At 55.4% G+C, this 137,089-nt stretch overlaps 6 protein-coding genes across 12 annotated transcripts; all 6 read left to right on the top strand.

The window, feature by feature from the left end:
- Positions 1-40,875: 40,875 nt before the first annotated feature.
- Positions 40,876-75,064, top strand: EEIG1 (estrogen-induced osteoclastogenesis regulator 1). Its single transcript, XM_026514043.4, has 11 exons — positions 40,876-41,413; positions 62,713-62,833; positions 63,081-63,110; positions 65,085-65,201; positions 67,492-67,538; positions 67,663-67,805; positions 69,821-69,925; positions 70,010-70,202; positions 70,638-70,759; positions 70,866-70,935; positions 72,256-75,064. Exons 1-11 carry the CDS (start codon positions 41,268-41,270, stop codon positions 72,299-72,301), a joined length of 1,140 nt encoding a protein of 379 aa, XP_026369828.1. The 5' UTR covers positions 40,876-41,267; the 3' UTR covers positions 72,302-75,064.
- Positions 75,065-76,894: 1,830 nt separating this feature from the next.
- On the top strand, positions 76,895-79,769 carry DPM2 (dolichyl-phosphate mannosyltransferase subunit 2, regulatory). 2 transcript variants are annotated; one of them, XM_044389632.3, is made up of 5 exons: positions 76,895-76,982; positions 77,277-77,366; positions 78,144-78,246; positions 78,668-78,692; positions 79,082-79,769. In XM_044389632.3, exons 1-5 carry the CDS (start codon positions 76,980-76,982, stop codon positions 79,155-79,157), a joined length of 297 nt encoding a protein of 98 aa, XP_044245567.1. In that variant the 5' UTR covers positions 76,895-76,979; the 3' UTR covers positions 79,158-79,769. The 2 variants fall into 2 exon arrangements, with proteins under 2 accessions (XP_044245567.1, XP_026369831.1); XM_026514046.4 differs by lacking the exon at positions 78,668-78,692.
- Positions 79,770-82,588: 2,819 nt separating this feature from the next.
- PIP5KL1 (phosphatidylinositol-4-phosphate 5-kinase like 1) lies at positions 82,589-91,319 on the top strand. Its single transcript, XM_044389618.3, has 11 exons — positions 82,589-82,618; positions 83,433-83,636; positions 84,753-84,803; positions 85,015-85,169; positions 85,435-85,559; positions 86,062-86,096; positions 86,187-86,242; positions 87,018-87,130; positions 87,439-87,592; positions 90,036-90,798; positions 91,132-91,319. Exons 1-10 carry the CDS (start codon positions 82,589-82,591, stop codon positions 90,301-90,303), a joined length of 1,191 nt encoding a protein of 396 aa, XP_044245553.1. The 3' UTR covers positions 90,304-90,798; positions 91,132-91,319.
- Positions 91,320-94,319: 3,000 nt separating this feature from the next.
- On the top strand, positions 94,320-103,011 carry ST6GALNAC4 (ST6 N-acetylgalactosaminide alpha-2,6-sialyltransferase 4). Of its 3 annotated transcripts, none has more exons than XM_026514037.4 (6): positions 94,320-94,498; positions 94,931-95,017; positions 96,487-96,672; positions 98,948-99,360; positions 101,384-101,491; positions 102,309-103,011. In XM_026514037.4, exons 2-6 carry the CDS (start codon positions 95,006-95,008, stop codon positions 102,496-102,498), a joined length of 909 nt encoding a protein of 302 aa, XP_026369822.1. In that variant the 5' UTR covers positions 94,320-94,498; positions 94,931-95,005; the 3' UTR covers positions 102,499-103,011. The 3 variants fall into 3 exon arrangements, with proteins under 3 accessions (XP_026369822.1, XP_026369824.1, XP_057169756.1); XM_026514039.4 differs by having other exon boundaries at positions 94,343-94,498; positions 94,870-95,017; XM_057313773.1 differs by having other exon boundaries at positions 94,343-94,596.
- A 5,694-nt stretch (positions 103,012-108,705) lies between these two features.
- On the top strand, positions 108,706-120,990 carry ST6GALNAC6 (ST6 N-acetylgalactosaminide alpha-2,6-sialyltransferase 6). Of its 3 annotated transcripts, none has more exons than XM_026514033.4 (7): positions 108,706-108,820; positions 109,980-110,036; positions 111,696-111,786; positions 113,597-113,776; positions 115,926-116,332; positions 118,727-118,834; positions 119,507-120,990. In XM_026514033.4, the coding sequence occupies exons 2-7, from the start codon at positions 110,011-110,013 to the stop codon at positions 119,694-119,696; spliced, it is 1,002 nt and encodes a 333-aa protein (XP_026369818.1). In that variant the 5' UTR covers positions 108,706-108,820; positions 109,980-110,010; the 3' UTR covers positions 119,697-120,990. The 3 variants fall into 3 exon arrangements, with proteins under 3 accessions (XP_026369818.1, XP_048079217.1, XP_048079218.1); XM_048223260.2 differs by having other exon boundaries at positions 108,709-108,773; XM_048223261.2 differs by lacking the exon at positions 109,980-110,036 and having other exon boundaries at positions 108,709-108,773.
- Positions 120,991-126,529: 5,539 nt separating this feature from the next.
- AK1 (adenylate kinase 1) lies at positions 126,530-136,352 on the top strand. 2 transcript variants are annotated; one of them, XM_026514035.4, is made up of 7 exons: positions 126,530-126,624; positions 129,437-129,475; positions 131,055-131,090; positions 131,270-131,433; positions 132,133-132,249; positions 134,637-134,828; positions 135,085-136,352. In XM_026514035.4, the coding sequence occupies exons 2-7, from the start codon at positions 129,469-129,471 to the stop codon at positions 135,151-135,153; spliced, it is 585 nt and encodes a 194-aa protein (XP_026369820.1). In that variant the 5' UTR covers positions 126,530-126,624; positions 129,437-129,468; the 3' UTR covers positions 135,154-136,352. The 2 variants fall into 2 exon arrangements, with proteins under 2 accessions (XP_026369820.1, XP_026369821.1); XM_026514036.4 differs by lacking the exon at positions 126,530-126,624 and adding an exon at positions 129,118-129,229.
- Positions 136,353-137,089: the final 737 nt, after the last annotated feature.

The following is a 137,089-nucleotide window of genomic DNA, read 5'->3' as shown; positions in this document are numbered from 1 at the left end:
AGGAAAAAAAGTTTACTTCCTTAAAAATGTCAGGCTGGGGCACCTGGTTTGGTCAGTTAAATGTCTGGTTCTTGATTTCAGCTCAGGTCACGATCTCAGGGTCCTGGGATGAGCCCCGTGGCGGTGGGCTCTGCGCTCAGTGGGGAGTCTGCTTGTCTCTCTCTTCCTCTGCCCTTCCCCCTGCTCACGCGGGCATGTGCCCGTGCTCTCTCTCTTTCTCGCTCTTAAATAAATCTTAAGAAAAAAAAAATGTCAGGGACACCTGGGTGGCTCAGTCAGTTAAGCGTCTGCTTTCGGCTCAGGTCATGATCTCGGGGTCCTGGGATCGAGCCCCGCCGCAGGGAGCCTTTTTCTCCCTCTCCCTCTCTCTGCCGCCCCCCCCCCCCCCCAGTCTGTACTCTCTCTCTCTTTCAAATAAATAAGTCAGGGTCTTTCTACACTCCGAACCTTTATGTTTGCTCTTCCTCATTCAGAACAATCTTCTTCCTCATCACTTTCCTAACTTCTATTCATCCTTCACATCCGGCTTGGGCGTCACTTCCTCCAGGGAGTCTTCTTGGGTCACGCGGTGTGCTTCCTTTCTCCCGTGTTTATCACACGGTACTGCAATAGCATGCTTAAATGTCTGGGTCCTGCTTTAGGAGAGCTTCTCAACCTCAGCACGATTATTTTTTTGGACTGGCGCATTCCTTGTGGGGGGCTGGCCTATGTGTTGGAGGGTGTTTGCAGCATGCTGGGCTGTATGTGCGAGATGCCAGTAGCACATCTCAGCCAGTGATGACGACCGGAACAGTATCCAGTGCCCCCCCACCCTGTAAGAACTACTGTCCTATAGCAACAACGCCAGTCTTACTCGTACTTTTCAAGCACATGGCACAGCCCCTCGATGGGTATTTGATACCCTTTTTATTGCCGTGTACGATGTTTTGCATTTCTCTCATTTGACAGATAAAGAGACTGAAGCAAGACTCACCTGATGGCATGTAATTTGTAAGCAGCAGAGCTGGGAGATCACCCCAGATGTGCCTGGCTACACAGCCTCCTCTTTGTGAGTCAGCCTCCCGTGAGCGCGTGAGCGTGAATCAGCCTGCCAGAGCGGCGACCTGGACCCGGGACCTGGGACAGGTACATCAGGAGCTCCGCCCTGAGAGGCCCTGCCTCACCTGAGGGCTGTGACCTTGGGCAGGTCGCATCACCCCACCGGGCTGTGAGGCTTCCTGTCCTGCACAGCCCCTGCCTCTGGCGGGTAATGAGAGGATTCAGTGACAGAAATGAAGTGGACGAACCATGTCAGGGCAGCGCACGGGTGACAGGAGCTGCAGGGCCCCGCCCAGAGCCTGGCTTGCGGTGGGTAAAGGATATAAAGAAATGAGGAGGCAGGAAGGGGGCCACCTGAGGACCCCTCACTCCGTGTTCTCCAAGATTCTGCTAATCCTGAGCTCACAAATTCCTGCCTACAGACGCTCAGATAGGAGTCCCTTGGCTCAGATAACGCATCCCGTGCAGAGGGTTGGCTGGCTGGAGGCTGAACTCGGCTTCAGGCAAGCCTGACAGTCAGGAATGTGGGCCCATCGTGCCAGAGATTTCCTTTTTACAAAAACAGCCAGAAATCTGGGCTTTTATGTGAAATCTCCCAGTTTAAACATATTGACTACTAAATATTTGTAAACCCTGTGCAAGCCAAACAAAACCCACCTGTGGGCTAGAGTCAGCCCACAGAAATCGGCTTGTGAGCTCTGTACTTAACCCTTTGGGGGCCAGCTTGTACCCCTTGGGAGGAGCTGGAGGAAGGCAGGTGGAGGCAGAGGTCGGTAAGCAGGAGGCCTGGGTGCCAGATCCCTGTTTCTCTCGCACCTCCGTCTCCCCATATATGATGGGGTTGCCAGTCCTAGCTGGAATGGTCCCGGGGTGAACACCCCTCCTGGGCACCCCTCCTTTGCCCAGGCTGACTCACGGGGAGGATCTGGGTTGGGCTCTTTGCTGGAAGCTGAGTCAGTCTTGATTTGAGGTGATGATATTCACATGCCACCCACCTGTCAAGAACCAGCACAGGGGCACCTGGGTGGCTCAGTTAAGTGTCTGCCTTCGGCTCAGGTCATGATTCCAGGATCCTGGGATTGAGCCCCACATTGGGCTCCTAGCTTAGCAGGGAGCCTGCTTCTTCCTCTGCCTGCCCCTCCCCCTGCTTGTGCTCTCCCTCTCTGTCAAATAAATAACTAAAATCTAAAAAAAACAAACAACAACAACAACAACAACAAAAAAACCACACATGGGGACTGGCCATTGAAGGGGACCACCGCCGAGGCTGGCCTCCAAGAGGGTCCTGTCCAGATGGGAGGTTGGACCAAAAGACATCCATGATCTCTCCTGGCTGTTTTTAGTGCCTGTTCAGCACCCAGGGCTCCTCCGGGCTGGGCACTCTGGTTTTGTTCTGACGAACCATCCCTCTTCCACCTTGAGTTCGGGCAATACGAGGGAGGGATTCCCAATTCTGGCTTCAGTGGGAAGGCTGTGGCCCAGGTCTGGTCCATGAGAGGAGTGCGTCCCTCTGTCCACAGTGATTGGTTAAGGGTGAGCATGTGACCCAACTGGACCTATGAGAGCCTGCGCTGGGGAGGTCACCCCATGGAGACAGCCTACGTATTAATGAAACCAACGCCAGGAAGGCTAAGCAGCGGATGGAGAAAGAGTTCAGCTGGGGTTTCAGAACTTCGATCCAGCAGTTCCTGAAACTCTATCTATCCTCGGGATCCAGGTGCAGCACCTCCAATCTCCAGTTTTGCTTCCCTCACTTTAAGTAGGCGTTTGTCAGGCGCAGCTGAGTCCTCAGGGTCCCACCCTAAGGGTCCACGATTTACATCAGGTCAAAATACCTTCAGAGCATCTGCCTAGACTGTAGATGTTTCTCAAGTTGTAACCCGAGGACCTTTAGCTGGAGGATCATTAGCTGTTAATGCAGGTTTCCGAGCCCCCTTCCCGACCAACTGAAACAGATCCCGGAGTTGGCCGGGAGTGGGGCGGATGAGAAGTCTTAAAAAGCGCCGGGCTGTTTCTAAGTCTCGAGTTTGAGAACACGCCGACCTCTGCACTTGGTTTCCGCTCTCCCCCCTGCGGGGTTGAACCACGTGATCCCGCCAGTCTGGCCGCCGCTGATTGGATGAAGAACCTGGTCCAAACTGAGCCAATCAGCTTGCTTTCCCCCCAGTTTGGAATTGGGATTTAGGGACCCGCTCAGGCTTTGTGGCTGTTTGACCCTCCCTCCACCTCCCACCCCAAGAAATAGAAAAGGTTGCTCAGCAGAGGGAGAGGAAAGAGGGAACAAGTGAGAAGAGGCAGGGCCGAGAGTCCGACGTAAGTGACCAAGGCTCCATACTGTTCCTCATCCTGATCCCTGCCCGGCGAGTCCCCCTTGCCCATCGCCTGCGGGGCCCCTGTGTTTTTATAGCCCCTTCCACACTGCGGTGGGTAACTAACTCCGGGTGATGTCTGTTACTTGTAGTCAAGAGACCCTTACCTGAGAATTCGCTCTCTTCTCAAGGTCTTGGTTTCCTTATCTGTAAAATGACCAACATTTTGTGATTCAGGACACCCTCTCTCCATATGCAGCAGGTCCTCACCGAAGAGGCCCCGCTTAAACGACTCCTTCCTTCAGGAAAGTTCTTGATAAGGTGGGGTAGAGGTGGCAGAAGGATTTTGCTATAGCAGTGCCTTTCAAGCTCTGGTGTGCATTGAAATGATCTGGAGGAAAAAAAAAGATCTGGAATCTGTCTAAAATGCAGATTCCTGGACACCCCCCCCAATTATCTTTTTGTTTTACAGATTTTTTGAGGTATAACTGACATACCATGAACTCCATATATTTATCAATTTTAAAAGTTTAATTAATTAATTAATTTTACTTTTAATTTTTTTAGTAATCTCTGCACCCAATGTGGAACTCGAATTCAGGACCCCGAGATCAAGAGTCACAATTCTCTTCCCACTGAGCCAGCCAGGCGCCCCTACCAATTTGATAAGTAGGTATGTGTATCTATGAAACCATCACTGTCATTAAGACGATGAGAATTGCCATGAAAATCCCCATCACCACGAAGTTTCTTGGTGCCTTTTTATAATCATTCCTTTTTCCCTGCTCCCTCCCACCACTTCCCCAAGCAACCACTGGTCTGCTTCCTGTCACTACAGATAGTGTGCGTATTCCAGAATTTTACCTAAATGAAATCATGCAGCAGGTACTCTTCCTTTGTCTGGCTTTTTTCACTCAGCCTAATTATTTTGACATGCAGCCACGTTGCCGTGTTTATCCATAGCTCAGTCTTTTATTGCTGACTAGAATATACCATAATTTTTTTTAAAGATTTTATTTATTAATTTGACAGAGAGAGACAGCAAGCAAGAGAAGGAACATAAGCAGGGGGAGTGGGAGAGGAAGAAGCAGGCTCCTAGCAGAGGAGCCCGATGTGGGACTCGATCCCAGAACGCCGGGATCACGCCCTGAGCCAAAGGCAGACGCTTAACGACTAAGCCACCCAGGCGCCCTAGGATATACCATAATTGATCTATCTAATCACACACTAGTGGGCATTTTAGTTGTTTCCAGTATTCAACTATCACAAATAAAGCTGCCGTGAACCCTTGTGTACAAGTCTTTGTAGATACAAATGCTTTCCTTCCCTTGGATAAATACCTAGGAGTGGAATGGCTGGATCATATGGTTGGTGTATGCTTCATGTTTTAAGAAGCTGCCAAACTGTTATTCAAAGTGAATGCCTCATTTTACATTCCCACCAACAGTGTCTGACAGTTTCCAGACTGTCATTCTTGCCAACATTTGGTGGCGTTTTAATTTTAACCATTCTTTTTTTTTTTTTTAAGATTTTATTTATTTATTTGACAGTCAGAGACAGCCAGCGAGAGAGGGAACACAAGCAGGGGGAGTGGGAGAGGAAGAAGCAGGCTCCTACCGATGAAGCCTGATGTGGGGCTCGATCCCAGAACACTGGGATCACGCCCTGAGCCAAAGGCAGACACTTAACGACTGCGCCACCCAGGCGCCCCTAATTTTAACCATTCTAGTAGGTGTGAAGTGGTATCTCATTGTGGTCTTTATTTGCATTTCTCTAAGACCAATGGTGTGGTTACTTGCTGTCTGTAGATCTTCTTTGATGGGGTGTCTATTCCATTTAAATAGTCTTCTTATTAGTAAGTGTTTAGAATTCTTTATGTATCCAGATACAAACCCTTTGCTAGCTCTATTTTTGCAAGTATTTTCTCCCACTCTGTGCATGCATTTTCATTTTTGTAACAAATGCCATAGGTTATTTTGAAACACATGAAGTCTGAGAACTTCTCTGCAATGACAGACAGTGCAAATTCAAACAGTAAGGACATTCAAACAGTAACGAGAGGGGCTGGACTATCCAACTGGCAAAAAATAAAAAAGCTCTCAGGCATTACTGGTGGCGGACAATGGAGAACACTTTTCATGCTCTGTTACAAAGAGTGGAAATTGGTGCAAAATCCTAGGAGGACTATTTGCTGATCATTCATCAAAATCTTTAAATGCAGGTTTCTTTGACTTGGCAAGTTCAGTTCTAGAAATTTTTCCTGGAAAAAATAAACAATCAAAAGCAGTAAGTAGTCCCAGGATCTTCCGTCGGGGGATTGTGCTGACAGGTGGGGCTGCAGACATGCCTGGCTGGTCAACGCAGTATCTTCGTACTGTGCCCCCACGTGCTCAGAGTCCTTTTGCTGTCAAGCCTGGGTGGGAGGTCAGTGAGACTGGAATTTGACCCAAGCCCGGAAGGGTGGCCAGAGGAAAGTGCAGGGCAGGTCTCACTTGATTGCATCAGGAGCCTGGCGTGGCCTTGGAAGCTCCAGGATTCAGGTTCTAACCAACCACCACCAGCGCAAACTGGGAAACAGGGACATCTGATTGACACAGCTACTTGGGGCCTAAGAAGAGACAGCCCTTTGCTCTCCAAGCACCAATAGTTTCCCTGGGACTGGGGGAAGTGGGGCCTTGGCTGAGGCTGGATCAGGACATCTGGAGCTGGCTGTGAGAAGGAAGCTGCGGGCCTGGAGATCTGGGTTCTAGATTAGTCCCTGTCCTACTGTGCCGCTTAGGCGGGGCCAGCCTGTTCCCCTTCCTAGGCCCCAGTCTCCTCAAATGGACAGTGAGGAAGTGGATCAGATAGTCTCCTCTGCCCCTCCAGCAAGGAGTGAAAGCATGGGTGCTGGAACCAGCCAGACCTGAGTTCCACTTCTGTCTCCAACACTTTCTGTGACTTGGCATGTTGATTAGCCTCTTTGAACCTCAGTTTCTATCTCAACTTAAAGCCCTGCAACAGCTTTGCATTGTGCTTTGGAAAAAGGCCCTCAGGATCTGCCCCTTCCCACCTCTCAGCTCCAGTTCCCACCACTCTCCCCCTCGTTTGTCACACTGGAGCCCCCAAATTCCTCCTGACCCCAGGGCCTTTACACACACTGCTGCCTCTGCCTTGCATGTCTTTGGCCTCTCTCCCTAGCTAGGTCCTATTCCTTTATCACAGCTCAGATGCCACTTCCTCAAGGAAGCCTTCCCTGACCCCAGACACAGTCACTCCTGCTGCTTATCCCTTTCATAGCGCAACTCTGGTCATTAAACAATTATGTCTGCATGATTATGCATTTGTCTGATGTCTGTCTCCCAGAGGCATCGTGAGCTCCCTGAGAGCAGAAACGAGACAGTCTTGTCCCTTGCGCAGGCCTGGCATACGGTAGGCACCCCTGTAATTTTGTTGAACATGTAATGCTGACAGCAAACTTCATCCATTCTAAGACATGTTTCCCCCCACATTTAAACATCTCTGAAGTCAGAATATATTTTACAACTGCAGGGACAAGGTAGCAACCATGACATATTCGTCAATACCTATGCCTGTGCATTGAACCTTGCTACTTGGAAGGACATTCCGAGACGAGAATAGCATACTCTGAAGAAAATCGGTGTCGCCCATGCTCTTAATGACACAGGCCAATAATGTCTGGAACAACACAGACCTCAACGACTCTGAAGGAAAAGGTGATGCAGAAAAGTCAGACTCTAGCTTCACTAAATTATTTTCATCATATATATGCACAATATTGATATATGATTTCAAAAGAAGTCTAAGTTTAAAAGAGCACTATCAATAAATATAAAATGAAAATTTTTTGTAAAAGATTTTATTTATTCATTCAACAGAGAGAGAGACAGCCAGCAAGAGAGGGAATACAGGCAGGGGGAGTGGGAGAGGAAGAGGCAGGCTCCCCGCGGAGGAGCCTGATGTGGGGCTCGATCCCAGAATGCTGGGATCACGCCCTGAGCCGAAGGCAGATGCCCAACGACTGAGCCACCCAGGCGCCCCAAAATGAAATTTCTAAATGATAAATGCTGCGTCATATTTTACTTGTTAGTGTTTTTTTCTTTTATCACGGCATAGAAATCAATGCTGAACCTTTCTACCGAAGCCGTCTCAGATTTAATTCAATACTGCGCGCTCCTACCTTAATGGGATTGTGGGGCAATTCCTGCGAGAGACCAGAGGAGGGCGCAGTGCTCTGGGCGGCCACTGGGGGCGCTCTGCTCCCAGGCGCCTTCCCAGCCCGAAGTTTGAGGAATCTGGGCTCGGAGAAGCCGGGCGGTGTGTGTTGCTATCCATGTGTCCTATAGGTGGCGCTAGAGAACCACAGTCAGGCGCAGCCCAGAGAGTTCTAGGCTGGAGGGAGGCCTCAGAAGTGTCTGGTCCTGGCAAGGAATAGGCTCTCTTGCTACCCCGGGGAGAGGACATAGCCAGTTCTACCAGAGCATCTACCCCAGAGGAAGCTCTGGGTGTGGAGAGAACTTAGGAACTAACAGAAATTGGAGACCCTGCTTTGCCTGGGCAAGTGTGTGATTTTATTTCCCCTTCCCTTTCTGGCCTCAGTCTCCTCCACCCCACCCATGCAGTTAGGGTGTGAGAGCCTGCCAGACCTGAGCCCAGACAGTAAAGGTCGGTGGTGGCTGAAAGGCTGCCACTGGCTTACCTGCCAAAGCCCTGGGACAGCCCTCACCTTGTCTGACCTTGCCACCTCCCGCTGAGGTCATGATGTTTCCCTTCTCCTGGGATTGGGGGAAAAGATTCAGTGACTTTCCCAAGACTACAGAACTGCGAGTGGTTGGAGCCAGGAATGAAAGCTAGATCTCTCGCTGCTTCGACCATGTCGTCTGTGAAAGAAGGGCATGCAGAGCAAGGTGGGAGTGAGTTTCCCACCAAAGAAAAGAGCTCAGAGAAGTTCTTTGGCAAGATGATGGATCAATCATACATGCCTAATTTGTCTCCCTACTAAAACCACAATAAAGAGATTTTTAAAAAATTCTCAGAAGGGACACAGAAAGCACAAACTATAAAAGAACTTGATAAATTAGACTCTATCAAAATGTAAAACTTGCTCTTGAAATGTCATCATGAAGAGAATGAACAGGCAAGATACACACTGGGAGAAAACTATTTGCAATATGTATCTCTGACAAAGGACTTGTATCCAGAATAGACAAACAACGTTTACAACTCAAGAATAAGACAAACAGCTCAACTTAAAAATGGGCAAAATACTCGAACAGCTGCTTCACAAAAGAAGATACATGAATGGCCAGTAAGCATATAAGAAGATGCGTAACCTCATTAGTCATAAGGGAAGTACAAATTGAAACCACAATGGGACACCTCCACATGCCCACTTGATTGTCCACACTTAAAAAGACCCATAATTCCAAGTGTTGGTGAGGGTCTGGAACAACCGGGACTCTCGTGTCCTGCTGGTAGAAATGTAGAATGGAACACCACTGTATTTTACTTATTTTTAAAAAAAATTTTAAAGATTTTATTTATTTATGAGAGAGAGAGAGAGAGAAAGAGCACAAGCAGGGGAGGCGGGAGGGGCAGAGGGAGAAGCAGGCTCCCCACTGAGCGGGGAGCCCAACGAGAGGATCCCAGGACCCTGGGATCATGACCTGAGCCGAACGTAGACGCTTAACCAGCTGAGCCACCCAGGCGCCCTGGAACAGCACTTTAGAAAACAAATTTGCAGTTCTTATAAAATTAAACCTACGCTTCCTACACACCCAGAGAATCCACTCTTAGGTGTTTACCCAAAAAGAATGAAAACATATGTCTTCCCAAAGACTTGTTCAGGAATGTTCCTAGCAGCCTCATTCACAACAGGCAGAAACTAAATATATTCAGTGAGTTGGGTAAAAAATGTACAAATCTAGGGCACCTGGCTGTTTCAGTCGGAAGAGTGCGTGACTCTTGATCTTGGGGTTGTGAGTTCGAGCCGCATGTTGGGTGTAGAGATGACTTAAATAAATAAGTAAACTTAAAAAAAAAAAATGAAGTGTACAAATTTGAAGCGTGATTCGTGATTTCACCCGGAACTGCAGCATTACTTCCACGATGGACCATGGACCGCAGAGGAGAGGAAGTGGGGGGAGGGGTGGTGCAGGAGGGACTAAGTCTTTCATCCTAACAGGCGGTCTGTAGGCAAGCGGAGGGGAGACAGGGAGACAGGGTAGGTAGTAGAAAATGGGTTAAATTAATGTATCAAAAGATAGCCATATGTGCTTGTGACCTAGAAATAGGAGATGTGTAAGTGCTGGGAAAAAGGTCAGCTGAGAGAGTCCACAGTGGTTGCTTTTGGGGAGACAGGAAACCGCTGTGTCTTCTTATCCCCCTCAGCACACGCTGATTTGGCTTTCTGCGCACACGCTGTGTCTCATTGAGGCTCATGCCCATTTATGCCCATTTTAACATCTTTTTAAAATCAAGACGCATCTTCTCACAGTCAACGGGGCTCCTGGCAACTATAATCGGAGGTGGTTTTTCCTGATGGTGCCTAAGAAATGGTGCGCGTTACAAACGGGGGGTGTCTTGGGTTCACTGAAGCATGGCGTTATTTTCATTTTCATTCATTCGTTTATTTACTTATGTACGTATTTTTAGGTAATTTCTACACCCAACAGGGGGCTCAAACTCACGACCCCAGGATCAAGAGTCGCATGCTCTACCGACAAAGCCAGCCTGGCATTCTTTTCATAAAATAATTATTTAAAAGAAAAAAAATGAGCCCGTTGGAACAGCTACGGTTTATTGAGCTCCTACTGTGGGTCAAGCACTGTGCTTCCTGCCCATGTTTTTATTCTGTGTTCTAAACAACCCTGCCTTGTAACTCAGAGTTTTGAGAAGAGGAAATAGGAGCTCAGAGAGGTTAAGTGATTTCCTTAATGTCACCCAGTGAGTAAGGGACAGACACAAGTCAAAAACTAGGGGCTGTCTGACTCCTGAGTATGTCGCCTCTGTTTTGATTAGTTTGAAAGAGCTCCATCTATGGTCCCTCTGGTTGTGTGGCCCAGAGAGAAACAGGGGCCTGCTCAAAATCACACAGCAAAGCTAAGGCTCCATTGGGCCTAGACTTGGGCCTTTAATCCCCAATCCAGCATCCTCTCTTCAACCTGGTCTCTCCCTTCCTTCCTGTCACCCCAATGCTCAGGATGCCCTCGAGAGCTCAGACTGCAGGTCCCAAATGCAGGCAACCCATATGGGGCCCAGCAGAGGCCCGGGAGGTGGGCTGTGGGTGGGCAGGGCCAAGCCTGGTGCCTGGTGGGGCTCAGGCCTGGGTCTTGTGAACGCAGCTGTGAGCACCTGGATCAGCCACTGGGCAAGACTGGCCTCAGGACAGGAAAACCCACCAGGGAGAGCCTAGGGGCCCCCTTGTAGGGGGAAGGTGAGGAGAGACCAGGGGCTTGTTTGGAAGCTGTATTTGCCCAGTGAGCTCACTATTTTACGTAATGATGTCTTTGTTTGGGGCAGCTGGGGCAGAGGGCTGCCAGTTATTATGATAGGGAGGGGAGTAAAGCCTGCCAAGTGGTCCACGGGCTTTGCCTCTCCATGTACAGCGCGTCTCACCACGCCTCCTAACAGAGGCCCAGAGAGGTCAAGCCACGCAGCTGCAGTCACACAGCCAGGAGCCCAGCTGACTCCAGAGCCTGCGCTCTCACACCTCGTTTCTTCCCCAGTGTTTACATCTAATAGCACGAGTCTATCTGGGGCACCAGCCCCTTAAAGGGAAACCCACATCCTGTCTCTGGGTCTGCCTCAAAGAGATGAATTTTCGATAATGGGGCATCAGGAGCTAATCTCTCACGTACAACTCTGCCTCCTCTTTCCTTCCTCTCTCCCCAGCCCCCCCCCCTGCCCATGGCCAAGGCCTGCCTGTGGCTTTTGCAGCATTTCCACACCTCGTGTCTCAGAGCCTCACTTTCCTTTTCTGTCAAACGAGAGGAAGAATAAAGCTGACTTTATAGGGTTCTTTGGAGATCGGATGAGCGGATGTGTGTTCCGTGCTTGGCACTACGCCTAGTGGGAGTCTGGGAGGAGAGCCTGGGAGTCGGGGGCATGGATGTGACCCCGATTCTGCCACTGACCAGCTGTGCAGCTGGAGGCAAGTCCCTGCCACTCTGCACCTCAGTTTTCTCGTCTGCATGATGGGGGCGGTGGACACCCTTTTCATCTTCCTAAAGCAGGGGCCGGGGGAGACTGACCTTACTGCGGTTCACGGTCATCTTCACTGCTCAGCTACGTTGATCCTCTTCTTCCATCAGAAAAGCCCATCTAGAAAGCTCATACCAAGACTTCTCTGTTCCCCAGGATGCCAAGAATCTTCACGGGACCCAGCCAAGGGGCCCCTCTGATCCTCAGTTTCTTCATCTGCAAAATGGGCACCCTCACTGCAGTGCAGTGAGAACTCAGCGAGCGATGCACACCGATTGTCCAGGCAAGCTCATCTGGCAGAAGAGCTCCCTTCCACAAGTGTGCACGGGGAGGTGAGCAAGGATGCTCACTGCAGCAGAATTTGCAAGGGAGGAAAGGGGAAAGTGCCTCGTTCCCCTGCAGGCACCCACGGTGGCAGCCCCCAGGGGAGCCCAGTGCTCCTCCACACCTGGTATTCATGGTCTGGGAAGCCCCTCGTACACGTACCAGAGTTGGTCTGAGCGACCAGTGGCGGAGTGGCCTGCCGGTGTGAATGTCACACCTGAGATTGGGTTATGAAACGCTGCCACTTCCATCTTGGGCTCTCTCATTACTCACTCTGGGGAAGCAGCTGTCACATCGCGGGGACACACAGACAGCCTGTGGAGAGGCCCAGGGAACCAGAGTCTGCCACTACAGGCAGCGAGGCACTGAAGCCTGTGACGGTCACAGGAGTGAGCCTGGACGCTGATCGTCCTGCCCCTTCAGAAGACAGCAGCCTTAGCCGACAGCTTTCCGCAACCCCGGAGACCCGGAGCCAGAGCGACCCAGCTCAACCACTCCGGGAGCCTGACCCTCAGAATCTCTCACATGATCAACGTTTGCTGTTCGAAGCTGCTAACTTTCGGGGTGATTTGTTACACAGCAATAAATAACGAATCCAGGGCCCCATGAAATACATTTATACACGTGTTCCCCAATGCCGGACCAATGTTAAAAAGAACTAGGCAGATCCCTCTATCCAAACATGGAACGATGGCCAAGGTATGCTGCTAAGTGAAAGGAGGTCTTGCCGAACAATAGATATCAAATGATGCTTTTTGTATAAAAAGATGCTGTTATGGCACAGCAAAAAAAAAAAAAAAAAAAAAAAAGTCCGGAAGAATAGATCTAAATTATAAATTGTCGTTATTTCTCCTTGAAGAGCAGGGAGCGGGCACAGGGGACCTTCATTCATTTCTGCGATGTTTGAACTTTTTACCTTGTCTCACTTTGGTAAAACCAGTGGAAAAATACAACAATTTTTAAAAGATTTGCCTAAGATGGGGGGCGCCTGGGTAGCGCAGTCGTTAAGCGTCTGCCTTCGGCACAGGGCGTGATCCTGGCGTTCCGGGATCGAGTCCCACATCAGGCTCCTCGGCTGGGAGCCTGCTTCTTCCTCTCCCTCTCCCATGCTGTGTTCCCTCTCTCACTGGCTGTCTCTCTGTCACATAAATAAATAAAATCTTTAAAAAATAAATAAATAAATAAAATAAAAGATTTGCCTAAGATGGGCCTGATAGAAAAGCACAGTAAATTGGCTTAAGTAACCAATAGGCCTTGAAATCTCAGTGTTCAACAGATTAGGAGTGAATCTCTTCATCTTGTGAAGTTCGGTCAGCAGCTGAGAGGGAAGGGGGGGAAGGGCTGTCCTCCATGGAGCCATCAAGGGTTCTGGCTGATGGCGACTTTGCTCTTGTCCTGTCTTCATATGGGGCTTCCTGGGTTTATCTAGGCCCTGGGCACAGGAAGACCTCTAGCTGGCAGACGGGGGAAGCAAGAGTGTAGAGGATGAAGTGAAAGATTTTTTGGTGGGACAGGTCTGAAACGGTGCTCAGTCACATTTGCTCACATTCCATTTGGCCAAAATTCTGTCACCCTCTGGTCATGTCTCCTACGTGAGGACCTCAGGACCATCAACCTCTTGCCCACCCGCCACCTCCCCCTCCAGGTTGGCTGTCCATTTTCATTGTGTTCTCCTATCTGAGAGCCCTTCCCCCCACCAAGATTTTATTTTTAAGTCATCTCTACACCCAATGTGGGGCTTGAACTCACAACCCTGAGATCAAGAGTCACACCCTTTACTGACTGAGCCAGCCAGGCGCCCCCTACCAGAGAGCCTTAGCTGCAGGAATATTAAGGCAAGGCCCTCCTGCTCCTGCAGATGCTGCTGGCTGCCCAGAGGAAGGAAGTGCTGATGCAGCACATTCTGGAAGAGTTAACTCTGCTGATGGTGGCTCAGCCTGTCCAGTGTGGTCTGTCAGTCAGGAACACAGCCTTCGACCTGCTGCCCTCCCACCTCCCCCTCCCAAGGGCATGGCGCTGTCACCTAGGGTGGAGCTGTTCAAGAATGAACCCAGGGTCACAGAGCCCCAGGAATTGTTCGCAAACTGCTGTGTGCATCAGCATGAATCTGCAAGCCAGCAGTGCCAAGGTCAAGAAGTAGGATGACCGGTGCTCCCCAAGCTTCTCCCTTCACCAAGCACTGTGCTGACGCCCTGCCCTGTAGGAGTGTGTGGGACCCTCTAAGCTACTCTCTGAGAAGTCTCTAGATGGGGAAACTGAGGCTCTGAGAGGTGACATCATGTACCCAAGGTTACATAACTCCTAAGGAGTAAGTCTGGGAAGAGAGTGTAGGCAGGTCTGCCTGACTGCAAAGCCAGTGTTTCTTTTTTCTTTTTTAAGTAGGTTCTACGCCCAATGTGGGGTTCTAACTCATGATCTTAAGATCAGAAGTCCCCTGTTCTATTAACTGAGCCAGCCAGCCACCCCCAAAGCCAGCGTTTCTAATCCTTACTCCATGTGGGCAATCAGAGTCAGTGTCCAGCAGTTGGTGACATTTGATCTGAGGCCCGAATGATTAGGAGCCAGCAGCAATGGGAAGATGCAGGGACAGACATACCAGGCAGAGAACATGGCATGTGCAAATGCCCTGAGACAGGCACGGGCTTGGACAGGGAGGCTGGAGTGATCAGGGGTCTAGAAAACAAGGAAAAGGGAAAACATGGAAAGTGAGCTCAGAGAGTGGGTGAGGGACACCCTGAGGGCTCTTGCAAGCCACAGTAAGGATTTTGGATTCTATTCAAAGAACAGTGAGACACTCTTGGAGGCTGGAAGCAAGGGAGTGATATTTTCCAAACTGTGGGCCTGAGCGTTTTCAAGTTTTGAACTATCTCAATATTCCAGTAAAATTGCCAGCCTCCATACCGGAACCACGTGGAGCCTGGCCTGTGTTAGCATCCCTGCTTGTGTCCGAGCCAAGTGGGGCTATGTCAAGGACCCAGGCCAGTGAGAAAATAACAAAGAGGGGGCAACTGCGTTCGTTATTTATGGCTAGAATCTATATTTTGCTGTAATCTAGATTATTTGCCATAATCTAACATATTAACCCCCCAAACTCAGCACCATCAAGCAACAAACATTTACCATCCCACAGTTTCTGTGCGTCAGGAACCTTCAGCTTAGGGTCTCTCACAGCACTACAACTGAGGTATCAGCAGGGCCTGGGGACCTATCTCAACGCTCAAATGGGGAAGGATTTGCTTCCAAGCTCACTCACCTGATTGTTGGCAACATCCAGTTCCTCTACGGCTTTGGCCACGAGCCTTCTTCAGTCCCTCACCACGTGGGCCACAGGGCAGCTTACAATGTGGCAGGGGGCTACACCAGAGCCAGCAAGTAAGAAATCCAGAGGGCACAAGCAAGATGGAAGACAGGATCTTTTGTACCTAGTGTCAGAAGTGACATCCCATCACTTTTTTCTTAATAAGCTTAAAAAAAATTTTTGGCATAATGTTATGATTTACAGAAAAATTGCAAAGAGAGTACAAAGGGTTTCTATACTTCCCCATCCCACCCAGTTTTCCCGAACATTATCGTCCTCATTTTCCATGGAACATTTGTCAAGAGAAACCGACTCTGCTACGTAATTATGGGCTAGAGTCCAACATTTATTCGTATTTCACTCATCTCTATACTGATGTCTTCTCTCTGTACCAGGATCCGACTGAGGATACCACATGGCATTCCGTCATGTACCCTTGATTTTTTTCTGGTCTCTGACAGTTTCCCAGTCTTTGCTTCCTCTTCGTGACTTTGAGTTTCGAGGCGCACTGGCCAAGGCTCTTGGAGAATGTCCCTCCGTTTGGGTTTGTCTCTGTTTTTCTCACGATTGTGTTAGGGTTATGGATTTAGGGGTAGGATACTATAGAATTGGACAAAGTGTCCTCCTCATTCCATTATATTGGGGGCGCATGATACCCACGTGACATCACCTATGAGATTAATCTTCACTTTTTTTTTTTTTTTTTTACTTTCACCTCTTGATTAAGGTAGTGTGTGATATGTTTCTCCACTGTAAGGTGATAATGTTTTCCTTTCTCTCACTTTGTTCTTTAGAAACAAGTCAGGAAGCCCACCCATAATGAAAGGGGTACAGAATGAAAGTCCACGTCTGGGAGGAGTATCGTAAATTATTTGGATTTCTCCGGTAAGGGCGATCTGTCCCTTCTCGCCCATGTACATGCTTGTTTATGTCGACGTGAACTTGTGTGTCTTTATTAGACACTTTGAGTTATATTGCAAAACTGCATTGCACACTCTGTTGCTCAGATCATTCCGGCTTTGGCCATTGGGAAATCTTTCAGGGTGGCTCCTGTGTCCTGTTCACCTGCCCCTGCTCTTTTGGTTTTCGAGCATTTCCTTGCTTTTTGGCACGACAACGTGCTCCAGGCTCATATGTCCCCGGTCTTAACCTTGGAATCAGCCATCTCTTGAAGGAGCCCTGATGTCTTTTATTGGGGAATAGTATTTAGGAATCAAGACCTGGGTGCTTTTTTTTTTTTTAAGATTTTACTTGTTTATTTGACACAGAGAGAGAGAGCGAGAGAGAGAGAGAGCACAAGCAGGGGGAGCAGCAGGCAGAGGAGAGGGAGAAGCAGGCTTCCCACTGAGCAGGGAGCCCGATGCAGGACTCGATCCCAGGCCCCTGGGATCATGACCTGAGCCGAAGGCAGACGTTTAACCGACTGAGCCACTCAGGTGTCCCCATGGATGCTGGGTCTTAGGGGCCTGTTGCTGTTAGACTGTCACCTCTTCTAGGCCCTCTCAACCATCCTGTGACTTCCGCTGGGTCTCTTCATCAAAAGCTGATCCCTGGACCCAGGCCACTCTCTGGGGGGTGGGGATGACAGCGAGGCATGAACACCAGGAGGTGGGCATCCCTGGGGGCCACTTCGAGGCTGCTTCCTGTGGTGATGAATGGCAACACGGGCAACTGCAAAGGTCAGGAGCACCCCTCACGTGCACGGGCAGAGGACAGGCTGGGACACCACGCACGTTCACGCAAGGTGAACAGGAATGAGGAAGCCCTTTCCCTGTCCGTAGGAAGTGATCTCCAAGGTCGTCTGTTAAGTGGAAATAGCAGGGAGCAGAGCCACGGATGTGACGTGAGACTTTGGTCTTTTTAAGGAGAGAACACAGAACATATGCTCTCCGGAGACACAAAAGGAGCTCATAACACTGACTTCTAGGGAAGAAGGGTAGGAAGAGTATGTAGATTTCTCATCTATTTATCTGATTATATCTCTCTATCTAATATTTTTAAAAACTCTGGAACAATGTGAAAGGAGTTTGTGTTCCAAAAATTAAAGTAAAAATGAACAAAGGTGCTGTTATGCTGAGTGACGGACAAAAGCTGATGATTTCCCTGTGGTTTGGAAAGAGAAGAGGAGTTGGCGGGCCGAGGCCCCCTGGGGAACACACGGGCTGAACTCAGCACCGTGCAGGGGGCAACCTCATTTCCGCAAAACATCATCGCCTGTCAACGACAACATCACATGCCGTTTGTTGAGCAGTTTGAATGTTGTTGTTGTAGGTTGGTTTGTGCTTAATTTGTAGTTGTGTGGTGTAGTGGCCAAGCGTATGGGACTCGGGAGCCTGACCGCGTGTGTCTGAATCCCAGCTCTGCCGCTTCCCAGCTGGGTGACTGTGGGCGAACAACTCATCTCTCTGAGCCTCAGTTTCCTCTTCTGTAGAATGGGGACAATAATAGTCCCCAGAGGATTCGGTGAGTTCATGCATGTCAGGTGCACAAAGCGGGGGGTCCATAGATGGGAGCTGCTATGGTTATCAAGTTCAAGTTCATACATATTTAGGAAACAGAAGCATTGAAATAATCTATGTCCCCTCTGGCGCCCTGAGAGATTTTCCCCTTTCAGGTGGGTGTTTTTGTGATTGTAGCTGGAGGAACATTGGGCTCTCTCACCTGCCTACGGCCCATGCCCAGCCCAGCACTGTTCACACGCAGACTGGCGCTTTCCGCCTGCTTCCCAGTTCCTCTCCTCGCCCAATCCGACTGAGATGTGAGCTGGTCAGGGCAGGGAGGGTCTGTTCACTCTGGTATCCCTGCTGTCCAGTTTGGTGCCTGGCATGGACAAGCGTTTCTGTAACTATTTCGTGAACAAATGAATGCACAAAGGCCCGAATGAATGGAAACTCTGGCAGTGCTCATGTGACCGTGTTACTGAACTTCCCCTCAGGTGATCAGGGAAGGCTTCCAGGAGGAAGTGGGGGAGGGGGGTTTGCGGTGAGGGGATGTTCTAGGCAAAGGGGACAGCGTGTACAAAGGTTCAGAGACTAGGCAGCGTTCTAGTCCTTCGGGGAACTGAACCGAAAACAGGTTACTCCAGGTGGAAGTCAGAGGGTGAGGGCAGGAAGTGGCAAGGGAGGGGCGGGTGGGCAGGTGAGCAGGTCCCAGATCACTCACTGTCCTGAGGAGGTCGGTCTTTCCCCTGGGGGGAGGGGTGGAGGGGAGACAGGGCCTGGCAGGGAGCTTGGAGGTGCCACGGGAAGCAAAGGAACCCCTGGCTGAGCGGGTCCTCCTGGGCTGACTATGATTGTGTGGGCCTTGGGCCAGTTGCTCCCTCTTTTTGGGTCTCAGCTCTCTTGTCTGTGAAATGGGTCCTGGGTCCTTAGGCGGGTGGACACCAGGTGGGCCCACACTGTGCCCCTCGAGCGTGCTGGTGGAATGGGAGAGTCCCTCTGTCGGTCAGCAGGACAACCTGGCAGAAGGTATTTCATCCTTCAAATGTTCCTAACCTTCAACTCAGCAGTTCCTTTCCTCAGAACTTGTCCTGAGATAATAACTGAGGACTCGTGACAAAGTTGGCTTGGAAGATGTTCATCAGAACAAGACCCACAAAGGAGAACAATGGGAAGCAGCCTGAATGCCCAGCATCAGGCGAATGAGCGCGGCCCTAACGATAGTCGTGCTGAAAATTGCTAATGACTGCAAAGATTTTCACAGCATAGTCACATATATTTTACTGCAAAATTTATGCAGCTCGCGGCACCTGGGCGTCTCACTTGGTTAAGCAACTGCCTTCAGCTCAGGTCATGGTCTCAGGGTCCTGGGATCAAGGCCCACGATGGGCTCCCTGCTCAGTGGGGAGTCTGCTTCTCCTTCTCCCTCTGCCCCTCCCCATGCTCGTGCTCTCTCTCTCTCAAACAAATAAATAAAATCTTTAAGAAAAAATAATACATCTCGCTTCTAAAATATTCAAATCCTAAAGAAAAGTATAAAGTAAAAACCAAAAGGTCCCCCTTTATCTGCCCATTTCTACGCCTGAAAGTTAAACACTGCTAGCAGTTTCTTAAACTGTCTTTCAACTTTATATCAATGCACGTACGAACATATAGACATACACACATACACCTGTGTATTATCCAACATATACGTGAGATGATATTTTAGTAAGGACACACGTAGTTCTTAATAAAAGATTATCAAATTACACGTATAGTGCTAGATGGTTACTGTGATGGCCCCCAATGCATCTTGCCCCCCAGCATCTATGCCCTGGCATAGGCTCCTCTCACACTGACTTTGGACCTGGCCACGTGACTTGTCTTGGGCAAGCGGAGGTGAGCAAGCGTGATGCAAGCTGGGGCTTGGTAAGTACTTGCACTTGAAAGCTTAGCCTCTTGACATGCTCTTGGGATCCAGCTGCCATGCTGTACGGCCGCTCAAGCTCGACCGCAGAACATGTAGCGGCCCCATGGACAGGCCCTGGTGGATGAGAGGCCATCTTGGAAGCTCCAGCCCGGCCAAGCTCCCAGGTGAATGCCACCGTATGAGTGAGTCCTGCCGATGCTTTGTGTAACTGAAGAATGGCCAGTTTCTGGATGGGTATGTTACTCAGCAATAGATAATGGAAACATAGATTGTTTGGCAACTTAAAAAAATTTTAATATGTACATATACCATGAACATCCTCCTATGTCAGTCCATACAGATGAGTGCATCCTTTTAGTGACTATGTAATTTTCCGTGGGTGGTCCCTGAAGCATAATTTCCTTACCCATCTCCTACTGGTGGAGGTTCTTGGCCACGACGAACAGTGCTACCTGCTTGTGTGAAGATCACTGCCAACTGACATTAGAGTGTCTTTAGGATAAGTTCCCAGAAGTGGAATTGTTGGGTCAAAGGGTACACATTTTAAAAGTTTGCACAGATACTGCTAAAGTCACCCTCCAAAACGGTTGTACCAGTTTCTACTCCAACTGGCAGTGGGTAAGTGGGTCAGGTCTCCAACTCTTGTCCACACCTGGTGTGATCCAGCTGGAAAATCCAGATAAAGAGCAACACTACACAGAGTGAGTGTGTGAAAGTATTACAGAAATGGCGGGGAGGGGGTGGGGTGGGATGGTGGAGGTCCGGACCATGGGGCAGATCTGCTGTGGCTGCAGGGAGCAGAATCTGGGGCCCCAGCCCACACGCCCTCCCCCCCCCCCCACCTCCCGCCAGTTCCTTCCTCTTCTGCTGAGGCAGCTGTGCTCAGCACATCCTCTTTCAGTGCTGCCCTTGGAGACGCTTCCCCAGCAGACCTGCCTCATGGTAGGCCCAAGTTCCTCCAGCCTTGACCCCTACTTGTAGTGACCCTTTGGTTCAGATGGGCCCTGGCCCCAGCCTCCGCCTCCTGCAAAGACAGGAGCCTTCCAGGTTCACCTTTTGACTTTGGGTAAACCCTTGATCTTCTCTTGATGAGGCTGATAACCATACCAACCTTTGGGCTCTGTTGTTTATTCCTTCAGCAAATGGTCATTTATTTATTTATTCCTTCAGGAAACAGATATTTCCTTACTCATTCGTTCATTCATCCCTTAAAGCAACACTTACTTATTAATTAGTTCTTTCTTTCCTTCCTTCCACAAACATTTACCATTCTGGCCTCTTGGCTCCCATGGTCTGGGGGGAAATGGGTAACTACAGAGGTATGTATTTTTATGTACTTGTATATGGGGCCATGTCGTCTGAAATCAAGTGCAAGTACACGGGAATCTGATTTAGCTGGAAGGCGGGGCAACGAGACCGCCATCTTGAGATGGGAGGAAGGAGGAGCCAGGGGGCTAGAGAGCAGGATATCTGCATTCCTGGCGGGTGGAATGGCTTGTGCAAAGACCGTGAAGTACAAGGAGCATGTCCCATTCGTTTCTGGGACAGAGAGAAACTGAGTGCACGGTGGAGGGGAGACAAGTCTGAGATGAGGCCCCAGGGCTCAGCAGGACCATGCGTGCAAGGTCTTATGGGTCACAGTAGTGACCTTTAACCTAAGAGCACTGCGGAGTCATTGACAGGATGGTAAGAAGATTAAACGAGATTCATTATGTAAAGTTCTTAAGCTATGGTTAGTGCTCAGTGCATGTTGCTTTATTATTATTATTTTAAACTTTTTCTACCCTCTGGGTATCAGGCCAGAGAATTCCCTTTGATCCGAAGAGGCCCTGACTAGTCCGGGCCAGCTGTGTTCCTTGACTGGGAAGGACTCCAGAAATAGCCCCAGTGTTTTTAGGAAATGGAATCCAAATCTAGAAATCATTAGTAACTTGCCCCCAAGGCCACCTGGGGAGGCAATGCTGGGATTTGAACCAGTTCTCTGACTCCAAGCCCAGTGCTCTTTCACCCCATCCCTACTGCTAAAAGCAAGTTCTCATGATCTCCTTGCCCTGCCTGAAACCCTCAATGGCCCCTCACTGCCTCCACAATACCCACGGCCTGACCTTCAAGGCCTCCAGCCCCGGGTTACCTCTCTCTGTCACCACCAATAATCCACACCAAGGCAAGAAACGTTCGATGTTCCCCAGAGGACACAAAGAAGCCTGCTGCTGCCCACCAAGGAATTCAGGAAGTGGGGCCACTTCACTCCAATCCCTTCTCCAGGTATTCTGCTCCCGATGGAGCCCACCTGTCCTCCTGGATTAGTTTTCTAGGGCTGCCATAACAACTTACCACAAATTTAGGAGCTTAAAACAATACGAACCTTTTAATCTTACAGTTCTGGGGGTTAGAAATCTGAACTGGGTCTCACTGGGCTAAAATCAAGGTGTCCCCAGAACTGCATTCCTCTGGAGGCTCTAGGAAAGAAGCTATTTCCATATCTTTTCCAACTTCTAGAAACTTCCTGCATTCCTTGCTTCATGGCCCCTTCCTCCATCTTCAAAGCTAACCACATAACACGGTTCCCATGCTGCCGTCTGTTTTTTCTTCAGTCTCTTTCACATTGGGGGACCCTTGTGATTACATTGAGCCCACCTAGATAATCCCGGATAATCTCCCTATTTGAAGGTCAGCTGATTAGCAATCTTAATTCCACCTGCTGCCTTAATCCCCTTTGCCACGTAACCTAACACATTCACACTAATCCCTGGATGTGGGTGTGGACACCACTGTGGGGGGAGTCATTCTTCTGCCCACCACACTCCTCCTCCCTCCCTCGCCAGGCCCTGCCCTTCCTCACCAGGCAGCTGTCATTCAGGTAGGAACCCAGGAACCCGGAGGAAGTGTGTGCCGCCCACATTTCTGGAGAGGAAACTAAGGCTCCTCACAACACACCTTGTGGAATGTTTTTGAGTTTGTAACGGGCTTTCACATTCTTGGGGGTTAGTATCATTTGTTTTGCTCCACATCTGAGAAAACTGTGGTTAGAAAGGTCAAGTGGGGGGCGCCTGGGTGGCACAGCGGTTAAGCGTCTGCCTTCGGCTCAGGGCGTGATCCCGGTGTTATGGGATCGAGCCCCACATCAGGCTCTTCTGCTATGAGCCTGCTTCTTCCTCTCCCACTCCCCCTGCTTGTGTTCCCTCTCTCGCTGGCTGTCTCTATCTCTGTCAAATAAATAAATAAAATCTTAAAAAAAAAAAAAAAAGGTCAAGTGGCTATCCCAGGGTCACAAGTCAGGAGTGAATATTGCTGGGCTCACACCCAAGCCTGACCCCAGCTTTTCCCCTCCTTCCCAGACCCCCCACAAACAGCCGCCCCTCCCCAGACCATCTTAATGATTTTCCAAGGGCACGCCAAGGGAGTCCTGTGGCCAATCTGCCCTTATTTCTGGCTTCTGGCCAGAAGTCATGGGGTCATACTTGAAAGACTTCCTCAAACCCTGCAAGTCATCGCTCTGGAGGCTTCTGCCTGAATTAGAAGCAGGGACTGTTTCCTCTATGCTGCCAATGGGGCAGGCTGTAATGGGTGTAGGTTTCCAGGGGAGCTATTTATCAATGTGTTTCAAAAGCCTTAAAAGCGTGCATTCCTTTTACCCATCAATGCCACCAGATGGAAATAGACAAATATGCAGAAATGCACATACAAGGTTGTATACCGAGGCGTTACGTGGAACAGCAAAATATCAAAGCCAACCAAGATGTCCACCAGTAGGGTCTTGATGAAATAAGAGGGATCCAATGTGGTAGAACTACACAGTTACTAAGAATAATGTAGATCTCCATTTAGCCATATACAAAGACAGCCTCAAATAAGCACATGAAAGAAGTTCCATTCCATAGTCACCAGAGATGCACAGAATAAAGCCATCATTAGATGTCAGGTGTGTAGTACACACTAATAGGTGTGTAGTACACCTATTAGAATACCTGAAATTAAAGAGTGACCATATTAAATATTGCCAAAGACGTAGAGTCACTGGAAATCACATACAGTGCTTGTGGGGCGGTATAATGATTTTAGACAACAGTATGGTAGCTTCTTACAAAGTTGAACTTTTTTTTTTTTTAAGATTTTATTTATTTATGTGACAGAGAGACAGCCAGCGAGAGAGGGAACACAAGCAGAGGGAGTGAGAGAGGAAGAAGCAGGCTCCCAGAGGAGGAGCCCGATGTGGGGCTCGATCCCGGAACGCCAGGATCACGCCCTGAGCCGAACGCAGATGCTTTAACGACTGCGCCACCCAGGCGCCCCATGGTAGTTTCTTACAAAGTTGGACTTTTTAATATGGTTACCCAAGAGAAATAATAGCACAAGTCCATACAAAAACTGATATATAAATGTTTACAGCAGCTTTACGTCTAACAGCCCCAAACTGGAAACCACCCAAAGGTCCATCACCAGGTGGATGGATAAACAAACGGGTATATCCACACAATGGAACCTACTTACGACTAAAAGAGAGGAACTATCAATCCGCACAACATGGATGGATCTCAAAATAAAGAAGCCAGACAAAAAAGAAAACATAGTGTATGATTCCATTTATGTAACATTCTAGAAAATACAAACTAATCTGTAGGACAAAAAAGCGGGATCAGTCGTTGCTGGTGTGTGCGTGTGTGTGTGTGTGTGTGTGTGTGTTTGGGGGAGGGGGTGGCAGGAGGGATTCTAAAACGACATAAGGGAACTTTTGAGGGTGAAAGATAAGCTCGTCGTCGTGAATGTGCTGATGGGTTCGTGGGTGTACACACACGCTGAAACTCATACACTTTAAATATGTACAATTTATTGCATGTCAGTCATACTCCAATAAAGCTATATTATAGGAAAGATGGCCTCTTAAAAAAAAAGAAAAAAAGCAGGTTCCAACTGTATATACAGTCTGATTTCCTTTCCGGGGGAAAAAAAGGTCTTTGTGTGTGTGCTTTTTCTGGGTGACGAATCGGACGTGAAGTAGACTTTTTAAACTCTTCTGTGTTTGCTTACAACCACACGTCTGAATTTATATTTATAATAAATAAAACAATTTCCATTTCGCAAAAGGAAAACCAAACAAGGGCCCTAAGCAAGGCCTAGCTCCTCCCCCTGCCTGGTCCTCTCCAGCCTGAGCGGAGACACGAGTTGACCCAGACTCCGGGGCTTCCTGCGAGCTGGTCCCCACGCACGACGGCCCCCAGGGCAGTGACGAGAGCAGCTCTGCAGATGCTTCCCGGAAGGCCGACGGGTCAGCCTGAGCTAGACCAGAAGGGGCCCCAGGGTTTCCTCCGCAGAGGCAGGGCAAGTGTCGCAGGGAAATGCAAGCTGGGGTGGGTGAAGGAGGGGCGCCCACCCGCGCTTGGCTCTAAGAGGGTAAGGCCTTTAGTAGTATATGGTGAGAGAGGAAGCGGCGCTGCCCCGCTTGCTAGGGACCAGAACGGAGACCTGGGAAACCAGCAGGCCACTCCTGAGTTCTTAGGGCCAAGGGCCACCTGTTCGGTTCCCTGTTTCTTTGGACAGACAACTACACCTTCGCAGGTGGTTCACTTGCCAGCGAAGACTAGTTCTGAGTCAATTTGCCAGGATAGACTCTGATTGGCCCATCTTGCATCACGTGAGTGAGCCAGTCAGCCAATGGGGTGGGATCCCGTATAATAAGGGGCTTTCTGAGGGGTTCACAAGGGCTTCTCAGAGGACAGGCAGGCAGGGGCTGGGCTGCTCCTTCAAAGCTGTGCACGTTGTTCTGCGAGCCAGAAAATGTGGCGGCGTGGTTTAGTCCCCAGACAGCATGGTGCCTCCCTACAGTGCAGCTGTCCTGAGGGGCCCAAGCACAAGAAAACCAGCCTGATTCAGGCCCCCTCCCATGGAGTGGTTCCCCATCCTCTACCGTAGCAGGGTCCCTGGTGACAGCTGCTCAGACCCCTGCCCCAGGGCAGCAAAGTTCTGCCCCAACAAGATTGTGGCAAAGGCCTCTGAGGAATCTGAACTAGGTTATGTGGAGGAAGGTCAGGCTTCGTCCGGACTAGCAGGGTGGAGAGATACACACAGAGTGAGCAGAGGAGGCAGAATCTCGGTGACTCCCAGGGGCTTCTCATCACTGTCACCAGAGTGACAGTCCTATGGCTCAACACCGACACAACCACCGCTACAAAAGGCACGACAAAAGGCATGCTTGCAACATGCTACGCAGTTTCCGTGCAGGAGGTTTCTGAGTAGGAGACACTAGTGCCTGCCGCAGATAGAACCTTGGAGAACCTTGTCTAACTGCAAGTGTTCAAGGCGAACATTAACACTGATTTGCATTTTCTACAGACCAGGCATCCAATCCAAGCACCTCACTTACATCTGCTCGTGTAATGGGGTAGATGCTATTATCCCCATCTTACAGATGAGCAAACTAAGGCACAGAGAAGTTCAGGAACTTGCCCTAGTTCACAGAGACAGGGTTCAAACCCGGGCAGCCTGGCTCTGACGGCATGCCTGTAACCACTGCCCACTAGGCATGGATATGCACCTATTCCGGGCACTGGGATGCGGACCAAGACACATACCCTACTTTGTGGGCCCTACTGCCTGGGTGGGGAGAGACATAAATAGCAACGACCCACATAATGAGCGGTCACTGTTGTTTTAAGTGCCACAAAGCTTGAACTCTAAGAGTATCTAGAAAGGGGCCGTCCTTGCCTGGAGGGGTCAGCGAGGTCTTCCTGCCGAAGTGACCCTGATGCTGTGGGCTACAGAGTGACAAGGAGTGGGCCCGGCAAAGCAGTGAGGGCAGAGTGTGTGGCAGGAAGAGGTCCAGGTAAGAGGGAACAGAATGTACAGTGTGCCCCACATTAGGTAAGCGCTTTGCTGAAAGGTACCCCAGGCAAAGGTTACAGGGCATGGTAAAGACCCTGCCCTGGCCTCCAGGTGACTGGCCACTCTCTCTGTGACTCTGCAATCCCAGTGGACTATCTGCAGCTCTCGGAGGTGGCAGTAGGACAAACCCATGAATATTTTCAGGGGAAATGTTTGCTACCAAGTGGCCCGGAAGGACGCTGATCACTTCAGCACTCAGGTTGTGGGAGTCATGATGATTCAGGGAAAAAAGCCACTAGCTGGATTCTGGAGGGAATTCAGCCAGCCCAGCTGCCCATGCGTGGAGATGCTTATCAGAGGCCAGACTAGGCACCGCTCGCCTCGACAGTGGGGCTCTGGCGGTTTGTGCCGAGCGGCCCTGGCCTCTCTCCAACAGCTTATTTCGGACACTGCTGGCTTTCCTAAATGAGTGAAAAAGCAAACTCTGGGGTTTTTGAGAAGTGCTCCAGTTGCAGCCATCTGATGGATATTCTTGACAGGAATGGCCAGTTTCTGGACCCTGATGGCAGCAACGGGGCCATCACCACAAGAGGCTGGGCCACTCTCGAGGGTTAGGCTTGGCAAGGCAAGACAGCACTTGGAACTCATACAAGCCAGCTGGGCAAAGACGACAGCAAGGACGGTGAGGGGAGAGGAAACAACTCTCTCCGACTCTCTAGGCAAATCTGGCTTCGCCTTCTAGGAGGGAACGTTAAAAATGTTCTTGTCCTTTGGCCCAGAGTTTCTTCTTCTGGGAATTACTCGCTGAGACGCCTCCCACCAGCACACAGGGGCATTTCCAAGGGTGCTCACTGCAGAGTGGCTGGAAATAGTTAAAAACTGCGAACACCCCAGACGTGTCCTGATGGAACTGGATGAATCTAGTGCGGATGTCCTCAGCCCAGACAACCGTAGCCCCTGAAGAGAATGTTCCAGCAAGGCGCAGCCTCTACGAGTCACTGTTAGGTACAACAAAACAAAACAAAAAAGTGAGAAAACAATGTGTCTTGTATTATTTCATTTTTGCTTTTTTTTTTTTTAAAGATAGTATTCCTGCAAGCTTGGAAAAAAAAACTGATCTGAAGCATCTATACCACACTGTTGAACAGAAGTTATCTCTAGGGAGGAGCATTATGGAGGACTTCCATTTTTTTAACTTTCGCTTTCTATAGCATAAAATTATGCAATGCTTGAATTTTTACTTTTGCTTTCAGATCTTTCTTTCTAATGTAAGCATTTGCTGCTATAAACTTCCCTCTTAGTCCCATGTGTGCTGCATCCCAGAGATTCTGGCGTGTCGTGTTTTCGTTTTCGCTTGTCCTCAAGATATTTGCTAAGTTCCCTTGCGATTTATTCCCTGACTCACTGGTTGCTTAAGAGTGTGTTGTATAATTTCCACATACTTGTGAATTTTCCAGTTTTTCTTCTGCTGTTGATTTCTAGTCTCTTCCCACTGTAGGGCACACACTATGTTTTAAGTCAGAGGAGCAGGGGTAAAGAGAGAAGGAGAACGTCTCCAGCACGGTGGGTAGGAGCTCAAGCGTGGGATCCACACTGCCTGGATTTGGAGTCAGCTCCCTCACTGACTGACCACCCACGTGACCCTGGGTGTGCTATCATTGCTCTGTGCCTCGGCTTCCTCACCTGTGAAATGGGACATACATCATGGGGTCTTGTGAGGATTAGAGGAGTTCACATGAAGAAAACCTAAGGTCAGTGAGTGGGGCACACACAGTAAGCGCTCAGGGAGGCATCGCCTATAGTGATGGAGGAGGAGGTCAGGACAGCAGCAACTGCCCAGTCTCCACTGGGCCCAGGGTGGTAGCCACGAGCACATATGTTCGCATGTCCTGCCCTCCAGGACCAAATGGGCCCCTGACCCCTGACCCGTGGAAGGGTTGCTGTCAGCCTGTCCTCTTGTTCATTTGTTCCTTCCCTCCTGCGTTCAGCACTGCTCCCCTCCCGGATGTGCTAGGCCCTGGGGCCGGTGGGGGTGGGGACAGACATAAACTCTGTGAAATGGTGACGATGATTATCTAGGTCAGCTCGGGCGGCTGTAACAAAACAGCACAGACTGGGTGGTTTATAAACAACAGAAATTTATTTCTCACAGTTCTGGAGGCTGGAAGTCCAAGGTCAAGGCGCCAGCAGATTTGGTGTCTGGCAAGAGCCTGCTCCCCGGTTCCCAGGCAGCCATCTTTGGGCGGTGTCCTCACATGGCACGACGTGAGAGGGAACTCCTGGGGTCCCTTCATAAGGCACTGTTCCCATTCATGAAGGCTATGCCCTCATGACCTAATCACCTCTGAGAGGCCCCACACCCTAATACCATCATCGTGGGGGTTAGGATTTCAACACATGAATTTTGGGGGGACACATACTGTCTGTAGCAATGATAGAACCACCTGCTGTAGGCTGCTGGCATTTGAGGGGATCTTAGGAACACAGAGCTTAGCCCAGGGTGTGGGCCCCCAGGGTGAGGTCAATAAACAGAGGGTGTTGTTTAGAGAGAGAAGTGATAGTATCAAGACCCGTTTATCTATCTATCTAGATTTTTAAGATTTTATTTATTTATTTATTTATTTGAGAGAGAGAGAGAGAGAGAGTGGGGAGAGGAGTAGAGGGAAAGGAACAAGCAGACTCCGAGCTCAGCTCGGAACCCTAGGCAGGGCTCAATCCCATGATCCTGAGATCACGACCTGAGCCTAAATCAAGAGTGGGACACTTAACCGGCTAAGCCACATAGGTGCCCCTCTATCTATCTGGTTTTTTGTTTTTTTTTTAAGATTTTATTTATTTATTTGACAGAGAGAGAGACAGCCAGCGAGAGAGGGAACACAAGCAGGGGGAGTAGGAGAGGAAGAAGCAGGCTCCTAGCAGAGAAGCCTGATGCGGGGCTCGATCCCAGGACTCTGGGATCACACCTTGAGCCGAAGGCAGATGCTTAACGACTGAGCCACCCAGGCACCCCACTATCTATCTGTTTTTAAAGTGAGCTCTGTGCCCTCTGTGGGGCTCAAAGTCATGACCCCAAGATCAAGCGTTGTATGCTCTATGGACTGAGTCAACCAGGTGCCCCCATCAAGGCGCTTTTTAAGGCCAATCCCCTTGCAGGAAAATGGTCAACACCACCCTTCCTTGGGGCTCATCATTGGCGTTGATTGCTAGCTATCCCCCTCCCTCCAAAATCCTCACTGACGTCAGAACTCATGTCTGGTTGTGCACACTTGTGTCCCAGTGCTTACATCAGTGCCTGGCACAGTGTGGGCCCTCAGTTTTTGTTCTGGTCAAACAAGCACTATTCTAAGCACTTTACAAATATCTACTCATTCTCTGCTCATAACACTTCTGGGAAATGGGTAATATATTCCCCTTTTAGAGATCAGGAAGTTGAGGCACAGAGAGGTTTCATAACGTGTCCAAGGTCACACAGCCAAAAAGCGGCAGAGTCGGACTGTGAACCCTGGGCGATGGTTGCTAAAGGAAGGAAGGAGAGAGTGAGGTGCAGGCTCTGGTGTCTACAGTTCTGAAATGCAGAATCAGAGAGCAGGGCCTTTAGCAAATATTGATCTCCACCCTCATCCCCCATTGTTCCATAAGTGGGAAGTGGGGACTAAGGTCTGTGAAGGTGGGACCCCCAATTTTAAACAGGAGGTTAAAATTTGGGATAAAATTTGGGATTTCCAGCTTGCAGCCCTGTGATCCCAGGCAGTCAGGAGTTTGGGATGTGTCAGGGAACCTCAAGTGTTAAATTTCCTATGTCACTGGAGAGAGCTTCATAATGAGTTGAGTAGAAAGGACAGGTTACAAAACACGGTGTGATGTTGGTAGCTAACCCTCGAGGAGCACTTCCCAGGTGCCAGGTAATTTGCAAAGTCCTTTGTGTACATTACTCCCTTGTTGAATCCTCAAAAGAATTCCATGAGGTAAGTATGGTCACTAAACCCATTTTACAGCTGTTAAAACTGAGGCGAAGAGACTCCAAGCGACTGGCTCCAGCTCATTGAGCTAAGAGGAGGAGGAGTCTAGGACTCATACCCTGGTCTGCTCTCTGGTCCCTGCTGTAGCCCTTGTCCCCCGCTGCTCCTCCAATGCCTCACTGTTAAATGGCACTACTGATGACTTTCACATTTAAAAATCATAGCTGTTGGGATGCCTGGGTGGCTCAGTCATTAAGCGTCTGCCTTCGGCTCAGGTCATGATCCCAGGGTCCTGGGATCGAGCCCCACATCGGGCTCCCTGCTCCACTGGGAAGCCTGCTTCTCCCTCTCCCACTCCCCCTGCTTGTCTTCCCTCTCTCGCTGTCTCTCTCTCTCTCTGTCAAATAAATAAATGAAATCTTTTAAAAAAATTAAAAATAAAAATGAATAAAAATCATAGCTATTGGGACGCCTGGGTGGCTCAGTCGGTTAAGTGGCTGCCTTCAGCTCAGGTCATGACCGCAGGGTCCTGGGATCGAGTCCCGCATTGGGCTCCTTGCTCAGCAGGGAGTCTGCTTCTCCCTCTGCCTGCTGCTACCCCTACTTGTGCTCTCTCTCCCCTCCCCCCTTTTTAAAAGATTTATTCATTTGACAGAGAGAGAGAGAGAGAGTGCGGGGGAGCAGCAGGCAGAGGCAGAAGCAGGCTCCCTGCTGAGCAAGGAGCCCAATGAGGGACTCGATCCCAGGACCCCGCGGTCATGACCTGAGCTGAAGGCAGCTGCTTAACCAAGTGAGAGTGGCGCCCCTCTCTCTGACAAATGAATAAATAAAATCTTTACAAAAATAAAATAAAATCTTAGCTGTTGCTGACAATAACATCGGGGACTATAAGAATTCTGAAAATAAGCAGAGCTCAGCAAGGGCTGAGGGGCTGTATGTGTGCCTGGGAGGACTGGGAGGTGACCTGGAAACACCTCTTCTCGGTAAACATGGCCCTGATCACTGGGTGAAAGGTGTCGGACTCCTGACCAGTTATGTAAGCTGTGTTCACCTGCCGACTCCTGGCCCACTGGGTGGGGTCTAAGAAAGTCCAGAAGTCTAGCTTCAGGGGGTCGAGGGGTAGTTCTCATTTGAGCTCACCTCCCATACAGTCAGGCTGCCTGGACAAGGCCCCAGTCAACCATACCCTCCACCATGCTTAGGCCCAGCAGGGCTACAGAGCCACTTCCCAGAAATGGGACTTCTGCCTGCTCTTTGGGATGCCCCCTCAAGCCCCCTCCACAGCTGTAGTTTGCACAGAAGTAATTCAACTAGACTCTTTTTCCTAACTGACTCTATGCCACGCACTTTCCCCTCGTACTTTACGTAACTGTGCAAAGGGGTCATTATCTCCATTTTATGGGTGAGGACACTGAAGGTGAAAGAGGTTAATAACTTGCTCGAAGCGATAGGGCCAGGGAGTGGCAGGGCTGGCATTTGAACCCAGGTCCCTTCAGGCAGAAGGAAGGTTCTGGGAACTGTGTACTCAAGAAATACCTTGAGATCTAGGGGACAGGCAGAGAAAGAAGAGTGAAGGGAGTTAAATTCCTGACTCTCACAGGGAGACAAAGGCATGTCTCCACAGCACGGTGGGTAGGAGCTCAAGCGTCATCACATCACCCTCTCTCTAACACTTTCCATGGTTCCCCATTGCCTTCAGGATAAAGCACCACATCATCATCACCGTCTACCAGACCCTCCTGTAAGGATGGGGCCTGCCTACTTTTCTAGCCTTTCACAGATTCTGGGCTCTTATATCTTCTCGGCTTAGACTTTCCACCGACTCCCCACTCTCTTAGCTGACTTCTGCCCATTCATCAGGCTTGGCCTTACATGCCATTCCCACTTGGGAAGGCCTGCCCAGGTCACATACACTAGGTCAGGCCCTCTGTGTTCCCACCAGTCCCTGAACTCTCCTTGACCCGCAGGCGTACCCCAGCTCTCATCGCTTAGGCCACACACACCTCCCCAGCAACCCCAGTGCCAGAGCAGATGGTGTGATCGACACCTGTGAATGAAACATGGAGGAATGAAATGTTTGGCAGACCTTGGCAGGCTGGAGACCTTGGAGGCAGGGAGAGCAAGGTGGCGAGGCTGTTGGGCGGCCCCGCATGTTGTACTGAGACAGGACTCTAAGAGCAGGGCCAGTGCTCAGAGCTCGGAACACAAGCTAGAGTTTGGACTTTGTCTAGTTAGTCATTTGGAGTTCTGGGCTTAAGGCATGGAGCCAAAGCCATGGTTTAAGAAGGTGAGGCTGTCCTCAAAGCCATAGGGAAAGACGGGTGGGTCTGGGGAAAGTCACCTGCAGGTCTCTGGACACAATGGACACAATAAAAATGGGGTAGACACAGGGTCATGGATCAGCCTGGGAAATCTGGCCTGATTTCGCACCCTGTTGGGTCAGGCATTGGGCCTCGGCCTTCACGTACTCACTGACCCAATCTCCTCAACAACCCAGGAGGCAGTGACTGCTGTGGGCCCCACTGCACAGATGGGGAAACTGAGGTTCAGAGAGGTGGAGTGACCTGTCCAAGTCACACCGGACTCTCTATCCCTGCCTTAGCTGTAGCTCTGTATTGCAGCTCGCTCAGCGGTCAGGGGGATCTAGACCCTCTATGCACAGTCCAATAGGGTCGTCATTAGCCACCTGTAGCGGTTTGAATTTTAAATTTAGTTATTTTTATTTTTTTTTAATTTTTTAATATTTTATTTATTTATTTATTTTAGGGAGAGAGAGGATGAGCAAGGGGGGGAGCAGAGGGAGAGGGAGAAGCAGGCTTGCTGCTGAGCAGGGAGCCTGATGTGGGACTCGACCCCAGAACTCCGGGATCATGACCTGAGCCGAAGGCAGACACTTAAACAACTGAGCCACCCAGGGGCCCAATTTTATTTTTTATTTATTTATGTATTTTTTAAGATTTTTTTTTTTTGTTTATTTATTAGACAGAGATAGAGACAGCCAGCGAGAGAGGGAACACAAGCAGGGGGAGTGGGAGAGGAAGAAGCAGGCTCCCAGCGGAGGAGCCTGATGTGGGGCTCGATCCCATCACGCCGGGATCACGCCCTGAGCCGAAGGCAGACGCTCAACCGCTGTGCCACCCAGGCGCCCCAGGGGCCCAATTTTAAATTTAAATTAAATGGAGTTTAAAATTCAGATCCATGGGGCGCCTGGGTGGCACAGCGGTTAGGCGTCTGCCTTGGGCTCAGGGCATGATCCCGGCGTGATGGGATCGAGCCCCACATCAGGCTCTTCCGCTATGGGCCTGCTTCTTCCTCTCCCACTCCCCCTGCTTGTGTTCCCTCTCTCGCTGGCTGTCTCTGTCTCTGTCGAATAAATAAATAAAATCTTTAAAAAAAGAAAATAAAAAAAAAATAAAATTCAGATCCATAAATAAATAAATAAAATAAAATAAAATAAAATAAAATAAAATAAAATAAAATTCAGTTCCTCAGTCACACTAGCCACATTTTAAGTGCTCAGTTGCCACATGTGGCTAGTGGTTATCATATTGGCTAGTGCAGATATGGAACATTTCCACCACTGCAGAAAGTTCTATTAATAATGCCGGTCTAGACCGTGAAGGGGAACAGATCCTCAGAGACCATTTATTTTTATTTTTTTTAAGAGTTTATTTATTTATTTATTTATTTGACAGAGAGAGCGAGAGAGAAAGCACAAACAGGGGGAGCAGAGGCAGAGGAAGAAGCAGGCTCCACACTGAATAAGGAGCCCGATGTGGGACTCAATCCCAGGACCTTGGGATCACGTCCTGAGCTGAAGGCAGCCGCTTAACCAACTGAGCCACCCGGGCGCCCCAGTCAGAGACCATTTAATTCAATGCTCTTATTTAACAGATAGAGAGATCAGGGACTGGTTCAAAGTCACATAGTGGGTCAGTGATAGAGGTGAAACTCCAAACCTGGGCTCCCAACTCCCAGCCTGGGTTCTCTACACTGAAGGAGGTTGACTCGTGTCTCTTAGGGGGGGTTCATAAAGGGTTTCTGGGAGGCGAAAAAACAACAACACCATAAGCAAAGTTTAAAGACAATTGATTAAGTGGAAGTAATGCTTGCATGTCGAAGTATAACAGAGGTTACTATCCATAATATATAATAAGCTGCTACAAATAAATAATAAAACGAGGGCTACTCCAATTGAAAAAAGGACAAGGACAGGCCAGACAATTGACAGAAGAAATCAAAATTGCCAAGAAGATTCTAGTGAAAGATATGTATAGTTGTATAGTCCCCCCCCCTTTTTTTTTTTCTGTCAAACAGATTGGTAAAGATGGAGAAAATGTGGAATGGGTGCTATCTTACACTCTTGGTGGGAATATAATTGGGTCCAACCTTTTTGGAAGGCCCTTTGGCCACATTTTTCAACAGTAAATGTGTAAATTCTCTTTGAATCAGTAATCCCTGGGCCGGAACCCAAGGCTGCCTGACTTCGGGTCTCGAGTTCTGAACCATGACTACTTTCCATGAGTGATGGGCAGGCTTAGGTTGGAAAGGGCAGAATCACTGGTCAATGGGGAGACTTGTGGACTTGGCTGTGGGAGGTTTAAGCAGGATGGATCCCCGTGGGCGAGTTCTTTGGAGCCTTTATCTTCTTGTGTGACTGGCTCCGATATTAGCGAGGGGCCCAGCACCAATCAATCCGCGCTTGGTCAGCTGCCATGATGGCTCAGCTGCCATTCCAGTTCTGCAAATAATTGGAGCCCAGTCACCGGTGAATCAGCACCGACCGCCCTTGGCAAGCGAGGCTGGGAAGGCGGCTTGGCGTGGCACTCTGGGCTGGGTGTCAGGTGACAGAGAGCAGGCCAGCTGGGTCGCTGCCCTGAGAGTGATTTGGGCAAGTGGCATTCTCCATCCCACCTCAGTTTCCCCTTTCTTTCCCTGTCTCTTTTCCTTTCTTTTCTTTTCTTTCTCTTCTCTCCTCCCTCCCTCCCTCCTGGACTCCTTTCCAGTGAGTGCCAAGTATGCACCAGTTATCATGACAGCAAACAGAAGGCAGAACCCTTGTTTTCTCCGCACACAGATGGCTGGTAACTTGGGGGCACAGAGCAGGGAGTGAGTGTTGTGCCTGACATGGCGGAATGGGGTGGGAGAAGATGCTTGAGCTGAAACTTGACAATTGGTAGGTGTTTCCAGGCGGGCAGGGGACAAGGCCAGAATCTTGGGGCAGGGCTGGAGGCGCCTGAGGGCAGCGGGCAGTGGGAGCTTGAGCTATGGCTTTCAGAGCATCTTGAATGCCAGACTAAGGACCTTTGATTTTATCCAGAGGGTGATGGAGAAAGTGGCAAGGTTTTTGTTTGTAATATCCTTACAATGATATATTACTAAATTACAAAATAAAGTCATCATATTACAAAAACCAATACCCCAAATATCCATGAAAATAAAGTAAAAATTTCCCTCTAAACTCTCTCCTCCGATGGAAGCCTCTGGTAACAGTTTAGGGTGTATTCTTCAAGATTCTTTCCTACGGATACATAAATGTATTCATGCATCTGGACAAAAATAAGCTCACTCTTCACAGACTAGTCTGTGACTTGCTTTGCACAGCAGGCTGGACATTTCCCACCTCGGCACACACACGTCTCCCACAGCCTCTGTCTCTGCAGCCGCGGGGCATCTCATCGATGACACTTGCCTTCATTTGACATACACTGATGAACCCTGTTGTGGACCAGGCACTGTTCTGGGTGCCGAGGATGGAGCAGAGAATAAAACACAGTTTTGCCCTCAAGGCTTCCTTCTTCCTATTGCCAGACAACAGGCTGCTTCAGTATTTTTGTATAATATATGAGGATGCAGGGACCATCCTGCATATGTATCTTTGCACGCATGTGTGAGTACTGCCATCGGGTAACTTACTTTAAAAGGAATTGTGCTTGGGTGCCTGGGTGGCTCAGTCGGTTAAGCAGCCGACTCTTGATTTTGGCTCAGGTCATGATCTCAGGGTGCTGGGGTGGAGCCCTGCGTCTGGCTCCACGCTCAGCGGGGAGTCGGCTTGAGGATTGTCTCTCCCTCTTCCTCTGCCCCTCCCCTGCTCACCTACCCGTGTGTGTGCACGCGCTCTTTCTCTCAAATAAATACATCGTAAAAAAAAAGAATTGTGCACATTGAATTTTGGTAGTTACTGGCAACACTGAGGAGTTTTAGAGTAGGAGGTGATGTGGTTATATCTACAGTTATCCACCACCCGTCCATCCACGCACTTACACGCACTTATATCATGCATGCATCTGGGCATCCGTCCCTTTGGCAGTCATTTGTGGAGTGTCTATCACGTGGTGAGCCCCGAAATGGTCATTCAGACACCACAGATGAGGTGTCTGACCCTGTGAAGCTTGTGCTGGGATGGGGGGCAGAGAGAGGTAAGCAGTATCACAAGAGTTTGTCCAAGGCCAGACAAGGGCGAGGCTTCTCTCAGGCCTCCCATTTTCTGCAGCTGCGATTCTATTCTCAACGCTGCAGTCCCACTAAATTCCTCTGTTCCCTTGATTCCTTCCCCACACCTATTCCATTGCTTATGTCACTTACCCCCCGACTTCAAGAACCAGGTGGCATTTAGTCAAATGCAAAACCCTGGAGATATTCAAAAAGCTCCACTTGAGAAAGGACTGCTGTGGCTCAGGAAGGGAGCCCTCTGCCACGTGTCCCCTCTCCCTTCACCTCTGGCTCCACGCTAGTCTGAGCTACTGGTCTCCTGCCGGCACGGCTGTCTCAGCCTCCTCACCTGTCTGCCTGGCCTTGTTCTTACCCGCTGGTAACCAGTCCGTTCTCCACATAGCCAGAAAGGACTTTGAAAGAGGCATTTTGGATCTTGTCACTAACCTGCTTACATCCTCCGGGGGTGTCCCTTTGGGCTTAGAATAAAATCTAACCTCCTCCCAGGCTCACAGAGTCCATGTCAGCAGGCTCCTGCCTGACCCCATGCCTCTGTCTGCTCCTACCCACTCCCCTCCAGTCACACACAGCTCCCCAAACACGCCAGTCCCGGCCTCTGCCCCCAGTTTCCTGCGCTTGGGTCCTCTTTATTATTATTTTTTTTTATTTAAAGATTTTTTGAAAAATTTATTTATTTGTCAGAGAGAGAGAGAGAGAGCTCACGTGCACAAGAAGGGGGAGCAGCAAGCAGAAGGAGAGGGAGAAGCAGGCTCCCTGCTGAGCAAGGAGCCCGATGCAGGACTCGATCCCAGGACCCTGAGATCATGGCCTGAGACGAAGGCAGACACTTAACCGACTGAGCCCCCCAGGTGTCCCAAGGGTCCTCCTTATTATGTAGGTCTGGGCTGAGATAATTCCTCACGCAGGCCAGGAGCCCCAATCCAATCATCCTCTCTCACGTTTCCCTGAGTTTCCCTCTCTAGACCACTTGTCAGAATTATCTTGTTAGGTACTGCTTTCCTTATGTCTGCTCAGGGCCTCAGGTACGTAGGACAGGCTATGCTTGGGAGTTTGGGGGTGCTGGAGAAGTGTGAACGTGCTGGCCTGGAGCTCCGTTCTGACCACTTGCTCAGATCTCCACGTCCCTTCAGGCCTAAGCCATCTGCAGGTATGGCCCCTTGAAGTCCTCACAACATTCTGAAAAGGTTCGTATTCTCCCTTCCTCCCTCCCTCCCTTCCTTCCTCCCTTCCTTCCTTCCTTCCTTCCTTCCTTCCTTCCTTCCTTCCTTCCTTCCTTCTTGTTTTTGTTTTTTTTAATTTTTAAGTAAGGTCTACACCCAACGTGGGGCTTGAACTCATGGCCCTGAGATTAAGAGTTGAATGTTCTACCGACTGAGCCAGCCAGGCGGCCCAGGTTGGTATTCTTATTCCCCTTTCACAGGTGAAAAACTATGACTCAGAGATTTAAAAAAAAAAAAAATGTTAGGGTGTATCCTTCAAGATTCCTTTCTGTGCATGCAAAAGTACACCCAAAGCTTGTGTGACACAGGTGGTCAGTGTTAAGTCAGCTGGATTTTGAATCCTGCTCTGATGGCTTCAGTGCAAGTGGCCCTAGGCATTTCACACTGAACCCCCTCTCTATGTGGAGTCCCCAAGTTTCAGTGTCCCAAACTAAGGCCACACTACCAATGTGCAGCAGAGCCAGGATCCTAACACGGGTTTGTCTCACCCCAGTTGGAGCATCCTGAACTGCACCAGGCTCTCTCCCTTCCCCAGGCACCATCTGGGAAATGAGGAAAGGGAACTTCCCGGGCTCCCAGCCCTGAGGCTACAGAGAGATAAATACCCTACCCGAGCTAAGTCTGGCAGCCAGGCCCACCCTACTTCCTGTTAGAGCAGTTTGGGGTTACTCGTGGTCACAGCTAAGGCGCCAGCCAGGCCTTGAGACCTCCTTGGCTGGTCCTCTCCTCTGAAATCCCCTTCTGGGGTCAGGTGGGCACAGGCTCTTCCCCCGTGGAGCAGGCCCAGCCAGGGTCAGTGAAGAGAACACACCCCACAGAGTGGGTAGCATAGCCTAGCCCTCTAGTGCCTGTGCTCCAGGGTTAAGACCCCATTCTAATGATTTAAACTCTCCAGGCCTCAACTACCCTGGCTGTACATGGGGTACATAATAGCAGTGGGAGCTGCTCTTACCATTTTTCATCTGTCTGGCTTAATTGTGTTTTCTAAATCGTGGGACCTGCTGGGGAGAAGTACAGGTTGCCACCCCATTTTATGTCTAGGAGGCAGAAAGAAATCATAAATCTGAGCCCTCAGTTACATGTCTGGACCTAACTCAGCCCCAAGTGCAATCAATTTCTGTCTCTCAAATTCATCCTCTCGTTTTCTCTCAGCTTGGAGGTTCTGCCCTCATCATTTCTTGTCTGGATCAACACAAGTCCCCTTAGCCCTGTTTCCCATATTCTCTCCTCCACACCAGGGGATGCCGGAGCCAGCTTCTTACACCAAAAAACAAGTCTGGGTCACTCTCCTGTTCAAAATGTGTGAGTGGCTCCCCTCCTTACTCTGGTCTAAAGACTCTGTAAGATCCAGCCACTACAGGCCTTCCAGCTGTATCGCTTGCCCCCTGCCTCTCTCGAATCTCAATGCAGCCAGATGGAAGTACTCACAGCTTCTGTGGGCACAACGTTTTCTGTCCTCCACGCCTCTAGAGGCTCCCTGTGCATGCCCCTGCCTAACTCAGGGCATGCATCCTGCCTCTACGGAGCTCCTCCAGTCCCAGTTCCACTTCTCATCTACCAGATTTGTTGCTGCCTGTGTCCCAGGCTGCTCCTTCCACCATCTCATCTTGGGCTTAGAGAGGCTGGAGAGGGAGGGCCACCAGGACCTCACTGCTGGGTCCAAGCCTGGTTCCAAGCAGATTGCCGCTTAACATCTGGGGACTGAATGAACGAACTACAAGGTGTTCAGGGTCTGGGAGGTACGAGGCTCTGGAAGCGGTCTCTGTAGCCAGGGCAGTTAATGTAGTCAGAGAGCAGCAATAACTGGCTAAGAAGCTAACCGACAACAAAAGGCTTGGAAAGCAGCTTGGGGGAGAAGCTGGGTCTAGCACCGGTTGCGTGATGAACTGCTCCAAGTCACTTCCTCGGCGAAGCCTTTGCACACACTTTCTTCTCAGTGCTCAGAACTAGAGATTCCTAGGCGAAAGACCTGCTTGGTCTAGTTCTGGCCACCTCTCTGGGTGTTTCTGGAAAAATGGGACTCACTACCTCTGGGCCTGATTTAGCGGCTAACGAGCTCAAGTCTGGGGATACACTGGAGGGCCGTTATAGCCAGTGTTCATATTGTTTCTTCTCTTCATTGTTTCTTCTTTTCTTCTGCTCGAGCCCTCCTCCTCGCCGGACCAGCCGGAGCTTCCCGCCCCGCGACCTCCCACAGCCTTCTCGGGGCCCCTCTCCCTTTCCTTTCTCCCCGCCCCGACCGAGGAGGCGGGTCCAGCCGCGCGGCGCACCAATCCAAGCGTTCTGAGCCGCCTCTGCCTCCCGCGAGTCCCGCCCCACGCCGCCGTCCTCCAATCGCGCTCCGTGCCCGCCCCGCCAGGTCGCCCAATTGAGGGCAGGCTGGGCCGCCGGCGCCCCGCCCCTCCCGCGCTCAGCGGCTGCTCCGCGGGCGGCCGCGCTGGGCCTCAGCATTCTCCCAGCGGCGCCGCACAGCGTTGGTTTCGGGTGGCCGCGCCCGGAGCGCAGGGGGCGGCGCTGCTGCTCGCGGGGTGCTGGGCAGAGGCGGCGAGCGAGGCGGGTGCCACCGGCCGGCCGGAAAGGCGCCTCAGCTCCGCCGGGGCCCGCGGCGCGGGACCCAGGACCGAAGAGGAGGCGGCGCCCCGGCTGCCCGGGCCCGGTGCCCGACCGGAGGGGGCCGTGGCCGGCCGTTCCCGGCCCGGGGTATCCCCGCCGCTCTTCCTGGAGAGCCCCCCCAGAGCTCCCGGTCGCCCCCTGGGGGTGCCCTCAGTCACCCGGACTCACCTGCGCGGGCCGCAGGGCGCCCAGGTGCGGGGGCGTGTGCGCGGCGAGGGCACCTCCCCCGGCCGCCAGCGGGGCGGGGGCGGGGCCGCCCGCCGCCCTCGGCCTCACCGGTCCGCCAGCCGCGCCCGGTAGCGCGGCGAGAGCTCCCCGGAGACCGCGGTGCGGGATGCTGCCCGCCAGCGCGGCCGCTCGCGCGCCGCCCGCCACCCCTGCCCCTGCCTTTTGGGCCATGCCCCACTGTTTACATGCCGGTGAAGCCCCCGGCCGCTCCGAGCCGCTCCGAACCCCGGCTCCCAGACGGTGAAGCCAGCCGGCCCGCGAACTGGACTGGTCGCTCAGACCTGGGCCCTCCGGACTTAGATCCCCGCCTGCTCGGCCGCCTTCGCCACCATCTGGGCGGGATCCGGCTCTGATGTTTTGAGGAGGGGGTGTGGTGTAGGGAAAGGAATCCTGGGGATTTCTGGCTTCCCCCCCTTTTTCGGCCTTCGGGGCTTCAGACTCAGGGAACTCGCTCATGGCTTTCTTGATGAAGAAGAAGAAATTCAAATTCCAAACCACTTTCACCCTGGAGGAGCTGACTGCGGTTCCCTTCGTGAACGGAGTCCTCTTCTGCAAGGTCCGGCTGCTGGATGGCGGGGATTTTGTCAGCTTGTCGTCGAGGTAGGAGCTGGGGCAGTCGCGCCTGCAGGGAAGTGGGGGGGATGATGAGCCAGATCTAGCCACTTGGCACGTGGGAGCGCCCCTGTGGGCCCAGAGAGCCTTGGGGATTATGTGTGTCTGGGGCAGGTTTGCACAAGGCAGGGCTGAGTGATCTGGGAGGTCTGGGCCTGAGGAAACTGGCAGGGTGCCTGCACCCGTCTGCAGGTGACCAGCTGGATAGGTGGGAGTTCGTTCTTTCAGCCCCCTCTTGGGGCCCTGCACACAGGCCCATCCCTCAGACTTGCGCAGAGAACCCACCAGGGTTTGTGCCTGGAGGGGCTGAGACGGGGAGGAGTATTCCAGGCCACCTTGCACCCAGCGGGCGCTTGGGCTGTCATATGATTTAGAGCCTGGGCCAGCCACAGGTTCCCAGACACTGCCGGTCTGGCTGGAGGAAGGTGGCTGGATTTTGGCCTGCCCACCCCTCCCCGAGTGTCCGGTCCTCTTCTGGCTGGGGCTGGGCTGCTTTGCATTGCAAATGCCCTTGTCAAGGAGGCTGCCACCCTCTCTGAAAGACGCTAGGTCCAGTTTTGCGTATGTGTTCTTCCCTGTCCTGCAGGTCCAGCTGTCCAGCTCTTTGCCGAGGGTGACTGAGTTCCCGAGCTGCACCCACTGACTGGGCCCACCTGGGGTTACGGAGTTGGGGCTTGCCAGGGGAGAGTGTCTCGGAGTCTGACAGATGGGGGTTCGAGTCCTAGCTCTGTCACTTTCTGGGCCCAATACAGGTCTCTGTCAAAGTTGTGGAGAAGTTTCAGTAGATAGAATGCAGTACAGGGCCTGGCCCGGTGCCTGGGACATGCTGGTTCCTTTCCCTGGTCTGTCCCTTGGCTACTCAGGCCTCCTTGTGGGTCCACTTAGCTGGAGCTGCCTCACAGTTCTGAGCTGGAGAAACTGAGGCCCAGAAAGAGGAAGTAAGTGGCTTTCCAGGGACCTCACAGGAGGCAGTTCTCAACTGAACTTGGCCTATTTGGAGACCTATTGGATGAATCTGGTGGCCTGGGAGGACACGGCAAGGGGGTGGGGATACAGCCTAACCCAGATTTAGGAATCTCCAGTGCGGACAGGGGGGGTGCCTTTTCTCTGCACTTGGGCCCACTCTGGCCTGGAGGCTCCCCAGTCTGCCAGGAACTGCTTATCTGAGGAATTCGGAGAAGGGCTGCCCTTTGCTGTGGGGGCTGGTGGCAGTCCTCCGCTGCCTGGGAAGGCAGTGATCCCGTGGCCACCCACAGAGCAGCCCGAGGTTTTGGGGAAAGGGTTGTACTCGGAGCTGGGGTCTGGTGTTGGCCACTCACTGACTGGGTGACCTTGGGCAAGTTACCTAACCTCTCGGATTCCAAGAACCAGCAATTGCTGGTGCTGTGCTCCCCATTTTACTATCACTTCTTCCTTAATTCCTGGACTATGCCATGGAGTGGGGTGGGGGGAGGGGTGGGGAAACGGTAGGATTATTATCCCCATTTTACAGAGGTGAAAACTGAGGCTCAGGAAGGGAGTGATTTGCCTGAGCTATACAGCAGAGCCCAGATTCCTTCAGGGTGTGCTTTTAACCACTATCCTGTTCTACCTTTGAGCCTTCGTTTCCTTGTCTGTGAAATGGGAGAAGTCATACCTGGCCCTAGAGTTGTGAGGATAATGGATAACGGCTGGGCCACGTGTGGCTCAGGCAAATTGTTGCAGCAGTTGTGGTTACTATGGCAGAGGGGTCCAGGCCCCACGCCCCAGCCCTCCCACTTCTTGGAGGGACCAGCCAGAGTCAGCAGAGGGCCCACACATGAGCTAGGGGTGGAACAGGGTCTTAGATCCCACTGAGGGATCCGTATTTAGCCCCAGACTGAGGTCTCCTCTCAGGCACGGGGCCCACTGTCACCCTACCTGTAAGCCTTTCCATTGCCCTAAACCTGCCCCCTCATCTGGGAAAGTCTGGAAAGTTCCAGGTTTCAGCCCACAGCGTCTGGATTTTACCTTTGCCTCTCCTTCTTCCCTCCTGGCAAGGGGCCATGGATTCCCTGAACCCAGCTGAGCCCAAACAGCCTTTTCCAGCCTTCATCCTGGTTGAAACCTGACAGGGCTGTGGAGGGAGGAGCTGACATTGAGCCCCCAAGGCTGGGCATTAGTGGGCTCTGGGAACCTGTCAGCTGCCGGGCAGGTGTGGCTCGAGGGAGCAGACGGACATTGGGACCTGAGGCTGCTTTAGAGCTGCTTTGGCTTTTGCCCAGGAGATAGGGGTTCCTGGGCTCCTACCTCCTCCACGCCCATCCCGCCCATCCTGTTCTGCAGCCTGGGAGCCTCGCCTCACAGCCCACCCCTCCAGATGGCCGAGGCCCCGTTGTTTTGTTGGAGTCGGGGCAGGTCAGGGGTGATGACACCTGCTTAGATCTTGGGCCCAGATCCAGTAGTATACTCTTCCCAACCCCAGGGATCCCTGGAATGGCCCAGAGACTGCTGGTGGCCGCATGGGTGTTGTCTGAGTAAAGCAGGCCTGTGGCCCCACCCCTGCAGCACCCGCCTTCCTAGCTGGAGGATTTCCTTCTGTTGGGTGCCATGGCAACAGCCGGGTACACAGCTCCAGCCTGACCCAATTCGAGCAGGTAGAACAGGTGGTATGTCGCGCAGTTCCCCAGCCTCATCTTTCTGAGGCCTCCTTAAAAAACTGTAATCCTCACAGCTACCGTGTTCCAAGGGCCTGCGTTCTGTGCCAGTGTTTTGCAAGTGGTATGTCCATTAATCCTCTTGACCACGGGATTGGGGGGGCGCCGAAGTCAAAAGGGAAGCCATATGCCAGAAGTCACCCAGCTGGTAATGTAATTGGGAAGATAACCTTTTTATCATTAGGGTGCAAACTGCGTTGATGTGTGCTTCCTGGATGCTAGGGACCTGCTGAGCACGGATGTGTGATCAGTCAAGCCCTGGAACCACCCCATGATCTGATGAGGGCACCGGGCTCAGGAGAGCTGAAGTGATGGGCCCCTTTCACTCAGCCGGGGAGTGGCAGGGCCGTGATTTGAACTGGGCAGGCCCAGCTCCAAAGTCCTGCCTTGCCTTGATGGCAGAGGGCAGGAAGCAGCTACAGCCCCATGTGATGCCTCAGACCTTTGAAGAAGGTTCTTTTTATTTGGGGTGGTACAGGAAAGTCCAGATTTGGATACTTTCGAGGCATCAAGCTAGATCCTGTGATATCCGAGGACAAGGGGCCCTAGGGCCGTAGGTGGGGGTGAAGCTAAATCACTGCAGTGGATTTGGGGCCAGGCATGGGCTGGCCCCAGGGCACAGTGGGCATTTGCCACGGTCCCTGCTTGAAAGCCCACCAGGCAGATGCATCCAAGTGCCATCTGGGAGGCTTTCCCAGGGGTCCTAGGAGGGATGCAGAGGTCCCAGCCAAGTCTGGTGAGTTGGGAGGCGGTAGGCTGGGTGCAGGCTTCCAGCCTTGAGCCAATCGATCCTTCAGACAAGAGGAATCCCAAACATCCCAAGAGGTCTCTGCGCCCAGCTGGCACGGGTCCTGTGGCCTGGCCCATGCACGCGCTGGCGGTTCCAGGGGAGGGAGCAAGAGGGAGGCGTTGATTTACCTTATAGCAAGTCCTCTCAGACAGGCGGAGGGAGCCTCCTCGGCCAGCGCAGTAGGGAGGGACTGGTACAAATGAAGATGGGGGGTGGCCAGGCCTGACCCCCCCTGGCCTTGGGGGCCCAGCTGAGGGGCAGGGGGCAGTGTGGTCTGGTTTGCCCATTAGGACGAGGGCTCTTGGCTGCTGACTGGAGAAGAGGCAAGGGGGCCTGACCAGCACCCCGTAAGGGACAGTTGGAGTTGGCTGGGTGGGTTTTGCCGGCCCGCCTGCACTGTGACAGGCAGAGGGAGAAGAGCGGGCAGCCTGGAGGGAAGGTTGGCAGGCAGAGTGGGCAGGTGGGTTTCCTGGTCCTGAAGCGCCTGGCACCGTACCTAGTGCTTAGTGGCTGGCAGAAGATGGAAGTTCACAGGGCGCATGGTGGCCAAATGTAGCTGGGATTTTGCTGCCCCATACTGTTCTCTAATAGTTTTTGACAGAATAAAAATCTAGACTTCCGGTTTCTTTTAAATTGGGTATCTGGCAACAGTGCCGCGTGGCAGCATTTGGCCCCAGGGGCTTTGCGGCTGCCTTCTCCACGGGACACCTGTTCTAGGCTCCTGACCCCCCTGCACACCTTTGGATCTCCGCTGTAGTCTGCCTCCCTCGTTTTACCAGGTCCTGCCTGGTCCCTGGGGCCCCCGCGGAAGGCCTTCCGTGTGCAGGCTGAGGGGCCTGAGGAGGCAGGCAGCTGTGGAGAACAGTCCTGCTGGCAAGCCGTAGGGGCCACTCCAGGCAGCCAAGGGGGGCACCAGGCCAGCCGCTGGGTCCCTGTAGGGTCAGACTGTGCTGCCGGTGCCCATGGTGAAGCCCGAAGCTGCCCAGCCTGGGCCTGGCCTTGACGTCTGCTCCTTGGACCTGGCCTTTGCTGCCAGCTGGCCACACCTTTGGCAGGTGCCACCCTGGCAGCCCCTGCCCCCTGTCTGCCAGCCTGGCAGCAGCAGAGCCCTGACCTGAGACGATCTGGCTTTGTGGAGCCAAGGCTCTTCCCTGAGGCCTGTTCCTCGCGGTGAGCTCTGTCCTGGGAGCCACTCTGGCCACGGGTTCTCAGCAGCAATGACCTCGTGTGTCTGAGTGCCCTGAGTGCCCTTGAACTCTGCTTGCTCAGTACCTGAAAGTCCCAACTCACATTCGGGAAGTCCTGCTGAGGCTTGTGATGGCTGCTAGTGTGTGTGCTCGTGTGTCTCGGGAGCCTGGGGCCTCTGTGTGCAGTCTGGTGACTGCCATGTGGCGATCCTGTGGTCACTTGTCTGTTGCTGGGGATGGGCAGTAGAACACCCTGGCAGCAGGGGAAGTTTACCTTCATCCTGCCAGACAGCCACGGCGAGGTTTGAGCAGGGGAGAGACATCAGATTTGCTCCGGAAGAGACCCGGGTGGCGGCAGCGGGGTGTGTGTGTCTTCATTATCCACCTTGTCTGGCAAGTGCTTCTGGTCATGGGCACACCAGACCAGCCCCCACGACTTCACATGTGCTCTGTGACCTGAAGTGTGTTGTCCCCTGGGCCTCTGGCTCTCCAGGAGGTCACACCGTGCCAGTGGTGGCTCTGGCGAGCCCTGAACCTGCCCAGTCTGTGCCTGGTAGTGGTGTCTCTTTAGGGCTGTGCTTGCAAACCCTTGGTCTCTACTCTGAGCTTCTTTTGGCACCTTAGGCTTGGAATAGCTCTCACATGCAGGCTTGGAGCCGCTGGCCCCCAAGCCTGCATGTCAACTGAGAGCGACCAGCCAGCAGCCCCCTCTAGCCAACCTGGTTCAGCAGCTGGGAGGAGGCAGCTCTGATGGAGGACCTTCTGCCTTGTTGGTCAGGCTGGTGCCCTGCCCTGGACTTAGGACTGGGAAGGACATTCTGTCCTGCGTCTTGTTGCCTGTGTGACCTTGGGCAAGGAACTTAGTCCCTTCGATCCTACCAAGCGGGGCTGGTGGTGCCTGCCTCGCAGTGTTCTGGGGAGGACGCAGTGAGATAATGCCTGTCAAACATCCAGCTTGGCTTCTGGCACCTGCTGGAAGCACAGTACACGCTGCAGTCCATCCTCCCGTCCCTGGGCTGAGTCACAGTGCTGTGCTGGGTGGTGCACCTCCGCTCCCCCCAACCCCCCTACCTGTCCCATGGCAGCTGGCACTTCTTTGTGGTCCAGGACTGACTCTGGGGTGCTGTCTCTCTCTCTTGGGATTCTATGGGGTGATGTGGGGAGAGGACACTTTCCCCATGGAGCTCTCTGCCCTTCAGAGGGGTGGGAATGGACCAGGAGCACACTTACTGTCTAAGGGGACTGTTTTCGCCCTGGAGCACAGGGTCCCCAGTGGGTCTCTGTGCTCCCGCACTGCTTTGAACTTGCCCCACCTTGGTGTGCTTGGCTCTGAGCCAGTGTGATCTAGGGCACTCTCCCCAGGAGGGCCTGGGCTGGGTGGGGGATGAGGTCCTGCCTGCGGGAAAGGACCCTCTCACAGCCAGCTTTGGGACCCACTCTGACAGGCCGACAACAGCCCGCCACTTGAGGTGGAGGGCCCCAGTGTCAGATTCTGCTGGGGACAGGGGAGTGGGTGAGGAAGCCAGGGGCCCCTCCGTGGGTGGGAGGCCCCTGCCTCTCCCGGCGCTCCCCTTGCTCCCACCACACCTTACTCTTCTAGTTGTTTGCTTCTGCAGTTACTTCGACCTCAAGTTCCCTTCCCCCACTGCTTCACTTGGCTAAACTCCTGCTCAGCCCAAGAGCCACCTCCTCGGAAGCCTTCCTTGGACTCTTGCTTCCTATACCCACTGCGGGCCCTCATCTCAGGACATTACAGTCTCTGTCCCCACCTCTTAGCTCCTTCCCCAGACTGTGGGCAGGAGTGGGCTCCGTTGTGTCTTCGTCCTGGGGCTTCCTGCTGCCGGTTGGTGCTGGCATGGGGCTGCGACTTTTCTCCCTTGGCACTGAACCATTGTGGGCACTGGTGGTGCTGGATCGTTTGCCGGATCGTGTGCCGGCCACCGCCAGCTGCTTGGGTCCTGCCCCTCCCCGCCCTGGGGCCAGAGGTATCAGCCCGTGTCAGGAGCAGCCCTCGCCCGCACACCAGGCAGCTGGGCACCACCGTGGGCTCAGAGGCTGTGATTGAGAGGCAGCTGGGGGCACCGATGGGGTGTGTTGGGTGGACCCTCTATGGGAGGTGGGGCTGCTCCCGGTGGGATGGGGAGGAGGAGGGGGCTGGGGCCCACCCCAGGCTTTGCTGTTGGAACTTGGCAGCTGTGGGTTGGCTCTCTGACAGTGGCCAGAGGCCTTGTCCTCTCAGTCTTGGCTTCCTCCTCCATCAGGTAGTGTGGGGATGCTAATGTGAGGGTGGGAGGGCTACCTGTTCAGCACAGGGCCATGCACCTGGCAACTGAAAGTAGACCAAACTTGCTGAGCAGGGAAAAAGTGCATAGCCCAGTGCTGAGGAGGCCTCTGGGGAAGGCAGGCAGGCCATCCTCTCCTGCCACCGCTTCCTCTCCCGAGAGCAGACATGTGGGGGCAGAGCACACCTGTGGCTCACAGTCCCGCAGGGGACAATTTCCTGAACACCTTCCGTGTGTGGGGCCTGTGGTGGCAAAGCTCTGCTGTCACAGGGCCCCTCCCCAGGAAGTGGGGCTGGGTTTGGTCCCAGTGAGGAGTGGGCAGGTGGCGGGGAGAAGAGCAGCCTGGGGCAGAGGGAGGCCAAGGGCGAGAGTGCTGAGCAGGGAGGAGCCAGCAGCCCAGCCGGGCAGGGTGGGGGGCGCTGGAGTGGCAGGAGGCCATGGGGAGGGGTTTGGACCTTCCCAAGGGGGGAGCCCCAGAAGAGTCAAATTTGTGTTTTAGGACCACCAAGGGTAGCCATGGGGTTGTCCACTTGGGGCTCCAGTTTGCAGAGGGGGAGGTGGCTGTCAGCTGTCATCATGGAGTGGTTCCAGACAAGGCTCGAGCCTCCTCTGCGGTGAGAATGAACAAGCCGCCGCCGCTCACAACCAGGACAGGCGTCACAAACAACGTGGAGGGAAGGAAGCAGACAAGAGCTTGCTGTGTGGTGTTGTTGATAGAAAGTTCAAAAGCAATCTGAGTCAAAAAACCCACCCTAATATGAGTCAGGATGATGATATCTTTGTTGGGGGTGGCAGTCATGTCTGCAGGGGGCTTCTGGGAGCCTGTCCTGCTTCTCGAGGGCTGGTTTCATGCGGCTGTTCTGAGAGTCTGTGAGCTGAGCACTGACAATGTGTGCACACACGTGTGTCAGCAACGGCCGTGAGACATCCTACGCCTCTGGGAGTGCTGGGCACCTCTAGACAAAAACGAGGCTCTTTCTTGGCTGCCTAGCAGTCTGGAGGAGGTCCTGTCTTTCCAGGGTCTTGCTGGTGGGGCAATCTGAACCGTCCTGACCTGATAAACATCGCTCCTGTTTACGAGGCTGTAACTCATCTTGGCAGCTGCCAACGGTCTTCTCTGGCTGCAGGTTTTCCTTCTGCTGCTTGCGAAAACCCCAGCAGGGGCTGCTGGCCTGTGGGGGCTTGGCAGTTCAGAGGGAGGATGGGCTCCTGCGGCTGCCAGACCGCGGGATCTCTCTGAGCCTCGCTTTCCTCATCTGTGAAATGGGGTGGTAAGCTGGTGTCTGGGTTAAATGGATTAACACCGGTTATCTACCCAGCATAGCCCCTGGCACAGAGTAAGTGCTCAATGGAGGCTGGCAATGATTGGTATTTTTTTTTTTTTAAGATTTTATTTATTTATTTGACAGAGAGAGAGACAGCCAGCGAGAGAGGGAGCACAAGCAGGGGGAGTGGGAGAGGAAGAAGCAGGCTCATAGTGGAAGAGCCCGATGTGGGGCTCGATCCCATAACGCCGGGACCGCGCCCTGAGCCGAAGGCAGACGCTTAACCGCTGTGCCACCCAGGCGCCCCTGGCAATGATTGGTATTAATCCAGGGCAGTTATTGGAGGGGACCCAAGGCCAGGAGCAGAAGGGAAAGGTCCATGTTCCTCTGTCCCTCCTTTTAATTGTTTCTCTTCTCTTTTCCTGCGGTTCACCCAGTCAGCAAACATTTGTGATTAGGGCCAGGCTACCGCCCTGGCCTTGCACTGGGCACTGGGCCCAGCACTGACCAAGACAGCCGTGGTCCCTGACCTGGGGCCCATGAGCCGGGGGAGACCATTAGCTGCATCCGCTCTCAGAGGAGTTCTGAGCACCATGGGGGAGGGGAGGTGTTGGCTTCTCCTGGCTGCTCTGGCCCTGACCCCTCTCTTTCGGAATGACTGACTGAGTACTCTCCCTGAATGCCAAGAGAAGGGTCCAGCACCTCCTAAAGGTTTTGAGTTGGCTAAAGAGAAATCACGTGGACCTGAATGAGAATGGCCACATGCATTTTGGATGCAGACAAGACTGAGGCCCAGGCTTATTCTGGATGTTTCTTCAGGGTCCTCCTCAGGCCTGGCTCGGTGCAGTAAATGCTCAGTTAATGTGTGTGGCACGACTGAATGACGGAGGCAGTGACTGGCCCAGGGTCTGCATGAGTCTGTAGGAGAATCGGGTGTCGAGGAGGAGGTAGAGATTGGTGAGTCAGGGCCTCATGGTCCCACCTGACCCTGAGCCCTGTGTCCTGTGGTTGGAATCTTGGGGAGCTGCTGAAGATGGCTGGAAAAACACGCCTGAGTCTGTGAGGAGACGTAACTCTGAATGAGTGGTCTCTGAGTATCCCTCAGTCGCCTCAGAAGACCAGGGAGCCATGTGTTAGGGAATGGGAACACCTGGGGACAGATCCAGATTGGCAATAATCCTTGACCCCTTGGACTCTACAGAGAGCCCGAGGACATGGCCCAACCACAGCTGGAAGGCCCCTTTCCTGGAGGGGGAAGGAGCACTGTAAGAAGGCCTGTGGCAGCCCTTGCCGGGAGCAGGGCTGTGAAGGTCACGAATTTAGTCATCAGACACTTCCTGAGTACCTACTGTGTGCCAGGTGCCGTCCTCAGGACTCAGAAGCAGCAGTGAGTGAGACAAGGGCCCTGCCTCCAGGAGCTCCATGCTCTGAGACACGGGAGGCTTGTTCTGTTTTCACCATACCTAAGACCCAGGCCCAGAAGAGGAAGTGATTTGTCTGCCTGCAGTAGTTGGGGGAAGGGTGCTTTTTGGAAAGGCCTCATGGGGTTGGGTGGGGGCTCAGAGGGTAAGGACATCCTCCTGACTCGCTTAAGACCAGCCATTCAAGGAACAGGGCTCTGAGGATGGGATTCCCTCCCGCCTGTCTCTTTCCTTCCTTGGATGATTCAAACGTCACCCAGATGTGAGTCAGCCAGGAGCGGCCTGGACAATGCCTGCCTGGGCCACCTGCCAGTCTGCCTCCTGGGATATCTCAGCCAGGTTCGAGGCTGGGAGAAACATCCAGATATATGGTCTTGGGATGGGGAAGGGAGGCTCTGTTAGGGGCCTGGTGTGCCTGGCTTCCTGCTGGACCTTACTTCTGACTTACTTCTGATGGTTGCAGCCACATCCCCCATTCAACGTGAGTGTCCTCTGGGGGCGGGCTCCTGAGGTAGGGCTTGGGAGGACAGATCAGCACCTCCTGTGTGACCAGCGGACTTCGTGAGAGTCTGCTCCTCTGTGGAGTAGGTGGTAGTCATGCCTACAGAGAGTTGATGCCTGCCATATGGGCCAGGATGCCTAGGAAACAGGAGTCCCGCTGGGCCACACTGGGAGCTGGGGACACTTTTGTCCAGGTGCGTGGGATTGGACGAGCACTTGGTCAAAGCTAGAAGGTTACTTTGGATCCTTTCAATGGCCTGCTCTCCTCTCTGGCTGTAAGAGCGAGAGGGAGCGGCCCATTGTTGTCAGCGGAGAAGAGCATCCACAGGGCCCCCTGAGTGGTGGGGCTGCTGCCTCTGTGGCCTGACCGGGTACGGAAGGCCGAGCAGGGAGACTGTGTGCCTGTGTCTGTCAAATGGGGAAGCTGGCACCTGCCTACTGTGGGGCTTTTGATCCAGCTCAACTTCGGGCTGGTGAGTGGCAGGATTCAAACTCAGGTGCGTGACTCCAGAATCCTTTCTCCTGACCCTCATGCTTCCCCACCAAGCCCGAGTGATTGGCTGGCCCCCTACTCCTTTTTCAATCTGGAGTTGCTGCAGCCCCCAGCAGCTGTCCACTCTGTATTCCCACGGGTCACTTGCTGATGCCAGCCTCTACTCCTGGGCCAGGAGCAGGGCTCCTATTGGCCGGGGAGCAGAGAAGCGGTCTTGAGGTGGCTGGTGACAACCCCCCCACCATGCCGGTTTTAGCACAGAGTGGCTGGCTTCTAGGAACTGACTGCTGCCTCAGCCTGTTGCGGGAGGAGCGGCTGCCTGTGTCAGGGCTGCAGCAAGACGCTTCCCTTGCGCGCGGCCCTGAATTCCTGGCAGGAGCCAGATGCTGCTGGGCTGCCACGTTGGCCACGTCGCTGGGATGGAAGCTCTGCCGCCCCACGGCCTCTGGATGGACGCCTTGGCTGGTCCCTGGGGTGGGCCCCTCCCCAGGCGGCTGTACTCTTTTCTCTTCGGGGAAGCACGGGCAGATGTTGTCGATTTAAATTGTTTCCTTATTAGACTCTTGCCTCTCCCGGCCTGGGCTGGGTTTCATCAGCCCGGAACCTTGGCTGCATCACCGCGACCGACGGCTCACTCAGCCAGGACCCCAGCCAAGGACTGGAGATCGTGGAGTGGGCGTGGCTGAGGAGGCGCTGGCTGGGCTCTGGGACAGCCCCCCTGCTCCCCGCCCTGCCCCGGGTCTGCTGGACCAGCTGGGAGGGACTTAGGGGATGCAGCTTCTCTCTGCTCACCTGTCATTGTAGGGGCCGGATGGGAAGAATCCAGGGACCAGCCTTCTCAGGAACCCAGGAGCACAGCTGGGGCTGGGAGGTCCCTGGGGTCCCCCTCAGTGCTCCTGGGTAGGCCCCTCTTTTAGCTGGGGGCCCACCTCCTGCATCAGAGTCCCAGGTGAGCTTGTTTAACAAGTTCGGCCCATGGGGCGCCTGGGTGGCTCTGTCGGGTAAGCATCTGACTCTTGGTTTCGGGTCAGGTCGTGATCTCAGGGTCAGGAGATTGAGCCCCATGTCGGGTTTGGCCCCAGGCCTGCAGCAGTGATTCTTAATGTGGGGGACAGTTGGCAATATCTGAAGACATTTTGGGTGTTACAGCTGGCCTTATATACTGGTAGGCTGTTGCTAAATACCCGCAGTGCACAGAATGCCCCAGAACCCCCAGAATGTCCGTCTTCAAATGTCAGGACGCGAAGGTGGCGAGAGATGCCCTGCCCTGTAGCGTAGTTCTGGCAGGGCCTGGGAATCTGTAACAAGCCAGGGGTTTTTCAGTGTTCCCTCGAGTGTGAGCAGCCCGGTTCTCCTGGGCCTCGCTTGTGGCCATGACTGAGCTGCTCCCTGCTAATGAGACAGACATGCAGATGAGGCTGTGTGGCAGAGGGTGAGTTGCTGATGGGGGGGCGTGGGTGGAGCCCATACCGGGGGCTGCCCCACTGATATCCCGGCTTCCCTTCTCCTTTCTGTTCCTCTGGTGACTGTGGGCCATGCTGCGTCTTCGCTCTGACTCCAGGGAGAGGCACCAAATGGCCTCTTTGGTCCCTGTCTGCAAGGACCCTGTGGGTGTGGCAGCCCGTGGCCAGGAGGTGGCTCCCACTTGCACTGACCCCTTGTCACCTGAGTGATGGAGACCCTGGGGCTGCCAAGGCTCTGGGATCTTGTTGCACTTTCTGGGTGGTGATGCCGGCCTGGGCCGGGTGCTGGGGATGTGGCAGTGGGCTGACCTTGGGGAACCATGGAGCCTGGACTCTGGGGTGGCTCCTGTTGGGAATCCCGAATTTCTGACCAGCCTCTGAGAGGCTGAGAATGGTGGCTCACGTCACCCTGACCTGCCACCCTTCACAGCCTTCGAGGCTCTTCGGTTGCTGGGGCCCGGGAAGAAGCATTTCCCTCTGGGGAACTGACATGGGGAAGAAGTGAAGATGTGGCCTTGGTGTCAGGCCACCTCAGGTCAGCATCCAACCCTGTTCTGTGACTTGGGGCCTATCCTGTCTTCTCTAGATCTCAGTTTCTTCATTTTTATTTTATTTTATTTTATTTTTTTAAGATTTTATTTATTTATTTAACAGAGATAGAGACAGCCAGCGAGAGAGGGAACAGAGCAGGGGGAGTGGGAGAGGAAGAAGCAGGCTCATAGTGGAGGAGCCTGATGTGGGGCTCGGTCCCACAATGCCAGGATCACGCCCTGAGCCGAAGGCAGACGCTTAACCACTGTGCCACCCAGGCGCCACAGTTTCTTCATTTTTAAATTGGGAATGATAATGGCACTCACCTCATAGGATTGCAGTAGAGTGCAGTTGGTCATATATATGAAACATGTATCCTGTAGCACGAGCTCGAACAGGACCTGCTTTTACTATTGGTTAATTAAAGATGAGCCTGAGGGGCCAGGAAGGTGGTCTAGAGTGAGAGCCCCACTCTGCAGCTCTGTCCTGGGCTCTGGGGAAATAACGGTGACAGAGGAGATGCGGTCTTCATCTGTGTGGGTCCCCAGTGGTGGCCAGCTGCCTTCCTTGGTCTCTGACACATGGCGAAGCAGGGACTAGGAAGACGTGGCCACAACACTGTGTTGGCAGAATTCTCTGTGTTCGCCGTCCGGTTGAGCAGGAGGAAGAAACCAGACACGGCACTGCAGAGTTATCCTGACAGCCTCAGGTGTTGGGCAGAGATGAAGAAGTCAGGGCTCCCTGACCTCCCTGGGGTCACTCACTGGCCTGATCCTCCCCCCTGGCCTTCTCTCACCTCTTCCTGGGAGCCACCTCCTTCCCTCGGGGTCTTCTTGGGCTGTTTCCATTGCCTGGGACATGACATCTCATCTCATTGTCACCTGGCCAGGCTCACCTTGAGGTCCCAGCACTGGTGTCACTGTCCTAGACCAGGTCAGGCCCCTGTCTGCACTCTTGGGGACTGGTGGCAGCTGTCAGTCACTTGTGAAGTGTATGTCTCCTCCACTCGACTGGGGCCTCCTCCGGGAGGTCTGCCGCTGCTCTATCCCCACACCCTCCCGGGCCCCACGCCAAGCCAGCACCCACAGTAAGTCTCTGTGGGTGCGTAATAGAGGCCTGGTTGGGATTTGGGGCCAGGGGCGCTCCGAGGGACTTCTGCTGGCCTGAGGACAGCAGCCTCCTGCAGTGCTCTGCCCTATTTTAGGACAACCCAGAAATAACTGAATTCTGCCACTGGGCTGGCCACAGTGGGCTGCGGTGGGTGGAGGGCTCACCCCGCCTCTCTGGGATTCAGATGTCTAATTGTATATCTTAAAGCTAAAAACAAAACTCCCCTGAAAACGCAGTCTCTGTAATTACCTGTCCCCAGCAGCGTGGAGCTGGGGACTCGTGCCTGAAACCCCAGGCTGGGGTGCGCTGGGGTCCTCATCACATTTCCTGGGGGTGGCGCCTGGTCCTGTGGAAGGGCGAGTCTGGGCCCAGACCTTGAGTCAGGGAGATGAGGGGGTCACACCCCCTTTGGCTTTTGACTAGCCCTTCTAACCTCACACCCTTTACTCATTTTTCAATTTAAAATTCAATCACAGAAATGATTCGTGGACAGAAATGAAGAAGGTGTCCCTGGTGTCCCTCATCCCACCCTAGCCAGACCTGCTGTGAGCTCCCTCCTTCCTTTGACCATTGTCCCCTCATGAACAGGGAGACGTGAACAAGCCCCTCGCCTGGGAGTTTGGGGTCCACGGTTCTGGGTGGCCTCCCCTCTGGGCTTGGCTGTGTCATCTTTACAGTTCTGTTTTCCAGCCCGTCCTGAGGCACACCGGCAGAGCGAGCAGTGCGGACTCCGAGTGCTGTGTTTTTTTAACAAACGTCTTATTTATGATTTTTCTGCATAGTTGCTCATTGGTTTTAATTCTTTCCCACTCCCCCTCTTTCTGAGACAGGCGCTCACTGTGCCTCCTGTCCTTGCAGATGGACGTGGAGGCCGAGGGTGCCCAGGCAGGCCGGGTCCCTGTCCCCTGGGCTCACAGTCCACCGAGGTCACAGTGGTGTGAGGTGGCACTCGGCTTTCACAGTCCTAGTCACCCTTCAGGGATCTTGCACGGGGCCACTGCTGTTCCTGGGGATCATTCCCCACAGTGACTTTGTGGCCTCGGACCTCATGGCAACGCTGAGCCCTCCCAGAGGAGTTCATTTCTCCCCCAGTCATGCTTTTAAAAGAAGCCACATTGATAGTTCCAGTTCAAAAGGGGAAAAAAAGGACAGCGTCCCCCTCTCCTCATTTCTTCTGTGCTTCCCTACCTACTTGTGCGCACGTGGGTGCCCGTGAGTGCTGGCACCTCTCCATGATTTGGAGGCTTGGGGCCAGGATCCCCTCTCCTGCCTCCCTCCCAGCACCCCCCTCGCTTGCTCTGCTCCAGCCACCAGCCACGCTGTCCTCCTTGCACTGTGGTCAACCAGTCAGGCACGCTCCCACCTCCCGGCCTCTGGGGAGGCTGGCCCTCCTGCCTGGGCTGCTGCTCCCCCAGGGCCTAGGTCCCTGCCTCACCCGCTTTGCTCTTTCCTCAGATGTCACCTTCCCTGGTCACCTTCCCTCGCGCTCTCCCCACCGGGGCCCTGCCTGCCACCTCACCTGGTTCCTTTTTCCTCCGTACAACTTACCTCCTTGTGGTGTGTGCCTTGTTTTGTCGGTCTCCTACCCGCTGCCAGGCTAAGCCCCTCGCGGGCAGGAATTTCTGTTTGGTTCACTGTTTATATCCCCAGGGCCTTAGCAGTACCGGCACCTACTGAGTGCTTAATAAAAGGTTCACAAGTGAATCAAGTTCCTGAGGTTTCCACAAACTTGGCCTGGCCAGCTCCTACTTGGGCTCCTGGCCTCCTGCTTGGCATCCTTATTCCTGCACTTTTTATGAACACCCCACCCCTGCCCCCAAGCCTGTGTTCCTGTCCCTCCATTGTCCCTGTCCTGAGCCTGGGAATCCCTCTCTCCAGAGGCAGCTGTAGGGCCACCTCCTGGCTGTGAAGTCTCTGGTTCTGTGACATGGGCTCTAGTCCTAGATGCGCTCGGGGTCCAGACTGGCCTCTGCTCCTCACAGCTCTGCGGCCGTGGGTGAGGTACTCGGCCTTGCTGAGCCTCGCCTTCGTCACCTGTGAAGTACGCATGGTAACAGCCACCTTTCAGTGTTGAAGAGTGCCATGTGGCACACAGTAGGCCTTTGCGAAAGAGGTGCTGATGGGGTGTTTGTCTTACCCTTGCCATGACCTCCTGGGCTGGGCCGGGATGGGGCTGTGAGCCTCTTCCCGAGGGAGTGGTGGCATTTAATAGTGTGTGTTTAGAGCCCTGTGGAAACAACGGGGAGGCCCAGTGCTGATCCCGTGAGCCCTGCCCCAGCCCATCTTCCTGTGGAGGGAGAGGAAGGCGCCTGTTACCTGAGCCTGGGAGGGCACCGCGAGGCCCGGCCTGGCAGGCCCACAGGAACCCCGAGAGGGCCTCAGGCTTCCTGGCCTGTGTTCCCAGGGCAGACTCACAAAGGGGAAGGGAGAGAGCCTACGATCCGATATATCGGCTTTTGTTCCCAGACACTAATCCTAATTCCTCTGGGTGTTCCGACACGCCCAACACTGTGAGCTTCCTCCTCAGGTCTCCAGCAGCTGCTTCCAATTCCTGGGCTGAGCTGAGTGGAGGGGGTGGGTGGAGATCTGAGGGTTCTTGTGGGAGCCATGGCCACCCCACAGGTCCCCCATTTAGGCTTGGGCCTCTGGCTGCTCGGGAAATGTTTCTGCTCTTTTTGCCCTTCCACCCACCTACTCTGGGGTTGCTCTCTGCCTCCGCCTCAAGCCATTGTGGCAAGACAGAGTCACCATCAGAGTACGATTCAAAGACCTCACCATGGCCCTTGATGTCCCACGTGACACCTAACCCCCTGCCCCCTCCGCAACCACATCCCCTCTGCTTTCCTCCCCAGTCCCATTCAGCCACTTGCCTCCAGGCCACTTTTCCATTTGCCAAGCATGTTTCTACCTCAGGGCCTTTGCATTTGCTGTTCATGCATCTGGCCAGCTCTCCCCAGTCAATATGACTTTGCTCAGCACACTGGCCCTACCCACATGTCCCGGCCTTTGGGCTTTCCCCAGCCATCCGCCTGAAATAGCAGCTTTTACCTTGTTATCTTTTCTCAGCAGTCCTGATCCACCTTCCCCTTTGTTTTCTCCATGTTCCTCTCTTTATCCAACCTACCATGTTGTTGGTGTTCACCTCTTTAAAGCATACCGTTCGGTGGTTTTTAGTCTATGCACAGAGTTGTGCAGCCGCCGGCACCGTCCATTTTAGAACATTCTCATCACCGCAAAGAGACCCCATACCCATTAGCAGTCACTCCGCATTTCCTCCCAACTCCCCCCACCCCTGGCAGTCACCAACCAGTCTTTCTGTCTCTTAGGGATCTGCCCATTCTGGACGTTTCATGTACGGGGGACCATACAATATGCAGTTCTTTGTGACTGGGTTCTCTCACTTAGCGCTTTTCAAGGTTGAGCCACATTTTAGCGGCAGTCAGGGCTTCGTTTCTTTTGGCTGCCGAATCCTACCGCGTCCTATGGATAGACCACACTGTATGGAGACATTCACTGGTTGATGGACATTCAGGTTGCTTTCACTTTCTGGCTATTACGAAGACTGTGGACATACGTTTCATTTCTCTCGGACATACACCTAGGAGGAGCACGGCGGAGTCCTCAGGTAGCTCTGTGTTTAACCTTCCTGGGGAGTGCCCAGATGATTTCCTCAAGGGCCACACCCCCGTACGCTCCGACCGGCGACCAGCGGTGTGTGAGGGCTCCAGTTTCTCCTCCCAGCTCTTGTTATGATCGGTCTTGATTATAGCCTTCCTAGTGCGTGTGAAATGGTCACTCATTACGGTTTTGATTTGTGGCTAATGACACTGGGCATCTTCTCCTGTGCTTACTGGCCACTTGTGTATCTTCCTGGGAGAAATGTGTGTTCAGATCATTTGCCCGTTTTTAAATTGGACTGTCTTTTACTGGTCGGTTCTTTTTTTTTTTTTTTTTTTTTAAGATTTTATTTATTTAGTTATTTGACAGAGAGAGACAGCCAGCGAGAGAGGGAACACAAGCAGGGGGAGTGGGAGACGAAGAAGCAGGCTCCCATCAGAGAAGCCTGATGTGGGGCTCGATCCCAGAACGCGGGGATCATGCCCTGAGCCAAAGGCAGACGCTTAACGACTGAGCCACCCAGGCGCCCCTACTGGTCAATTCTAAGTGCCCCTTATAAATTGTTAGCGACAAGTCCCTTGTTAAACATAGGGTCTGCAGATATTTTCCTTCATTCTGTAGGCTGTCTTCTCCCTCTCTTGATGGTGTTCTGTGAGTCATGAAAAAGGTTAATTTTGATAAAGTTCGGTGTTTCTGTTTTTTCTTTTGTCACCTGTTCTTTTGGCATCGTATCTGAGAAACTGTTGCCTAATCCCAGAGCACAAAGAGTTATCCTGTATTATTTTCTAAGAATTTTGTAGTTTTAGCTCTTACACTTAGGTCTTTGATCCTGTTGAGGTAGTTACTGTATACTGTATGAGAAATGGGTCCTACTTCATTCTTTGGCATGTGAATATCTCATTGTCCTAGCAACTTTTGTTAAAAAGACCCCCCCTTTTCAAAAATCAATTGACCATAAATGTGAAGGTTTATTTATGAACTCTTAATTCCATTCCAATGATCTATGTGTCTGTCCTTATGCCAGAACCATACTTCCTTGATTATGGTAGCTTTGTAGAAGTTTTGTAGTCAAAGACATGTGACTCCTTTAATTATGTCCTCTTCTACTTTTTCTAGATGCTTTGACTATTCTGGACCCTTAAATTTGCAAGGTTTGGGATCAATGTGTCAAATTTCTGCAAGGAAGCCAGCTGAGACTGGGTTGAATGTTTAGATCATTTTGGGAGTGTTGCCCTACCAGCATTAGACCTTTGGAAACATGACTGTGGGATGTCTTTCCATTTACTTAGATCTTCTTGAATTTCTTTCAGTAATGTTTCCTAGTTTTCCAGAATGTATATTTTGTACTTCTTCGTTAAATGTAATCCCGTTTATTTTATTCTTTTTGGTGCTGTTGTGAATGGAATTATTTCCTTCATTTCATTGTGGATGTTCACGAGGACATAGAAATAATTGATTTTTGTATATTGCTCTTCTATCCTGAAACCTTACCAAACTCTTGTATTCTGATAGTTTTTAGTGGATTCTTTATGATTTTCTACATACAAGATCAGAGTATTGGCCAGGAGAGAGAATTCTAGTTCTCTTCCCTTCTACTACGTTTTCTTGTTTGCTTGACCTAATTTTTCTCCTCCCACCACAGCATAAGTTGGTCACTGCTGTGGTCCCGGTGCACGGAACAGTGACTGGCACATGTTTGAATGAATGGATGGAGCCAGCATGATTGGGTCAGGTGAGCCTCCCAGCCCAGGGCTGCGGCTTCTCCTGTGACACCTGCTTCTGGCAGGGTCCCTGTCCGTGTCTGCTGGGGGTCTTCTTCCTCCCCTCATCTCTAGCCCTCACATTTTCTGCTTGTCTCACAGACCTCCCAGGCTGGCCCTTCGCGGGGCTTGCCGATGCTCCCAGGTGCCCACAAATGAGTGCGTGCCGTTCCTGTTTTACCCATGAGGGTGGAGAGGTCAAGCCCTGGCTGAGTCATTCAGTGATGTGAGGGCTGTGAGCCCAGGTCTGCTTGACTCGAGTCTTGGTGCCCCTTGTCACGGCCCGGGCAGGATGTGGGAGAAGCGTCGTGTGGAGCCAGGAGGGGGCTCCTCAGAGAGGCCCGGCGCAGGGGAGGCGAGGCCAAGGAAACCAAAAGTGTATTTGTTCCTCACTCATGCTGTTTCCTCTGCCTGGAACTGTCTCCCCCACTGGCTACACCCTTCTCTTCATTCCCGTTTGAGCTTGAATGTCACCTCCCTGTGGCCAGTCACCTACTCTGACTCACCCTTTCCCTCCACCCTCTCCTGGTGACACTGAGTCATCACTGGGGTAACTGTCAGTGTTGATCTGTGAATAAAGTCCCTTGCAGAGCTCCGTGCCTGGCTCGAACTTGGCACTCGGAGACATGGGTGCGTGTCTCAGGTACATGGCAGGGCACTGCTGGCCTGGAAACCGTGATGGGTTCTGCCTGCCAGGCATTTCCAGGCTCTGTGGCCCGTGAACCAAGGTGGTGGCTGAATGCTTTGACTGTAGTTGGACAGTCCTGGGTTCAATCCTGCTTTGTCAGTCACTGGGGATGTGATCTGGGGTAGTCTCTTGGAGGCTCAGTGCCCTCCCCTGTGGAAGAGGGTGGCGTAGAGCCTATCGTCTGAGGTTGTGTGAGAACCAAACACGCCCACGTCCAGATGATGCCCCACTCGTGCTGACCCTCTACCCTCAGGCCCCAGTCTGGCAGTTAACCTGTGATCCTGGGGTCCCCGGGGTGTGGAGTGGTCACTTCCTCAGCTGTCCAACGCGGCCGTTCCTGTTAGATGGGATGATGGGGCAGGAGATAACGTCTCTCAAGCTGTCCCTTCCCTTCCGTGACCACCCCTTCCTGAGCACGGGCTCTGCCAGGCGGGCTGTGGGGGGACGGGGAGCTGTGCAGGGCTGTGGAGCTTGTCACTGCCACCCCAGATCCTGCTGAGCAGCTGGGAGAGGCTGGCTGCAAGCTCCCTGAGGCCCCACTCCTTCCCAGGGCACAAAGCATTTCCCTGTTAAGGCGGTGCTGAATTTTTCAGTGTGGTAATCCGCCCCCCCCCCCCCCCCCGCCCGGTGCAGAAGGAACTTGGACTGAAGACCAGCTCCCACTTAGTGTCAGGGAAGCTGAGGACCCCAAGTTGGTGTCTCAGGCTGGTGTGGTGAGAGTGAAGCATGCGGCACCGGGAGCCCGCGGCTCGGGTTCAAGTCCCTGTTCTGCCGTGCACGCGGTGGGCCTCGGGCCGGGGTCTTAGCCCCCAGCTCCTGGTGTCTGTGAATGTGGGATTGGCCTGATGGTAGTAGCTGTCCCAGACAGTTGGCTGGAGGGTTGGCGTGATCGTGGGTCTCTGGCCCTTGAACGGCATCACTGAAGTGCCTGGTGAGTGCTGCCTGGCATGGGGGAAGCGCGATACGAGCCTTAGATGCCATTATTGTTACTATTAACGTTGTTTTTGTTAGTGGTAAAGAAGGGGTCTCTGCAGCCAGACAGCGCTGAGCGGAAGGCTAGCTGTTTCCTATCTGGGTGACACTGGGCAGTTTACCTCGCTTTTCATCTGTAAAATGGGCTCTGGGGCCAGTTCGGGAAGACTGTTGTGAGAGTCGATTGAATGGCCAGGGGTCAGGAAGGTAATGGCAGAGGAAGGACCCCCCCCTCCCCTTTAGGCCACAGAACAAGGGGAGGGGGCAGCGTTGGAAGCAGGGGCAAGGAGTAGCCTCCCCCCCCGCCTGACCTCACCCCTACCTTGTGTTTTTTTCCTTTTTTATTACTTATTTTTTTGTTTTTACAACACTTACACAAGCATGTCCTTTTTATGAAAATACAGTCACTTTGTGATACAAAGTAAAAAGCGAGAGCCCCCTCCTCCTCCTCCTATCCCCTCCCGAAAGGCCGGTCCTGTCCCTGATACCTGTATTGACCCGCATGCTCGTGTTCACCTGTCTGCCCTGCAGGGAGGAGGTGCAGGAGAACTGCGTGCGGTGGCGGAAGAGGTTCACCTTCGTGTGTAAGATGAGCGCCAACCCGGCCACCGGCCTGCTGGACCCCTGCATCTTCCGCGTGTCGGTGCGCAAGGTGAGGCTGGGCTTCAGGGCTGGGGCTGGGGGCTGAGGGCCCAACAGAGGGAGTGTGAGGCCACTGATCCAGCGGCTTTAGCCCCGTCCCCGACCTGTCCCCGCCAGAGGGCAAGGAGTGAGTCACTCTGCTCCTTGGCTTGACTTACCCCCAGCAGTCAGATTCGGTGGGACGGGTGGGGAGGGGAGATGCATGAGGTCCCTAGGATTCCCTAGTCACGCTGCTGCTTCTGTTTGTCTCTCTGCAGGAGCTGAAAGGCGGGAAGGCTTATTCCAAGGTGAGTGGGGCTCTGAAGGGATAGTGGGATGGAATAGGCGTGAGAGAAGAACTTCCAGCCCCCTCTCTGCACCAAACAGGAGACACTCAGCTCTGCATGAGATGTGTTCTTTCTTGGAAATATCTTTACTGATAGTCTTTGCACTTAATACAAAGCTACCGTACGCTTGTTGTAACACAAATGGTACAGAAGTTCAGAGTGAGAAGGGCAATTTCCACCCCTTCCTCTGCAGTCTTCCTCCCCAGACCCCATCCTTGGATTCATTAGGGTCTTCCCAGACCTCTTAAGAAAAAGAAAATTACGAAAGGTACACACAGAGCAGCGAGTCAAACCCATGCACATGGGGTTTAGAGGAACGGAAAATGAGCTCCCCGTGTGTGGACTCGGGTGCACACAGACAGTAGGATTTTTACACACACAAAAGGGACTTGTTCTAAACAGATTCTGCAGCGTGGTTTTCACTTGCCAGCACGCCGTGGGCATGTTTTCACAGACTCCTTTTGCTTTCTAACTGTCACAGCCCCCGTGCGTGGCTGGGTGGTGGGCACCCAGCCGGTCTCCTGCTGTGGCCCATCTGTGTTGTTGCCGTCTGCACGGCACCCGTGGGGACCAACGGGAAAGGTGGCTCTGCAGGGGTTACGTCTGGCTTTGACTAAGCCCCCTCTTCCCTAGACCCCCTTCTTGGTGGGCACTCACAGCCCACCCTCCGTGGCCCCTGGGAGGCTGCCTGGCAGTAGGCGGTGGGCTCAGTCCGTCCGGAGGGGAAATGCCTTTGCCTCACCTCGCCCTGCGTGGAAGGCGTGTCCCTTCCCACTGACCGGAGCTCAGGAAGCTCCGTGTTCTGGGCCGTCCGCTCTGCCCCGGTCCGGGCGCTGGTGGCCCTCTCCAGAAACAGAGGGCTGGGGTGGCTAGAATTGGGCTGTGGAAGGTGCTGCCAGAGTGGAAATTTCTCCTCCCATGAAGTCACATGGGCACGGACGGCTGTGCCCTCCCACCTCCACCCGGCAGGCACTTACCAGGCGCATGGCACGTGTCTGACCTGCAGGCCCTTCCCTCCTGTCCTGTGATCAAATGCCCTTGACAGGCCCTGTTCCCATTCTCCAGGGAAGGAAGCTGGGGCCCAGAGGGGCGGCTAGACTGGACGCTAGTTGGGCCTGGTCTTGGGCTTGACTCTGCTGCCTGGGCTGTGTGGGGCCCTGGGCAAGTCACTTAGTTTTCTTAGTTTTCTTAGAACCTTAGTTTTCTTCCCTGCCAAATGAGGGCCCCTCTGACTTGATGGCAGGGCTGGGATTTGAACCCGTCAAGTCTCTGATTCTGGCTTGTGTGCCCCTAAACTCTGCAGTAGAGACTTGCATGTAGTAGGTGCTCAATAAATGCCACCTGTGGGTTTGGTTGTTCCCCAAGACCCTAATCCTAGCACCCCCCACCTTAACTGAGTTTCCTCCCCCAGGTCTGGAGACCTGGCTTCTTGCAAAGGCTTTCCCAGCTCCTACACCCTGTTCTCGAATGTGCTCCCACTTCCCTCCACATCCCTGGTGCCTCACTCTGCGTCCCAGGAGCAGCCAGGTGTTCCTGCCAGCCCCTCACTCCAACCTCCATGAGGGACTCCTGCCTGCCCCCACCCCCATACCAAGTTCCCACGGGCCTTCCCTCCCCCCTGCCCGCTGGCACGGCGGCTCCCACAGCACAGCCTTGTTTCCCAGGGAACAATGCCTCTGTGTCACAGACAACAATGTCCTTTCATCTCAGGCGCTGCCCCAGTGCACGCTGGGATGTGGCACAAAGGGCGCTTTGTACGCCTCAGAGTTGTGAGCTCCAGACCAGCCTCTGTCCTTGGGTGCCATTATGCAACACTCAGTCTGGGCTGTGGGGCGGGCCCAGGGGATCTGCCTGCCCCCACCCCAAGTTAACCCTTGTGCCGCCCGCTGTGCACGCACACCCCGTGCAGCCTCCCACACTCTCTTCTGTCCCCAGCTGGGCTTCGCCGACTTGAACCTGGCTGAATTCGCGGGCTCAGGCTCCACAGTGCGCTGCTGCCTGCTGGAGGGATATGACACGAAGAATACTCGTCAGGACAACTCCATCCTCAAGGTACCAGGGCCCTGCCGCCTCTTCTGCCCCCTCCCACCAAGGGACGGGGGCCAACTTGCTCCTCATCAGAGTCCCCTGGAGGGTTGTTAAAAAATACAGGTTCCCATCCCAGACACTGGGAAGATGTGGTCCCGGGGTCAGGAAACCACCCTCAGAAGCCTGGCTCTGCCACTGGCCTCAGTTTCCCCATCTTTTTTTTTTTTTTTAAGATTTTATTTATTTATGTGACAGAGAGACAGCCAGCGAGAGAGGGAACACAGCAGGGGGAGTGGGAGAGGAAGAAGCAGGTTCCCAGCGGAGGAGCCTGATGTGGGACTCGATCCCGGAACGCCAGGATCACGCCCTGAGCCGAAGGCAGACGCTTTAATGACTGCGCTACCCAGGCGCCCCTCAGTTTCCCCATCTTTAATCCGGGATCGGGGCAGATCCCAGCAGTCTCTTTAAGGGTTTGATGAAATGAGCAACCCTGAGCGCTCGCCACCTCTCATCTCGTGATGCCTGACAACAGCCCCAGGGGGCGTGGTGTCTGTTCTTGTCCCAGTTTTGCATAGGAGGGGTTGAGGCACAGAGGTTAGCTAGATCGTTTGCCTGGGGTCACAGGCAGAGCTGACACTTGACCCCCAGCTGTTCAGCTCCACGGTCCAGCTCCCAGGCGTTGGCCCATGTGACAGGAGGCTGCCGGAGCTCGCCGTGGAGGCTCAGTGAGTATGAGAACCTGCCGTCCCTTGACCCGGGCAGGCTGCTCCTAGAGCCCAGCCGCATGCAGACTTCCTGCAGCGGGGGCAGCTCCGTCCCTCCAGGCAGCTGGCTGTCAGGCCTCTCCAGACGGAGATATCTGGGCATCCGCTGCTGCCAGCACACCTCTCTTCCTTGTCCCCCACCCTTCCACCTGGCTGAGAAAACAGTCTTGTCCTAACCACACCTCTACGAGCTGACCCAGTGGGAGCGTGTCATGCCTGAAGCAGAGGCAGGCAGCAGGTGGTGGACGGGGGCTCTGCAGCCTCCTGGACCCTCCCCAGAGGGAACCAGAGGCACCCAAAAAGGTCCAGGCTAGTTTGGGTGGGGGCTAGGGCTTTTTGGTCTCGCCCCAGGGGCCCTGTGCACCCTTAGGCAAATCGGGGCATGATGGGGGTGCAGGTGGTCTCAGCTTCAAGGTCAGCTTCCCCACGTCCTGTCTTCAGGGCTGTGGGCCGTCCCTTGCTTGAGTCTCTGAGTGCTGCTTCCCTGTCTACAGCCTGGGGCCGTCACCTCCTTGTGGGCTGCTGTCACAGTCAAATGAAATAATTCATTTAAAAAAAAGCCTCAGGGGGTGCCTGGCTGCTCAGTCGTTGGAACCCGTGACTCTTGATCTCATGGTCATGAACTCAAGCTCCACGTTGGACGGAGAGTTCACTTCCAGAAAGGGGCGGAGGGCGCCTGGGGGGCTCAGTCGGTTAAGCGTCACACTCTTGGTTTCGGCTCAGGTCAGGATCTCAGGGTTGTGGGATCGAGTCCCATGTCAGGCTCCGCGGTGGGAGTGGAGTCTGCCTGAGTTTCTCTCTCCCTCTGCCCCTCCCTTGCTCCTGCACATTCTCTCTCTCTCTCGCTCTTTCTCTCTAAAAAAAAATCTTAAAAAAAAAAAAAAGTCTCAGCCCAATGATCTCCATTTCTGTCAGTGGTGGCAGTGGGGTATGGGCACGCATTTCCTGTCCCATCACCCATTTCCTGTCGCTCCATCTCAGCGCAGACTTGGGGACCCAGCCCTGCCTTGAATGGGCCATTGCCAAACTCCCTGCCCAAGTGGATGTTGAATTTCTGACGGCTTCTTGCTTTACTTTACTCAGTAAACTTTCACCATGCCCCCGCCCTCCGTTTAGACTCTGAGAACCCCATTTCCCACCCCTGCCCCCCCGTGTTATACCTGGTGAACCCCCTCCCTACCAGGTGGGCTTTGTGAGCCTCCCTCCTGCCTGCCTGCCGTGTGGAGCTCGTGTGCCCTCGCTCACTCTGAGGCTGGGAGCAGGGCAGTAGCTAACTTTTTCTGCTTGCGTTGTGTGCCGGGCGCTGACCCATGCAAAGCCTCCCATTCCCTGGTCCTCTCCACTACCCTAGGAGGCAGATGTCAGGATTGGTCCTGTCATCTACCCAAGGAAGCAGGGGCTCAGTGCATTTCGATGGCTTCATCAGGTCCAGCAAGGGGCAGAGACGGGATCAGAGTCCAGCCTGTCACGGGAAGCCAGAGCAGAGGGGCCACAGGGAGGCACCTGGGCCGCAGGTGGGTGTGGTATGGCTGATTCCTCCCTCTGTGCAGGTCACCATTGGAATGCTCCTGCTCTCCGGAGACCCCTGCTTTAAGACGTGAGTGTGGGCACAGGCTGGGACGGGCTACACCAGGACTCTTCCCCTCCTCCAGGCTCTTGGGCTCCCCTGTCTTTGACCCTGAATGTGGGGCACTGTAGTCACAGCCCTCTATCCTCCCAAGGCCACCGTCCACCGCCAAGTCCATCTCCATTCCGGGTCAGGACTCCTCCCTGCAGCTGACGCGCAAGGGCGGTGGGACCGGCAGCAGTGGCAGTGGCGGTGGCACCCGGCCCCCCAAGGCGAGGCCCACCATCCTCAGCTCAGGTACCATTCCCCGCTTGCCCTCCCTGCTCCTCTCCGTGGCCCAGGGCTCATCTCCATATCCCCAGGTCCCAAGGGGGATGCTTGCTGAGAAGACAGGTGGTGGGATGGTGTTGACACCCGTCCATGCTTCCACTAGGCCAATGTCTGAGCCCTTCCCACGTGCTGGGTGCCGTGCTAGGCTCCAGGATCACAGCAGTGCCCTCACCTTGAGGCTGAGTCTTGCAGGAGAGACAGGAAAGTCCACGTCCCCTACAGGTGTGACAGGAGCAGTGACAGGCACTGGAAGCATCTCTCTGGGAACAACCAGGGCAGCCCTCCCTGAAGAGGTGGCACTGGAGCTGCATCTGAGCTGTGGGGGGCAGTGCTGATGGCAGAGGAATGTGCCGGGAGCCCTCGCTCACCCACTTGCTGCGCTGCCAGGACTGGCCATTTTGCCTGTCCAGTCTCAGCATCCTCCCCGACTAAGGGGGCAGCAGCAGTAACCACAGCCTGGGCTGCTGTGGGGGTGAGCTGAGCGCACCTTGCCTGGCATACAGTATGTGCTCTATGTATTTCCCGGCGCTGGGTTTCTACTAAATTGTCATTATTACTAACGTCATACAAAATGCAAACGTCCGAACCTCCAGAGGAGACAGCAGGAGATTAGGTTGAGGAAGATTAGGCTCCAGCCTCCCCCGCTACCCCGGGTCCAGTGCTGTGCCCGGCGAGGTGGGGCCCCCGTGCTCCGTCCCTGGGGGTGAGCTTGGCGCCGGAGGCAGACTGCCCCCGAGCTGATGAGTGAGCAGGGCGGCACGTGCCACCCTAATTTGCACCATGAGAGCAATTAGATAGGGCGCGGGGCCTCGGGCGGCTCAGCGGATGTTTGCGGAGTGATTCTGCCCCCGGGACGGCTGGGAGCAGTGAGGGCCCTGACCTCAAGGGCCAGCTTTCTTCCACTCCCATTTTACCTGTAGCTCAGGCAGGTGAGGCCCGGAGCTGAAAGCTGGGGTTCACGTCTGCCTCAGCCTGGTGACTGCTCGCAAAAACAAGGGCTTCCCAACACCATTGCTCTCTCCAGTTTCTGGGGGTAGGGGGAACACCAGGCCACCCCAGCATAGATGGTACCTTTTGTGCCGAGTCGAAGAGGTACCTTTCCCAGGCAGGGTGGGGTTTGAGTCCCCACATGCCTCTGTGGCTGGTTTTCTACCCCTCTCCTGCAAGCCCCCATCTGCAGAGCACCTATCTTGAGAACCCTGTGCTTTGGGTGGGGACACAGGCAGGTTGGGGTCCAGCCTGTGGCCTGCTGTGTTCTTCTCTGAGGAGGGGGATGGATGAGATGAGTTCTTCCTTCCTATGACCAGAACTGGTGGGCAGGCTCTCGTGGAGCCCGAGTACATCCGCCTGGGTCCCTTGTGCCTCCTGCTGGCGAGTGCTGGAAAGTTTGTTTACTGTTTACGGGTGACTTGGGACAGGACTGTTGGCCACTCCCCATTCCCCTTATTTCTTCCACTCCAGCCGCACTGACCTAAGCTCATTCAAGCCTCGGGGCCTTTGCTTCTGCTGTTCCTCTGGTTGGAAGGCCCTTTTCCTGATGCCTTCTGTGGCTTGTTCCCTCCCATGCCTCCTGAAGGCCTCCCATTAAGGCCACATCCTCAGAGAAGTCTTCCCTGGTACCGGACTGGGTCAAACCCCCATCCACACTGCTCCCTGCTCTGTACCACTCACCTCAGTTGTGGTTAATTGTGGGTCATTTTTTGTTCAACATTCTCCTTTCCCGCTGGCCTGTGACACCCCATCTGCTATTTACAGCACCTGTGCAGAGGACGTCCTCACAGAAATTTGTGGAATGAGCAAGTTTGGGCTCCGGGGGTCGACTGTGGTGGGAGCAGGGCCTCAGTTTTTGTCTGTTAAATGGGAAACGCATAGCACACCCTCCTCTGCCCCCCACCTCCCACCCCCGCCGCCTCTGTGAGAGAACACGCATGGATGGCCAGGGCTGGCTCCACTGCTAAGCCTGCCCTCTCCCCGCTCTCCAGGGGTGCCAGAGGAGCCCGAACAGAACCTGTCCAGCCCCGAGGAGGTGTTCCACTCTGGCCACTCCCGCAACTCCAGCTATGCCAGCCAGCAGTCCAAGATCTCTGGTGAGTGCCCGCCTGGCCCCATGCCCTTGGCTTTCCGCATTCCTGGCCGGCCCCGCGTAACGAGCCTCCCCGAATGTCCACCAGGCTACAGCACGGAACACTCACGCTCCTCTAGCCTCTCAGACTTGACGCACCGCCGCAACACGTCCACCAGCAGCAGCGCCTCTGGTGGCCTCAGCATGACTGTGGAGGGCCCCGAAGGCAGCGAGCGCGAGCACCGGCCGCCTGAGAAGCCCCCGCGGCCGCCGCGGCCCCATCTGTCTGACCGTTCGCTCCGGTGAGCACCGCTGCCCAATGCTCCTGGAGAACAGACCCTTCCTGGGGCCCCCCTGAACCTCTGCTTCTTTACCGGTACCATGGGGACAGCAGGGTCCCCCCCTCAGAGGGCTGGATGGACATGAAGGGCACAGCCTGGGCCTGGCAGGCACACGCTGTTGTGTGTGGCTTAGTGACCTAGGTCCCCCCTTTTCACACCACACGGCCTCTCAGAGGCTAAGGCTAGGTAACCTCTCGGGACCTCCAGGCCGTCATCCATAAAACCAGGTCATGGCACCTGCCCTGGGGACTGAGGTGAGGGTTAAAGGAGCACGACTGGGACTAGGTTCTCACGCGCGCTCAGAGCCACCTGAGTGCCATAGGTGCTCACCACTGTCGTCCTTGCACCTGTCACTGGCCGGACTGCTGTGACTCTGCTCTGCCCCGCCCCTCCCAGGCGGAAGAAGGACTCCGTGGAGAGCCACCCAACCTGGGTGGATGACACTCGGATCGACGCGGACGACATCGTGGAGAAGATCATGCAAAGCCAGGACTTTACGGACGGCAGCAACACTGAGGGTGAGCTGCCCGAGCGGGGAGGCCTGGGGGACGGGGCTGCCTGCTCCGGGGCCGCCCCGGCTGCCCCTGCCCCACTCAGCCTCCATCCTCCCCTGTGTCCCCACAGACAGCAATCTCCGGCTGTTCGTGAGCCGGGATGGCTCCACCACGCTGAGTGGCATCCAGCTGGCCAACAGGTAGGGTCGCGGTTTGGGGATGGGTCACTAGGGTGGCCATGGGGCACAGTGCTGAGAGCACGGTCTCCATGGACACTGACCTCGCCTTGAATAACAGTTCTTCCCACCACAGTGTCACCTCGGACCACTCACTTCTCTCCCAAACCTCAGTTTCCCTGTCCGTCAAATGGCATGGACCACACCGTCTGCCCTAGAAACCTGGGACAGCAGCCTGGACTTGGTTCTGAGGGTTCCGAGGGTAGCTGGGAAAGCGCCTGGCGCAGGGCTTGCACACGGCGGGGCTTTATCCATCTTTATTTCGGACCCTGCTTTTCCCTTCCTTCTGGATCTGGGAACCCCTAAAAATGATGATGATTCGTATTGTTTATTGCATAAATATTTATTGAGCACCAGCCACACCAAGCACTGAGCTGGGTGCCAGGGATACAGCAGTGAGCAACACAGATTGGTGCCTGCGTGATGTTTACACACGAGGGTGTGGTAGGCCGGACCTGGTGCTTCAGCTCTCCAGTTTGTAGCATGTTTACTGGCTCACTGAAGGAGCCAGCAAATGAGTAGAGGAGCTCCCCCTGTGCAGGGCTGTGCTGAAGCCTTTGCCTCTGTTCCCCTGGGCCGGCCAGGAAAGTGCACATTTAACATCTAAGGTGGGGGGTGGGGGTGGATGGAGACCTTCCCTCTGGTGCTGCTATGGTGACACCTGCTGGCTAAGGCTCGAAATTGCAGCCGCCGTCTCCCTGTGGCTTCCTGGGCTGTCCCCAGGGGAGGTAGGCAAGAGGAAAACAGGGCACCTCCTCGGAAGTTTACACACCCCTCCCTAGCCCCCTATGACAGTGAGGAAATGGGTTCAGGGGATGGAACGAACCAGTTTAATCAGGAGCAAGGTCTTAGCAGAGCTGCATGCCAAGCCCTGAATGTCCATGACCCTGTTTGTGGGTCTGGCTTCAGCGGAGAGAAGAGCTCCCCAACCTTCTGTCTTCTTGGTAAGCTTCATGATCCCTCTGTGCCTCAGTTTCTTCATCTGTCAAATGGGGCAGGATGCAGTCTTTCGCTGCCAGGGTTGCCATGAGGGTGGGTGCAGCACACCTCTATGTGCAGCCACTGGTGCTCAGGAAGGGCTCAGGCATGGCTCGCACCAGCTCTGAGATCCCACAGGCTTCAGTACTTGACATCTGTGTTGCCCTGGGCAAGTGACTCTACTTCTCAACTCCTCAGTTTACCCCTCTGTGAAACAGGGCCAACTTGTGACGTTGTTCCCAGGCCTGCCCCAGAAGAGCACCTAGGAGGACAGGCTGACCTGTTTCTTTCCTCCTCTCCCCGCAGGGTCTCCTCTGGGGTCTATGAGCCTGTTGTGATTGAAAGCCATTGAGGAGCGGGTGTCCAGGCTGGAGAAGGGCCCTGCCTCTGCAGACATGCAAGCCCGCATCATTCCACGAGGGACCTTCCCCTTCAGATCGCCATCCGTGCCGCCTCTCATCTGTGCCTCCTCCATGCACTCCAGCCCCACTCCTGCCCCAAAGCATCATTCCATTGTCCTCCCATCCATCCCGGGACCCTCCTGGCCCGCCAGGCCCTGAGCACCACTGTGAATATTCTCCTCTGAACCACTAGGGGGCAGGACGTGCAGGTCTGTGAAGCAGGTGGACAAGACAAAGATGGCCAGGCCTGCCTGCTGGAGACCAGTCTGGCCCCTCGGCCAGGACATGAGGCAGCACCTACATGCAGGGATGCTTGTGGCCGAGGGGCCTCTTGCCCTGTGTCCCTGCTCGCTCCAGGAGCATAGGCTCAGCCATACCCTAGCAGGGCCTTGCTCCACTGCCCCCTCGCCCTTGGGAGGGCCAGTCCACCCCCAGAATCCTGCCATGATGCCCCTCTGACTGCTTAGTGCTTCAGCTGTTCCTTCCCTGTGTCCCAGGGGACCCGCTGGCGGCCTTCTCCTGGGAACCAAGACCTCAGACCCATCCACACTCCAGATCGAGACCCGCTTCCCCAACAAATGTTCTCCTGCTGCCCTGGCAGCCTGCACTTTGCACATGCTTGCCTCCAGCACAGTCCCACTGGCCCTTGTCTGCCTTTCCCTTGAGCCCTTCACAAGGGTTTCTGGGCGCTGCCTGCTGTGCGGTCAGCGCCTGCCTCTAGCAGCCCGGCTGGAACGTGGCACTGCCTCTCCCCCAGTTAGCTCCAGCTCAGGCCTGACACCCATGCTGAGAAAGGTCTGAGCATTGATGGTGGCTCTCCTCTGCTCAGGGCTGGATCCTGAGCAGCTGGTTTCCCGTAGGAAGCCAGGGAAGGTGCCTCCCAAACCCTTGGAGGTCGGCATTCGGGCTGGGCTTGGCAAGCAAAGGCCCCTCTCTGTCCCTGCAGAGTCAGCTAGCCCAGGCTGGGGCTGATGCTGGAGAGGCAGGTGGGCTGTGACTGGACTAGCCTGGAGCTGGCTTCCTGGCCAGAAAAGCCTCAGCCCTCCTCTGGAAGCATCCCTCTCTCTGGGCGAGGGAGAGGTGGGGAGCAGTCTGGCCCTGCCCCGGCCCCTCGCTAAAGCCTCTGCTGTCTGCCCACCTCCCCCACCCCCCCCCACCCCCACTCCCTGTCTTCCTTACTTGCTTGAAGGTGGGTTCTGGCTGCCCACCAGTCCCTGGACAGACTTCCCTGCCACTCTGAAATTTCACTCATTTTGTGTGAACCCAGCAGGCTGGTGTTTACTTAGTCCTGTACCTTTTTCTTTTTTTAAAATTTCTCCTTTTCTTTTCTTTCCTTTTTTTTTTTTTAATTTGAATTTCACAGTTTGGTATTTTCTCCTCCCCCAGGTGAGGGGAGGTGGTTCTGTTCTCTGCCCTACCTGCTGGCTGGGTCCCAGCAGGGCTGGGGATCTGGATGGGGGGCCAGGATACTGGCTCTCCCTGGTAGGGGTGCGGGTGCCGGTGGGGTGTCCTCCCCAGGCTGGGAGGGCTCCCTGCCCTTATGCTCCAGCTGGCAAGAGTTGGAGCCTTTGTCCTGGAACCTCCTGGCCTCGGGAGCAGAGCATTTCTAGGATTCTTTGTTGTGGTTTTAATCCCCTAACTCTTAGAAACCGACTGTGAGGAGCTGCCTGCTGAGACAGGACAGAGCATTTGCTCCGGCTGGAGAAGGCTCTGGTTAGCCCTGCAGGTCCCTTCTGCCCCGCAGACACCTGGCACTTTAAAAGGGAGCTGGCTGTGCTGTCTCCAGATGAAGCGACCCCCAGAAGATAGGAGAGCACTGTCCTCCGCTCCTGGAGCTGCCTGACCTCAGCCCGGGGGGTGGGGGTGGGGCGCATTCAGGGTGTATTTGGGATCTGGCTCAAAGCTCTGGCCTTCAGGCAGAAAAGAACTAGCTCCGGTGCTGTTGGGGAGTCCCCCAAACCAGGAAACCCAGCCCCACCCAAGGCGAGGTCTGGGCTTGACAGTCACCCCAGAAGGACACAGAGCCTGCCACAGCCTCCCCTGCCAGGCCCCGGGCCGCGGTAATTGGACTGAGAATTTGGCCACATCCAAATTAACACTAGCTGGAGCCAGAGGCCTAGAGCCCCAGCCTCATCCCCACGTGGGAGCCCTTTCTTCGACCTCTGGGTACCCTCGAGCTCAGTGAATTCCCGCCAGGCACACACAGCTCCTGGACTTAGAGTTCTATATAGAGAAAGATAGACTATATTAGAGATATTTTTGGAAAGGAATCAGTCTATGCAATGCGTTTGGAATCTTCCTTGAAAGCCAGTTTAACGTTTTTACTAGAAAATTTAAAGAAAATAAAAGTCTACACTATTTTTAGGTTACTTTTTTCTGGTCACCCCAAACTGACCACACGGTGTGATCTGCCGGGATGGAGGTCTGCTGTGTTCTCCTCTCTCTTGAGCTGGGAAATGGGTGGGGGTGGGTTTTGTTTTGGTTTTTGGGGGGTTGGTTTTTTTGGGGGTTTTTTTTTTTTTGGTCTTAAAAAAAAAAATTCCCCTCCTTTCTAACAGAATGTTGCTGCCACCACCATCCCTTATTCAGAGGGCTGTGTTTGTATCTGTGTCCCGGCTTCTGTTGTAGAAAATCACATTGTAAGGGGAAATCAACCTCGTGTCAGTGTCTTGGTTTGGGGGGAAAAAATTAAATGTTGCAGTTTTTGTTTGTTATGGCATGTTGGGTTTTGTTTGTCTTTCCGCGTGGTCAGCATCGGAAGAAAGCCAGATGTGTAGGTTGATATCGGCGAATGGGGAAGGATGTAGGTGGCCAGGGTCCTCCCTGTCCTGGCTGCTGTCACATCATTACCACCTTTATTACTCCAGTGCCCCGGGGAGGGAACTGAGGCCCAGGAGGGCAATTTCTTGCCACTCTCGCACCCAGTTAAGTAGGAGCTCTGGTCTCAGTGCAAGTTCTAACCACCGCACCTTCCCAGCAGTCAGCCTGAGACAGATCACTGTCTGGGCCTCAGTTTCCTCAGCTGTAAATGGGTCTGTGGTTGAAAGACGAGAGGCTGTACAGTCTGACACAAGAGGTGCTGAGTGAGTTCCCAACTTCTGTCAAGTCCCAGACCACCACTGTCTGCAGGCCTAAGCCCTTCATTTCCTGCCCCCCAACACTCTCAAGTTACAGGGGATCCAGCAACTTAGCCAAGCTCTTTGAGAAAGGCAAGTCAGCCTGGCCTTTAATTAGCTCAGAAGTAATAGGAGCCCTCAGTGGCTGTGGACCGGCCAGAAGGGACCAGACCACCAGGCGTCCTCCCTGCTGCAGCTTGGCATTGTCTGTGCCCCTTCTTAGGGCCGACACCCACTCATGGCCCCTTTAAACCCTGGAGGCTGATTTTGAGTCTTCCCCTCTTCTGCACGACACACCTGGGGAGGGGATGTTGCCCCCTGGCTGAGCCCAAAGTCCTGAGATGGAGAGAAAAGGCATTAGGCTGTAGGCCAAGAATTGTTCCTATCAGCTTTGAAGAGTGCAGTCCCCGCAGAGACGGGCTCAGGTGACCCAAAGAGACCTGCTGCCAGCAGGAGCAAACCATGCCTGGTTCAGAAGCATCTCTGCAAGTGTGTCCACCCCTCCACCACTCGCCATTCTGGGCACTAGGGATACAGCCAAGACCACAGACCCTATCCCCACGGAGCTCACAGGCCAGATCAGCAAGGAAATGCGCTAAAACAATGACAAGCGTTACCGTGGGGCACACTGGGGGCTGTGGAGCCCGGAGGAGGGAGCCCCTGCCCGGCTGTGGATTGTGGCATCCCAGTGAGACCTGATGGGTGAGGAGCAGCCAGCCCGGCAAGCTGTGGGAAGACAGTGTTCCAGACTGGGGAGGGACCTGCAGGAGGGGGCCGGTCGGCCGATCCGTCTGTGCTGCTGCCTGGGCTGCAGCGACACCCAGAGCCCAAAAGGCAGATGGTGAGGAAAGGGAGGGTCACCCTGACCTCATCCCTGCAGGGAAGAGAGGACACCTAGGAAGGGTCGCCTAGGAAGCCAGGCGATAGTAAGGGGGCGCTCCCCCCACAGCCAGTGGGAAATCCGCGCATCCCTGGGGACCTGGGCCACCCCCTCCTTCTCCCACTCCAGGTGGGGCAACACTCTGCACCCCTCTCGACAGACAAGTTGGGGCCTCGGTACTAGGAAGTAGGGCCCCCAGGTTCCGTTCTCCGCTTCACCACTGACTCGAATTGTGATCTGCAAGTCTTCGCCCCTCTCTGAGCGTCATTTTCCCCATAGGAAACCTGGGACCTCTGACCTCCCACGGCATCCCGCTCTGGCTTTGGGATCCTGGGATATTTTAGAGATGGACTTTTGCTTCTGGGGCGAGTTCGGCAAGACTGACGGCAAGTCTGGGTCCCCCATTGGATTCCATTCCCTAAGGAGAGTTGGGGAACAGAGTGACCCACAATACCCTTGGAAACTACATTTCCCGGCATGCAAAGAGGGAGGTGGCGCCCTCCTGTCTAGGGACACGTAGCCCGGGCCCGCCTGAAGACTACGACTCCCGGCGTGCCCTGCGGCCCAGGGCCTGAAGGGCCCGGATCCGGATCTAGAGGTGGCTTGCGGCTCGGGTGAGGGAGCGCGGGGGAGATGGTGAGCTCTGGGCCGAGTGCTGGGGGCGGGGTGGGGGGCGTCTGGGGGTGGGGTCTGCCCGAGAGCCGGGGCTTAGGCACTCGCAGCCCGGATTGCTGTCCCGCGGGCCCATTGTACGAATGAGAGCGCCGCGGCCCGGCACTCTCCGAGCCTAGAAAGTGATACCTGGTCAGGCCCGTGTGCGTCTGTTGAGTGAATGGGAAGCTAAGAGCGGAATCAGGCCGCGACGCCACCCGGCCAGTAGTGCACCTGAATGGGGAGTTCCTTCGTCAGTTGAGCCCTTCTTTCCTCCAGGCCACGGGGACAGACCAGGTGGTGGGACTCGGCCTCGTCGCCGTTAGCCTGGTCATCTTCACCTACTACACCGCCTGGGTGATTCTCTTGGTATGTGTGCTTCCCCCGCCCTCGGCTCACCTTCACCCCTGGGTCTTGAAGCTGACCCCTAGCAGCATTTAAGCAGCTGCTAGGTACCAGGCACCGTGCTCGGTGCTTTTCCTATCTCCTGAAATCTCCAGAACAGCACTATGAGGACGATGCCAGAGGTGTCCCAGTTTATAGATGAGGACGCTAAAGCTCAGGAAGAAGGGTCGGGCTCTTAAGGCTACACTGTAAAGCCCGTTACTGATTCGCTTTTGCCTTTGATTGGAGTTCTAGTCCTTCTAGGTTATCCTGCTGGCTCACGGGCATGATGAGTGCCCGTAGATTTTGTGAGGGCTTTTAGGATTTTTTTTTTTTTTCTCTTGGGAAAATTTGGGGGTTACTGCTTAAGAAGTGCAGCGTGTTTGGAGGGCACAAACTTGCAGAACTTTGGAGGAAACTGTTAGTAAAGAAGACCTTGGAGCCCACTTGAGGATTCCGCCTGTACCTTTGCCCCTGTAGGGCTCTGAGTGCCTTAGGGCAAGTCCCACGTCTTTTGTTCATCCCCGGGTCCCCAGCACCGCCTTAGGGCAGGCATCACGCAAGTGTGCAGTGAACAACTATTCAGTAAGGGAATGAAGGAAACAAACCTGAACACCCCAGATACCATCATCTTAGACAAAGCATGTGCTGTCCCAGTGCTTTGACTGGAGTTAGCCCCTGAGATGGAGGAAGGGTGGTGTTTGGCCTTGAGGGGCTGGGCAAGGCAAGGAGCACTCACCAGAGCTCTGTCCTCGATACCAGCCGTTCATCGACAGCCAGCATGTCATCCACAAGTACTTCTTGCCCCGAGCCTATGCTGTCGCCATCCCCCTGGCCGCTGGCCTCCTGCTGCTCCTGTTTGTGGGTAAGTCATCACTCCCTCCACGCTGAGCAGCGTGTCTGGGAATGCCTTCAACCCTCTCCCATCCGTGAACATGCTTCCACACTTTACCACTTGCTGTACACCTGCTTGAGGCCCCTGGCCCCCAACTTACCCCGTCCCCCGGGGTTTTCCTGTTCATCCTTCCAGGCTGCCAGTCTGTAGCCCTTCTGGTCTTCCCCATGCCTCAGGCTCGTTGGTCCTAAATGGGATGGCCCTGATGGAGTGTCTCCCTTTTTCCTGCTCCTTCTGCCACCACCATCAACACTCTGCTCACACCTCGGTCACTTTTCACCTCCTCGTCACCCACTGGCTCGTGATCCTGCCCCTCTCCTTCTCCCAGTGTTCATGTGCGGGCTTCCTTGGGGCGGGGACTGTATCTTCATCATTATTATTGTGTCCTCAGCTCCTGGCACAGGCTGTGGCACCGAGTTGGTACCCAGGACAGTGTTTTGGATGAGTCACCTGGATGGCTGGGGTGGTGGGGTGGGTGGTGGATGTGAGTAGGCGGGTGGGTGGGTGGGTGGGCAGGTGGTCGACTGGGTGGGTCGGTGGATAACTGAGTGGGTCTTGTGCCCTGTGGAATCTACAACACTAAGCGTGGCCATTTGCCTGTGCAGGCACTCTGCTGGTGTTTGTGGAACACACAGGGGCGCATGTGTGGCTTGCTGAATGACCAGGGAGCTGACGCTGGCCTGCAGGGTAGTTGGGCAGGTGCTTGGCCCCGTGCGTGGGTCGCTCCACCACGCTGTGCACTGCTTTGGCCTCCCAGCAGCCCTAGCCCAGCTCTTACTTGGCCTTTCTGGTCTGTGTATTCCAGGAGTGTTCATCACCTACGTGATGCTGAAGAACCAGAAGGTGACCAAAAAGGCTCAGTGAAGGCCCAGCGGGGCTGAGGCTGCCAGACCTTCCTCTGCCTTCCCTCCGAAGGTGGGGGTGCATAGGACCCATCCAGGCCCTGCAGCCCCCTCCAGCCTGGCCGCCCTGCAGACATCCCCGTGGGTTGGAGCTGTGCAGGACCTACCACACAGGCCTGCTCGTTCCTTGCTCAACCTTCCAGAAGCCAGGAGGGAGGATTACCCGGAAGCTTCCCCCCCACCCCTTTGTGACTCAGGACCTGAAAGATGCTGGTCGTCCCCACCTCACCTTCAGACTCCCTGTCACCTTTTCCCCTGGGTTCTCTCCTCTTGTTGCAGTTTCCCTCCTGTCACCTGCTGATGTCGGCCTTGGTAGGTTCTGAGGCATCATGCGACCTTTCCCCCCATGTCCTGCTCCTCCTCGGAGGCAGCTTTCCCAGGTCTGACATAGCCCCAGGCCCCACAAGGACTTCTGGACCTAGGAAGCCTAAGGGGAGGACTGACAGGCCCTGGGGTTACCACCAGGCCTCAGGGCACATTAGGGTGGCCACAGTGGGCCCCCAGACCAACTGCTTCTCATAGAGGCCCAGCCCCCCAGCGCTAGCGTTGGCCTGTTGGGGAGAGTGGAACAATAAACGCACTTGATGTGTTTGTCCCTGTGCCGTCCCTGACCGGGCGAGCCGGGCTGCTCGGGGGCTGGAGAGGGGCTGGCCTCAGCTCAGGAGACTCCGGTTCGGGCAGGGAGGGTGCCTCAGGTGCCTCCCAGATTGTCCCCGTGCTGGAGCCAGGATGAAGTGGGGACTGAAACAGACGTGGCTCCAGCCTGGTGCAGCTCACGGACGGGGAGTTGGCCAAGGCACAGCCACGCGCCACACGCCACGGCAGCCTCTCCTCTGCCTCCCCTGCGCCAGCCCAGCTAATGTGCACTAGTATTTTAGGGAGCCTCGGGCCAGTCCCCCAAAAGCCCAAGTCCATCGCCCATCTCTTGTACCCAGCAGCCCAACCTAGCACGGCTCTGAGCAGTGAGAGCTAGGGGAGCCAGAGCCGGGCTCTGGTCAGGCAGACCGATCTGGCCCCGGCCCCGGTCTGTGTCCCCAGCAATCCCACCACACCCTCCGCCCCTCGCAGCTGGGTCTCCCGTCTGCAGTACCTAGTTCAAGCCTCTGTCACACCTTGGGTGACGTTCACTGCAGTCAGCAGAGACGTCTCCCTCATCCGAGAACAGAGGCCAACTGCAGGCACACCTGCCCTGCCCTCACCTGTCCCATCCTGTCCCCCTCCTAAAGCAGGAATATCCTGTCTCTGACGGTCCCTCCTGTCATGGGACAGCCTCTCCCTCTCCTGGTGTTTCATGAGCATGCCTCAAGCCCCCACTTAAAAGACCCTCCATCAAGCCGGTAATTCCCTCCAGGTCTCTCCCCCTGTCCCATAAATGGCCAAATTCCCAAAAGGGTGTCCACACCCGCTGCCTGCCGTTCCTGACCTTCACTGTGCTCGGCATCACTCCCGGAGGGCTGTACCCACTCAGACCACCGGCGACCCCACGTTGTTCTGTGACATGCCCCGGAAGCACCTCGGATGCTCTCGGTGTCCATGAGGATTCTCATACCTTGGGTCTCCCACGCTTCACTTCCGCCATGAGACGGTGGACTCCTCGGGACTTGGTCACAAGCCTTCTCACCCCACACTTGTCCTTACCCAGGCTCACCTCCTGAGCCCCGACGTATTGCCCACGCACCAGGTAACTGCCATCAGATGTCAGAGTAGCACCTCAAATTCATCCCGTCATGATCTGAATTCTCAGACTCCCTCTCCCCAACTTCCCTTCCCCCGCTTCCATGACTGGCATCATCCTGTGCCCCTAACCCAAGCCAGAAGCCTGGCAGACATCACTGACCTTGGCTTCCTCCTCCTAGCCCCCGTCCCATGACCCCAAATCCTGTCAACTCTCCCCTCCCCCACCAGTCACCTTCCTCTGCCCAAAGATACCATCCTCTGCCCTAAGTCACCAAGATTCCTCACCGCCCCCCACTCTGGCCCCTCCAATGTGACTATACATGACAACCATGGCCTTTTAAGAACATCTGAGCATCTTTCTCATACACATAATGCTTGTCTGGGTTCCCACCCCTCTCCCTACCATGGCCTAAGAGAACCTGAATGCTTGTTCACTTCTCCTCACTCCAGCTACCCTGGCCTTTCATTTCCGGGGAGTCACTGAGGCCCTTTGCACGTCCTACTCACATGGTTCAGCATATACTTACAAAACACTGGTTTGTGCCGGGCACTGAGCCAAGAGAGGAGCCCAGCATGGTTCCTGCCCTCCTGGTGTTTCCAGCCTAGAGGGGAGAGACAATAAATAAATGAACAAGACAATTTCTGACAGTGTTAAGCGTGATGAAGAAAATAAAACAAGGTGATGTGATCAAGAATGAGGGGACACTGGGGTGCCTGGGTGGCTCAGTCAGTTAAGCATCTGCTTTCAGCTCAGGTCATGATACCCAGGGTCCTGGGACTGAGCCCCATGTCAGGTTCCCTGCTTGGTGGGGTGCCTGCTTCTCCCTCTGTCTCTGCCACTCACCCTGCTTGTGCTCTCTTTCTCTCTCTGTCAAATAAATAAAAATCTAAAAAAAAATGAGAATGAGGGGACACTTAGAATTGGGGGAGGTGACAAGAAGGAATAGGGCAAAGGAGAGCCTAGGGGAAAGGATTTCAAGCAGCGGGAATGGCACCTTCAAAAGCCCAGGTGTGAAAGAATTTTATGCCTAAGGACCAGCAGGGGAGCCCACGTGGCTGTCTGGTGGGTGTAGGCAGAGTGGTTTGACAGGGGCCTGGGGCCATAGCGAGGGGTATGGATTCTGTTCCAGTGCCGAGGGAAGCCACTGGAGGCTTTAAGCAGGAGAGTGACATCATCCGATTTATGCTTTTAAAAGATCACGCTGGCAGCTGTGTTCCTCCCTCCACTCACCGCTGAATCCCCAGGGCCTAGCGCTGCTCCTGCCCATAGTGAGTGATCAAAATAGGCCTTGAATGAATGCATGCCCCGGACTTCCTGTGTGACCTGGAGGTACTCACTTTTCTCTCTGGACCTTAGTTTCCTCTCCCGAGGGACAGTCGGTGGGAATTTCACGCCCGAGTGGGTGGGCGGGATTTGGATTTAGGTTTCCCGCCTCCCCAAACGGCCCCGAGACCCGAGCCCCCTTGAGGAGACGAACTTGGGCGGGGGGGTCTTCCCTCCTGGCGACCCTGAGCAACACGCAGCGGCCCCGCCCCGGCCTGGACCGGGGTCTGAAGGATGCTGCAGCCCCGGGGGCGGGACCCGCAGGCGATCGCCGGCGCCTCCCGCGCGGATTGGGTGCAGCCGTGAGCGGCGCCGCGCTATTGGTCGGTCCAGAAGCAGGGGAGGGGACCGGCTCCTGCAGCGCGGCGGCGGGGACGCGGCCGGAGCCCGGGAAGCTGCTGCGGGGGCGATGGCCGCACCGAGCCCGGGGCCCCGCGAGGTAGGTGCGGACCCAAGAGAGGACAGGAGAGGGAAGTGTTGGGGGACAGGGCCCAGTCCTCCGCTCCCTGTGCACCGCGGACACACCCCCATCCAAGCCCTGGAGGGGTCCGGCACTGGGCGGGGACCAGGACACGCCCCACACGGGGCCGCAGGTATGGAGGGGGAGGTCTGGCGGGTGTCCCCAGAGAACTCCCTCCGTTTTCTCATCGGGAAAAAGCTCCTCCTCCACAGGGCTGTTAGCAAGTCAAGCTCTCGGCCAGTGCTGGGCACATGGTGGGTGCCCACTACTAATGGGTCAGCTGCTGTGAGCTCAGCTTCGTGCTGACCCTCCGCTCGGCCTGGAGGAACTCCGCATAGACGAGTAGAATAGGGAGTGGAATAGGTGACCGAGTCCCTGGCGTCACAGCTCCTACTCTCAAGTGTTCCTGTGCCTGGAGCTCAAACTGCCACAAAGGAGTTATTATAGTTGTCATTTTACAGATGAGAAAACGAGACGCAGAAAGGTTAGGTGACTTACCTAAGATCATACAGCTGGTGAGAGACAGGTTTGGCTGCGGAAAGCATTCTCTACCTACTGATAATAATAACCATCATTCTATTCTGGGTGTTGACTGCATGCCGGACACTGTGTGGCCCATCACAACACCCAGCGAGGTGGGTACCAGCGTTATCGCTGTTTTACAACCAAGGAAACTGAGGCAGAGAGCAATAACAGGGGGGCTCACAAGTCCTGGAGCTGGGACCCCAACCCAGGTCTTTCCCCTCTGGGGTGCTTCCATGTGCTCACTGCTTCTTGTGCCTCCTGCCACCAGGTCCTGGCCCCCTCCCCAGAGGCTGGATGCAGAGCAGCCACCTCGACCTCGGGCCGCCGTGGCCTCCTCTGGCGTCTCCGAGACAAGCAGGCTCGCCTTGGCCTGTTTGAGATTGGCCCGGGACATGAGCTGCACCAGCTGACATGCATGATGCAGGCAGGGCTGTGGGCTGCCACCCAGGTCTCCATGGACCACCCACCCACAGTGAGTGGCCCATCAGTGCCATGTACCTCCTCGGTACCGAGGGCTAGACCGCGCGGATGCCAGGTCCTGCTAATACTGCAGGGGCGGGGATCAGAGAGGGCTATAAAAGGAGGAAATCAGGGGCTTGGTGCAGGGAGGGACACGCTGGGGTGGGGGCTGAGGCCAGGAAGCCGCAAAGCCCAGTGTGTACTGGGGACGTGAGGAACCCCTTGACCCAGGTGGTGGTGTGCCACTCTAAATGGGCCTCTGCTTCTTCGGGCCTCAGCGCCCCCATCTGTATAATGGGTGTGGGGGGGATTGTAGTCCTTGGTCCCTGATGCCCTCCTGGCTCTGCTAGGGTGTATGGCTGAGAAAGGACCCCACCCCCACTCCACCAGCCTGGCCCATCCTCCCCAGAGCTCAGGCTGGGGCCAGGCTGGCTCAGCAGAAAGGGTCGCCCAACTGCAAGCTCAGCAGCTGGACAGGCCAGGGCAAGCATGTGTGTTGTTTGTGTGTGTGCACACGTGTGCACAGTGTGACCACATCCCACAGGCCAAGTCCTGGCACAGGGACCTAGAGGTCCAAGAAGAGTGTAGGAGCCGGGGAAGGGGGGCAGTCTTCTAAATCTCATCACCTGCTGACAATCTTCCATGGCTCCCCAGTACTCAGCATGGCCTCCGGATCCTGCTGGCTCAAGCCCAAGGGCCAACTGTCCAGCTGCATTCACACTCCATGCCTCCCTTAATCAGTCCATCCACTTGAGCCCTCCTGCCCTTTCAGTGACCACCGATGCTGTTCCCCCTGCTATAAGCACCATGCTCCTCCTTTCCACCACCTTTCAGATTTCAGCTTAGAGGCCACCTCCCCCAGGAAGCCTTCTCTGATCCTGCCCTTCTTACACTGAGGCAGGGAGGTCCCTTGGCTTTAAGGCCATCCCCTTTCACTGGGATGGCATCTGGCTTCACTTGGCCAACATGTGCTTCTGGGTGAACGGCCGAGGCTCTGAGTTCTGGTCTCTGTTTGCTGGAGCAATCCCATTGACGGAAGAGGGTGAGGCCAGGTGCAGGGCTCTTGGGGATGCTGGAGCTGGCAGTGTGGGGCTAAGACTTGACTGAGCCCCTCCACCCCTTCCTGTAGGGACCACCCACTGAGGAGGATTTCTCCGAGGTCCTGACCCAGGTTCACGAGGTAGGAAGCCCAAGACTGCTGCATGGGAGGGGTGTGTACTGGTCTTCCTTCTCTGTCTTCCTCAGTTTCCCCATCAGTGCAGTGGGAGTGCTGGCTTGCCTCAGGGCTTTGCAGGAAGGGTGTGGTTACCCTGACCCTCCCATGCTAGGGCCTACTGCACACACCTGGGTCTCCCGTGGACACTCCTGGGGCTGCTCTTCCTCCCCTGCAGGGCTTCGAGCTGGGCACCCTGGCTGGCCCGGCCTTCGCCTGGCTGCGCCACTCCCTAGGCCTGGCCGAGGAGGACTATCAGGCGGCGCTCGGCCCAGGTGGCCCCTACCTGCAGTTCCTCAGCACCTCCAAGAGCAAAGCCAGCTTCTTCCTGTCGTGAGCTGGCAGCAGGGGTGGGGAAGGGGTGGGAGTGGTGTCCCTGGGTGGAGGGGGTGGGGGGGTGGAAAAGAAACAGAACGGCTAGGTCAGGGAGGGTCAGGGCCAGGTAGAGGTCAGATGGAGGAGAGTGAGGGCGGGAGGTGACCGGGGCGGGGGTGGGGAGGCCTCGAGAACAGGACAGACAGATCCACACTCGGGCAGAGGGCCCGATGCGGGCCGCTCCAGCCCCGCCTGACCGGTGACCTCTCCCTCCAACCCCCAGCCACGACCAACGCTTCTTCCTGAAGACCCAGCGGCGTCGGGAGGTGCGGGCGCTGCTCGCCCACCTGCCCCGCTATGTGCAGCATCTGCAGCGGTATCCGCACTCGCTCCTTGCGCGTTTGCTGGGTACGACCGGCCGGGGACCGGGGACTGCGGGGCGGGGGAAGGGGGCGGGGAGGAGTGAAGAAGACCGAGAGCGAGCAGGGGAGGGCGCTAGGGAGTGGGGCGGCTTCCAGGATGGGGGGCGTAGGAGACCTGAGCCCGAGCCTGGGCCGGCGGCTCCGGCTGCGGGCAGCGTTCCGTGGGGGGCGTGTCCTGGACGTCGGCGGAGCGGAAAGGCGGGCTCGGCGGGCGCGGGCCGAGCTTTGGGGCGGGGCCTCCCGGAGGGGGCGGGCATATGGGTGGGGTCACGCCTGAGGACCGCCCCTCTCCGGGGCTGCCTAGAGGCGGGTCCAGTCGGGACGTCCAGCCAAGCAGAGGCAGAGGTCTGGGGCCGCGGCCGGGAGGGGCGGGCTCGGGAGGCAGTGGACCTCGAGGAGGAGGCGTGGCCTGGAGCTGGGCCAAGGGCGGGAGGGACCAGGGGTTGTCGAGTTGGGGGCCCCTCACCTGGCGCCCTCTCCCCTTCCAGGAGTGCACAGTCTGCGGGTGGCTCGGGGAAAGAAGGTGGGTGAGGCCGAGGCGAGGGGGCCGGGCCAGAGGGGGCGGCTGGAGGGTGAGATCCTGTCCTCCCTCACTCCCTACCCCCGTCCCCAGGAATTCTTCATCATCATGCTAAGCGTCTTCTATCCCGCCGGCCGCATCTCTGAGAGGTGAGTCGCCTCCCAGGGCCCCGGCCCCACGCGGGATGTACCACCCGAAGCACCCATACTCACTAGATAGATGCGAAACTGGGGCTCGGGGAGGAGAAGGGAGGGACATCCCCAAGATCTCCCAATGGATCGGAGACAGGGATAGGCACGACCAGCGTCCCCTGAGCACTCAGGATGCACTGGGCGCTGGGTCGTCTTTGCATTCATTGCCTTCTTTATTCCCAGAACGACTCTGAGGGGTACGTGTGGTTATCACCCCCATTTTATAGATGAGAAGCTGAGGAGGGGAAGGGCCACACCGCTACTGTGTGAGGAGCAGGGATTCAAACCCAGCCTCTTATTGCACACGGCCCTCTCTGCCTCCTAACCGTGACTCTGCCTGCAAGCTCCCCATGAGTGCTCCCCCCCCCCCCCCCCGGGGCCGAGGACTTCCCTCAAGCCCTTCTGGTGCTGCTGTCTAGGCTTGGACGCCCGTGTCAGGGACACTTCCAGGGATGACAAAGTGCCGAGAGGCAGGCACAGGCAGGGATAAAGCCCGAACTGGACTTCCAAAGGCCCAAGTTCAAATCCCGACTCTGCCCTTTACTTACTGTGTGGTCTTGGGCAAGTCAAAGAAAGTCTCTGAGCCTCTTTCTTCAGCTCTGACACGGGGACAGTAATGGAGTGGCTTGTGGGGAGGATTCGAACATCCACCCAGTGGAAGCTCTTGTTTCTTGGTTCCCCGTGAGTGTCAGTCTGTATAAAGCTGAATTCTGTCGCCCCCTTTCACTCACAGGTACGACATAAAGGGCTGTGAGGTGAGCCGATGGGTGGAGCCAGCCCCTGAGGGTAGCCCCCTTGTCCTGGTGCTGAAGGACCTCAACTTTCAAGGCAAGACCATCGACCTGGGTGAGCCATGGAGGCAGTCCGTGCCTGCTCTTCCTCCATTCAGGGGTGAAATTATAAGGGTGTCCCTGGCCCTGCCCTCTGCCTGAGTCATTCAGAGCCCGGATTCTAGAGTCAGGCAGAACAGGGTTCAAATTCTGGCTCCACGACCTACTAGCTAGGTGACCAGGCCAAATTACAGATGAGTGTCCTCGTCTGTGAAATGGAACAGTTAATGACACCCGCCCTCTTGGGGCAGATATGTGTGGAGCCCTCAGCGCCTTGCCTGACACACGAGGAGCACTCAGGTGGGGGCACTGATGCTCTGGCAGGGCCCCAGCGGAGCTGGCTGCTCCACCAGATGGAACTGGACACCGCCTTCCTCCGGGAGCTCAACGTGCTCGATTACAGCCTCCTGATGGCCTTCCAGCTTCTCCATGAGGACGAGCGGGGCCCGGGCAACAGCCTCATCTTCCGCACAGTCAGGTGGGCCCCCCGCGGGGGCAAGGGCAAGAATGAGGTGATGAGAGCATGAGAAAGATGGATGATGAGGCGGGGGTCAGCACAGACCAAGGCTCGGAGACTGGAAAGTGTGCTGTTCGTGTGTCCATGCGTGCATGTGTGTATGTGTGTGTGTGTGTGTGTGTGGAGGGTGGAGGGCTGGAGAAGCTTGGGTGGCGGGATTGGTGGGCATGTGTGGACCGCAGCACAGGACTGAGCAGGGGAGACCCAGCTGGACAAGGGCTTCAGTGCTGATGTGACGAATCTGCCCATTTTCCTGAAGGGTATGTGGAGCCACTGAAGGTCTCAAAGCAGTTTTCAGACCTATTTAATTTTTACTTTAGAAAGAGTGCTTGCCCTTTATTAATAAAATAGAAGGTTTTATTTATTTATTTGAGAGAGAATGAGCACAAGCAGGGGGAGGGACAGAGGAGAGGGAGAAGCAGACTCCCCGCTGAGTGTGGAGCCTGACATGGGGCTCCATCCCAGGACCCTGAGATCATGACCTGAACCGAAGTCAACTGCTTAACCGACTGAGCCCCCCAGGCACAGGAGGCTTTTGACATTTGAACCAGTCGTTCCACTTCTAGGACCCTGAGGTCATCACCATTGGCACCCTCGCCATTTGGTTTTGTAGAAGTAACTGTCGCTCTTTGCATGCCGACCGAAGGTCATTAAGGTGGGCTCGTTCCTAGTTTAGAGATGTGAAAACTGAGGCTCAGAGGGGGGAAGTGAGGTAGTAGAATGACTTCTGAGGACTCATATTAATACTTGGTTAGTTACTGGGATTTCAGTCCTCCCAGGCTGAGCAGGATTACGTCGGGGTTGAGGAAAGCCCATTAAGGAAAGAGGTCCAATCATCTAGTAGGTGAAAAAGTACAAAGTGACATCCTCTCATCCAGCCCCCAGCCCACCTTCTGGAGGTGGGTGAGGCTGCGGCAGAATCCAGGTTATCGGCTCCCCACAAATTGGCTGGACACATCCTGCCCAGAGGGTGGAATTCCTGCCCTGGGACACAGACGCTCCCCGCCCCCAAGGTCTGCCCACCCAAGCTTGGTCAGCTTCTCCCTTGCCCCTTCTATCTCCAGCTGGTGCTTAGATTACAATTGTCATGCAGCCAGTAAACCCTACTTTGCATCTAATGGTTGTTGTCATATTGAAATATGCTGGCTAGTAAATGGCCACGGCCCCGGCCCCAGCCCCACCCCTACCAGTTCCCAGCCCCTCGTTCAGAACAAACCCTCTCCTCCCTCCTCCCCAACCCCCAGCACCTCCCCCAAAGGGTTTCGGTGTTTTGCCCAGGCACCCAGACCCCTGGGTTCTGATTGGTCGATGTCTAGGGAGGGCTTGTCTCTCATTTGGCTAATTTCTTTCAGCGACACTTCCCCAACTCCCCTCCACCTCCTGGAGGACAAAATTAGGGAATTGAACCTGCTTCTGGCTGGGACTGGGGCCCAGCCAAAGACATCTTCGGATTTGGAATACATTTAGAAGGCACCCCACCACCACCCACGCACGCACTATCTATAAACTGGGGTTGGACGTTGTTCACACAGTTTCAGCTCTGCCACCCTGAAAACCTCCAGGGTTGGATGACCCCAAACAGAAGTTTAGGAAACACCCCAAAACCAGACTTGGCCACAGTGATGTGGCAGATAAGGACGGAGCCAGAGTCTGTGTGACCCAAATGCTCTGGACCAGCACCACCCAATAGAAATGTAATGCGAGGGCGCCTGGGTGGCTCAGCTGATTAAGCAGCTGCCTTCGGCTGGGGCTGGGGTCACGATCTTGGGGTCCTGGAATCGAGCCCCCCCCCCCCCGCCCCAGGCAGTCTCCCTGCTCTGTGGGGAGTCTGCTTCTCCCTTTCCTCTGTGCACTCTCTCTCTCTCAAATAAAGAAATAAAATTTTAAAAAGAAAGGAATGTAATGCGAGTCACACATGTAGTTTTAAATTTTCTTTAGAAAATTTAGCCTCTTTAGAAAAGTAAACAGAAACAGGTAAAAATAATTTTAATAATATATTTGTTACTCAATGCACCCCAGATTTTTATCATTTCATCAACTAATCAATATAAACGTTTGTGAGGTGTTTTACACTCTTTTTCTCATACTGTCTTGGAAATTCAGTATGTATTTTACACTTACAGCGCATCTCAGTTGGGACTGGCCCCATTTAAATGCTCAATGGCCACGTGTGGCTAGTGGCTACGTAATGGACAGTGCAGCTCTAGACCGTCATCTACACTTTACTCGGCCTCCCAGTTTATCTGACGTCACAGGCCTGGCACACAGGAGTTGTGGGAATGAGCGGAGGAAGAGCAGGGTCAGCGCAGAAGCTGCCCGGGCGCCCCGTGGTTACGCTTGCGGGAATCCCTGGGCTGGGGCCCCCTGGAGGAGGCGGTAGCCTCACCCTCCTGTTGGCCGCCAGGTCTGTGCGAGGGGTACAGAGCCCCGAGGAGCCGGCATCCCAGAACCGCCGGCTGCTGCCCGACTCCCCCAACGCCTTACACATCCTCGATGGGCCGGAGCAACGCTATTTCCTGGGCCTCGTGGATCTCGCCACGGTCTACGGGCTCCGCAAGCGGCTGGAGCACCTATGGAAGACGCTGCGCTACCCGCGCCGGACCTTCTCCACCGTCAGCCCCGCTCGCTACGCCCGTCGCCTCTGCCAGTGGGTGGAGGCACACACCGCGTGACCCGCGCCCGCCGCGCTCCGCATCTGGACAATGGGCGCGCACGCCGGGCACCAGGGTTCTAGCCTGGCCCCGGCGGCGGCTTGGGCTCCCCTCGCCTGCCGTTCCTCCCTTTGGCCTCCAGAGGGCAGCATTCCCCAACTAATACCTTGACAACACAGCCTCATTGGGTGGTGATGCCGCGTTAGGCCTTGTGCCAGGGACTCTCCTACGTTAGCTCATTTAATCCTAAAAAAAAAAAAAAAAAAGCTATTATTCTCTTTTTACAGACATGAAATGGAGGCTCAGGGGGTGAAGGGACTGCGCAAGATCATTCAGCAATAAACGCTGGAACCAGGACTCGACTATGCCTTTTGGACTCAGGAGCCTGTATTCTTACCCACCATCTCCCTCGGCCCTGTGCACTGGGGATGGGGGGAGGCTGAAGGCTCCAGCCAAGCGCTTTGTTGTCCAGATGGGGAAACTGAGGCCCAGAGACTTTAAGGGGCTTACCCATGGGTAAGTGGAAAGGCCAGCCCAAGAACCCAGGCCTCTTTACCCCCTGCCCATTGGTCTCCTTTTGAGGTGGTCCCTCTTGCTCCTGCTCCTCAAGGGAGGCAGGTGGGAGAAGGTGGGGGGCAATGGGGGGGCCTGCATCTCTGGAAGACACTATTTGGAGGCCCACCATTAATCTTGAGTAAGCTCTTCCCTCCCCTGGAGTCACTTTTCTTATCTGCGGAATGGGGGTAGGGGCTGGTGGTCAGACCCGAGGGTATGGCTGCTCGGAAATTACCGGGAGCAAAGAAGCACAGTGCATGCATAGCCCCTGATCATTCCTTCTCCTTCCTCCAGGAAACTCCAGCCTGGCCTCTGACCCTGGTCCAATCCAACCATACGCAAGTGGGCCTTTCCTCTAGAGCTGCTCTGGGGCCTGGCTGTGTGTGACCAGGGCAAGGTGCTAAACCTCTCTGTGCCCCAGTGGCCTAATCTGTACAATTGGAAGATGAAAACGGACTTTGTTAACTCATTAAATATTTATTGAGCACCTGACAGGCCCTCTACTGGGTGATGGGGACCTGGGGGTGGAGCAAGATTCGCAGATTCTACCTTCACAGAGCTCACGGCCTGGGGAGAGATGGTGACAAAAGCAGCCTGGTATGACACAGCCTCATGAAGGGGCATGGGGCCATTGTGCTGAGGGAAGGGGCCTCCACCTAATAATTTGATGGAGGTGGGGCTCAACCATCTCAACTGAGACCAGAAGAGTCAGATGCAGCCCTGGGAGGGTCCCAGGCCAAGGGCACAGCAAAAGTCTGAGGTGAGAGAGAGCCTGACACTTAAGAGAAAGTAACATTTCACTGCGGTCAGAGTTCAGGGTGGGAGGGACAGTGTGGTGGTAGGGGACGTTGTGGGCCAAGAGCTGACCCCCAGCCCTGGAACCGGACCTTGGGAGAGCCATTCAGCTAATACCAAACATTGCCAGTCCATTAGCCTTCAGAGAAAATAAAGCAAAATGGCGGGTAGGGAGGGAGAGGTCAGGGAAAGTTAATGCCACAGCACTGGAGAGTGGGCTCCTGGAATATGTATACAATTGACCTCACCCCGAGCTGTCTGGGTGACCTTGGATGATTATTCAACCTCGTGAAATGGCACAAGTCACGGAGAATTTCTTGTTTTGGCCCAGCAGGAAGTTGACACATAGAGGCGGTAAGGTCATCACTCAGGAGGTGTGTGGTGGGGGGAAGTTCAGAGCGGGAGGGCTACGCAGCAGGAAACGGGGCTTGGCCCTACGTTTCCCCAGGGTCTGGATCTGGCAGGACGAGTCAGAGCCTGAGAGTCCTGCACTCACAGATAAGGAGGGCTCAGCCCCTCACCTACCTTGGGTCTCTGGCAATGGGCTGAGCCAGAGCTTAAGGCCGGAGAGGGACGTGACATCCAAGATCTCATGGGGCCCAGGATTCCTGGTTCTAACTTGGTCATTCCACAGACATCATCTAGCATCTAGTGTGTGCTGGGTGTTGCGAGTGCTGGAAATGCCAGAGAATGTGACTGGCCTGACTCAGCCCCCATGTGTAGCTGAGAGTCTAGTGGGTGGATGGACCCGTTAGTACACAGGATGATTTCAGAGTGTGACTGGTGACTTAGAGGGATGGGCATGCAGTGCCACATAGAGTGGTTGGCGAGGGCCTTTCTGAAGAGGTGACATTTGAGCTGAATGACAGGAGGGAGCTGGCTATGTGAGTAGAGCAGTCCAGGTAGAGGAGAGAGCAAGTGCAAAGGTCCTGAGGTAGGGATGAGCTCAATGTGATTGGGGGTCAGAAGGGTGACCAGGATAGGTAGAAGGTGATTAAGAGAAAGGTAGGAGTTCCGACTGTACAGGACCTTGTAGGTCAGGGTAAAGAGAGTGGACTTTTGCCGAAACCAAACTGAAGAGCTTATCTGAGCCTGCAGAACTTCCCACTGGCAGTTCTACTATGGATGTGTGATCCTCATCTACTCTGGGAGTCCAGGACATTCGGGCATGTCCTCGTCTCCATGTGGCCCTAACAAGGAGAGAGTTGCCTCTTTGGGGAAAGAATGGTCACTTCACCAGCCATTGTGGGTGATGAATGAGTCCTTAGGGAATTTTCTCACCATTCTCCCCTTGGGGTTGGGGCTATGAAGAGAGAGACCTGAAGGACGAGGACTTGGGGGTGGTGGCAGAAGGACTCTGGCTTAGGGGACCCACTGTGTGCCTGGCCTTGAATGAATAGGAGACCACAGAGAGAGACTGAACGTGGACCACTACCTTTGAGCTGGGCGCAGCTGCGGGGGAGGGACAAGGTAGGCCTGTGCTCAAAGGAAGCTCAGGGGCAGGGCTGCTTTAGCGTGCCCCCCCCCCATAGGACGGGGAGATGCATGGCGAACTTGACTTTGCACTGGAACAGGACACGTAGCCTTGGGAAGTTGCTTATCTGGGTGCAGATACCCAAACACCTTGGTGCTGTGCCCACACCAGAGGCTCTGAGAAAAAGGCAAGTAGAATTTGAAATGGGGTCTGAGCAGAAATCTAGCCTGGATCCCAGGGGAAGGTCCTGAAGGGGTAGGTGTGATGGAGGTGGTAAGTTGAGCTTTCTGGCCCATAAAGCATTTTATAAAAACACTTTCGATGAGAAGCATGCCCTCCACTTCTCCACAGGTGCACTCCTCCCTATTGCCCTGTATCTGCTCTTTCAACCCTTTGCAGCCCCAGAAGGCACTCCCCAGGGGATTCCACCTGAGCCTTCAAATGGGACACATTTCAGCATCTATAGGGGTGCAAGACTGAGGGGTGCAAGATTGAGTTGGCTGGGGTTTGGAGGACGCTTTGGGAAGGGGGAGGTGAGGAGGTGAAATATGTGGCTGTGAGATTGCCCAGGGTTCGAATCCTAACTGTATCACAGCTGCCCTGTACTATCTCACTGGCAGGTACTGCTGTCATCATCCCTACTTCATAGAGGAGAAAAACTGAGGCCCAGGTGGAGGTCACACTACTAGAGACGGTCCCTCTAGGGTCACCAGAGAAAATATAGAATGTCCAGTTACTGGAATGTCAGATTTTTAATATAATTATTCATTGTTTATCTGAAAATATAACTGAGCGTCCTGTATTTTACTGGCTAAATCTGGCAATCCTACAAGCTTGAACCCCTCCCCCCCAAATGGCTGCCTGACCCCAAGCCCCTGCTTCATTTTCCTACCCATCCCCCAATTTCACAAATGGAGAAACTCGAGTCCAGCCGGCTAGGCAGCCACGACGCTTAGGTTGCCACACTCCCTAGGTCTTTTCTCTGCGCGCCGCCCACCCGACCCGGGCAGGAGCTTGGGAGAAATGTGGGAGGGCGGGAAAAGGGGAGAAGCTCACCCTCCGACTCCGCCCCCGGCCCGCAGGCCCCGCCCCCATCCCGGAGGCCCCGGCCGCCAGCCACGCACTTCCCTCCCGTGTCGCGCAGGCGGTCCTCGTAGGTCCCTCCCCCGTCGCCCGGGACCCGCCTCCAGCGCGCCTGTCTCCTCCCCGTCCTCGCAGATCCCGCCCCCGCTGCCGGCGGCTCACGTTCGGTTTCCAGCCTCCAGAAGCCGCGGCCGCGGTGCCGCCTCCGCCCCGGGGCTCCGGCTTCCCGCCCGGCCCGCCCGTTTTGCGGGCCATGGAGCTCCGAGCAGCGGATCGAGAGCAGCCGGAGCGCCCCAGCCCGTCCGCCTGGTTAGCGCCTGGCCGGGGGAGGTGGAATCTGGGAGAGGGGTGGAAATCCCTCGTCCTATCCTGCCCCAGGCCTCTCTGTTCATCCCTCTTGTAGAGAGGTAGGAGGGATGGGGTGGCAGTCGGGGCTCCTGGCTCCTGGTTCTAACTGACCCGGACTCGATGGGTGACCTTGAGCCGAGGGCTCCCCCTCCCTGCCTCTCCTTCCCCATCTGCACGATGGGGATTGGGTTGGTGGGAGGTTTCCCCGAAGGTCACAGATACCAGCTCCTTTAGGATGCGGACAGCGCTGTCCGGTGTTTGGGGGACTTTAAGGAGTTTCATTCCTGGAAGTCATCTGCCTTTACCCTGGCCCATACCTTCCCCTGCCTCAGTTTCCCTGCGCCGGCTCCTCAGAGGCCCAGGACCCAGCTCTGAGCTTCTGGATCTTGGCAGGTGCCTGGCTCCCACCCCTTCCCAGCGTGAGCCCTGGAGACCGCAGCCCCGGGGCTGTTGAGCAGCCACGGCAGCATGAAGGCCCGGGTAAGTGGTGTAAGGAGGAAGGCTCTTGGGGAACTTCCGGCACAGCAGCCTCCTAACCTCTCCCACCCCAGGACTGACTCACTTCTGACCCACTGCTCCTGAGCTAAGAAGGGCAGACTGGCCTCAAAGCCCTGCTGATCTGGTCTGGCAGGCGGTGTGGTTCAGGCAGGTGGTGTTTCCTCCCTGGTTTCAGGGCCTTGCTGGGTCTCCCCTGTGACACGGAGGTAATAGTACTTATCTCCTGTCAGCTCCCCGGAGGTCACCCAGGTGAGGCACCCACCTGGGAGGGGGATATGGTGTGAAAGTTCGGTGTGGCTGCTCTCAACTTGATTCGGGGGGCCCTGGATGTTGGGGGGAGTCCACCACCACGGCCTGAATTCAGGTCTCTGGGTCCCTTGTGGGCAGAGGACTAGGTACCAGGCAGAGCCTGAGGCCTCAGGGGCTGAACCCCCTCCCCCGCACAGCTGGCCACAGAGAGATTTATTTTTAGAAGCTGATGTGGCTTGTGGGCAGAAAAGGGTGGGCCTCTGGTAGGATATGCCTGGGGGGATGGTGGGGGCTGCCTTCCCTGCTCCGGTTTTCAGAGCACCAACAGCTGCTAGGTGGCTTCTGAGGGGGGACCTGTGCCTTGGGCAGGCTGGGAGAATTTTAGAGCCCAGAGAGACACAGACGGTGACTGGGGTGGCCCAGCACACGATGGCAGCCCCGGGTCGGGCCCTCTTTCCGGTGCCCCCCGCCTTGAAGGCTTGGTCACTAAGTCTGCCAGCAGGGCCAGTGGGCCTGGAGGGCTTCCTGGTTCAGACGGCCTTGGGCACATGGTTTGTGGAGGTGGGAGCCTCTGAGCCATCGCTTTCAATGATTGAAACCATTCTTTGAGTGACACTTCCCTCACTTCCTGGGCCGCTGACCCAGATCATCAGCGAGGGGGCTGGTCACTGAGCAGCAGGGGGAGGGGGCAGGGGACGGGCATACTGGCAGCGCCGGTCCCACGTCTGAAGGAGGATGGTCGCCTTTCTGAGGGGCCGCTCTCCTGTCTCGTGCATCACCTTACAGTACACGGAGCATTTTTACCATAGTCCTTACAGTACGTTCACACCGCGGGCATTATGGGCCCCAATGTTCTAGAAACAGGCCCAGAGGGGTGGAGAGTCATACCCAAGGCTGCACAGTGCACCTAGGCTTCCGGTTAAGAGCGTGGCTTCTGCAGCCTGAATTTAAGGCCCCATCCTGCTGCTTTCTTGCCGTGTGGCCTTGAGCCTTCACCCCAGATTCTTTATCTAGAATATGGGGATAAGAATAGGGCTTGTCTCCAGGGCCTGAGCCTGGCAGCCCAGAGGAAGCCCCGGTTAACGGAGACCGTGGACTGTGCTCATGTTCTGGAAGCTACTGAGCTGGGGTCTGGACCCAGCACGGACTTCTAGGAGCCCCAGGGACCCCGGCCCACACCCCCTGACCGCCGTCTCCCCCAGGGCCGGCTCCTGCTCGTCATTCTGTGCTCCTTGGGCTTCTCTGCTGCCTACCTCGTGCTCTGCTGCTGGGCCTGCCTGCCCTTCTGCCTGGCCTCCTGCCTGGACCCCCAGCTCGCCACCATCTCCAGGCCCACCGTGCCAGGGCCCCTGCACTTCAGCGGGTACAGCAGCGTGCCAGACGGGAAGGTGAGCGGGCCGGGTCACACGCCGCAACAGGGCCGGCCGTGGCTGTCGGGGGGCCCCTGACTCTCTGGGCATAGGTGAGAACCAGGCTCATGCCAGGCCGCCCGGACCCCAGGCTTGGCTCCTGTGCTCACCAGCTGTGTGACACTGAGCAGTCACTTCACCTCTGTAAGCCCCACGTTCTAAGAGGAACTTTTTTTTTTTTAATTCAACAAATATTGCCTGGCTGCTCTCAGCTGGGTGCTGGCGGTAGAAAAGGTGAGTCAGCCAGGCTGGCCATCTGGAGCTCTCAGTCCCGGTGCGGGAGACAGACGCCATCCCATCATGGGGATCTGTGCATCGTTCTGTGTGTTTTTAGAATTAACTATGTATACACATAATCCGTTCATTGAGCAGGCGGGTGCCCGGCCTTGTGCTGATGGCTGCTGGGGCTAGAGACGACGGAGAGTCATGTCAACCCCAGAGCCCTCCCTCTCACGGGGAGACAGAGACGTTGGGGCTCAGGGGTGATGACCCACCTCCCCATGCGAGGTTTGGAGTACTTTACCCCCTCACCCTGATTTCAGGGTCCCCCACCCCACCCCATGGTAGTTTTCTCGAAGGCACCCCACACCGACACCAGCTCAGAAAGCTCCCAGTTCTGAGTCTGATGGCTGTCTGAGAGGAAATCAGAGGGAGGCATGTTCAGGGACCCTGGCTTGCAGGAGACATATTTGGGGTCTTAATTTCTCTGAGTCTCGGTTACCTCGTCATCAGTAGGAGACCGTCTGGTAGTTTCCACCTCTGTAGAGTTTCTGTGCAGGTTCAGTCGGGTGATCCCTGGACAGTGTTCACAACAGGTGCTGTCTAAATATTGGATCAAGATGCAAAACCACTGGGGTTTGGCCAGCTGGGTGCGGTGGTCGGTGGGCCGGGTCAATGCTGTCCCATCTTCAACGGTGGCGGCCGTGAATATTTCAGACACTCAAGAGCTCACGGGAATGTGGGCTCAGGGTTGCCAGATCGTCTGGGTTTCTTAAGAGAAGCCAGGAATCCAGGTTTTGAGTATCAGAATGGACTGGTTGTAATTAAATATTTTGAAGAGCTGGACTGATTGCGATGAAATATTTTAAAGACCTTTTAAAGATTTTTTAGATCTTGTGGGACAAGCAGAGTATCTCCTGGGGTTGGTGCTGACCTCAGATCTGAACAGACCCCTGTTGTCAGGACAGGCTCAAACTGCAGGCAGAATAAAAAAGTCTAGTTCTGTATTTTGAGGACTTGGAAAATGGACCTATGAGTCCCTAAGTCAACATTATGTTAGATATAAAATGTCCGAGAGTGGGATACAGGCCCCTGTAAACCCCTGTCCGCCCCCAGGAAGACATGGAGACATGGAGTGAGGAGCAAGTCCTTTTCTGGAAGTCCTGACCTCTGACCCCCAGGGAACATTTGCAGGCATGTTGGCACAGCACCTGCTTTTCAAGAGATAATGACATGGTGGTCATTACTCACTCACACGAGGGTCATTAGGCCCTCACTGTGCTGTGGTCTGAGCTGATCACTCGCCATGCTTTTTTTTTCCCCAAGATCTGAGCTGAGATCAAGAGTCAGATGCTTAACTGACTGAACCACCCAGGCGCCCCCCTCTCCAGGCATTTTTAATTGAGTCCTCACAACCTGGTGAAGTAGATAATATTTTCATCCCCATTTGACAGATGAGGAAATTGAGGCTCCGAGAGACAGAGGAAATAGTCGAGCCAGGATTCAGGCTCAGAACCTCAGGTTCTCAATGTGGCTGTGCTCCTAAAGACCCCCCCTTTTACTTATGAACCAGGCATAATGTGAGTGGGGCTCGGGCGGAGGAGGGAGTGGTTTAACAGTGATTGTGAAGAGCTCAGGTTCATGTTTACTTAACAAACACACGTATGACACCCAGTCTGTGCCAGGCATTGCTCTAAGTGCTTTATAAATATTTGCTCATGTAACTATAATGAGGAACCCATGATGGAGGGCCTGTTGGGGCCTCAACAATCAGGAGAAGGGACGTGGATATGGCTGATGAGGAAGCATGGGGCTCTGAACGTAGAGTCTCAGCCCTGCCCCTCGCTCTCCCTACGACCGTAGGGAAGTCACTCGCCTGCCCAGCCTCAAATTCCTCATCTGCAGAATGGGTGGATGCTGTCCTCGGAGCTGAGACAGGGATCACGCGAAGCCGGGGGCTGTCACTGGGCGGAGGAGCCGGGCCTCGGGAGCTGGGCGCTCACGCCTTCCTCTTCGCCTCTGCCTCTCCCCGCAGCCGCTGGTCCGAGAACCGTGCCGCAGCTGCGCCGTGGTGTCCAGCTCCGGCCAGATGCTGGGCTCGGGCCTGGGCGCCGAGATCGACAGCGCCGAGTGCGTACTGCGCATGAACCAGGCGCCCACCGTGGGCTTCGAGGCGGACGTGGGCCGGCGCAGCACCCTGCGCGTGGTCTCGCACACGAGCGTGCCCCTGCTGCTGCGCAACTACTCGCACTACTTCCAGCACGCTCGAGACACGCTCTATGTGGTGTGGGGCCAGGGCAGGCACATGGACCGGGCGCTGGGCGGCCGCACGTACCGCACGCTGCTGCAGCTGACCAGGATGTACCCAGGCCTGCAGGTGTATACCTTCACCGAGCGCATGATGGCCTACTGCGACCAGGTCTTCCAGGACGAGACGGGCAAGAACCGGTGAGCCAGGGCCGGCCTGTGGGGGGCGGGGCTCCCTGCCGGCCGGGGGCGCGCCTTCTCCAGCGGCTTTTTGTCCATCAAGGGTCTGCTCCGGCCTCTGATGAGGGACAGAAGCAGAAGGACTGTCTTTCATCGAATTAGCACAGAGATGAAAAATCCCCAGTGGTGGTGAGGGGCGTTTGGCTTTGCAAGCACAAGATAGGGGAGCATTGCCACGTAGGGGCAGCGTCAGGGAGCACCTCCCTCTGGAGGGGATACTCCCTGAGGTCTGAGATGGTCTCTAAAGTCCCTGCCAGATAACAAAAGTGACAGTTAACCGTAGTAACAGCCCTGCGCATGCACCAGGCGCCGAGTTAAGTACTCTGCATGGAAGATCTCATTGTATCCCATACTCAGAAGAGCACGCTGACTCCCGCCTACCTCCTCCGCACACTGGCTCTCCCCGCCTTTTACCCTCCCTCCGCCCCCGCGCCAGCCCAGGAAATACAGCCACCAACCTCCAGTTTCCCAGCCAGAAGCTTGGGCTTTGCACCCGACTTCTTTCATTGCATCACCTGCCCCGTATCGTGGGCTCTTGACTCTCCTTCTGTGCCCACAGGGCACCTAAGCCACCTAAGCCACCATTCCTTCCCCTCCACCCTCCGCCCTTTGCAGCACCCCCTTGCTGCTCCCCGCTCTGGCCGCCTGCAGTCTAAGCACCAGCCGCCCCAGGGAATTAATCCCGTTGGTGGCCTGCCCTCAACCTGACAGCAGCTTCATTTCACATGGAGAATAAAGTCAGTCTCAGTCGAGGCTTCCACCCCCTCCCCTGGCCTGCAAGCCTCGTATGATCTGACCCCTGCCTGCCTGTGATCTCGTCATCTCCCTTCACTCAGCCTGCCCCAGCCACCTGGGCTTCCTCAGAAGCAGGCCTTGCACATGCTGTTCCCTCTGTCTCGAATGTTCTTCCCCCACATCTCCCTATGATTGACTCCTTCTTGCTATTCAGGTCTGGATGGGATGTCACCTCCTCAGAGAAGCCCTCCTTGACTACCCCCTCTAAAGGCACACCTCCCTGCCTGACATTCTTTGTCCCCTTCCTTTTTCTCCTTGTCTTCTCAGCAGTTCTGCCCCCTCCCCTGAGAATGTTAGCAGTGGCTGTGGCCGGTTCCTTGCATGAGTGAGCCACCCCATAACCCCTCTGTCGAGGTGGAGGTGAGCCGCCCTTGGCCGGGAAAGTAACCAGTGCTGGTGCATTGAGAGGGTTGAGGCCTGGGCTGCCCACACAGCCCCTTGCTCCCAGGTGGGTGTGGGGGCATGGGGGAGGTGCTGAGCCAACAATGTTCCCTCCCCATAACTACCTATAATTCTCCCCATTTCACAGATGGGTCAGTGAGCCCCAGAGAGGTTTGGGAGCAGATTCAGGGTTAGAATTGAAGACTATCTGATTCCAGACAACTATCTTTTTTTTAAAGATTTTATTTATTCACTTGAGAGAGAGAGAGAGACAGGGAAAGAACTTGGGCAGAGGGAGAGGGAGCAGTAGACTCCCTGCTGAGCCTGGAGCCCGACATGGGTCTCGATCCCAGGACCTGGAGATCATGACCTGAGCCGAAGGCAGACGCTCAACCATCTGAGCCATGCAGGTGCCCCTCCAGACAACTGTCTTACCCACTTTCAACCACTGTGCTCTATGGCCTCCCGCCACCTCCCCAAGCTCGGTCCCTTAGATGAGCAGAGGTTGTGACCAGGGTCCCCACGCCATCGTCTGGGGGTTTGCTCAGGTCCTCGGTGGGTGGTGAGGGGCTGAACAGGCCTGGGTTTGCGTCCAGCTCCACCTCTTACCTGCTGCGGATCTCGGGCTGGCTCTGTCCCCTCCCCAGCCTCCCCCAGGGTCCCCTCTGCAGGGGTCAAGGTAGGGGCCCTTGGCTGGGAGGGTAACTAGCGCTGTGTCCTAAGAGAGCTGAGGCTGGGTCCGCCACACAGCCCCTTGCTCCAGCTTGAGTCGGGGAAGCGGCGGGCTGACTGTTGCCCCTCCTGCCAGGAGGCAGTCGGGCTCCTTTCTCAGCACTGGCTGGTTCACCATGATCCTTGCCCTGGAGCTGTGTGAGGAGATCGTGGTCTATGGAATGGTCAGCGACAGCTACTGCAGGTCAGGCCGGCGGGGTCCTGGGGGGAACGAAAGGCTGTGGGGCAGGGAGGACCGGGGGCCCCTGTCCTGGCTCACCCTGGGGGGACCTTGGAGCTGTGGGGCGCAGGGGGTGTGGGCTCCCTGGTGGGTGGCTGGGGCTCAGACACCCCTTGGGCCCGGTGCCTGGTGGGAAGGAGCCCAGGCTCATGACCGGTGTCACCCTGCCGTTGTGACTTTGGGGCAGTCAGGCCACCTCCCAGGGCCTCCATTTCCTCATGCGTGAAAGCAAACAATCACACCTTCCCCAGAAGGTGGTAGAAACATTTAGAGAGAGTGATCTACTGAAGTGCTTAGAAGGGCACGGTCGGGCGCCGGCTGATACGCGTGTCAGGGATAGATTGCAACGGACCAGTTGCCGTTGATACCGTAACACTCCGGTATTATTGTAAGTAACACGTGTGGGGCAGACAGAGCAGGTCCCCGATCTTTATCTTCTGTTCTCTTTGGAGCTTGCTTGACGAGCATGTGGGCGAGATGACGGGAGCCCGTGTGCCCTCTGCCATGGCCCCTGCACTTCGCAGTCTTGATCTTTCTGGACCTGTGGTCTCCGGTGCCCATCTCCATTTTATAGACGGGTTATTTATGCTCAGAGAGTACGTCTCTGGCCTCTGGGATCTGTGGGCTGGCCTGCTCCTGCCCGGTCTGTGCAGGCCTTCCCAGGGCCTGGGCAGGGGCTCCGTGGGAGTGCCTGGTGAGGGGCGGCCGCAGCAGGCGGCAGCAGGGGGCGAGAGGCGGGCGAGTTTGGTACCCCACGCCTGTCCCTCTTCCCCTCCCGCAGGGAGGAGAGCCACCCCTCAGTGCCTTACCACTACTTCGAGAAGGGCCGGCTGGACGAGTGTCAGATGTACCTGGCACACGAGCGGGCAGCCCGCAGTGCCCACCGCTTCATCACTGAGAAGGCCGTGTTCTCCCGCTGGGCCAAGAAGAGGCCCATTGTGTTCGCCCACCCATCGTGGAGGACCCAGTAGCCCTGTCACCTGGCCGGCCGCCACGCCTTCACCGGGCCTCTGTTCCACACTCCACCAAAAACATTTAATTTATGGATCCTGTCTCCTGCCACCTGCCTAGAGGACCTCAGGTCCCTTCTTGCCCTACCCTGGGGACACTTGCAGCCATTTTAGGGCTCCAGACTTGAGGGGGAGAAGAGGAGGACTGTGGCGACCTTTGCGCCGTCCTTCGCATCCCACTCCCCGAGTCATCCAAGTCTTCGTTTTGGGGTTCATCCCTTCTCTGGGTCTGTCCAGTGGCCTTTGCCCCGGGGCCGATGGCCCCCCACTCACCAGCATCGTGATCTTCGATCTTGCAACAGCCCTGGGCCCTCTTCACTCCCCCCCTCCACCTGCCTTTGGTGCCACACTGCCCAGGCTGGTTGCCCTAGTCAGGGCAGCCCGGAGCTTGGGGTTCGTTGGGCAAAGGGGCCTTTGAACTGTGACTGCCAGGGCCGCCTCTGGAGTGTACGGGTAAACGTGTATTTTCTGGAAGCCTGTCTGAAGTGTGGTCCTGTGTCTGGGGGTGGGGATCGGGGCTTCTCTCCCTGCCACAATTCCATAACCTGTTGACTTGAGGGCAGGCTGAGTCCTCGGGCCCCTCCCCAGGCCCACAGCTGACTCCTGGGCTTCTGGCCATTTAATCTGCCCACGTGTTTCTTCCCCAGAAGCGTACCTGCTTCCCCACCAGGCCAGGAGGTGTGCCCCCCTGGCTGCACTTGGCTCAGGGAACGCCCCAACTCAGAGGCTTCCAGGGGACCCCTTGTCCTGCACCCGTGGGAGGAGAGTCTAGGGCCTGGGCGGAAATGACTCAGGGTGGGAAGGAAATCGCTCCACCCCGTGTCCACTCCCTGGTCCGCGGGTTAAGTTCCAGGGACCTTGCCAGTGAGATCCCTGGTTAACTCAGCAGTCGGTCGCACTGCAAGAAAGGGAGGCAGAGGGCAGGCCCCAGGCTTTCCCTCTCTGAGCTTTAGTGTCCTCACCTATAAGATGGGAAAAGCAGACCCAGCAGTGAACAGTTAGCAAGCGCCAGTGAGCGAGGACCCTGCAACCACTCTGGGAGGAGGGGGCTAGCGTTAGGCCATTTTACAGATGAGGAGAAGCCGCTTGGCTGAGTCGGGACCCAATTGCCTGAGTCCTGGGCCCTGCACTAGGGAGCTGGGAAGAGCCTACCAGAGGCCTTCACCACTCCTCCCTTCCTTTTTCCTCTCCTCCCTCCCTCCCTCCTTCCTTCATCTGAGACCAGGAGACTAATGGAGAACCAGGACCCCAGGACCTTGGGCTCTCACCTGGGATGGAGCCCTGGGGTTCTAGCTCCCCGCTCCGGGTTCTGGGGCCTGCTTCATGGGCCTGTAACCTGGACAGTTGTTCAGATCCTATGCTTAGCATAATGCTCGGCTGTTGTCAACTTGAAATTCTTACTATGTTTTTAAATAAGGGGCTGCACATTTTCATTTCGCTCTGGACCCCCACAAATTATATGGCCAGTTGTGCCAGGGAGTCTGGATGACCCAGCACGCTCCCCCTCCTGCCCCCAACCTCCCCAGGAGAGGCTAGAGACCTGGCACCTGGCCCACAGCACTGCATTTTGTGCCCTGCCTCCCCCCGCCCAGTGCCAGGCAGGCCCAGAAGCCTCTGCAGGCGTGGGAGGAGGGAGGAGAGCCCCGAGCTGGGGAAGCAGGGAGAAGCAGGCTGGCAGCCAGAGCCCAGCTGCTGGCCTGCCAATGGCCAGTGTCTCCGAGCAGGTATTGGGCAGAGGTGAGGGTGGGATGTAACCTGGCAGGCAGAGGGTTGGGAGGGGAGCTTCCAGGTTCAGAGGGACGGCTCTGGAACGAGACCTGGCCTCACTCAGGCTCCTGCCCTGGAACTCTGTCAGATTAACGCCTTTCTCTGGGCCTCAGTTTCCTCGTCTGTAAAAGGTATTAAAGTAGTTCCTACTGGGGTACCTGGCGGGCTCAGTCAGTAGAGCGTGTGACTCTTGATCTCAGGGTCATGAGTTCAAGCCCCACGTAGGCATGGAGAGTCCTTACAAAAAGGAAAAAAAAGTAGTCCCTACCTCGTAGGATTGTATGAATTCAGAGAGATGGCCCCAGGGCTGGCACTTGATAGGTGGGACCCATCCTTTTCAAAGGGATGTCCCTGGCTAACCTGGCCCCCGCCCTTAGCCGTGACAGAGGACAGGGAGACCTCCCACCCCCACCAGCTGCCTCCCTGCTCACAGCCTCATCCTGGTCTCCAGGGACCAGAGACTGCTGATTCTGATGGGATTTGAATTCACCCCCCCTCCCCCAAGAGGTTGCCGCCCCCTCCTGCTCCTCCCCCCCCCCCCCCCCCCCGGGAAATGCTGGCTCAGGCCCTAGGCCCAGTGCACAGAGGAACCTCTGTCCTGGTCCTGCCCCCGGCTGGGATGCTTTTTGCTGGGTTGGCCTAAATAATGTGTCTTTCTGGGGTGGTGACCTGGCAGGAACAATCCACCGGCTACTTCCTCCAGGCCAAAGAGGATGACCCCTGGCTGCTCTGGTGACTGGTTCTGGGCCTGCTGAAGGCTCTCTGAGGCAGCCCCTTCTCCGCCACTGGAGTTCCAGCAGCTTCCAAGAGGTGAGCTGGGGGCAGGAGCTACTCCCACCTCTGCGGCGTGTGGTGGGTGTGGGGCCCTATGGTGTGCAGCCCCTCTTTGGGGCTCTGTTTTCCTGTCCACAGCCCTCCTCCTTTGTCCCCTCAGCAGGCCTGCTGGGGATTCATCTACTTCCTCCTGAGGTCAGAGGGGAAACCAGGTGAGGCTCACAGCCTGTAAGTGTCTTAAGGGGTTTCTTCTCTCAGAAGGAACTTGGGGCCAGGCCAAGAACTCACACTCAAACCTCATCGAGCTGTGTGAGGAAAGGATTATTGGTTCTTCTGAATACCAGTGGGTTCCTGTGTCCAGTGTCACCTGGGTCCACCTGACCACTCCAGCCTGTCCGTTAAGAACCAGCTACTTCCTCGTTCCAGGCCCACTGCCCAGGTCTTGGGAACACGGGCTTATGGAGAGCTCCTGTGTGCAGGCCACACCTGCTGGGGGCTCTCACTGGCCTCTCCTCCAAAGGCCCTTCCCTGGGCCTCCTTCTCTGTCTAGAGGGAGAGAGGCTGGTTTCCAGGCTTTGCTCCCACACTGACTCTGCCCAGGAGGCAGTGGGGAGACTTGGGCAGGTGTTGACCCCTCTGTGGGCCTTGGTTTCAGACTGTGTAAATGGGGACCTGGGGTGGTAGGTGAGGAGGTCCCTGCGGGCTCTTCCTAGGGCAAAGATTGCTAAGGGGTAAGAAGGGAGGGTGGTCACACTCAGGACCCCCACGCTGGGACAGGAAGGCCTGAAGCAGAGGCCACCTCTGCCAGACGAGGGACGGGCAGCCCTGTGGGGAGGACCAGCTCCGGGCAGGGTTGGAGGGCAGCACCAGCATCGGTGTGACCACCCATCCATGAAAGCCCTGCTGTGGGAGTGGGGCAGCCTGGGGCTTCGGGGCAGAGCAGTTCAGGGTTTTTCAGCAGACAGGCATGGGGGAATCCCAGCCTGGGCGCCTGCACACCCCGAGCCCCACTTTCTCCCTCTGGAATATAGTGCCCATCTCATTGGTTATTTTAAGGATTCATTGAGATTTGTCTGGAAAGTGCTTAGCACAGGAGAAAGCATCCTACACACCGGAGCTGTTCTTCTTATCCTTGTGATTATTGACATGGTTGGTCTTGTTCTTGGGGCCCAGGAAAGGGAAGCCGGCCTTAAAGCTGAGCCTCCTGGAGTCAGCCTGCGCCCGCAGACATGGCAGGCCTGAGGGGGGAGCTCCAGGTCCGGATTTGGTCCAGGAGCTGGGTTGTTGCACTCTCTGATTTCCGGAGTCCCTGTCATTGGCCTGGGGCAGGAAGCAGAGCTGGGGGTTGGGAACAGGATACCCCCACCCCTGGTATAGCCTCCAACCTGCAGGGTGACATCGGGCAAGGGGCTCCTCTTCCCTGAACCCTCAACCTCAGGCTTCCCACCTGACTGCCGTGTTTCCTTGCCCTGTGGTTTTCTGTCCTGGGGCTGGCAGGGCGAGGTCTGGTGGCTGAAGTCGGGTGGAGCTCAGGAAGCAGATGGAGGTGGACAGCAGGGGGGCAAGAAGACTCGATTCCACGATTCCACGTTTGGCTCTCTCCACGGAGCCCTACTGCCCAATGGGGGAGTCTCCACAGCCTAGAAGATGGACCTTGGGCCCGCCCTCCGCCCACTTCTGTATTAATGGCACACAAAATGGTATTAACTTAACAAACGAGTCCGATGTAAACAACCTGGAACTTGACAAAACAAAAAGTGAAGGTAGCATCCACCCCTCCTGCCCCACATCCACTCCCCAGGGAAAACTACTGCCAGTAGTCCAGTGTGGATTCTTCCAGACCTTTTGTGTACATTTACAAATATACAGGCAGAGATAGTTGTATTTTTTAAAAAGAAATTGTGTTATAGATGCAGCTCATTTTTTATGTTAAAAACTCAGGTTTTAAATATAAAAACATTGTGTAACCACTATCTTAAAATTTCTGGAAAATACAGTTAACCCCCCCCCAACACACACACACACACACACACACACACACACACACACACACACACAAGCAGCCCATAATCTCATCATTCCAGAAATAACCACTCTTTTTTTTGTTTTGTTTTGTTTTAGAGGTTTTATTTACTTATTAGAGAGAGAGAGAGCACAAGCAGGGAGAGTGAGAAGCAGGGACTCAGTCATGACCTGAGCCAAAGACAGACGCTTAACTCACTGAGCCACCCAGGCATCCCTGGAAATAACCACTCTTAACACTTTAATCACTGATAGGCAAAAGGTATCTCCATATTTTCATTTGATTTATCTCCTCCTCTTTTCTTTTTGAATACTGTGATACACACACGGGAGATCATACTCGTAAGTTATAAAACATAATAATATAACAAACCTCTTGAACCCGTGTCGCACTGAAAGACCGGAGTGGTACTAGAACTGCATACCTCTGTGTTTCCTCCCCTCCCCTCCCCTGCATCCCTGCCTCCCCCACAGAGAGAACACAGCTGTGTTCTTGACTTTGCTGTTTTAAAACTTCAATCATACTGGTCAGCAGAAGCTAAACCTGTCCCTGGCTGTGAGGGCTGGCTCTGCTGCCAGCTATATGCTTAAACAATATAGTCTGTAGTTTTGTCTTCCAGAACTTGTCTTTTTCACTGCTTATGTCTCTAAAATCCATCCATGTCATTGTAGCCCATTCATTTTTCCCTGCTGTATACTATTTCACCAGGGCATCCCGCCAAGGAAACAAAGCCATTCTCCTGTTGATCTATGGGCTGTTTCCGGGTTTGTGTTATGTCGAGCCCTGCTGCTCCCAACTTCGTTGTGGACATGTGCAAGGATGTCTCCAGGGTACACACCCAGGGCGGAAAGCAAATTTTTACAATTTCCTTTTCCAGAATGATTAACTTCTCTCACTTGCTTTCTTCCTTTAAATGGCCTGTAAATATCCTGGACATTTCTTCCTGCCGGTGCATATTAATCTGTACCCTTCGTTTAAGCTGGGCTGTGCCTTTGCTTATTTAACAAGACCCCTCTCATGGCTACTATCACATAAAACGATGTCATGAATACCCCGATAACTCTAAGAAGTAACATAACGTTTTTAACCCTAATGACACCCGATGAGGTTGTTCTTGCTATTTTCCAGAGGCAGAGGAAGGGTAAGTAATGTGCCAGCCCCAACAGCTAGTAGGGGGCACGGCTGGACTTGAATCCAAGGGAGGACCCCTGAGTTAACCCACGATAACTAGTGGATACAGGGCTCTGGAGGCCCCGGGTAGGGGAGCCCAGCGAGAAGCTCAACTGATTCTGAGCGCAGGGTGCCCTGGGACTCAGTTTCCCCATCCGGGTCGTGGCGGCAATAAAGCGAGATAGAAGCGGGTCCGACGCATACTGAATGGCTCCAGAAGGCTGTTGTGATTTTGCTTTTTATTGCCACTACCGGCTGCCCAGAGGCGCAAGCGAGGCGCTAGTGAGGTCCCGGCCCGGGGTCGCCCGCCCCTCACCCTTCCCCGCCGGCACCGCCCCGGGGCGGAGCCACCCGCGGCCCCTCCAGGCTCCGCCTGCCTCCCTGGCCTGGGCCCGAGCTGCGGCGGCGGCGGCGGCGGCGCTAGGACCCGGCGGGCGGGGGCTGCGGCGGGGCCTGGGCGGCCGGAGCAGCGCGGACCTAGGCTCTCGGCTCCCGGCGCCATGTGAGGGGGCTCGGGGGCCGCGGGGGGCCGGGCGCTCCCCGGGGGAGGTGAGCGGGCGCCGTGCGGGGGCGTGCAGCGGGAGGGGGGCGCTGCGTGCGCCCCGGGGCGAGGGCCGGGAGCCCCCGGGCAGGGGGGAGATGCGGGGCCCCAGGGCTCCCCTAGACCCACTCTCGGCAGCCGCGCCTGGAGATCCCGGTCCTCGCGCCCAAGGGCTATGGTAGGGTTCGCGGGGCCCCTGCCGCTGACTACCCCATTAGAGCTCGCGGACCTGCCGCCGTCCTGCCTCCCTCCTCTTCCCAGTTGGGGCTAGGGCTCTGGACTGCCCGAGTGCGGGAATTGGGGACGGGGCGTCAGCGCAAGAGGGGACGTAGAGGATGAGTCACCCCCCACCAGTGGACCCACGGGCTCAGCGACCCCCCATGTAGACATTAGGAGTCCCCCTCCCCCTTCTCCCCTGAGCCCTCCTCCCACGCGGCTCGTGGGGGCGTCTCGACCCTGCAGGGGGACTCCCCTGGCTGAGAGGGGCAAAGCCCCCAAACAGGGCAGGGTGTGGCCCCCAAGCAGGGCAGGGTGTGGCCCCCACCCTTAGCCCACGGACTCAGCCCTCCTGCACTGCCAGCCTCGGGGCTGAGGCCACGTTCCCGGCCCAGCGCCCTGGGCTGCCGGCTCCCCAGCCTGAGCAAGTCGCTCCCCAGCAGGCCTGCTCCCCGGTGCTAGGCCAGGTACTGAGCACACACTTGGTGGCCTCTGGCCCATTCCAGCCCGGGAAGATCCTGGAGGGAGATCCTGGCAGGCTCAACCCAGGACAGCTCCCTGCAAACAAGCCTGTAAACAAGGCTCCCCAGCAGACTCTGGGCCCCTCTACCTCTCTGAACCTCAGTCTCCTTATCTGTGAAATGGGGAATAAGAGCCCTTCCCTTGCACCGTTGCCAGGAGGATGGGGTGAGTGGGTGACGCGTAGTGTGGCTCCCTGCACACCTTCCTCGATATTAGAGGGAATTGGCTTGGCTAGGTGTCATAGAAAGGGCAGTGTTTTCCCTCGAAAGCTCAAGATGAGGCAGGCCTCCAACAGTGAATAACCACGAGACTAACAGCTACTGACAGGCACTGACCGAGCACGTTCAAGCCCTGTGCTGCCCTTGCCACATCTGCTTGAATTCTTTCAACAACCCCGTAAGTTACCTGCTCTTATTATTCCCATTTCAGAGATGAGGAAACTGAGGCTCAGAGAGGTCACATGGCTTTCCCGAGGCCCCTCAGCCAGTAAGTGGTGGAACCGGGATTCGCACTGGCACCCGAGATGCTGTATGACCATGGCCTTCTCAGAGCAGGATTGTGACGGGGGTGACCAGGGGGTCGGTGGTCCCGGCTGAGGGCACTGCTCAGGCAAAGGTGGGAAAGCAGGGGTGGGCCTGGGAACTGGAGTGTCCTGGTGTGTCTGGAGCATGGGGCCTAAGAAGGAAACGGGAAACGGGAAACGGTAGTGAGAGGGGAGGCTCCGCTCAGAGGCAGCTGGACCGTGAGGGCCTGGACTGCCAGAGCGTCAGTACTAATGGGCGCGACGCTGGGATTCTGGACTCCTGTCTTGCTCCCTAAAGAGCTGTGAGTCCAAAAACAAACTGCTTTTCTCTTCTAATGAGCCTCAGTTTCCTGATCTGTATCGCGGGCCCTGGACCCAGTGAAGAGTCCCAAGAGCTCCCTGACTGGCCCTCCCGCCCGGGAGAAATCCGAGACCGGGCTTGGGGGGGGGGGGGGGCTCCGGCGGAGAAGGGGCGGGGTTGGGCAGCGGGCGGAGTCGGGGCCCAACCAATCAGGAGCGGCATTGGGGGGAGCCTCCTTTGGCCTGAGGTTCTGTGGCTATTCCTGGTGGCAGTGGAGGAGTAAACAGTGGCCAGGTCAGGGGGCGGGCATAGTGGCGGGAGCTGGGAGGCCCCTGGAGGGGAGGACGGGGCTAGGGAGCCCTGGGCCTCCGTTTCTCCCTCTGCACACTCTTCCCTCTGGCCTTGAATCTGCTGGAGGTGGCTGGCTGCAAGTACTTACTCCGTTTTGACAGGTGGGGAAATTGAGGTCTGGAGGGGAGCTAGGGCCTGTGAGGATGTCCCCTCTCAGCCACTGCCTCTGAGGACAGACGGGCAGGAAGGAAGGTTGCATCGTTACTGGAGGCCCCCCACCCCCCAATCCCGAGGGTGGGGCTGTGATTATAGCCCATTGGTGAGTCTGTGCCCTTAACAGCCCCAGATCTTACTGTTAATTAAAGAAGTCATTCAGCGAACCTCTTGCACCCATTTCCGTGGCTTCAGAGGCACCTCGGAGAATGTGAGTGAGGATCTGTGCCGGCCCCACCCTCAGAGAGCTCTCCACCTTGCTGGGAGGTGACACACAGGAAGTTGCTGGCCTACTCCAGGCGTGGAGAATGAGAGGGCATGAGCAGGGTGCAAGAGGGCAGGGTGTTCTAGATAGAGGGGAGAGTTTGTGCAAGATCTGGAAGGGTGCCTCTGCAGAGGAGTTTGGGGACCTAGAAGGCATATTGCTTTATTCCAAGGCCACAGGAACCTAAGTCAGAGTTTGGGTTAGGAGTGTGCATGGGGTTCTTGCTGGGTGGGGGACAAGCCCCCAGCAGGGGAGCCAGCTTTAGGCCTGCCAGCTGTCTAGGAGAGCTAAGGTGTGGGGAGGTCCCTGCTCAGGGAGCAGAGTAGGAGAGAGCAAGGGGCATGGAGAGAGGCTCTGCCACCACCTGCCTCTGTGACCTCAAGCAAGTTCCTGCCCTTTCTGGGCCTCAGTATCTCCCTCTGCAAAATGGATATGGCCCTGAGCCTTGAGGTTATGGGCGGGTAGGAGGGCTGGTGGGGTGGGGAGGGTGTAGCCTTTGACCAGCTGTATTAGGGGAGAGCGCCCAAGCCATAACCCTTCTGTGACTTGCAGGTGTGACCCCACATCCCTGCCCCCTGGGCCACCAGCAGGACGGCGGCCCCTGCCCCTCAGCAGACGCCGGAGAGAGATGAGTAGCAACAAAGTGAGTCCCCCTTCATTTCTTGTCCCCATCTCAGCCTTTTACTTCCTCAGCAACATGGGCTCCTTTGGACCTGCCTCAGACCCAGGCCCCCACCAGTGTCTCTTCCCAACCAAGAAGTGGCTGATGCCTGAGAGGCCCTGGCTTGAGCTCTGCTGTGGCCGCTGATCTCTGGCTTTGGGCAAGCTCCCGTCTCTCTCTGGGCTAAGTCCACCTCTGTCCTCTGGTCCATCTGTGTAAAGGATTGGCCGAGAAGGTGACTGTGAAGGGCTGGGGGAGGGGTCTGGGGGGAGGGGCAGTGGTCAGAGTCAAAGACACAGAATGGTGTGAGCATCACTCTGAGGGTGTCAGAGCGATCCATTCAGTCATGTTTTCCTGAGCACCTACTATGTGCCTGGCCCCCGCGCACCCCTTTCCTGGGATCCGCTGCGGTGCAGCCTTGGCAGAGCCTGAGGGTTGGGGGTGGTGTGATGTGGACATATCAATCTGGGTCCGACTGGGAGAGAGAAAGCACACAGTCACTTAAACAGGGAGAGTTTAGTGTAAAGAGTTCTCAGCTTCAGCCAGGCATCAGAGTAACGAGGGGTTGGAATTCTAAGGAACACAGGAATGGCCAGTAGAAGGAGCAGGCCCCAGCTGCCGGGCTGCGGTCCCGGGCACAGCTCTGGTCCCCGGGATGGCAGAGGACTCACTGTGGCGCTGGGCTGGTGGCGTTGTCCTGAAGTTGTCATAAAATCACCCTCTGGGCTACGGGGAAGGCTGCCGCTCCCAAGAGGCACTCAGAGCCCATACAAAACTGCTCCGGGGAGGGAGCTTATGGCCTCTGGTGCTTGAGTCTGCTGCCTGAGCGAACTCTGCAGACACTGTGATCACAGCAGGAGCCAGAGGCACTCAATCCCAGCCTGCCCCCCCAGCCAGCCTGAGGAGGGTGCGGGGAGGGAGCTGCTGAGTGCCTCGGGCTGCTGGCCGCTGGCAGCTGCTGGCCACCAGGCGGGAGCTGGAGCACGTGCCGTGGGAGCTATGTGCTGCGGAGGGGCAAGGGCACAGACCAGGCGCCAAGCCCACCAGAAGCCACTCCTTTTCTCCTGCACCGCCTCTCCAGTGCCCTTTACTGACAAAGCTCACTCTGCAATTAACCGGCAAAGAAACAGATGTAAGGGCCCAGGTCTGTTTTCACAGAGCAGGCAAAGAGGGTGAACTAGGAACTGAGAAGTGATACACGAATAAGCAGCATGGGGGTGGGGTGCTTAGCAGAAGGAGCCAGGACTTCCAGATCTGGCCTAGCCATGCAGGCCCTGGGCACATATATCCCACTTTCCTGATACTGATACTTCGGGTATCACTTTCCTGTCCTGTCAGTGACGTGGTGGGCCCTTGCACCCCAATTCCTGATCAGATCCATCCCCTCCAGGCTTAATGAATGATAAAGATTACAGAGAGTTCCCGTTTGGGGAAGACCTTGGGCCCTGTCCCTTGAATGCCCTACCCGGAGGGATCCCTCTGACACATCCAATCCAATCCAGCGAACCCTCCCTGAGAACCTTCTCTGCTTCTGTGCTCTGGGAGCTGGGATACGGTGGCCATCAAGGCTGCCTCGGTCCCAGTCCGCAGAGCTCATGGTCTAACTGGGGGCGATGGCAGTTTGAATGCAGTGTGACCGGTGCTGGGATGGGGGTGCTCTGGGGGCCGGAGGGGGTGGTGCCTGAACTGGTCTGGAATGATGAGCAGGAGTGAGCCCCGCACGGCAGGTGGCAAGGAAGAGGCGGGGGGCCTGGGGCGTGGCTGGGCGCTCACCAGCCTCTCCCGTCTCCAGGAGCAGCGCTCGGCAGTGTTCGTGGTTCTCTTCGCCCTCATCACCATCCTCATCCTGTACAGCTCCAACAGTGCCAATGATGTCTTCCATTACGGCTCCCTGCGGGGCCGCACCCGCAAGCCCGTCAACCTTAAGAAGTGGAGCGTCACTGACGCGTACGTCCCGATTCTCGGCAACAAGGTAGCTTGACCGTTTTGGGGAGCTCTCTGAGACCGGGCTGATGGCTGAACTTCCCACCATCCCTGCTCCCACCTCCTCCACCTCTTCTCTCTGCTACTTCCGTGCTTCCTAAAGGAAAGGCGGGGGGGGGGGGGGGACCCCAGGAGTCGAGGCCCTGGCGTCCAGTGCCTTCAGCCCCGTTTGCTGTGTGACCTTGGACAGCTGCCTTGCCTCTCTCTCTCTCCATTTTCTTCAGGGTCCCATTTTTAGCGCTGATATCCTACCGCCTCCTGAGTCAGAATCCCTAAGGAGAGGTGTGGTCTGGTTTTCACTGATCTCTGTCTCTGCTGGGGAGTCCACACAGGGTTTGGGAGCCGAGCGCTCAAGTACCTGACAATACAAAACCAGTCACAATAATGACTGGCCTTTCTCAGTTGCCTGCTGTGTGCTGGACACTGTGACTAGCAGTAATCATCACACCGACCCTGTGAGGTCAGCATTGTTAGCCCCGTTGAAGAGATGGGGCAACCAAGACTCAGAGAGGTAAAGTCCCTTGTCCAAAGCCACACAGCAAGGGAGGGGAGGAGCCAGGGTATTGCTCCACCCCCCACCACCCCCACCTCCGGAGTTGCAGCTGTGTAGAGAAGCCAAACCTTACTCCCCGGGGCTTCTGTTTGTCTTGGGTAGCCGTGAGACTCAGCTTATGGTTTGGGGGTTCACCCTATAATCCTCTAAGCCCTAAATGTTTTCCAGGAGGCCAGGGAGATAATCATTGGCCTGGAATACGGACTCCACCTTCCAGGGGGAAGCTGTCTCCCGGTCCCTGCCTGCCTCCCTCTCCTCCCTCACAAATCCTCCTGAGTCTCTCAGGATCTGAATACACCCTTACTGGGACAGGGCCCACTTGCGGGCCTGGGAAACAGAACCTGGGAAAAAGTGAAAGAGCTTGAGTGTGGGGGACGTGAAAGGAAGGGAATGAGGCAGCTCTGGGCTTGTAGCTGCTTCCAGCCTAACGGAGGAAGCCAGCAGAGCTCAAGAAAGCTGGAAAAGTCATCAGCTGAGGTCCATGGGACCTGTCATTGGATCTTGGAGTAAGGGCTCAGGGAAGACTGCCTGGAGGAGGTAGCACTTGAGCTCAGGCTTAAAGGTCAACAGGAATTCCAGGGGCAGAAAATAGGCCCCAGAGAACGTGTGGTTCCAACTCATTCACCAGTGGGGAAACAGAGGCCCAGAGGGGCTTCCACACCCTTTCCTGACGGACAAGGTGGTGTCTTGTGTGTGGGTGGTGTGGAAATGTCGTGGGCGTCCTGGGGAGGATGCCCTCTTAGGGGAACTGGACTAAGGCTGGGCTCTGTGGCCATATAGACCTGGGTTCCTACCCAAACACTGCACTCCTCAGCTGTGTGACTTTGGGGACATCCCTGCATGACTGTCCTGTCCTCCTGTTCCTTCACTCTGCCCCAGCCGAGTGGCTTTCTTTGGCTTTTCAACACACCGTGGTCGTTCCCGCTTCAGAACCTCTGGTCTTGCTGTTCCTCCTGCCCTGAGTACTTTCCTGTGTGGTTTTTTTTCATCCTCCAGGTCTCAGCTCCAAGAGCCCCCGACCCTTCCCCGATGATCTTTCTAGAGTAGCCCCCACTCCTGTCCCTCTTGATCCCTTGCCCCTATTGTATTATCTTTGTAGCATGTTTTACTCACCACCTGGCATTAGTTTGTCTTTTACTTGTTCACCGTCTGTGTCTCTGACTGTGAGCCTCTTAAAGGCAGGAGTGGGGTCCCTTTCATTCATTGCTCTGTCCCTGGTATTTGACCATTGGCCAGCTTGCTTTAATATTTGTTGACTATCGAGTGAACAGCCTTCAGTTTCCCTGTGTTTAAAATGGGCAAAATCGGGGCACCTCGGTGGTTCGCTCAGTTTGGTGTTTGACTCTTGATTCATCACAGGTCATGATCTCAAGCCCAACACCGGCCTCCGTGCTTGGCGTGGAGTCTGCTTAAGATTCTTTCTCTCCCTCTGCCCACCCCCCTCCCCCCGTCATGCGCTCTCTAAATAAATAAAGTAAAATGAGCAAATTAATTCCTGCCTCCTAGAGGCCTGGATATACAGAGCATAGGGCCTGGCACTGCGTGGACGTGACAGCCAGTGTTGACTTTCCTTGCTCCCTCCCAGACGCTGCCCTCCCGGTGCCACCAGTGTGTGATTGTCACCAGCTCCAGCCACCTGCTGGGAACCAAGCTGGGCCCCGAGATCGAGAGAGCCGAGTGCACGATCCGCATGAACGACGCGCCCACCACGGGCTACTCCGCCGACGTAGGCAACAAGACCACCTTCCGTGTGGTAGCCCATTCCAGCGTATTCCGTGTGCTGCGGAGGCCCCAGGAGTTCGTCAACCGGACGCCCGAAACCGTGTTCATCTTTTGGGGGCCCCCGAACAAGATGCAGAAGCCCCAGGGCAGCCTTGTGCGTGTCATCCAGCGGGCAGGCCTGGTGTTCCCCAACATGGAGGCCTACGCCGTCTCTCCCAGGCGCATGCGCCAGTTTGACGACCTCTTCCGGGGTGAGACGGGCAAGGACAGGTACCAGCCTCCTGCCTGCCCCCTCTGGCCAGCCCTGTGATTCGCCTCAGCTTTCTCTGCCCAGAGGGCCAGTTGTTCCCAGCATGCACTGCTCTGAGGGGGTGGTCACTTCCTGCCATCCTCTGGTCAGTTTTCCACGGGAATTTACTTCATGTCCAGCCCCAAGCAGGAGTCACTTCCAACATGCTCTGCACTGTCTCGTCTCCCCAGGAGGGCTTCCTCCCAGCATGCGTTGCTCTGAGGGAACAGGTTCCCTAGCATGCTCTGCCCTAAGGCGGCACACGCCTAGCATCTTCCTAGGAGAGCTCCCCAGAGCTCATGTCAGGTATTCACTGTACCCAGCACGTCTTGCTTTAGGCACATAGTTGCTCCCAGAATGCTCTATCCTAAGGATACATCTTTCCCAGCATAGCCTTTTCTGGCTGATCTCCCCAAAAAAGCTAGGCCAGTGCTATCCAATAGAAATATAATGCAAGCCGTATATGTAATTTAAATTTTTATAGTAGCCAAATTAAAAAAGTAAAAAGAAATAGGTGAAATTCATAATATATTTTATTTAACCCAATACGTCCAACATAGAGACCCTATACTTTATTTGATTTATCTCTAAATATTTAAGATTTGAGAGAGCTATTGTAAATTGTATTTAAAATTTTAGGGGGTTCCCAATTATTCATTGCTAGTATGCAGAAATACAATTGATTTTTGTGTGTTGACCTTATATCCTATAATGCTGCTAAGCTTACTGGTTCTGAGAGATTTTTCTAGGGTCACTGGAATTTTCTATACACGTAATCATGCTGTAAGGACATGTGATTCAGAACAGTTTTATTTCTTCCTTTCCAATCTGTATGCATCTTATTTCTTTTTCTTGCCTTATTGCACTGGCCAGGACTTTTGATACAAGGTCAAATTGCATGGGGAGCGTTGAGAATAGACATCCTTGCTTTGGTCCCACCCTTGGTAGGAAAGCATTTGGTCTTTCATCATTGAATACGATGTTAGCTGTTGAGTTCTTAGCTGTCCTTTGTCAGGTTGAAGAAGTTCTCTTCTCTGATTTGCTAAGAGTTTTCATCATTATTAGATATTGAATTTTATCAAGTGTTTTTCTGCATCAGTTTATATGATCATGTGGTTTTTCTTAAGGTTATTACTATGGTAGATGATACCACCATATATATTTTTGAATATTGATTGATTTTTGAACAGTGAATCAGACTTGAATTTCTGCAATAAACCTCACTTGGTTGTGGTGTATTATTTTTATATATTGCTGGATATGACATACTAATATTTTGTTGAGATTTTTGTGTCTGTGTTCATGAGAGATACGGATCTGTAGTTTTGTTTTCGTACTGTCTTTGCCTGGTTTTGGTACTATGGGTAATGCTAGCCTCAGAAAATGTGTAGAATTATTTTTTCTTTAAATGTTTGGTAGAATTTGCCAGTGAAACTATCTGGGCCTGGAGAGTTCTTTTTCAAAGGTTTTGAACAATGAATTCAATTTCTTAATAGTTACACATACTCAGATTAATCTGTTTCATCTTGGCTGAGTTTTGGTAGTTTCTAATTTTCAGGGAATTGGCCAATTTCATCGAAGTTGGGAAATTAGTGTATGTAATTGTGGTTTGCTTATTGCCCTTCTCACATCTACAGGGTCTGTGACGATATCCTCTATTTTATTCTCAATATTGGTAACTGGTGTCTTTTCTTTTCCTTGTCAGTCTTCTGAGAGGTTTTTCTTTTTAAGCTTCCCGAAGAACCACTTTCAATCAAATATATCCAAACTATTTTCAGTTCGTTATACAGTCAGAAACTACCAGTGGCATTTTCTGTGTTCGTTCTTTCACACTAAAACACCCCATGCATATTTTACACTGATAGCATGTTTCAGCCACATGTCCTGTGCCCACATGTGCCCACATGTGGCTCCTGGCTGCTCTAGTGGGCAGCTCAGCTCTAGGCCCTTGGCTCCTTTCCATACCTTGCTCTGAACCTGTGGTCACAGCATGACCTTCTCTGATGAGTCTCCCATTAGGCGTTTGCTCCTAGCGTGGGCACAGCGGCTTCTAGCAAGCTCCGTCAAGCAAGACCATGAGTCTAGTAAGTTCATGGTCACTTGCAACCTGCCCTATGATGACTAATCTCCCCGGGAGTTGATTCCCAGCATGAGCTGTTCCTTCAAAGGAGCTCTCTCCACACCCCTCATCTCTGCCCAGACAAGCCCTCTGCCAGCATGTACGTGCTTCCACGGTGGGGCTGGACTAGGGGGTCGCTGAAGTGGGGGAAGTCCCCGATGGGGGGAGGCGGGAGGAGTTCTGGGAAACTCCAAGTGGGTTGACCATTCCTACCCATCCACATGGCCCCTCATCATACCCCCTTCTCTGCCCCCAGGGAAAAGTCCCATTCGTGGTTGAGCACCGGCTGGTTCACCATGGTGATTGCGGTGGAATTGTGTGACCACGTGCACGTCTACGGCATGGTGCCCCCTGACTACTGCAGGTGAGCCCCCCTGGAATAACGCCCAGTCACTGGCTGCAGGATGGAACCCCAGAAACTTTGGCTGAGGGGTGCCTTTGAGGGCCTCCATTTTATGGTATTCAAACTGCTCTGTGGAGATCTAGGCTTCGTGGGGCTAGCTACCTCCGGGGCCTTCCCCCAGCGTTCAGAGTTCATATATTAATAACTATTGTTAATATTACTATATGAAAAGCCCGCTAGGTGCCAGCTCTTCTTCACCGAGTGCTGACCGTGTTCCCAGCCTGGCTATATTTGTTAGGTCATTTACTCCTCACAGGGACCCTAAGGGACAGTTGCCGTATTCTTTCTGTTCCATAGATGAGAGACTGAGGAAAACATTTTGTGAGTGGCCTAAGGTCCCACAAACAGTAAGCACTGGGGCTGGGCTCCAGAGCTCTTACTTCTTACCACTACCCTACACTACCACCCTCTTAAGGAAAAGGAAAGCTTCGGTCATATTTTAAAAAAACCAACAAAGTTGGGTGGTCATAAATCTAGTCCACCCTACATCCATTTCACAGATGGGGAAATCGAGGCCCCGGGAGGGGCAGGGATTTCCCCCACGGAAACCCGCTAGCAGGTCAGGAGCTGGAAAGCGCAAGGGCCTGGCTGGTGCGTCCCCTGCCCTGACAGCTCCCATCCGCTCTGCCCCAGCCAGCGGCCCCGCCTCCAGCGCATGCCCTACCACTACTATGAGCCCAAGGGGCCAGACGAGTGTGTCACCTACATCCAGAATGAGCACAGCCGCAAGGGCAACCACCACCGCTTCATCACCGAGAAGAGGGTCTTCTCCTCCTGGGCCCAGCTGTATGGAATCACCTTCTCCCACCCCTCCTGGACCTAGGCCACCCTGCCTGTGGACCTCTCACGGGGGATGCGGGAGAGGCTGCTCGCCTCCCAGCCACTCAACCAAGGGCCATCTCCTGGCCAATCAAGGCTGGCCGGAGTGTCTTCGGGCCAATCAGGGCCTTGTATCCTCCGGCCAGTGAGGGCCTGGGGGTGTCTCTTGACCAATCAGGGATTTGAGCTATGTGGTTAATCAGGGGTGTTGGAGGTATTTCTTGTCCAGTCAGGGTCTAAGCATAGTCAATCAGGGTATTTCTGAAGTTATCTGAGGCAAAGGACATGTGCTTTCCCATGAGGCCTTGGTTCAGAGCCCCAGGATGGACCCCCCATCATTCCCTCTTGGCTGGGACAATGGGGTCCTGTTCTGCAGAGCTGGGAACTCTGTGCTGCTCCCTCACTTCCCAGAGCCAGAAAGAGAGGTTGCATGTGAGTGGGAGCTGTGTCTGGAGGCCAGGCCAGGGGATTTGCGGGATTGTGGGGGGGATCCTAGAGGTGGGAGCCAGCATCCGAGTCTTGACTGCCCTGAGTGGCTTTGGACAAAACCCTTGTCCCCTCTCTGGTCACCCTCCTGCCTGTGTCAGGTTCTAACGTGGAGTCTGAGGCCCCCTCCCACTTTCCCCACTGACCTCCTTGGGTCTGTCTTCCCTAAGACTGGACCCCTCCAGCCACCACCCCTTGCTGGGGGGCTCAGCTCCCTGGGGGTTTGGAGTCCCCTTCCTCACCTCCTCCTGGAAACTTAGGGTATTTTTGTGTAAACTCCCACAGGGTTTGGTGGAGAATCTAATAGGAAAGGGACAAATCTTCTGCTGTTTTCTTCGTAGTCCCTCCACTCAGCTGCCATTAGTTTGGCTCTTAAAGAGCCAGGCTCCCTTTTCTGCCATCCAGCAGTGAGGCTTTCCACCTGTTGGAGTAGCCTTTGGGGCTGAGAAAGGGGGAATCCCAGCCAAAATGGGGTTTCACGCAGCCCCTTTGTCTGCAGCTGCTGGAGTCATCCAAGGGTCTGGGAAGGCTCTTGGGGGCAGAAGCTGCATCGCCTGGGTTCTGCCCCTTCACTCTACATCAGGCACTTTATTGCTGGACCTCAGTGGGGGGGACTTGCCCTTGCTCTTCCAGAGCCCAGAAGGGAAGACTAGAGGGCTTCCTGGAGGAGGCCGTGGAGCTGGAGGGGTCAGGTTCAGGAGGAAGAGGCCAGCAGCAAGCCTTTGCACATTGGGGTGGGGGCTGGGAGCCGGCGACTCCCCCCAGACTTGGTTTTGTATGATTTGTACAGGAATAAATGCACCTAAGCTCTGGTTCCGTGTCCTCTGTCTCTTGGATCAAGCCTGGCTCTCTCTGGCCCTGCTGTGGGCTTCCTCAAGACAGTGCCCACACCCTCCAGCCTGGGAGCTCACACACAGGACGGCCAGCTGTTTCAGCCGGCCAGTGAGTCACACATTTTGCAGCTTGGGTGGAGTCCTGGCCACCCCAGAGGTGTGTGGGGTTCCCGGAACCAAGCCCACCTGGCTTTTCCAGTCCCTCCTCCCCCTTCCCATGTGACCTCAGGCAAGTCACTTCACCTCTCAGAGCTCTGGTTCCCTCCTGGGTGAAATAGGTCCAGACACTGCTCTCCAGGTTCTAGGGAGTTCTAGGAAGGGGAGGGGCCCTGTGGCAGTTCTGTCCCAAGCAGGCCCTGGAGGGTGCTAAGGACTGCGGGACCATGACACGGGGCACTTTGTAGAGGTGACATTCTTCTGAGGCCTGAAGGAGGAGGAGGAGGCCTGTAGAAGTTTGGGGGAAGTGCTTCAGGCAGGGAGAGGGGGGAGGGCGGGCAATGATTGGTGTCACAGAAAGCAGCTCCAGAGCACTGGAGGGAGGAAGCCAGAGGAGCACAACGAAGTGGAGACCAAGGGGGGTGAGGGGTGGGGGGGGCGGCTCAGAGTTTGGCTCTAGAGCCTGGGGGCGCTGAGGGCAGGGAGTGGAAATTTCCTGCAGGGCCCAGCGGGAAGGAGGCGGCAGGGCTGTAGCCCTGGGAGGAGCCTGGCGAGTCCTGGACTCCACGGGCTGCTGTCACCCTCTAGGCAAAAGGGTTTGTTTACTCCAGGTTGGCAGGAGGAAGGGGTCCTGACCCTGGCAGATTACAACCTGTTTAGGCAGATAAGATACCCTTGGGAGCAGAGGCCTGACAAAGGGCGCTGTGTGAGACGAGGGAGGGCTGCAGGGACCAGGGGGAAGAGCTCTCTCCAGCACAGGGCCACCTGGGAGGGTGGGCCACAGAGCTGGGAGGTGAGAGGGACACCCTGCCTTTGTCCCTTGCTCACCTACACACGCAACAGGCAGCCACGTGCCATGTGCCGTGTTAGTCCCATGCAAAGGCTTCTGGGAATCTGGGTCCAGGCAGAGATTCTCTCCCAGAATACTGTGGCCCTTTCGTCTGCTCATCGGTGGGCATGAAGGGAGGTGCGTGGGAGGGCATTAAGAGGGGAGTTGGTGGGGCACCTGGGGGGCTCAATCCATTAACTGTCTGCCTTCGGCTCAGGTTATGATCTCAGGGTCCTGGGATTGAACCCCTCATGGGGCTCCCTGCTCAGTGGGGAGCCTGCTTCTTCCTCTCTGCCTGCTGCTCCCCCTGCTTGTGCTCTCTCTCTCTCTGTTAAATAAATGAATAAAATCTTAAAAAAAAAGAAAAAGAGGGGGGTTGGTTGCTGGGGTGGACCCTGGGACAGTTCAATTTAGCATCAGAAGGTAGGACTTGAGAAGATGAGGGCAGGACGCATGGGGCCCTCAACCCCACAGACTCACTGCGTCAGATGGGACCCAGCAGAGACTGGTCCACTCACTGCCCAAACCGACTTCCTAAAACCACCTCACTATGGTCCTCTTCACTCTGAAACCTTCACTGGCTCCCCAGTGTGCCCAGGACCAAACCTACCTCTTCCTTTGGGGTTCAGAGCCCCCTATATCCCTGTGTATCCCTTTCCCAGTTACCCCTCTGAGGCCCCTCCTTGGGGCTGGGGGCATGTCCTACCAGCTGCAGACCTGACCTGTGCTTCCCGAAAGCAGCCACTCCAGCTGTTTCCTGCAATGCTCAGCTCAGCGCCCACCCGGGGCAGCTGGGCTGCGTGGTTCCAGCTGTGAGCCTCCGTGTGAGGCCGCCGCAGAGTCAGCCTCCCCCAAGCTGGCTTGTCTTCAAGCCTTGAGATTCTTTCTTTAACCAAAATATTTTTTAAATATTAAAAAAACTGGTTTCATTTTATATGTTTACAGGTTTGTTTTTTTTTATTTTTTATTTTTTATTTTTATTATTATTATTTTTAAAGATTTTATTTATTTATTCAACAGAGATAGAGACAGCCAGCAAGAGAGGGAACACAAGCAGGGGGAGTGGGAGAGGAAGAAGCAGGCTCATAGCAGAGGAGCCTGACGTGGGGCTCGATCCCGGAACGCCGGGATCATGCCCTGAGCCGAAGGCAGACGCTTAACCGCTGCGCCACCCAGGCGCCCCTGGTTTGTTTTTTTTTTAAAGATTTATTTATTTGAGAGAGCACAAGCAGGGAGAGGGAGAAGCAGGCTCCCCGCTGAGCTGGAAGCCCCCCACAGGGCCCGATCCCAGGACCCCGAGCCAAAGGCAGACGCTTAACCAACTGAGCCATCCAGGCGCCCCAGGTATTTTTTTTTTTTCCTTTCACGTTATAAAATAACATAAGCCACACAAATGATACAAGTTAGAGGGTATCACCTGGTCCTGTTCCCTGTTAACAGTTTGATATAATCTTCCAGATTTTTCCTCTATGCAATGTTTTTCCTTTCCCCTTCTCCCTTCTCTCCTTTCCTTCTTCCTCCCCCTCTTCCTCCCTGCCTCCCTTTTTCTTTTTTTAGGTTATAGCTGGGGAAAAAAAATCCTGACACTTTAATATCCCAGCATCGGTGGAAAATCCACAGGTCATACACAAACAAAATTAAAAAGGTACCCAAATACAGAAATGTGAAAGTTCAAAGAACTTTCCAACTTGCTCAAGTAGAATTATAAGAAAGCGAAATCGTGTTTTTCACAGAGACTTCAATATGGCTGAGACAAGGATGCAGACTAGAACAGGTACTTAAAAGTGGTTTTTTTCCAGTTTTTAAGATTTTAAAATGTCTTTTTATTGTGGCAAAAACCACATAAAATTTACTACTTGCCCATTTTTAAGGGTACAGTTTGGGAGTGTTAAGTACGCTTACCTTGTTGTAAAACATCTCCAGAACTTTCTCATCTCATGTGTCTGAAAGTCGAAATCTATTAAACAGCAACTCTGAGTTTCCCCTTCCCCACCCAGCCCCTGGTTGCCCTTCTGCTTTCTGTTTCTATGAATTTGAGCACTCTAGATACTTCCTATCGCTAGTATCATACACTCTTTGTCTTTTTGTGACTGGCTTATTTCACTGAACATCGTGTCCTCAAGGTACATCTGTGTTAAAATTGTTTTATGTATAAAGTCATAGGTGTTTGTTTTATTTTTAGAAAGCCAGCCAGCCAGCCTTTAAGTAAGAAGTGAAAGTCCCACCTCCTTGAGGGGTCATGTACACCCGTCCCCCTGCCCCCTCTGATCTGCTTCATTTCACCGACTTAAAGATACCATCGATGTGATTAGAAGACACCACGAGTTCAGAGACGTTAAAAAAAAGCAACAAAAACCCCGTAGGAATAGATTTTACACACACACGCCCCTGCATGTTTAGAATTATTTTCACTGGGCTCTTTGCCTGTTTCCCTTGCTTGGGCAGCCAGCCACACAGACCTCTGGCTTCCTTTGTCGTGTGGACGCGAACTGCAGAGCCCACCCCACACAGCCCGGCTACGCCACCATCCCCCCCATCCGGCCAGCCCCACTGGCGCTGGAGAACCATCCCATACCCACTTCGTGCCCCGATGTGGGGTTCCTGAAGGTAGAGGGCACATTTAACATTTCAGTTGGCACCATCAGTTTGCTTTTCCCAAAGGTGGCGCCAGTGCCCTCAGCCACCTACAGCTTTTGAGAGGCCTTTCCAGACACTTCAGCTTCAAACTTCTAAGGCAGAACCTCTAACCCAGCACCCACCCCTCCCACAGATGGGGAAACGAAGGTCCCAAGAAACGGGGGCCCTTGTCTCAGGTCACAGGTGGCAGAGCTAGGACTAGACCCAGGCCTTATCGTCCTGGCTGTTTTTGCTTACCCCCCACCTGCGGTAGTCTCACTTTCCTGGTACTCGCGCTGTCTTGCTCAAACACCTTCCATGGCTCCCTAGTGCCTACAAGACAAACTCGAAGTGCAACTCACCGCTCTCTGGGGCCGCCACCTTCAAGGTCGTGATGTGGTCTAGCTGTCAGCTGCATGAGTTCTGACACTATGGTCCTGGTCTCTGCCCCGTGGCATTATTGAGCACGTCCTGCTATATGCCTGTCTCCACGAAGGAACTCCTCCCTTCTACCTATTTTAATGGAAGATGAAACAAAAGCATTTATGTGGGGTCTGAGAACTATAATTTGGGGAGCACAAATTCAGGGAGCAACCCCGATTGTGTCCCCTTGTGGAGTAAAAGCCAGGGGTCTTCATTAGCAAATTGTGGAAGTATTAGGAAGACCACACACATTGTTTCCAAACATTATGATCGGAAGAATGACATTTTACAGTGCGTCAGGTTTCTAGTTCGTTATGACAGTTACCAGGAAAATATCTGATTTTTATCAAGAATGAGGGTGCAGGGGTGCCTGGGTGGCTCAGTCGGTTAAGCATCTGCCTTCGGCTCAGGTCATGATCCCAGGGTCCTGGGATCAAGCCCCATGGTGGGCTCCCTGCTTGGTGGGGGCCTGCTTCTCCCTCTCCCTTTCCCCCTGCTTACGCTTGCTCTCTGTCAAATAAATAAAATCTTTAGGGGGAAAAAAAGAATGGGGGTGCAGCAGCTCTGTGTTCCGTCATATGCCTTTGTCCAGTTCAATAGTTCAGAATCCCTGTGTCAAAAAGTGGATGAAGTTTTTGTTCCAAAACAATTCTTTACGTTCAGAGGTACTACACGGGTCCTTGCTGGGGACGTCTTTTTTACAGGTGTGACCCTCACTTTCCTCCGGGTTTAAGGACTCACAGACCCGGTATGAGCCCAGCACTCTGCCCAGTGCCTGGTCCAGTGAGCGCTCATTCATGGGAACTGTTCTTTTTTTCCGGATTGTCGCCCCCCCCCCCCCACCTAGGTACCCACATCCCATTCAGCATTCTGACCAGCCCGCAGCCTTACTCACCTCCTGGGGGCCGCCTGGCAGTTCAATGGAGACAGAGCTGATTTTGTATAATCTTCTAGGCAACCACTAGCAGGGAAATAGGTCCCTGGAGGGTCTTCGGGGTCCTGAGAGAGTTTCAGTCCCAGAGGAGTTCTTGGGCCCCTTCTAACAGGAGAGGGGGCGTTGAGGGGGGGTGTGTCTCGGCCCAGGGGCCTCTGGGCAGGATCTGAGGAGGGGTGGAGGGACTGGTCTGTCAAAGCCCCCAGAATCCATGCATCGGTTGCCTCCCGAGCTGGGCCTGGCCTCTCTCTGCCAACAATTTGCCATGGGATTTTGTGCAAAGAGCCTCTTCTCTCTGGGTCTGTTTCCCCACCTGTCATACGGGGAAACCCGGCCCCGTTCCCCTGCGGTGAAGTGGATACACGGAAGATCAGGCAGGGACGGAGAAAACCCTGCGGGCGCAGCCACCTGGGAGTGCACGATGGGGGGGCGGCGGCCTTGCTCTGGCTTCCCATCGGGGCTCACCCGGGTCCAGGCCCCCCTCCCTCCCGGTCGGCTCTCCCTCCCTCCTTCCTTCCCTCCCTGCCCTCGCGGAGCGCTGGCTCCCGGCATGCTGCGCGCTGCTGACAGCCTTATAAATAGTCGCCTTTGCGAGCGGCCAGCGAGGACGGGCAGGGCACCACTGGCCCCGGCGCCCGCCGCACCCCTCCCCCAGGTCAGTGCGTGCCCGCGTGCATGTCCGGGCGCGGGGGGCGCCTCTGCGGGGGGGGGGGGGGACGGGAGCCGCGCGCGCGCGCCTGCGGCAGCGGGTCTGTGTGTGTCCGGGCATCCTCGGGGTTTGTGCGGCTGTGTGTTTGTATGGGTGGCTGTGATCCGCGTGTATTCGCCTGCCTGTTCTTCAAAGGCTCTGCTCTGGCTATTTGTGCCGCCCTGCGCGTGCCCCTGTCGGGGGATGTGTGGGCAGTCCCTCCTAGCCTCCTAGACAGTCGCCCTTTGTCCGGGCTGGCACTCCTGGCACTGGGGCTCCAGGTCCCTGCCCTTGGCACGTCCCAGCTGGGGCCCAGGGAAGGGGGCTGTGGCCTGACGCCCTGCCTGGGAGGACCTGGCGGGGCCGCCCATGGGATGGCAGGAGCTATCCTCCCATGTCATTTTGAGTGCTGGGGGGACAGGAAGCCCCCTGGATGTTTGGCCCCCTGCCCCAGCCTCCTGAAAGGGTGGGGGCTTTAAGGGAGCCCGGGGCCGACACATGGGACCTTTTCCGAGCACCGCTCAGGTATCCACTTAGGACTCTCCAACAGCAGCAGGACAGGGCCTGGGGCAGGGGGTGCGCCGGCCCAGAGAGGGGACACCAGCTGCCCAAGGTCACACACCTGAGTGATGAGCCCTTAAGTGGCTGTCCCTCTGGGCCTCAGTTCCCCAGGCCCCCGGTCATGAGAGGAGTTGCTGCAGCCTGGATCCGGGGGCCTTATAAGGCCTGGGTGTGAGCCAGTAACCCAACTCCGTCTTGGACCCCTGGCCTCTGTGAGGCCTCCTCACCGCCCAAGTTATTTTGGACCAAGGAAGTGGCAGGTGCCAGCAGGACAGAGGGGCTTGGGTTACTGGGAGGAGGCAGGGCAAGGTGGGTGCGAGGCCACCCCACAGGGTGTCACCTCAGGCTCTCCCTAGCCTGCGGACCCTCCTCCTCCCTCGCCAGCTGCTGCGGGGCGTTGGCAGCTTCTACCCTTCCTTGTGCACACTCGGCAGGAAAGAGGCCATAACTCATGCCCCACGAGTGGCGGGACAGTCAGCAAAACTGCTTAAAGACCTACTGGGTGCCAGGCGTAAAGCAGCAGAAAATGCAGCCCGAGTTTGACCCCAGCCGAGCTCTGGAGCAAGTCTGTCCTCCTCTTCAAGCCTCAAATCCCTTCCAAGACAGCTGCGAGCACGGCATGAGGCCCCCAGCCCTATGCTCAGCCCAGGGCCAGGCCCAGTCTGGTGGGGGCACACAGGCCGGCCGTACAACAGAGGGGTCCAGTACTGTATGGTGTGTGCGATGCTGGGGGCGTTCGAAGGAGGCACCTGCCAGTGTGGGAGTGGAGGGCAGAATCCAGGAAGACTTCCTGAAGGAGGTGACAGCTGAACTGAGTCCTAGTCAGTAGCACCTGGGGAAAGGTATCCAGGCATCAGGTGCAACAGTAGCCAGGGCCTGGAGGTGGGACACGGTCATGGTGGGTGAGGAAGCTCCAAGCAGTTCAAACGGTGGCTGTTAAGGCTGCAGAGGGGGCCAGGGGCCAGGTTGTTGGATCCTGTCATCCATGCTAGGGGCCCAGGCTTTATCTTGGGAGCTGAGGGGGCCACACGTGGAAGGGTTTTAAGCAGGTGAGCAATGTGGTTTGATGCTTATCAGAGAGAATCCTGCAACCTGACTGGTGGGGTATGGAGGTAGGGAGACCCATGGGAGGCTGGGGCAGTGGCCAGGCGCCCTGCTTGCAACCAGGAAGTGGAGGTGAGCACACAGGCTAGAGAGAGAGTTGGGATGTGCGTGTGCAGGGTGGAAGTGGAGTGTGGGAGAAAGGTGTTCAAGCAGACTGGGGCCTCTGGCTGGGCAACAGGGCGCGGAACTGGGGAAGTGGGACGGTCTGTGGGGACTCCAGGCCTGTCCAGGGACTGTAGACTTACGGGGCTGGGGAGGGAGCCCGGGGCTGGCTGAGCAGAGACAGGGGTCCTGGGAACCTGAAGCCAGCGGTGTGAGGGTGAAGTGAGGGGCCTGGGTTTGGGGGGACGCCATGCAGGGGGAATGCCGGCTGAGGGTCGGGCGTCAAAGGTCAAGGCAAGAGTGGCTGTGTTGGTCCCTGGTGGCCTTGGGGAGGGCGGGTGGGTGTGGAGGGGACAACTCTAGGTGGAAGGAGAAGTTGAAGCAGAGTGGGGTCCCCGGAGGGGGTGGAGTTGGCTCACATGCTGAGGGGAAGGCAGGTGGTAGAGCGAGATCCTCGAGGGGGTGAGGGAACAGGGGTCATGTGGGGGGGGGGTGAGAGCCTGGGGACAGTCCCCCCCATGAAAACTGTACAGAGCTGTGTCCCTTGAGCAGCTCCTGCAGCTCCCTCCCCCTCGGGCCTCTGTGTCCCTTTGAGCACCCTCGTCCAAACCCCATCCCGGATGAGGACACACACCCCGCCCAAGTCCCTCTTCCCGCCTCCAGCCTCCCGGAGCTTTCCTCCCGGCTCTGGGGAGCGTCTCCAAGGTGTCGGGCAGCTGTCTGGTCTGGGACTTTCAAGGGGAGCAGCCCAGCCGTTGCTGACGCCACTGTTTATGTCCCTCAGGACCGTGTTCATCGGCAAGAGGTTGGGAAGGGGTTGAGGCCCTTTAGTAACAGTGGAAGCATAAGGAGGAGAGGTGACTTTCCCAAGGTCACCCAACCTTCGGGGCCTGCCCTGCCCTGTACCCTTGGGAGCGTCAGGGCCTGGCACACACCGTGTGGCTGGGCAGGAGCAGGGGCAGGGTGGAGAGAAGGCCCCCTCACCTGCCCCACCTGTGCCCTTGTCTTGCAGCGCGCTGACTCGGCTCCCCGGACCTCAGCAGGATGGAAGGTACCAAGGCTCTTCTTTGCTGCTTGCTGCCTGGGCCTCAGTGTGCCCATCTGTTAAGGGGGGGTGCTTTCAGGAGACGTTCTGGGAAGGGTTGGAGGAGGTTCTGGGGCTGCCGGAGGGGCCCGTCTGGGAGCCTCCAGCATCCTCCTCAGGCATTTCACGGGATCTGCCAGCTCCAAGATTAATTTTAGAAGCGAAGAGGCCTCCTTGAGGCTCCTGAGGGCCCCATAGCTCACCTCCTACGCTGGTATTTATAGAGCTGAATCCCTGCCTCTTTCTAGAAAGGGTGGGTGCTGGCAAGGGGAGGCTAGCCCTGGGGAGAGGCCCCAAATGTGCAAATGGCAAGCCTAACAAGGACAAGGCAAGCTCCAGCCCCTCTGTGGGACTCAGTTTCTCCATCGTCCGGAGGGGGTGGGGCTTGAGGCTCCTTTGGGCCCTCCTGGCCTGCCGTGGGCCGTGGGCCGGGACCTGGTGGGAGGCAGGCGGCCAGCAGAGAGCCTGGCTGGCCCGCCTCCTGGCAGTATCACCGCCCCATCCTTGGCCTTGTGCCTCAGCCTGGGTGGCTCTTAAAGGAGCCTGCCGCTGCCGCCTGAGCCGGGGCCCCCCCTTCTACCCCTTGGGCCCCACACATCAGCTGCCGCTGGGCTGGGACCACCCCTACCTCCAGGTCGTACCTGGCGCTTGGCTGGCAGTTGGTGGGAGACCACGGGAGCAGCTGTTCTTCTGACAGCTCCTCTAGGCCTCCAGCCTCAGGGCCAGAGGGCCCCCAGCAGCTGCAAGTCTTCCTCAGTGGGGACAGACAGAGAGCCAGAGGGGGATAGGGACTCCTTCCCTAAGGTGACACAGGGAGGGCCTACTTCCCTGGGAAGAGCAGAAGGCCAGGCAGCCTGAGAACAGGGCCCAGGTTCTGGTTCTGGGTCTGGGATCCTCGGAGCAGGGCCCTTGCCTCCCTAGGCCTCAGTTTCTCCTGCATGATGAGGCCGTGGTCTTGCTGAGTTCTAAGGGCTGGCGAGGCAGAGGCTGGAGCGTGCGTTTGCCTCCCTCTCTGGGCGAGGGCGCTCCGTGCCCACCGCAGCCCTTTTCCCTGGCAACCGTCTCCGGGGCAACATATGTTGTGGTTGCCAGCCCCATACTTGTACCGCCCGGGGAAGGCGGGCAATGGGCAGGCCCAGGGTCTGGGAGGGGAAGGGCAGGGGACGCGGGAGAACGGGACCATGGGGGCCTGCTGCTCGGGAACCCGCCGCACTGCGGAAGACTCGAAGGCCAGAGGTGACCCGCTGCCGCCCAGCCACCCCAGGGAGGGGCTGTGAGGGTTGGCATCTGAGCCCCCTCGAGTTGTCCTCAGCCTGGGCCGCGTCTGTAGCCTCCAGGCCTTTGCCTTATGCTGGTTCGGCTGCCTGGACGCCCTCTCCTCCCTGACCGCTGAGCTTTGCTCGGCCCGTCCCTGGTCACTCTGGGCAGGAGCGTGAGCTGTGTCCGTCCCTCTGCCTGCGGCCTCGCACGGGCCTAGACCGCGGACGTGCTTTGAGCTCTTGGTCAAGCGAGTCACCAAACTCTGCTTCCCTTTTCTCTCCCACAGAGAAGCTGAAGAAAACCAAGATCATCTTTGTGGTGGGTGAGTCCAAGGCAGGCGGGTCAGGCAGGAAGCAGGGAGGTTCGTTGCAGGCGCTGGTGGGAGCCTGGGCCTGGGGCTGCACCCGGGGCTCTGGCCCTCCTCCGCTGGGTGACCTGGGCAGGTCCTCTCCCTGCGGCAGCCCCGTTTTGCGGGGCTTCTGAATGGGTGGGCGCTTGCAGGCGGGCCCGGCTCGGGGAAGGGCACCCAGTGTGAGAAGATTGTCCAGAAGTACGGCTACACCCACCTCTCCACCGGGGACCTCCTGCGGGCCGAGGTCAGCTCGGGCTCTGCCAGGGGCAAGATGCTGTCGGAAATCATGGAGAAGGGGCAGCTGGTGCCACTGGTGAGTGAGCCCGGTGGGGTGGGGGGTGATGGTGGCCCTGAGTGGGCTTCTGCCAGCAAAGTCCATGACGCCCTGGCAATGCTGCCTTGATCTTCCCTGGCTCCAAACACTTCTGGCTCCAGTCCCCATTGACCTTGGCAAAAAATTCCTTCTAGAAGCTCCCGAAGCTTCTAGGACCCTGCCCCTGCTGCCGACCCCTTCGGCCTCACACCACACATTCACCCCCCAGCTCTCCACTTCCCGGCTGCCCTGGCCTTTCAGTCCTGTCAATCTCATCAGATTCCTTCCCGCCTAGAATGTTCTTTCCTCCTCAGCTTTCAGAACTCCCTGACGCCACAGATTCGAGCTTAGAGCCCCTCATTTTATAACTCCAGAAGCCCTCCTTCTTTGCCCATTCAACCCGTGTCATGTTTGGAAATTGCTAAATCGACCTCCCCACACTTGAGCTTAAGGGCTGCTTGGTTCACAGTGCTTTCCTCAGGGCCCGGGCCGGGAGCGGGCTCGGGGAAGGGGCTGAGTCGCTGTTGTTGGATGACTGGGTGGGTGAACGAAGGGTCGATCAACCAGTCAAGTCTTCACATTCAAAGGAGGCTTCCTGGAGAGCAGGGCTTGTTTGGAACATCTTTATTAGGGCAGAGGCCTGGAGGAGGAGGTGGGGAAAGGAGCTCATGACCCCTCCATCTTTTCCTGTGCCCCCAGGAGACAGTGTTGGACATGCTCCGAGATGCCATGGTGGCCAAGGTAGATACTTCCAAAGGCTTCCTGATTGATGGCTACCCTCGGGAGGTACAGCAGGGAGAGGAGTTTGAGCGGAGGGTAAGGAGCAACCTGCTGGGTTGTTTGGGGGCTGTGATGTGGGGTGGCCACGCAGAGGCTGCCATGATGGCCAGACAGAGTTTGGGGCAGAGAGAGAGAGACACTAATTGCGGGGTTGGGTGGGAAGAGGGGTAAGGAGGAAAACTAGGGAAGAGTTTCCAGAAGTCTTTCTGGAAGTCTAAAAGAAAAGTCTAGAAGGAGAGGAGACACAGGCTGGGGAGCTTACAAACCTGGGCTCAGGTTCTAGCTCAACAGGCCTTAGGCCAATCATTCTGCCTCCTTGAACCTCATCAGTCCCCCATTTGCAAAATGGGGGGACACAGTTGGCAGCTGCCTTAAGGAGCAGAATGCGATTAGAGAGAATGTACCCTTCCAAAGTGGGGCTTGGCACCTTATAAACCCGTCATCAAAGGGGCAGGGGGCAGGATGGACAGGGCGGGAAGAGTCCAGCCGTTGTGGGGAGAACTGAATCTAGGGGGCAGGGCAGCCGGGACTGCTGTGGGGGTTCAGGCCTGGCTGGAGGCTTCTGAGGCCAGGGAGTCCAGTCTCCTTCCATGGGGAACGGGGAGTCTGACTGGAAAAAGTAGGCCTCAAGGATGATGGCTCCGAGCTGCCTGAAACGGACACCCAGCAGGAAAACAGGGTGGGGGCACCTCTCTCAAAGACACGCGCACACACACACAGGCACACAAGCTCATGTATTTGCACGTACATACAGAGGACACACGTGCACAGGCACGCATGCACGCGCACATCCGGGCACACACACACACACTCGTGCAACGGGATGCATGTGGACACAGCACACGTATACACAGGGATGTACATGCGTGCACACGCATGGGCACACACACACACACACTCATACCTCTGGGGTCACAGGTCATACTAGGGAAATAGGGCTGCAGGGGGGAGAGGGGTTAGCGAGGGGTGAGGCGGGCTCAAGGAGGGCTTCTTGGCAAAGGGACTCCCTCCCAGCCTCGCGGGGAGGACCAGGCGTCCCAGTAGGCTGGGGTGGGACCAGACCCCCAATCCCCACTTCCCAAGCCTGGGAGGCTGGGGCCGTCGCTGGGCTTCTGCAGCTTTGAGCCTCATCCACAGGTAGGAGATGTCATATCCTGACCTTTACGTGCCTGCAGGACCTCAAGAAAGTGTCTACCCTGCTCTGGGCCTCAGTTTCCCTGTCTTTGAAACGGAAGTGGGCTGGGCTTCCTTTAGACTAGGAGGCCATGGACACTGTGGTCAGGTGCCTGGCAGCCTCAAACATGTCCCGTCATGACACACACGGACCAGCTGTGTGATGTCACCTCCGACCCTCAGGGCCACATCTGGAACATGAGATTACTAAAAGTCTGCCTCCCTCCTGGGGCCGTTGCGGGCGCCGCTGCGGGCAGTGGGTCTGGGCACCTGGTCTTCTCAGCTCTGAACGCCAGGGGGCGTCAGGACCTCGCCGAAGGAGGACAGGTCAGCCTTGTTCTTCTTGCCCTTCGTGGTGGAGGAAACGCTTATTCCAATGACAGTGACACTGTTCAGAACCACCCCCCACCCCAGAGCTCAGCAGCCCGTCATCCCTCCGCTCAGCCCTTGTCAGGTCCTTGTGCAGCCCCGCTGTGTCAGACAGCTGCCTCTCCGCCGTCAGGGGCTCCTGGCCTGGCGGGGGAGAGGGACGCTAAGTAAATAACCAGAGGCCTCCTGAGACATTCTGGGCAAAGAAGGAGAGGGGACTGAAGAGCCTGTCCCAGGTTGCTGGGGATGGCGGTGGGGGTGGCATCTGGGAAGACTGCCCTGGAGGAATGAGATTTTAGTTCAAATCTGAAGGCCAGCGCTTGGAATAGAGGGTAAGGATTCCTGGCATGAGCCAAGGCCTGGCACAGGAGGAGGCTGATGAGAGCCCAGGCGACAGAGAGTCAGTGTGGCTGAAGCAAGGAGAGCAGGAAACACGAGAGGAGGGGGGCGGGAGGCCCTCTTCTGAGGGCACTGGGGAGCCATGGGAGAGGTTGGGAGCAAGAGAGTGGTTTTCAGGGGCGCCTGGGTGGCTCAGTCGTTAAGTGTCTGGCTTCAGCTCGGGGCGTGATCCCAGAGTTCTGGGATCGAGCCCCACATCAGGCTCCTCCCCTGGAAGCCTGCTTCTTCCTCTCCCACTCCCCCTGCTTGTGTTCCCTCTCTCGCTGGCTGTCTCTCTCTCTCTGTCAAATGAATAAATAAAATCTTAAAAAAAAAAAAAAAAATCTTAAAAAAAAAAAAGTGAGTGGTTTTCGGAAGGTCCCTCGGGCTGCCTTGGGGGAGGGCTTGGAGGTCTGAGTGGGTCTCAGGTGGGACCTCCGACTCAGGAGGATGGGGAGGAGGGGGCAGGAATGGGGCCCCTATGAGTACCGCTCTGCCCGCAGATCGGACAGCCCACGCTGCTGCTGTATGTGGACGCAGGCCCTGAGACCATGACCCAGCGGCTCCTGAAGCGCGGAGAGACCAGCGGGCGAGTGGACGACAATGAGGAGACCATCAAGAAGCGGCTGGAGACCTACTACAAGGCCACGGAACCGGTCATTGCTTTTTATGAGAAACGTGGCATCATTCGTAAGGTGCGCCCCCTGCAGGCCGCAGGTAGTCCTAGGAAACTGGGGTTTTTGCCCCCCGGGGGTGGCCAAAATTCCGGTGACCTTGGGCCAGCCCTCCTCTCCAGGCCTTGGTTTCCCCACTGGCTCGGTGACAGGCTGCCGTCCCCTGTGGCTGGGCTCAGAGAGCCAGGCCAGGCCTCTGGGGGAAGTGAGCCCCTGCCTCGGTGGGGCCCACCCAGCCCTCCCCACCATCTCTGCCCTTCCGGCCCTCTCCCCACAGGTCAACGCTGAAGGCTCCGTGGACAGTGTCTTCACCCAAGTCTGCACCCACCTGGATGCCCTCAAGTAGCTGCACGGGAGCCCCTTCCCCAGCCGAGCCCCGCCCCACCCCTGTCCTGACTGAGGCTGTCCTGGCCTGAGCTCAGCGCCTCCACCCTGCCCGGCTGGAGCACAGACAGAGGAAGCCACTTTATCCTGTTTTCATGGACAGCCAAGCACTAAAGGAATTTCCAAGGACATTCGGTTTTATTCCTTTTTCTTTGCTTTCACTGGAGTTGATCCATGTGGTATGGCCTCTCCTAGCCCTTCACCCTCCCCGTCCTCTTCAGGCCCTTCAGCCCTCCTTGGCCAGCTGCTCTCCCCTAGTACCACGGGAAAACCCAGGGCCCTTCCTCACCCAGGGCATGCCGGGGCTGGGGGTCCAGAGTGACTGAAGCAGGATCCTTCTCTCCGGGACTGATGGTCAGACGCAGCTGAGCCCCAACCTGGGTTCCTCCGAATCCTTGCTGGGCGGGCTTGGCCCTGACCCCTCATGTCTCTGCTCATGTTTTCTGTGCTTCACGCCACTGGGGCCTGTGTGTGGCAGGCGGCAAGGTCATGGGCTGTGGGGGGCTGCCTGGGCAGCGGGGATGGTGCACGTCAGGGGTCTGGGTGGGCGGCGAATTGGCTTCCCAGGTACAAAAAGTCTGAGGGTCCGAAGAGGGCATGGAGAATGAATGGTCAGCAGTACCTCCCTGAGGAGGTGAGACGTGGAGGACCTCCCACCGTATGTCCCTGGACAGGTCACCACCTGCCCTTTCTGAGCCCATTTCCAAATTTGAGTTAGGGTCCATGCCCCCTGCCCCCCCCCCCACCCCTCAAGTGAGGACGAGAACACACTGAACAGGGGTGTGGGCTGGCAGTCACCATGGCTGTGGGAGCCGAGACCAGAGCGGCCTTGGAGATGAGCAGGGCTGGGGTGCTTTGGGGAGGGTACCCCAGAATCCCCCGGGGGGGGGAACCATCTTTCCTTTCCTGTTCTTTCACTCTGGGATCTCATCACCAAGAAAGGCTCAACTTGGTGCTCATGTGTCCTCAACACCTGTCCCAGCCCAGCTGACTCCCGTTAGAGCCAAGCGGGCCTTCGGCGGGCCACACATGGCTGGAACGAGATCCACGAGGGGCTGATTGTGCCCGCGCTGTGGCCCTTTTCATTTATGGCAAGTGTGGCTGGTTTTCCATCTACATTAGTTATTTACATTTTCCTTTAAAATAAAAATATTTAAGTTATAGAAGTGAGTCTATCGAAAGACGAACACAAAACAAATGAGAGCACAGGGGAGGTAGGAGAAGGCAAGCATCACACGGGGATGAGCCTTCCGGGCTGGGTGGGCACGCGGGGACGGGGACACACACACACACACGCCCCCCCCAGCTCAGGGTTGTCCGGATCGGCGTGAGGGTGAGCGGGGAAGACACGCCAAAGCTGATGAAGAGCTAGAGAACTCACCCGACAGTAGCATCTCCATGATCTTTTTTTTTTTTAATTATAGCATCATCGATTCAGGTGTGTCCCCGCTTAATGAGACCCTGAGCTGACCCAAACTACCGTTCGCCACAGAACCATGTTGTTCACTTAAAAAGCAAGTTGAAAACTTGAAATAAAAAAGAAAACGCCAAACACAGAAATGTAAAAGCTCCAGTAACTGCCACCCCATTCTTGCCACCACAGACCTTCCTTCGAGGGTTTCCTTCATGCAGCCGGTCCCTGGAGGTGGAGCTCTGGAGTGGGGCCTTGTAGATACCCAAGAGCTCGCTTCACCGTGAGAGAGGTCATGGAAGGGGACAGGGAAGAGCTCTGCAGATCCATAGAGGCTTGCTGGATGGAATGCAGGTGAGCAGGGTGCAGGAGCAAGAGACAAGTCTGGAAGGGGCAGATTTGCAGGGCCTTGAATGCCGACCCAAGTATCTAGTCTCTCCCCTAAGGGGAACGGGAGGCTCATAAAGAGTTTTGGGAGGGGGCGCCT

This window comes from Ursus arctos, unplaced genomic scaffold, assembly GCF_023065955.2.
Source record: "Ursus arctos isolate Adak ecotype North America unplaced genomic scaffold, UrsArc2.0 scaffold_18, whole genome shotgun sequence".
Taxonomy (NCBI): domain Eukaryota; kingdom Metazoa; phylum Chordata; class Mammalia; order Carnivora; family Ursidae; genus Ursus; species Ursus arctos.
The sequence above is the reverse complement of the archived record's forward strand: the minus strand, read 5'-3'. Positions and strand labels throughout refer to the sequence as shown.

Bases quoted from the DNA above. Each gene is read 5' to 3' on its own strand.
- EEIG1 (XM_026514043.4), top strand. From the start codon at position 41,268: ATGGCTTTCTTGATGAAGAAGAAGAAATTCAAATTCCAAACCACTTTC. The intron at 67,806-69,820 runs GTACCATTCCCC...CCCGCTCTCCAG, and splicing joins GCCCACCATCCTCAGCTCAG to GGGTGCCAGAGGAGCCCGAA. The intron at 70,760-70,865 runs GTGAGCTGCCCG...GTGTCCCCACAG, and splicing joins GGACGGCAGCAACACTGAGG to ACAGCAATCTCCGGCTGTTC.
- DPM2 (XM_044389632.3), top strand. The intron at 77,367-78,143 runs GTATGTGTGCTT...CCTCGATACCAG, and splicing joins CCGCCTGGGTGATTCTCTTG to CCGTTCATCGACAGCCAGCA. The intron at 78,247-78,667 runs GTAAGTCATCAC...TTGTGTCCTCAG, and splicing joins CCTGCTGCTCCTGTTTGTGG to CTCCTGGCACAGGCTGTGGC.
- PIP5KL1 (XM_044389618.3), top strand. From the start codon at position 82,589: ATGGCCGCACCGAGCCCGGGGCCCCGCGAG. The intron at 85,560-86,061 runs GTACGACCGGCC...CTCCCCTTCCAG, and splicing joins GCTCCTTGCGCGTTTGCTGG to GAGTGCACAGTCTGCGGGTG. The intron at 86,097-86,186 runs GTGGGTGAGGCC...CCCCGTCCCCAG, and splicing joins GGGTGGCTCGGGGAAAGAAG to GAATTCTTCATCATCATGCT.
- ST6GALNAC4 (XM_026514037.4), top strand. The intron at 96,673-98,947 runs GTGAGCGGGCCG...CTCTCCCCGCAG, and splicing joins GCAGCGTGCCAGACGGGAAG to CCGCTGGTCCGAGAACCGTG. The intron at 101,492-102,308 runs GTCAGGCCGGCG...CCCCTCCCGCAG, and splicing joins GTCAGCGACAGCTACTGCAG to GGAGGAGAGCCACCCCTCAG.
- ST6GALNAC6 (XM_026514033.4), top strand. From the start codon at position 110,011: ATGGCTTTCCCGAGGCCCCTCAGCCA. The intron at 113,777-115,925 runs GTAGCTTGACCG...GCTCCCTCCCAG, and splicing joins TCCCGATTCTCGGCAACAAG to ACGCTGCCCTCCCGGTGCCA. The intron at 118,835-119,506 runs GTGAGCCCCCCT...GCTCTGCCCCAG, and splicing joins GTGCCCCCTGACTACTGCAG to CCAGCGGCCCCGCCTCCAGC.
- AK1 (XM_026514035.4), top strand. The intron at 131,091-131,269 runs GTGAGTCCAAGG...GGGCGCTTGCAG, and splicing joins CAAGATCATCTTTGTGGTGG to GCGGGCCCGGCTCGGGGAAG. The intron at 134,829-135,084 runs GTGCGCCCCCTG...CTCTCCCCACAG, and splicing joins AACGTGGCATCATTCGTAAG to GTCAACGCTGAAGGCTCCGT.